General features: G+C 40.3%; 1 protein-coding gene across 9 annotated transcripts; it reads right to left on the bottom strand.

The window, feature by feature from the left end:
- Nucleotides 1-3,194: 3,194 nt before the first annotated feature.
- PTPN5 (protein tyrosine phosphatase non-receptor type 5) lies at nt 3,195-85,830 on the bottom strand. Of its 9 annotated transcripts, XR_009966541.1 has the most exons (16): nt 84,810-85,017; nt 81,900-82,047; nt 80,501-80,661; nt 38,004-38,185; nt 36,955-37,074; nt 35,021-35,104; nt 31,901-32,139; nt 28,386-28,575; nt 25,245-25,329; nt 20,891-20,970; nt 20,266-20,403; nt 16,916-17,026; nt 12,515-12,675; nt 11,063-11,183; nt 8,993-9,106; nt 5,278-5,300 (listed from the first exon to the last, which is right to left on the bottom strand). XR_009966541.1 is itself a non-coding variant. In XM_062628141.1 (15 exons), the coding sequence occupies exons 3-15, from the start codon at nt 80,571-80,573 to the stop codon at nt 5,207-5,209; spliced, it is 1,671 nt and encodes a 556-aa protein (XP_062484125.1). In that variant the 5' UTR covers nt 80,574-80,661; nt 81,900-82,047; nt 85,623-85,830; the 3' UTR covers nt 3,195-5,206. The 9 variants fall into 9 exon arrangements, 8 of the variants coding, with proteins under 8 accessions (XP_062484125.1, XP_062484128.1, XP_062484127.1 ...); XM_062628141.1 differs by lacking the exons at nt 11,063-11,183; nt 84,810-85,017 and adding an exon at nt 85,623-85,830 and having other exon boundaries at nt 3,195-5,300; XM_062628144.1 differs by lacking the exons at nt 11,063-11,183; nt 84,810-85,017 and adding an exon at nt 85,525-85,548 and having other exon boundaries at nt 3,195-5,300.
- Between the last annotated feature and the right edge of the window lie 26,837 nt (nt 85,831-112,667).

Genomic DNA, 112,667 nt, shown 5'->3' with positions numbered 1-112,667 from the left:
GCAAAGTGGGTAAAGTATTTCTTATTACTTGTCTAATGAATCTATAAGGAAACAAAATTTCACTTCCTTCTTCAATATTCTAACTCAGGAACAAATTCGGAGAAACCTGGTATCTGGGCTGGAAGTCACATTTTCCCCCAATAAAAACGAAACACTGCCAACCCAATCCAATTCCTCACACCTATCCAAACTGACTCAAAACCCAGGCAGCCCTTTTCCGTGTTCATTTCACAGTGCTTGTGAATCTTCCCTCATGCTTCTGTTCTTCCTCCAGCTACTGTGGCACGTTGAGTGGGCATGTGCTTATCCACATGGGGAAAACCAGTGCATGTGAATGAGATGGTCTTTCATTTTGGACCTTAAGTCTGACCACACTGCCAGACACAGACCTCAAAAAGGGAAGGAGTGACTCTGAATGACCTTTTCATTACTCTGACCTTTGTGATGCTTGGGTGTTTTTGCTCTCCATATTCCTCACAATAGCCTAAAGACCAAGAAGACAACAGTGGATGAAGTGAAATCAATCACGTCTGGTTTTCTTTCTGACACAGGAGTCAAAGCTAATTTACACGAGGAGGTTTCTGTCGCGCTGTTGTGCCTTATTAGTTCTGACTTAACTCCTGACAGTCTTCCTTGTGTCCACTAGAGGCAAACAAGTATGCAAAGGAGAAAAAGCACAAGCACCTATGCAGGACTTTTTTCCTCTAATCTCTGGAGAGAAGTGCTTCCTTTGCCTTTTCAGAGGAAAGCAGACACCCTGCAGCTGCTATTGGGACTAGGGGAGTTAAGGTCAGACATAGTAAGAAAATTTTGACTCAGGCAAACACTACTGTTTCTCAAAGGATAAATGCCTTTAGTAAGATACACAGTACTGCAAATTTCTCTGTGATAAAAAAGTGATAAAAAAGCAATAGGGAACAAAGGCTGAGTAGCATGATCCCATGGAGTGAAAGGGCCTGGAATTGCAATACCTGAGTCTTTTGTCTGACTGTTTACGCTTTATCTTCTCAAATGCCCTGAGCCATAAGGCCAGCTCTGCTGCCCACAGAGCTTTTAATTTTGAGTAAATAATTCAGCCTTTTTCTGCATTGATCTTTACTATTAGCTGAATAAACCTGGCACTGCTGCTCTGCTGAGAATTATATGGTGCACAAGCTTAGGCAGGTCTTCTGCACTAAAGTTAATTGTGCCCCGTTCTGTTACTTTCACACCATGCCATGAGGATGCGGCATTGGCTGTATTCAGGTGCTGGAGTCTGGTCTGTATCAGTACTCAGAAGCAGAAGGAATTCACCTCTTTGTTAATATCTGAAATTCACCTGGAGATGTTAGAAATCAATGGTTGTGTTGTCTAGAGCATGCAGTTCTCTTTGCCTGTCCCTTAACTCAGGAAGCTGCATTCACTCACATATTTCTTCTGTGCTTTTGAATGGAGCTATTTTCTTGCAGGACTCCTGAGCTGCCCTACATTATCCTGAGTTGCTAGTCACACAGACATCAGCAAATATACGTCTACAGAAGAAACAAGGTTATCCCCAATGTATCTCAAAGCATTATATTTTTCTCTCTAGCAAATGTGTAACGCACATTTCATGTCAAGCATAGAGACAAACATAGTTATGGCTAACAAACTGTAGATTTACCATTTCTCTTCATTTAAAATGGTTTCCAGGAAATAACACATAAAAAAATAATAGTGCAGGTCCACTTCTAAAACCTGTTAAACTCACCAATTAGCAGGTATACGCTTTCTAAGACCACATGTGTGCAAGCTACATGGTTCCTTCACTGCAAAGACAGTAGGTCCCGTCTAGTGATCTCTTTGGTCTCAAGCTCTTTTACAACTGCAAGTTAAGATTTTTTGCAACTGCAAGGTTAAGATTTTCCAAAGTAGACTAATTGTAGTGGAAATGTGCAGAACTGTTAGCTACTTCTGAAACTCTTGCAAGTAAATATAACTGCTAGGTAGTTTCGGAGTAATTTGACTAAGTCATCTTTATCTTGATCCTTCAGAGACATGAAGGATCCTTCACCTTTACCTGGAGACAACTCTTACTCTCAAGTGCAATATTAGTTTTTGTTCTTACATAACTGTGCATCTGCTGATTTCAGAGAACCTATAAAAGAACAGAGGGTATCATTAGTCTGTTACCATGACAGAAGCATAAACAGGGTAACACTGCTTAAGTGCAATGGCCAATGACCAACTGACTAGCAAACAAGTAAGGCACTGAGCTAGGCTTTGCTCTGTTCACAAAGTATGAAAAAGCTTTTGAAATAGACATCACAGTTGATTCTAAATAAAATTATCACAAGTTTTGTTATATGCTGACCTACATGGAGAGAGGAATTCAGTCCTCTGGGGAACAACTTTGCAGGCATTAATGCTGTAGTCTCCAGTACAAAGACACCTAGACACTGAGCTGAAGAGAGTGAAGGAAATGTGCTAGGAATTTTCTTTTAACACAGAGAGAGTGCCCAGTAAAAAGGGAAATCTAATAAGACACATAGCTTCACTTAATTCCTATTGTCAGCTCAGTTTCAAACTTATTGACTACAGAAGCAGCAGCCCCGCTCATCTCAAGTGCTTCTGCATGGCCACAGCTCCTTTCTGCTAATCTCAGACACCAAATTCTATTAAAAAAAAAATAAAAAATGAGAGAGAAATACATTAATTACAGTAAGACTGAAGAGTATATAGGAGGATTAGGTCCAAATCTGTTAGACAAAGTAACAAGGCATTTCAATATTTTGATCCTAACCAAGTGGCATGCTCTTGCCTGGTGTGAGATAGCAGCACTGAAGCCCTTGTAACCAGACTGTGCAACTAGGCTGACACTTGCTTTGTATTAGTGAATGAAAACAAAGCAGCCTGATTTTATCAATGGATACTTGCTCAGGACATTCCACATATGTAGAACAGGAGTGGAGAAGAGGCTAAATTTCCTTCATTGGTATAAATCATTCTCTTCTACTAAAATCAGTGAAGTATTGCCACGTAATACCTGCTGAACATCTGTGCAAGGACCTCTAAAAGTTAGTATCTTAGAGCCCTTTATACTTTTGTTTGCCATAAAGCAATTGACTGCTAGAATGCCTCCTTTTACAGGAGGCAACTTATACACAGAACTTTGCTCCTATATGCACACTCCTATCAAATATCAAAAACCATGATTTAGCAGATGCACAGGAAGCTGATGCCAGAACAAGTAATTTTATTCACTGAGTTATGACACTGAAGGGCACTGAACAGCTGAAAACATTTATAGGAATTTCCACTTACAAAGTTATTCAGAACATCAGTGGTGCCTCTTTTATTTCTAAGGAGTACTTAGATGGAATAGTGTTATCCCTTTGAAAGAATCAGTAGCAATGGGGAGAATACAGCTAGCAAGGTTTACATAAAACTAACAGTCATGTTATGCTCAAAAGCTTAAATTTATTGCTCTATTTAATGAGTACCACCAGTATTTTTTAAAAGAATGCCAGTTCTTCCTGCTAGCTTCTCACTGAAGAAAATATTTTAAATACAGCAATAAAATCAAGTGGTTTAAAGATAACACATTTTGCCACACATTCATGCAAACCCTGCTGACAGGATTTTTACAGGTTCATGGGTACAGAATAAACACAAAGATGTGTACTGAAATACTGGGAAACTTTCCCCACAGTGATGAAGTTGTAGGCTTAATATTTCAGGCCCTACCCTGCACCTATTGACGTCAATGGCAAAATCTCAGTGGAAGCAGGATCAGCCCTTATTGTTCTGAGAGCTGCTTTACCTTCTCCTGATTAGGAAGTGCAGTAAATTCTCAGAATCTCCTGCACTAATAAAAGCAGTGGGTTTTGGTTATTGTTACAAATAAAGAGAAGCAAAAATATTTTTAGTAGATCATTATAGCTTCTGTTCATGAACCACTCATCTTTCATGTTAAGGCTCCTGTGTACCTCCATTTTCCTGTGCTCGATAAAGCACTTAAACATGTGTTTACCTCTAAGCAAAAAGCACAAACTGAAGTCTTTACAGCCTGATTGAGGTCTAAAAAGAAAAGCATGGGCAGTAGTCTGTATTATTGAAAAGGAAACACTGCTGTCTGGACTAGTGATTAGAACGGGCTAATGATTGTCTGAATTTGGTTTAAGAGCAAATTTATCAGAAAGCAGCCAGCACATTCACAATGATTTTTTTTTTTAAGCTCTCTATAGGATTTGCATTAATTTAAACGAGCACTGAGCACCTCATCACCCTCAAAGTTTTGAAACTATTTCAATTTCATATAATACAAGTGATTTTATTACATTTTAAACAAAGATTAACTTAACTCAGCAAATTCCGCACACGATTTTAAACCTCAAATTTCAGGGGAAATTGTATTTGGATTGTCATCTGGCTACGTAAAAAGAGAAACTATTCGCAAAAATCAAATCCGGTGGCTGAATGAGATGCCAAAGTATTGACAAAGAAAAGGTAAAGCATGAAGAATTTCTGTTCAGGTTAACTTCTACTATGATCCTCAGATTCACCCAGCTGTCATGATACTGGGGCACATTGCTGGTAAGATCTAGAGGTAAGAATCTGACTAATATCATTGAAATATTCCCCCCTCTACCCCTTAGTTCTGATAACACTGGTGATGGACTGCTTTAGAAAAAAATAAACAAGCAAAGATGATGTGTGAAACGTCATTTCAATGTGAATCTACTTGAACCTTTCAATGCAGAGGCTCAGAAGGTTTACGATATACACAGTATTCGGTAATTTTATATGTAAAAACAACCAGAAATAGGCAAAAAGTTACTTCCAAGCTTAGTCAATATACGCCACATTTCAGCATGACAATTCAAAAAGTTTCACACTGTATTTGAATATATTAGCAATGATCTTTTAAAAATAGCAAACTGAAGACAGTGGATTTTTTTCTGTTTTTTTTTTTCTTTTGTAACAAATGAAGCTACTATTCTTATTTACAGTATAAATAAGCCATTTTTGGGTGAAGATTATGTCCTGTCACATATGTTTAAGACAAGGCGTACCTCAGGTCTTAAATGTCAATGCAAACAAGAGCATAAAAGCAATATCAAAGTAAAATAATATATTTTTCCAGCTAAGACAGCCAGGTTACCATGTGTCTCTTATCAGATCTGAAATATATCTGAATGCAGTCAAAACTTCTCTTGGTTTTAGCCTTTAGGAATATCATGAACATTTATTCTTCTGCAGCTCTAGAAAGCTGTTTTCCATACAAGCTCATGACATGATGGACAAATTGATACTGTTCACAAGTCTGGATCATTCCTCCCCTGAAAAGGAAAGAAAAAAAGGGGAGGGAAACAGTAGCCTTATTACATGCAAACATATGAGGAAGTGGCACAGCTAAAATGAAGCTTGCTACACACAAAAGGTCTCTTCCAAAGATTCCTGGAATAGCGCCCATTCACTGATTGCAATCAGCTTACAGACTGACCTCCAGCTCCATTTTGAAAGTCTCTGCTAACCAAGGAACAGAAGATAGTCAGAACAGGAACGGGCTTTACCTTCATTTTTCTTTGCAGAGGCCCTCATCCAGTAAGGCAATACCATTGTCATTTACATTCATATCACTGGAGCACCTACAGTCCAAGCACCATCTTAAACACCATGAAAAGCAATCCCCACCCCTACGCTCTAGGCAGATAGATGGGAGCAGGGGGGATAAAGAGGGCAAGTAGTTTATCCAAGATTTCACAACTGCATTAGGGACTGAATTCAGGACCATAGAGGGCCAGGCTAGGCGAGACAACTGACATATCATAGAATTTTCGCATTCTGGAATGAGGGTTCTTTCCTCCACGCCATCCTGCATTGCTCATTTGGCAAGTTCACCAGGGAACTAGGGGATGGCCAGCAAGTTTTAGAACAGACAATGGAACTTTAATGAAAGACACTCAGATTTGTAACTGAATTGGCTGCTATGCACACCTGGATTGATAAGACCCCAGCACAGAAATCTGTTTTGGTTCAGCTTTTAATTCAGCTTCAGCTCTTTAAAACTGCAAACATGAAAGGAAATGCAAGCAGAATAGTCTGCTTTTCCATATATCATTAGCCTCTCTGTATTTGCAAGTGGCATATTAATCAACATGAGTACTACAACGGGAGATAGAAATGAACAAAAAGAACTAAAAGTTGTCCATTTTAAGCAGATTTTACTAACATTTAAAATTCTGCTAAGAGTACCTCAGCAACAGTGATAAGAGCTCTTGATAACCTATTATAATTAAACCACATGATTCAAATTCACAGGAGATGTATGTGGAATTGTGCCGGCATTGGTGCTGGTGCACAGATGCCAAGAACACAATTCCAAAAGGAGGCTGAAACAAGTAGGATTGAGGAACATGGGAATCCATGGGTGATCAAAGCCAACCAGACTGTGCCAGTCTGAGGGAAAACATATATGGTGCATTCCATCAGAAACCTTCACCAGAGGAAATGAATGAAAAGTTGCTTCCTTTGGGCCAGATGGATAACAGACTGCTAGCACCCTCCCTGGGGACTACCCTTCTCTATAGGGTTCAGCTTCACCTGTGCACTGTGGGTCACACAATAACCATACCAGTAAGGTGTAGATGAGTGTGTAAGTCAACCTCATCCTTCAGCCTTTTGAAGTTATTTTGTTAAGTGGCTGCTTGAAGTAACACTTGACAATGAGCAGGGGATGGCAGGAATCCATGCTCCATCCTCTCATCAACAAGCAAAGGTGGAAAAACACGGTGTTTCAAAAGAAACTATTCCCTAGCTAAGCATCTCCTTCCCATCTTAATATAAGCTGACAGTCAAGCTGTTTCTGAGCCCTTCTGTGCTGCACACAGCACTGAAATATATTTATGTCAGTCCATGACACACAAGGAGCGTTAGTCATATCTGGCAATTACTTTTCATGCAATTCCATTAACAGTGGGTTTGCACCCTGAAGTTGTAGCAACAGAAGCACCAGGGTGGCCGCTAGGAATTATTTTCCTTTTTATGTGGTTTCCTGCTATGCGGTGGCTTCCTCCCCTTCCCACATACATGCACATCATGACACGTGCTTGCTGTCCAGGCTTTGGCACAGAAAAGAGAAATTACATTTTCACTCCTACCTGCCACAGAAACCTTTCAAATCTGAGTTGCACTATGGGAAATAGCAACAAATATCTCTCAGCACTGTGGGAAGGATGCAGGAATGATCACTTCCTCTCCTTAGTCAATACTGAGTTATTTTAGGACCAGCTGCTGGCCACTGGTGCAAAGCCCAGTGCATGTAATTTTTCCAAGGGATCTTCACCCTCACAGCAACCTCAAAGGTGGTTCTCAGGGCTAATGTCAACTCCACTACTCCTGTGAAGCAGTGAGGTGCATTCCTTTATATATCTGCTCTGGTCTATACCCAGCCCTCTTTCCCTAAGTCCTTAGTGACTCCTTCCCACCAACCCTATTTTCTCTAGCTAGCAACCACAAGACAAGAGGATGAGACAGAATGGGTCTTCCTCCCTGTAAGCTGCTTGGATACTGTCTTATTCTTTCATGTTGCTTCTGACGTCACCCAAAGCTTTTGTGGGGGTTTAGTGAAATGACAGTGGATGGCAGCATGACTGCCAAGAAACTACAAGGCCCATTTTCCAGATGTTGAGGAAATCATGCTCTTCTGTAGCAAGGATGGTGATTTGACTGTTTTCCATCTGGAGTATTTTCCCCCATGACATTCAAATGGCTTTTTCCTATCCCACCCCACTCCTAAGAAGTGCATGGCAGCTATGGAGGTCCCTGTAGTCCTTTCCTTCCATGGCATTCTTTAAAGTATGATCTCCCTTTTTCAGCCTCTGTAAATGACTGCCAGTTCCCCTCACCCTGCAAAGCTAGTATTTTTAATTGATCCTCTGTATCACGTACATTTGTAGGCATGTGTTGTCAACCTTTATTTGTATGGCTATTTTTTCCTCTGCAACATTAGTCACAGATACACAGATATTTCAGATCCAGCCAAATATTTCACTGGGTCATGGATAATGAGCACTCAATATTCATTTTCTGGTATTCTTCTCAAGAAGCCTTTCCTTGTCTGTCCTGAAATCCACTGAAAGAGCCAAACCTCCAAGCCTCTGTAGGTCCCTGTCTATCAGAGCCTCAGCAGGGCAGCAAGCATTTCATTTTCTGCCTCCCACTGAGCATAATTTCTCCTCTGAAATAAAGTTCAGCGTGGGGTTAAGATTCTTTTTTTTTTTTTTTTTCTGCTCAGAAAAATCTCTGGTGTGTTTTTCATGACATCCCCTAACTACATTTATCATTATCATTAGAGAGAGCACTGAGACATGTTTTGATGGCACTTGAAATCAGTAGGAGAGGAAAAATAACATCTCTGGTACAAAACTCAAGTCTGTTTACTTTATAATCAGACTCAAGGTGGTGTGCTAAGAAATGCTTAACTGTAAGACCATTGAATTTCTGGAGAATTTCACAGCTTCTTTCATAAGTATGCAAACACTCCAGGCTGTCCATACTCTTCCTCTCCCTGCAATGTCCCAAGCAGTCATGCTGTCTCAACAGTGCTCACAGCTCCACATATACAAGGCCACTTTTCTTTACTCCCCCCTGGGAACAAAATGCTGATCTATGGCTCTGAACTTAAGTACAGAAGACCTTTGAGGCTTTGCTTCTGTACGAACATGGGGCCAATTCCTCAGCTGGTGAACAACCATCCCTTACTGCATTGAGCTGTGCAGCTATGCTGATTTTGATGCCACTTGTGAATCTAGCTCACTTCTGCAGCTATTCATTAAGCCTTACTGCTCATAAAATAGACAAAAGACTACAAGTCAGAACTGCTTAGAACATGAAAGCACCCTCCAACGTTTTCTCTCTTGGCCTCCATTTATGTTTGTTCCTCCCCTCTTCCCACTTGTTTCTCCTTCAGTAAAGGGAAAGATTACCATTTTTCTTTTTATTTTTCTGGAAAGAAAACAGGCTTTCTTACCTGTCTAACCGTAACTGGCAGGCTGTTCGCAATATGTCAACTATGCCCTCGCTCTTCAGCTGTTTACAGCAGACACTAGTTGCAATAAAGCAGCCAGTCCTCCCGATGCCTGCACTAAGGTAAGGAAAAGCAGAGAGAGGCAGTGGAGATGTTAGAATGGCTTTGGAACTTCCTTGTTTAATGAGTGCCATTAAACCAGCAATCAAATCCCATTATCCCTTTCCTCCCACCAGTCTTTGCAGGGTGCTTGCAAATATAAACCCTTAACTAGGAAAAGATACTAACTTCAACAGGAGAACAAAATAAAGCATGAGCCACTCACAGCAAAAGAGTGAACACTGCACATACAGTGCTAAAAACGGAATATTAATGAGTATCGTTTGACCCAGTATGCCATTGAACCTGTCACTGAACCACTGTAAACAAGCCGTTAAACGGTATTTCTTAGTTAGACTTAGTTTGAGGGCACATCTTGCTTTGAAGACAACCTTTGTTTTGAGATTCTTAATCCTAATAGCTTCTTTGAAAGCTATTTTCATTCACATGTACAGTAAAAAAAAAAAAAAAGAAAACAAACAAAAACCAAGCAAACAACTCTTGCTTAAATAATTAGAGCTAACAGCACTACGGCAAATGTGAAGTCATTTGCTGGTCAGATCTACAGTTCTCCGAATTAGTGAAGGATACAACAAATCCACTATTAAAGAAATTTCTCCCTTTCCTGAGCACCTTTATACTGATTCAGCCCTTGCTTAATGACCAAAATTGATTTTATTCTCAAAGGCACAGTGCTATTGAAGCTGTGAATTCTTCTTATCACCTAATAAAAAAACCAGCAGCAAAAGCTGAAAGATCTTCTTATGTGTTAAATAATTAAGTGAGCATACTCGGGAATAATGACTTGACGCAACTGCAAGAAATCCTGCTTCCATTTAAACTGTGCTAAAGTTGTAATATAAAAACATTGGCAACAAGTCTACAAGGAACAACAGATTTTGCAGTTAGCTGCTACTCGCAAAGTCCTAATACTGGTTTTTTTTTGGCTGTATAAACAGTTTTTTTACTCTGAGTTTATGCTTGTTGGGAAAACAGCTACATTGGAATCATTTTAATTTCTAGTACAGAATGATCAAGGCAATTCAATGCAAGTTTGGGAGATGGTATTATTAAGAACTCATCTCAGTCTCCAAATAACTGTATGGAGGCACCTACGTGGCTTAAAATTTTTGTCTCTGAAGCTCTCTATGCCTCATGAACTGACTCTTTTATTTGTTACTTCTAGTTTGTTAATTATAACTTCAAACATTTCAGGTAACTCTTTGCTGCATGTGCATATTCATCAGTGGTTAAAAAGGAGGAAAAAAAAAATCTGCTAATTGATGCCATAACCAAACAGGTCACAGTACACAGTTCTTGTATACAGTTTCCTATCCATAGACTTCAGCGTGTTTTGCAAAGAGAGGTAACACCACCTGTTTTTAGATAAAGCAAACAGCACTAGCAAAGCACTTGTCCTAGGACAAGCTGCAGGTCTCTCAGTGGCTGAGATAAATCCCTCCAAGACTGCCCAAGAGTGGCACCTTATCCACAGGACCTTCAACAGGACTACTAGCCTGCGTGTAACATGAAGCTGCTTTTAAGAATAGCTTCCTGATTAGGTTTGTATTTTTATTTTTTTTTTAAGGTGCATTATGTTACATCACTGAAGGCCTCAACCACAGCGATTATGTTCTACTGAGGATCTCCCACAAAGGTCAAAATAGCTACCGTACTCTCTGTAACATGGGCCTTGGCTAATGGCTTGCTGCATAAACCACTCTCAAATAGAGGCAGTGTATTAAATTCCTTCTTCAGATAAAAGTGATTGCAACTGGAATAATCTGAAAGGGCTTTGGTCCACATTTATCACATATAATACTTTATAATCCTATCACCATGTCTCTTAGTAATTACTTCAAATAAAAATGCCCCGTTTCCCCCCAGATTATTACTGTGTCATGGGGATGACACTATACAAGAGGACACAACAAGTATGCAAAGCAAGAGTGACATGGTGACCAGAATCTTTACCTGCAGCAAATACCATAATACTTCAAGGAGCTCTTAGAGAGTCACAGATTTCCAAGGACAAAGGGGACCGTCTTACAAACCATTTCTTATTTTCTCTGAACTCTCCCCAATTTGTCAAAATCTGTTTTAAAAAACAGGCAGAAAAACTGGACATGTGGCATCATACGAACATTTTACTAGCGATTACTCCATATTAGCTTATAGGTGGATCTTTGATGACACTGGGCTACCAACCATTCATGCCAAGACTCTCTTTAAAAACATTTCCAGTGTATGATAATACCCCATTTACTATGGCTTTTGGGTAGCAACCATCCGCCATTTCCTAGAAAATGTTATGCAAAACTAAGTAAAATTCCTCACAAAAGAATCACAAAGATAAATTTGGCAAAATGTATGTTACTGAAATTATGGAAAATTACCCTGGTGAGATTACTGCATTGCTCATCAGGCTTTCTGCTACTTACCTGGAAGGATTATTTTGAGAACTGGCTTGTAGTTTTTAAGTAATCATATTTAACCTTTCCAAACACTTGCAAAAGAAGGACTTGCTTTTAGACCTTTGGAATTTCTCCAATTTTTTAAGAACTAGAATTCAGGTATACTAAACTTTAATAGCTTAGAGTGTGTGGCCAAATTTTTTTAAACACTCTTGGGTGAAAATCATCCACTGTAGCTGATTTAACAATGGTTAGCAGTTGTTTAGCATGATCCCTAGTTAGCAGTGCAAAAGAATGTACAATCATGTCTACAAGTGGTAAGTACATCCTCCTACTTCTTTCTGAAGACAGAAGTATCTATCTTCATGCTTTTTTTCCTGCTCTATGATTGATAATTACAATGTTATCATCAGGCTTCAAGCAACTTAAAGATTTTGCTTCTTTTATATAAAAAATTATCATCTTTGCCAGGGGCTTTTCAGTTTTTCTATCAGCTGCATACATTTCCTGTTGGTTGGTTAGTATTTGCTGCCATCAGCTTTGCCACTATTTAATTTTATGTATTAAACTTAAATTATTGTCTTCGGCCTAATAAGGATTTTTTAAAAACAAAGAAGGAATCTACAAAGTGGTGTTTTGAGTCTTAAAGATGAATGCTCTTATTTTTCTGCTTGCATGTGTCTTCCAACTCAGTTTCACTCACAGCACGTTAATCTTTAACCTGGCCCTTTTAAGATCATTAAAGGTATATATTACTAGTAAAGCAAATGAAACAAGACTTTTCTTACAGGTAACTGAGCCACTGCCAGCTTCTCTGTTTAGCTCAGGCTGTATGTGAATGCAACATTTAGGAATACAAAATTAGTGTCATTAAATTTTATAAGTTCCAAGCATTTCACAGAAGCAGTTGAACAAGTTCTCCCATGTCTGACTGATGGTCAATATGACAGTATCTGCACTATGCCACTGTATATGAAGAAGCCCTTAGGAATCAGACACAATATTTATTTACCTGCAGTGAACAATCACTGGTGCATTATTCTCTTCTGCACTCTGCATGGCCTCTTCCACTTCCAGTACTAGCTGTAACAGAGGAGGGGCTTGATCTGGTGTCTTCTGGTCTGGCCAAGATGTGTACCAGTAGTGTTTCAAATTTCTGACTTCTTCTCCTTTCTGCAATCCAGTTAAGATAAACAGCATAAAGTTTTAAAATAACTTCTGGTTACACATTGATACCAAAACCTGGCCTTTGCTTTAAGAATGAGATAAGTAGATCAAAGCTTAATGGAACAGGAGATTCAAATGGCAAGCCACACAATGCAGAAATCTGGATTTCAAATATCACATCTGCATTTCAGTAAACTGCCTTAAAAAATATAATTCCTCCCCTCTTTTCTTCCTGTCTCCCCCCCCCCCCCCCCCCCCCAAAGTATTCTGCTCTTTTAGCGCCAAGAACTGTGTGCAAAACACTCCAGGCAGTCTGTTCTCTCTAGACGGATTCATTCAGCAAAGCCAGAGTTGTGTTTGTGACATAATTGCTTTCATCGAGTATTTGACATACAAAGAGCCAGGAGCCATATCTCTGTCATAGACAGATAGATCAGTAGGTAGATAGGTAGGAGCTTATTTTTCTATCTCTTCTGATAGACAGACTCATATCAGTTTTCTGTCAATTCTAGTTTTCTCTTAGACATGGCAAGAAGTTCAGAGACACTATGGAAGGTGGGAATTGTATCTAGCTGCAGTCCAGGGCTTTTGAGAGACACACATTCCAATTTTCTCTTGTCTCAGCTCGGCTATGAATACAGCAAATACGCTGTTACCTTTTCTGAGTGCCAAGTAGCACTGTGTGCTTCTGATTTTGTGTGTTCAAAGTGACATCCTTCTGCATGATTTCTAAAAGAGCCAAATAGTTAACAAGGAGCTCAGGGAAATGGCCTTACCCTTTCAGCCACTACATAAGCCAGATGGCATAGGGCTAAGGAAATGTCTTCAAAAGGTCTGGGAACAGAAGCAGAAGCTTCCACAACCTTCTCTTAAACACTTGGCTGGCTGAGTTTAAGAGAGGAGGAAAAGTGGAACAAATTTGGCTCTTTCTAAAGAATCAGACACAAAAATCTGGAAATAGTTTCTGTCATCTACACTCCAGACAGTCACTGGATGTTAAAAGTGCTCTGTGGTTGTGTCACTTTCCATCCTGCTCTTCAGTCAAAAAAGCTTTTACATATCTTCACAGTGAACTAGACTAGGGAAGTGATCTAGAAAAATCTATTTTCTTTCTCATACTAGATTAATTTTCAGATGGATCGATCAGTTCTCCCCTTTGGCTTACCACACAGTCACATACACGCTTGTATGGGCACACGGGAAACAACTTAAGCATAAGAACAAGAGAGCCAGACAGGGGGAGGCTGGTCTTCGTTGAGCTGCAATTCCAGTTTATACTGGGTTTAAAGTGCTCACTGAAACACAGCTACAGGAATCTTAAGCTCAGTTTAAGTACACTTTAAGAGGCTTACTACTGTAACACAGGGCCTGGCCTTAGGTTATTTACCTTAGTGAGAAGCTGTTCTACTTAAGAGATCATAACTAGTCGCCATGAATAGTACTTCAGCTCACTACTGTCAGTAAATCAGAGCAACACTTCTCTGAAATATGAACATACACAGTTGCTTTTGAATGTGTGACACCGTATGAACCACAAAGATTATGAACATTGGATTCTTAAGTTGTGAAAAATTATAATTAAAATGTTGGCAATAATACTGAGTGAAAAGTAAAAGATAAGTCATCTGAAGAAAAACATTAATCACTACATTTGACAAAAATAGAAAACAGACAAAGTTCTAGTGATGAACTCTGCATTTCTTTAGTTCTTTAGTTTTGTCTATGCTGTTACCAATTTTATGCTTCTGCTTAGAGAAGCTTGACTTTTGTGATTCTATAAACTTTTACTTTAACAAAATATTCTCTATTGGTGCTTCCATGAGACTGAGAAGACTCTGGAACACCTAGGAGGAAGCAAGATTTAACTGATGGCTTGAAGTCCACCATCACGTATGCTACAGCTGAGGCTGTGTTCTCATTTTGGCTGTGATAGAGTTGATTTTCTTCCCAATAGCTGGTACAGAGCTGTGCTTTTGATTTAGTCTGAGAATAATGCTGATGACACACCAGTGTTTTTTTAATTGTTGCTAAGTAATGCTTACTCTAAATCAAATACTTTCCAGTTTCCCATGCTCTGCCAGCCAGGAGCTGCACAAGAAGCTGGGAGGGAGTACAGCCAGGACAGCTGACCCAAACCAGCCAAAGAGATACTCCATACCATAAGAATATTGTGCTCGGTATATAAACTAGGGGGAGTTGGCAGGAAAGGGCCTGTTGCTTGGGTCAGGTTGGGTATTGGTCAGGAGGTGGTGAGCAATTGTACTGTGCATTACTTGTTTGGGGTTTTTGTGTGTGTGCGTGCATGTGTGTGTGTCTGTGTTCTTCTTCTATTTCCTTTTATTATTATATTTTACTTTATTTCTAGTGTTCTTATCTAAACCCATGTTTTTTTAAACTGTTTCCCAATTCTCCTCCCCATCCCACAAAGGGTTGGAAGGGTGAGGAGTGAGCTAACAGCTGTGCGGTATTTAGTTGCCAGCTGGGGTTAAACCATGACTGGCTGAGATCATGAATTGATGGCTAGACACTGGCAGGTTCCTTTGAAAAAAGAAAACAAGCTTTGTCCTATTGCCTCAGATTTTTCTAAATCCCTAAAGCTTGCCAAATCCTACTGCCTATTCTGACAGAAGTATGACAGTCCACCCTGTAACTTACGCAGTAATCACATATTGCTGGTGGTGAAATCGCATATTTCTGACCACTCATGTTTAAGGGAAAACAGGAGTTAATTCATGGCTTCTCTAGTTTTCACTACCAACTCATTTGGGAGTTGGGGAAAAGAGACATTACCCCACTAGTACTGAAAACAAAAACATTGTTTAACTGAAAAACAAACCGGGATGAACTAGAAGTCTGCAACATACTTGCAAACATTCTTTACTTCCCACTTGTTACGGACTGTGATTTTCTCTTTGCTGCCTTTGCCAAAAGCATGAGTGACAGACTTTCCACACTCTCAATCCAGATATGGGATTTCATATGCTGGCATTTTGCCTATTAACATATGGCTGAAGAGACTTGAAACTGGTTGGATAAAAGGAGAGTTTTTTCAGCTTGGAAATAAATTGTGGTGAGATCAGGGATAGATAATGGTAGATGAAAAATGTATGAAGTGTATGTAAATAGACTATTCTTATTAAAGCATGTAGCTTGAGATTCTAGAACCTAGCAATGAAAACAGCTGTAAAATGGGACTCTTACTGTAGACTAAGTAGCATTTAAGTACTTAAAAAATTAAATCTCTTTTTAAGCTCTCTGTCCACAAGATGATAGAATGGATTATGGTATGTAAAACTACACATACAAGTAGTTGAAAAGATATTAATATTTAGAAATGTAAGCATGAAGAATGCTGTAGTGAAAGTGTTTCTCAAGGTCATCAACAGCTTTAGTGTCTTGAAGTGGGATGATCCCTCAAAGCATCTTCAAAGTCCAGTCAGTCAAATCACTCAAAGAATAAATTAGCATAGGAGTTCAGTCATAGCGAACAGGAGTGGTACTACTACACCACTAACAAGTGCCAAGCAGACCAGTAGTCCCACTGCTTAGAGAAACTGAAAACAGGTAAGCAAAATTAAAATGCCTTTTACTCAGTTCTCAACTGTCCCACCTCTTGTTAGTGGCACAAGTCATCTTAGGTACAAACAGCTGGTGGGTATCCAGCAGTATGAAAGCAATCTAATAATGATCCTAAGAGGACAAGCACAATTTAACTATTTCCTAGGGGTCCCCCCATACTACAAAATGTGTAAGACGGCATACAAGTAAAAGTTCCCTGTTGGTAATCAGTTTGCCTAAGCCGATGGCCTAAAGAATAAACAAGCCTTTGAATTCTACAGAACATCATCACAGAGTTTAGTAGATTATTCCGTAAGTGCTGTCTGTGGTATAACTTGCAAAGGCTGGTAAGAAGCCTTTATCTGTTAGCTAACATGCCACTCTAAATGATCAGTGAATGCAGAGGACACAGAATGAGTCACTGGTTTCTTTCACTGAGTGAACTCCATACCACGACAACTGGCATGGTAGCTTTCAGATTGTTCATATGCAGTCTAAATCTCTGACTGCTTGTTTTATGGTAGTCTTTGTATCTGGTGAACTGGGCAAGGCTGTATTGACTTCAGTAAGGAAAAGTACTACTTGCACAGCAGTACACGTGCAGAAGATTTCTGAGCAACTCTCCATGAACATCTCTATTTAAGGGTTTAGACAGCTAAACTACTGTAAGTACACTGGGATGATTTACCTTCAGGGTGATGAGCCTTAAACGGTAATCGTCTGCTTGTATGACTTTGTTAACTGTAATTTCTATTCCTTCGTAGGTGACCTGTTCCTCTGGCCAATATTCTGTACATTTCTGTGTGCAATATAAAATAAATCTAGTTAAGCAGATATCAAGGGAGGTTCATTTTTACTCCTCTGAAACTAGATATAGCACATGCATAGATGACTATGAATAAACTTTGTTTCTATAATAAGTTTTTATTTTCTGAAGAGAGACCACATTTCATCTCATTTTTGCTGCACTCTTAATAGCACTGCTGCGCGACTGAAAATGCATAAATCAAGTAATGACAAACCAATGATTCAAATACACATATCCTTATTTATCTTTATGCAACTGACGTGCATTTTGAAGATTCATTGGAAAGACCAGTGGCAATGTGCTTGTGTTTTTAGATTAATCCTTTTCTTAAGACAGTAATGATTAGTATAATATACATTAGTTATCACTATTTCTGTGGTGTTCGTATATGGATATGAAACATAAAATACATCTTTTCTATTTTTTATAATGGGTCAATGCTCTCTGGATACAAGATGATCATTTGAATAGGTTTTCGTACAAAAGAACATGACTGCGGGTGCTTTGCGAATTAGATTATGTACCAAAATCCACTTCAAATGGACACTGAAAATCTTTCAAAGTCAAGGAACTAAAAGGAAACAACAGCTGTGACAGCTGTTAGACTACAACGCTTGATTTTGCCCCAAAACAGTCAGAGATGCAGCCAGCGCAAGCTGACAACCAGAGAAGCACAAACTACAGTTCATTTGCAAATGTACGTTGTGGTACTGATACACTAGAGACTAGTAGGTGAGAATTTGTAAGCACTCCTATCCTGGAAGGAAGGCTGACAGACTGTTTTTTTTTGTGTAGTTTCTCCTTAAACTAATCAATATGCAAAGGAAGAGACAGGCGCTTCCACACAGTGCACGAACTAGTTTGGGGACAAGAAATGACATGAACAAGGCAGGGTCTGAGAAAAAGGCTCCCTTGTGACAATGGAAGATGCAATCTCATTACCATAAGCCAATAAGAATCTGCTGTTGGACAAACCCAGTTAAAGACAATGCTTGTAAGCTTCCTCTTTTACATAACTATACGCTACTTTGAAAGAAGTAAGTTAAAGCATTTTGCTCTTCCCCACCAAAAATAATTCTACTTCAGGAGAAAGACTAACAACAGAGAAGTATCTTGCAAAGTTACTGAGTCAAAATTTTTGTGTGGGAGAACCAGTGCTGTTCCATCTGCATTGTGCATCAGTTAATAACCCACTGGTAGTGTGGCCCACTGTGTCTCTCTAAAATTATTTATGCAGTTTGAGGTTTTTTTCTTCCTCTACTCTTAAACTGCAGAATCCATTGTAAAAACTGTCAAGAGTGCTAGCAGCTATCAATAGCACAGACGCTCCTCTGGTAAAGGAGTGGAGTAAGATTGCCCACTCATTTCTGTGGGCTGTCAGTTTAGATTAGATGTGAAAGAGGGCTGAGATACAGAGCTTTTAATACTCACATTAGCAAAGACATTGCACTGAGGAGGAACACAGAGCCTCTGTTAGCAGCATCATTGCTGAACAAAGGTTTTGGTTTTTAATCTATGTACTTCTGAGTCCTGTTATTCATATATGTGCTATAGAAGAAAGGAAACGAATACAGAAAACATTTACATGAAAGGACTTGCCCTATACTGATGGCTGAGATTCCTGACATTGTTTAGTTTTTGACACAAAACATACCAGAAAAGACTCAGCAACTCTGTTATGATGTATAGGCTGATATGATGGGTGAAATTCAGATATAAAGGTTATTTTACATTGCTGTTATTCAACCTTGCTAAATAGACTACAGTGGAAGAACTTATCAGCAGATATGTCATTCAGGACCAATATTTCCTCTGCATTATCGTCTTTAAAACTCTAAGTCTTTAAATGATTCTGGTACACTGTGTCACAATATTTTAGCACCTTACTTGCCACAAACTGGCAACTCTAATCAACGAACAAGTTATTACTTCAGTGCTGCCTCTCAGATAGAGGCAGACATGAGTTTAAAATGTTAGTGCAAACAAAACATTTGTATCAGCAACACGCTGTATTTTGCAGCAGCAGTGCCTTGACAATACGTGTCCAATCAGGCAGTTGTAACAATGGACAATTTTTAACTTGCAAAGCACAATAATTCTGTGTCTGTCATGTTCATGTCTTTTTTCCACTAAAGCTCAAGATTAAATGTATTTACTTCACAACTGGGGAAAGCTAAAGGTTTATGCACATGCATAATTATGGGCACTAAGCTTCCAGATAACAGTTAAGCCATTTTAATTCTGTGTGTATGATGAAGGTATGCTCATATTCTTGGGCTTTTAAGCATCCAAAGCCTCTTCTCCAAAGGAAACTCTCTCACCCAAATTATTAATGGGTTCTCAGGGAAAAGCTTTGACAAATGCTGCTGCTGCAGCTTAAGAAACACTGTGCGGATCTCTCCAGTACACCTTGCTGCCAGTGTTAAGGGAGATACAGAACCCAACACATGCCCAGACCACTTTCTCACATCCTACACTGCCAATAAAAGCAGATGTAAGCTCAGCTACCTATCTGTGAACTGAAGCCCAGGCACATGGTTCTTGCAACTCTGCTATGAGGCAAATAATTCAGCAGGTAAGTAATGAACAGCTAGAGGGCAGCGGTATTTTAAACTGAAAACAAGGATCATGTTAGGTGGATTAGCAGAAACACCATGACAGTTTACATTCAGGAAGTAGGTGGTGCATAGACATTGTCAGCATCTTAATTTCAATATTTCAAAAGCATTTTCTAGACACATTCAGGAAAAGGTCCTCCATACCCAAGTCAGCTCTAGTTGCTGATTTTCATAACTAACACCTTTCACAAGCTGGGGACAGCATCGCTGAAATGTGGATACAGACATTGAATCATAATAAATGCAAGATAAAGCTGCACCAATCTTGTTAATTAAAGATACTCAACCTTAGTAGTTCTGGAGTACTATTGTTTTTGATTCCTTTAGAGAGAACTTGAAAGAGTGTCTGCAAATAGAGCTGGGTTTGGAGAGGTTTTAGGTCAGCTGGGAGAGGAAAAATGGCAAAACCAGCAGTAGACTTAAGTCAGACAACAAAACAAGACAAACTGAACCAGAAGAGAAGCCCATGTCTTCTCTGGTCCTGAAGAATTTAATCTAGCTCTGATTGCTCAGGACACTGAACTAACTAACTTGTGTTCGCTTTCTTGCATCTATGCCAAAAATATCCGCTAGGGTACAGATAAAAATACAGACTATATGTAATACCATTACCTCATTCATCTCTTCTATATTGGTAATCATGACAATGATGGGAGAACGTTCCTGCCACACCATTCTCCAGAAATCACTGACAGTATTAACTATCGGTCCCTGAGTAGCAATATATACCTTTTCCTCTCCTCCATAGCCCTGCCAACAAAACAACACAAGAACAATTTTAACAGGCATGTCCACCACAACCACAAAGGTTCAGTCTTTAAACAGAGAGCTACCACTGGGTGAAATGGACTCCATGGGATCAGTTCTTCCCCTCTCTCTCTCCTGCACGTGTAGATGGCGCAAAGGTGCAAGATGGACTCGCATAATTCCAGCAATGAGTGTCCAGCAGCCCAGGTGGTGCTGGCTAGGTCAAGAGCCTTATTCAGACTTATTCTCCAGTGCCTTGGTCAGGCCAGCTGACAAGGAATTTGAATTAAGAAGTGCAGAAATGTGGTTTTGTCTGGTCTGAACCTGTACAGTTGCACTTTGAGATTTAATTTTCAGTTAATGTAAGCAGGAGAGAAGAGCAATCAGTTCAGCTAGGATGACTTTAAAAGCCAGTGGATGTTGCAATTCTGTTAATATAAACAGTGGAAGATAAAGGCTAGGCAGACACAATAGACTACTGAGCTCTTACCCTGATGTAGTTAGCATTGATGTAAGAGCTGAGGGGGTCATCCTGATCAGCTGAGGTAAGGCACACTCTGCTGTGAGGATCTGAAAGGGGTAAAGAGATAAGTAATAGTACATTAGTTGCTCAGAGGAGAGAAAGAGACACAAAAGATTATTTTGTACAGCAAGACATTTACATGTATTCATGGCCATCACAACAGATGCAAATGGCCTTGGAGAGTTCTCATGTTAAAATGTTACCATAAAAAAGGGAAAGGATAGTTGGGGTAATTTGGCTGCTTCTGATAGTTTTATCCACTCTCTGAAGCCTGCTTAATTGCTCCTATTGCAAAGTCAGTGTGCCAGAGCGAATCTGGAAAAGCAATTTTCTGCTCCAGGAAATTATTTCTCAATTTGTTAGGTCAACAGACTCATTCTGACTTATAAGACATTAGAATATAGTTTGTGAAACGCCAACAAGCAGCTTTTTTCCCAAACCATAAACACGCATTTAGTGCACATAGGCAGGCCAAATGACAGTAACTCTTTCCCTGTTTCATCTTTCAGTGAACTGAACTCCAAGATGTGCTATTAATAAATGCTAATGGTTAAAGAGAAATTAAAGAATATTAACAGCCTCTTGTACTTTTCATAAGTCTCTTCAGTACTTGAGTTTCCCACAGTGGGGCTGTTTATGAAGCATTATTCTTGTTTGAATAATACAACAAATGAAAACATTATTCCACCTGTGAAGTTCAGTCCAATTCCCACTGAAGTCAATGGGATCTGTTCCACTGATTTTAATTGAGCTGACACAGCCCACATTCATCCACTTTCACCACTACTACACAGTTTATTATCATTGACAAGAAATATTCTCCTGACAGAGGCCTCAGCAAACAGCAACAGTGTACATCATGAGAATATTAAAAACAAACCACAGTGACTTCTTCGTAAAAAATATCCAGCATGCTTATAAACCAGAACAAAAAATATATGCCAAAAAAATTGCACTTTACTCAGTATCACATTGATGTTCAAGCACACAGCAATTTCTACAGTACTACAAAGACTCAGCATGAAATGCTGTCCTAAGAGCAGATTCATGTTACCTATTATGTGATAATGTAATCACAATCTGCAAAGTAAAGAAATTAACAAAGATACTGTTTTACAGTACACAAGCACTGAAACCAGCAAGTTCCTCTCTAATACAGTTCTCTCCCGCTCAACTTTGCTCACGCCTCTAGTGTTGGGGAGACAGTGAATCAAGAGATAAAACCTGCTTTTTAATCAAGGATTCTGATAGCCTGCAACATGTCACACCATTAAAAAGATGAATGATATTGGTTGCCAGATATTTATTCAAATGTCACTGGACAGAGTAGTTAGACCCCCCCCTTGCATGAAATTCCTTTGCCTGGCTTTTATGCAGTCATCCATGTAGTCTGCTGAAGTTTGAGTAAAAATTCCATGATTTTACCCTACTAGTAATGAAATAATCCTACTTTGTCCATCTCATGATGGGTCTTTAGGGAGACATAAAGCAGAAAAAAACTCTATCAATGGGTGCCATTGACTTTTAAGCACAGGCTTCTTTTAGTATTCTTCAACTGCATTAGAATTTAAGTTACCTTTCACTATGGACTGTCTTATTGCTGTATCGACAAATATTAAAATGTTATCCAGAAGATGCTTTTATTTTAGATTATAATACTTGGCTTGTGACTTTTCTGTTAATGTAGCATACACATTTGCCGTGGTAGTACATTAGTGAACAGTTTCAATCTTATTTTGTGTAAGAGAGGCCTATTAACACATTGTCGAAACAAGAACATGAACTGTTTGGTAGAAAGTGTAGCTGAAGCTGAGTTGCTCTTAGAAATACATAAACAGGAATAACTCCTCCTTTAGAAAAATTCATAAGACTTTTAATGAAAGAGCTTGCAGTATGAATTTCAAATTTTTGGTAAAGAGGCACTTAAGCAAAACAAGATCCTACTCTTATTGAAAACACTTATCCTAGAACAAAACCAGTGCACAGGCCAGGTCCAAGATGACAATACATCTTTAAAAAAACAGTAGCAGTCTGTATCATTAAGAAATCAAATGACATGTCAGCTATTTTTTCTACAGCCTCTTTGATGGCCATTTTGTGTTTATACTATGTCTGACATTTTAGTGGAACTCAGTAGACTTAACTGAAATGTTTTATGTAACTTAAAATGGTACAGAAGCAACAGAGCCACATAGAAATCTAAAAAGCTTGTCTAGCCATTACTCTTCAGAAAAGGATTCAATGAGACTGATATACAACAGGATAGTAAGTTCTTGCCACCTCTAGAATACTGTTACAAGAACTTTCTTTTCTATATATTAAAACAGTGCCTCCTCCAAATACCTTAGAGAAAAGTTATCATTTTCCAGAAAATGCCATAGGACTCATCCCCAGAAGAGAACTGCCTACAAACAAATGTGCAGTTATGAAATATCCAAATCAACTTCTTTAGCTTGGCATTTTCCCAGAAACACCCTTCTTCCATTAAAAAGCCACCTTCTAAGCCATTTTACTACTAACAGCAAAATTGTAGTAAATTATTCTTACAGATTCTCCAAAAGAAATACAAATGCAATGAATTACAGACTATTATCATGTCTCTTACTACAATCAACTCTAGGGTTGCAAATAACTGATTATCATATTATCATGACTGCTCACCTTTTAATGATGACTGCCTAGTTTGCTTCTGGTGATACAGCTGGTAAGCGAATTTTAGTTACTTTTAAATTCCAATTTTGGGTTTGATTCTAGTTTGATAATCAAGCTTTTGCTGTTCCCTATGATAATGAGTGGTTTGAGTCTGCTGTACTGCAGCTTGTTCAGCAGTTCCTGTCATTACTGCTTTCTAAAGCTGGAACCTGTAGGAATGCTAGGTAGACACTTAAGGTAGCATAGGCTATGTTTGGTAAGCTCAGAAGCAGAAGTCAGTGGATGATCAAAGCCTGAAAAGCACTGGACTCTCCCTCATCTTACCTCCAGATTGAATGAGCTTGGAATAAGCTTAGTAACCCTTGGGGGCATGGTAGGGTAGAAACTAGTTTGCTGGAGAAGTCAATGTGACAAACCAATGGCTGCTAGCAGATACCCATATGACTAAAATGAAGTTTGCAGCAAATAATTAATCCACTAAGTGATGATTCTTAAAAAGCAATGATTCTTAAAACTGTTTTCAGTTTTCTTAAAACTGAAAACAGTTCATATCTGTTGCAACTCTGGAAGAGGGTGTTCAAAACAGTAGAAACTCTCATTTTCAGTTTAAACATCCAATGCAAGATATTTAAAATGGATCCAGTTCTAAAAGGACACATCAGATATCAAATTCAGACTATATAGATCACTTTAAAACCTAGCAGTTTGGGCATCTGAAATCACTAGACACTTTTGCAATCTTCTATTACAGCAAAACCAGTAAATTAATACTTGAATGATTCACTTCAGTCATTAGCACAGCAATTATGAAATTCAGTTGAATGTTTTTGCACTTCTGCTCTAAAGTGGAGTACGAAGTCATCAGAAGAGTTGTGCACATTGGATCACTGTCTGCAGCTGCTACAGTTGTAAGTCTAGATTAATAAACATCTTCTGGAAACAATTCCAACCTAGGTTTATTGACTAAAATGATAGTTATAGCTGAAGACATTTTTTACTTCTCTGCAGTTACCTTTGCTAACCTGACACTGAAACTTATGTGCTTTGCAAATACAGAGCTAAAAGCTTGACTGACATCTAATTAAAGTTACTTTGAAAAATGATACAAGTATGACAGAATGGAAATTATGACACTTGTAAAAATTTGTACCAAAATGTGTCTCTAAACTCTTACTCTTGTCTACAAATAAAAATAGTATAGGAGAAAAAAAAAATATTCTGATTTTCTGTGTCATCTTAATGCCATCAGACCATCATTTCCGAATATTCTCAGACTGCATTTGAGGCATGATTCCAAGAATAACATCAGTCAGGAAAATAACATCACTAGAATTTAGTCCTTCTAAAGGAGTTTAATCAAAGAACCCCCTAATTAACATCTGAATAAACACACTGAGTTCTTGGGTAGAATTTTTAAGCAGCATCAAATGATGCAATTCTAATGACTTAAAACTTAAGTGCTGCTGCTGTTCAGTGAATATTAGGCTCTTCATGCTCTGCACCTCTTTTGAAATTTGATTTATGCTTTGAAGCCATGTTGCTGCTTCATAAATATGGCTTTTGGACAATACATTGTAGTAACAGCACATTTCACGCATTCTGGATACAAGGCCCTTCACCGTGTGGAATAAACCAGCCTACCTCAGTGACTTAAAAAGCAGAAACTTACTTGGAAGAATTGTTTTGTAGCGATTCTTACGCACTAAGCCTGGAATATCATATTCCTTTGGATCAACAAAGTTCATAGGAATTTCCTGTTTAAAAAAGAAAGAAACAAAACCACAAAACAAAATAAGTAGTACTATTAGATTCACAGGAGGAATAAAAAAAACCCCAAGTCCATTATGTCCTGCCTGTGAGGGAGGCAAAGTGATGAAGTCAACTGACATATGGTACAATACTTAGAGCAATTTACCACAAAAATACGACTGATGTTTCCTTGTACTATCACTGGCTTTCTTTTCTGAAATCCTTAAAATGAACACGTTCAGAGTGACTAATTCATTGAGTAATACATGCAGCAGTGTTATGTTAGTTCCCAATATTATTAGGACTGTATTGCAAGTGTAGGCACAGAACTAAGCAAAAGGTGGTACGTAAGATACTCTGCTCCAAAAGTGATGGACCTCAGACACCATCCTTTCTGACTCACACTCCTTCCTCTCTGAGGGTGGAAGGAAGTAATTTTCTAGTGACTTTCATCAGCAATAAATTATGACACACATTATGACGGGTTGGTGTACTGACCTGACTGTGGAACTGAGGGAACATCACTCTTCGTTCAGCACACTTTAAAGCTCCATGGGCAAGGACATCAAACAGGTGCTCAGTGATTACCTGCTCTCTACACTGTTGACGCAAAGAATGCACAAAGATGGAGAGGATTCTTATTCTCCATTACTAATCTCCTGAAAGAAAGTGGCCAATGCCACTTCCAGGGAGGAACAAAGAGGAACATTGCGCCAACTGGAGTCAACAGGCATGTGATGAGACAGGATGTGTTATCCAGGCTCAGCAGAGAAAAGGCTCGTGGGAGCTTGAGAGCAGAGCTGGTCATCCCATCTGGTGCATACTGGATTTGAGTAGCCAGTACCAGAAATACTGCTAACAGGAGTCAGGGTTGAGTAAAACAAGCCTCACTCTGGGAAGAAATTAACATGAGCAGAGTTATGAACTATATTAAATTCTGGAGTTTCAGGAGACTGACTGTCTGCATTCTGCTCTTACATAGCACTAAATGGGCTTAACCAGAGGTAATTAATGGTAAAACCATTTTGTTGAAGAAGTTTTCTATCAGTTTGGAGAACTGCATGGGAATGAAACCTTGACGTTTTCCTCAATTGTTACTTGGTATTTAGTCACTCAAAACTCTCCCTAAGCCAAGTTCCATGGTCTGTTTTTGGGACTTAGTCATTCACTGCTCAAGCAAATTCTTGGTGAAATCAACAGAAGGTCTGTCTGAGCAAAAACTCTAAATTTTGAAAGAATTTCAGGGCTTAGCCATGCAAGTGATGTTCCCTCTGACTTTTCTTGCAAAATGAAACACAGCTGCTTGCTTCATCATGGATCAGGACTTTAAAAACCAACTAGGTTTGACAAAAGGAAAATATATGATGCAGAGCTAGCTGGTGATAACTGTAAAAAAATAACTTGTTTACAATTTTTAATTACAGAAATGACATTTTGGTTACGCAGCATTTTTATCTATGCTTTTTCAGTTTTCATTAAAGAATGAAAATGCCTTGGGATAGTTTGGTTGTTGAATGATTTTCTAAATGCCAGGTAAACTAATTCAAAAATCTTTTAGAGAAATGAAGCATATTTTTTCCTACTTCTGACATTATTTTCTTTGCTTGAAAGAAAGCTATACTGCACCTCAGAGACTGATGAAACTGTATGTCAACTTGTTCAGCAGACAGTTCAGACACTCACCAAGTAAACGTTTCCTCCCTACAAAAGCAATATATGCTTTACTCAAAAGAATCAGGGTTTGCCTACACAAAAGCTGCCTTCTTTTCCAACTTATACAGCACTAAGTGAATTAAGGACCATAGATACCTGGTAATCTGTTTTAAAACAGAAGTCCAGACTATCTCATTTCCACCTGTGCTTGTAAAGTAGAAAAAATAACAAACAGTCCTGAAATTGCACAAGAAAGGATGACAGCAAGCAAAGTGTAACTCCTACCCTTTCAGGCCCATACAGGTCATAACGAAGACAAGCTGAAAGGGCTGTTGTGTTGCAAAACATCATCTTCCTCCTGTTCTGCTGAGACTGCATGCTTAAAAGAGTATTTGACTTGGTAGCATTAACTTTTTCAACTGCCCTGAAATACTCCAGCATGCAAAGACTGAACCCTGTTTCCCTCCCATCTTGTGCACAAATTTACAGTTCTGCCTAGTAGACATAATACTTAGAGCCACTGCAGCATTTTGCATGTTGGGTTTTTTTCATAGTTTGTTTGGGTTTTTTTGTTTGTTGCTTGTTTTTTTTTGCTAGATATGACAAATACGACAATGCCTATCAGGGACACTCAGGCACTTAGAGACTCAGATAATGCAAATATTTGAAAAGCCAGTGTACTCACTACACTGAAATGTATCTGGCCTTTATCCTAAGCTACTCAGAAATCCAATTTCCAACTGCTTGCTTCATCTGTACATGTTTATTTTTTTCCAAAACTAGTTGGATCATTCTCCCAAAGCACAGCTGATATAGTAAGCCAAGGAAACATACTTCAGAACCCCAAAAGCAACTGACAGAGCAGCTTACAACTAGTAAATAGTTTTTTGTCCAGAAGAAAACCCAGTAAGACATACTTTCTACAGCTCCTGCTGAGTGACATAGCCATCCTCTGCTTTGGTCAACTGGAGAACATTCAAGCTTGGAAAGCAGGTCCATGCCAAGCATTCAGCAGCATGCACTTGGACCAATTTTACTCCTAGGGCAATTCCAGACACAGAGTTGTTATGCCTACAGAAAACTTGGTTTTTCTTCTTTAGTCTAGTGAAAAAGTTTGGTTTTGTTTTTGTTAAAAAGTAGCATGCTGACAGAAAAAAGAGATTTGTGGAAACAGAGGGGTTTTTTTGGTTACCAGAACCAGTTCTCTAGTTTTCAAGTGACAATAGCACTGAAAGCTTTTAGACTTTGCAATTTCAGGAGATGACAAATTTGTTTAAATGCTTCACTGACCGAAGTGGAGTTTGCATGTACTAATTAGAGATTTGCAGAAAATAACAGCAACTTTCATAGAAGAGAAACAATAACCAATTTTTCTGGTGCTCCTAGAAGAGAGAGGTCAGGTACTCACAAAGAACTCTGCCTGGAGTATGAAAGGATCCAGTGCTTTCTTGTGCAGTTCCTCTTCAGTAAGGATGTTTGATGCCGTCTGAAGGTATTCCTGGGCTGACTGTTCCCGTGGTGACATGACATAGCCAAAACCTTGCTCAGAACAGCCTGGGGTACACATATCCAGTGTGAGTGAAACATTTGAACCTCTCCTGCAAAACATAGTGATTGAAGTTTGCTTACAATGGAACAGCCTGACCCATCATAAGCAGCAATGGATACAGTCCCAATGACATAAAAACACCATTTTAGAAAACCACCCAGCTCATTCTGCTGTGTCCAGTTGGGTCAGTAACTATGAAAAAATGGGTGATGCCTCTTGAATAGGGACATCCAGAAGCTGATCTTGTATACTGGAATATGAAGGCCAACACTTTCCAAGTACTGTCTGTACTGAGGTAACTGTGTACTTTGCCACCTAAATAGAAGTGATTTGCTTGTCAAAGGTGCTCATCAGGCAACTGCAGGGAAGTTTTCATACTTGTGTCAGTCACACCATACTTTTGGATGCCTTAATATGGACTTACATTTTAGACACCATAAATAAAAATCTTGGTCTTTGTTTTTGTCAGGCCACATCCTACTGAATAACCATTTTCAGTAGCACAAACATCAGTGGGGTAAGATCTTGGGATAAACATTACCTGTTCAACATTAATAAAGACATGGGAAGCCAATCACTACAGCAAATAATTTTTCTGCCTGAAAAACTTTCCACAACAGTACACCATGGGAAGTATAAAATGAAGGTCCCAATATTTTAACAGTTACGCTATAAACAATGATGTTGAGCACAGATTTTTAGTGGCTTTACTGTAAGTCAGCCACACATCAAAACAAAAAATTCAAAATGCCTGCACTGTTTACTGAATGCAGTTTTAAAGCATTTCTGAGCTTTCATCTATCTTGTATCACAGACAAAAGTAAGAGTCAAATGCCAAATATCTTAAAGATAACGATAAAAGCATACAACATGATGATTACTAGGTGTAATATTCTATGCATCCACACAGTAAGTCTATTTTTGATGACTCTGAACTGGCAAAGTCTAGTTGGGAAGTGTTTGCAGGAGCTGCTGGAAAACCAAGTAAACATGCAGGCATGACCAGCTCACAGAAAAGACAGTAGAAGTTGTCACTGGGATCACAGCCCTTTTCTGGATTCAGAAGTTTTTCCAAAATAATGTGCAGCCAGCTTTCTGCTATTATTCACAGTCATGGGGAAGTGATTTTGCAAGAAACGTGATCACTAGTGGTAGACACTGAATCTTTAGTGATACCTTTCAAGAGACTTTGATCCTGCGTGCTGTTGAATAGCTCCCACATTTCCTCCCCAGAAAAAGCTGCATTTGGTAACAAATGTTTTTGGTTCTTTTAAGGTAGAAGAGGCTACATATTTAACAGTATTAATAGCTCTTCAGCATGAGGAAATGAATTTTTTTCTTCTTAAGAATTGCTGCTTGAATTCTTCTAATAGCGTAGGTGGTTAAAGAGTGATGGGGAAGCAAGATGGAGAGGAAGAACGGATGCAAAAACGGGATAGGTAGGTAATTAAATACAATACCAAACAAAGGAAGAATGAGCAATATGTGGCATAAATGAAATCTGTCAGAGCACAGCCCAAACCTGAAATGATGTCTGGCTTCTCAAGTATACATGTAGGTTGAAAAGAAATTTATTTTACATCCTAAGTGTACATGTTCTACTGAGTGTGAAAACATCAAGCAATTGCTTTCCCTTTCTTTATTTTCCCCATCTCTACTTCTTGAACAGCTTTTTTTAAATGTATTTCATTAGAAGCCAACAATATACTGGGCTGCACTAAAAGGAGTGAAACCAGCAGGTTGAAGGAGGTGATCCTGCCCCTCTGCTCTTATGAGATCCCACTTGGGAGTAGTGTGTACAATCCTGGGGTCATCAGCATAAGAAGGACATGGAGGTGTTGGAGCAACTCCACAAGCATGATCAGGGGGCTGGAGCACCTCCTGTCTGAAAACAGGCTGAGAAAGTTGGGGCTGTATAGCCTGGAGAGAAAGTGGCTCCATGGAGACCCCATAGCAGCCTTCCAGTGTCTGAAGGGGGCCTATGTTAGAGAGGGAGTCTTCATCAGGGACTGCAGCAATAGGACAAGGGGTAAAGAATTTAAACTTAAACAGAGGAAGTTCAGGTTAGATATAAGGAAGAAGTAGTTTACTGTGAGGGTGGCACTGGAACAGGTTGCCTAAAGAGGTGGTAAATGCTCCGTCCCTGACAGTGTTCAAGGTCAGGGTGGACAGAGCCTTGAGAAACATGGCAGGGGGTTGGAACTAGATGATCTTAAGGTCCTTTCCAACACAAACCATTCTATGATTACTTGAACCGACTGATACTCCCTAACTGATTCTCTCCAACTTTCCTGAAATAGTGATTATCTTTCCCACAGGCTAGCAGTCACCTGAGAAGAAATGTCAGCATCTTTAAAATGATAAAGATGGAATGAAATCAGGGATAGTGAAAAGCAGAAACAACTGATGCATTTCAAGCCCAATTTAGTCATAATAAGAAAAACTGGCTACTCACTGATAGCAGCAGGTTCACGGACAAGCCCCAGAGGTTACTATCTCTGTGCAAAACAGAAGCCTGTTCTGATACATTCCCTTTTTATTGTGTCATGTGGAGCTTTGGAAAATCAGCACCATACTTTTAAAAATCTAAGTTCTGCAATTTAGGTTTTAGATATGAGAATTAACTATGGTTAGCCCTCCAATTTAGCTTGAAAATCTAGAAATAAAGAAAGATGATATTTTGCTGTGCTGGGCCCTTCAGTAACTTCGTTCTTATTCATAAGATCATCACCGTTGCAGAATTTCTTCACAGGATTTCTATGATCAAGATCTTTGTTCTATTTCACCAAGACAACCGAAAGAACACAAACCAGAAAAATATCTTCCTTTTATCATCTTATAACTGCCTTTTGCCATCTACGAATCTCTCAGAGAAGCTCCTTTGCTCTGATGGCTCAAGCAGTGCACACCAGCTCACCTCAAAGTTTCACTACTGTGTTAATTTCAAAGGAATTAATTTACTTTTGGACTAACGCATTTAAATAAGAATTACTGAAGACTACCACTTGTTCTACGGTTTGCTTTTGGGGAAAGGACTGATCCTTCAGCACGACTGACAGAAAATAAAAAACCCAAACAAGATCCACCTCTTTCAGAAGTAAAAGTTTTCAGTGCCCTATAGTGGATTTCATGCTGTGCAATTGCCATCTTTAGGAATGGCAAAAGACTGATCAAACACAGCTGGATTTTCAAAGGACAGGTATCTAGAAACTGAAATTTTGGCTAATGTTTGTATTTATGATTGGACTGAAAACAAGACAGGAAATAAAGGCAAAAACATTTGTGAAGGCAATAAAGCTTCCTACTAGGCACAGAATTCCTATGTCTACAAAATCTGGGACCAGACTTTCCCCTATTAGTCACATCTACCCTACCTTTCTTGCAAGCCCACGGATTTAACTGTTAGAGTAGCTGGATCCGTCTCTGCTTTAATGTCCATTACGCAGTCAAAGACTGGAGTCTCTGGTACAGGATCCAAATCTAGGAAGTCGTCCTCATTTTTATCCTCTGTCCACTCCGAGTACGTGAATGAAGGCTGCCGGCTCACAGACTGGCGTCTGTCATCTTGTAGCGGAAAAGCAGGGTCTGGATGGGCTCTCATTAGATGCCAAAACTGGAGAAAAAACATTTGAAAAAGCTTTTGGCTTGTTGCCACCCTCCCACACAGCCTAGAGGATGGGTCTTTAGGGCAGCATCCCAGCTCACTGTCACATATTAGAACTGGAAAGTACCAAAAAGGCCAGGAATGTTCCATGATAAACAGCTTTGTAGTGCATGTTACAAGGATTCACATCTACCCATTCAAACATGCTTTCAGTCACAGAGGTTTCCACAGAGCTGTCCAGGCTTAACTCATGGATACAGTGGAAGCAGGATGTGCTTGTGACCATCACGTGCGAGCCAATGTGATATTCCTGTCCTTTTGTTCAGTTTCTTACCTTTCCTAGGCTTGTTTACAAAATAACATTCTACTATACTATTTTACAAATCACAGAACCTCTCCTGACTTAATAATTTTTCCATCTAAAATTTAGATATAGCTGGGTTAAATAAACAGTTTTCCTGAACTGCATGTCTTCGATAATCTGGCACTGCACCCTGAATTAATGTATAAACTAATCTTTTTTTTTTTTAATTGATTGGTTTTAATATATTTGTTTCTGAGGCTCAGACTGCCCATATCAGTTTTTGGCCAGTGACAAAGACCATTTTGTAACATAATTATCTGATTTAAACATGGTATAGACATTAAATAATAAATCCTGTGAAGCCCTAGGATATAAATGTAATATTAAAATTTGTAAGTTGAAATGTCATGAATTTAAGAGTTACTGCATCATATTGGTTTGCATGGATGCTGGGGCAGACAATTGACTTGGAGATTACATCAGTAAACTGTTTAATCCTCCACATAGATCTCAGTTAAAAATTTCAAGCCTACCTCAGAATTGCAGGATCTGGAACCTTAGGCCAACTTCATTGCTCTAGCACTGAATTAAGAGCAGTACTGAACAGGCTAAATGGTATACGAACTATATTGTATTGTCATGCATCCTTTTGAGATGAGAAACAGGTCTTTTTTTCCCCCAGAGCAAAGCATCTTATCTGGCTTGAAATAGGCAGCTGAATTTGGAAAGCATGCCATTTAAAAAAGGCCATATTTCTCTTCCTAGGCTACTAAACCACATTAGCTTGCATATGATTTTAAACAACTTTTCTTGTGCCTGTGCCTCTTTAGGTACTCTCATTTCTCTGGACCTAGAGAATAAAAGGAAGTGAGGTAGGTTTTAATCTCTGCCCACAGTTAGCTTTAGCAAATTTTACTCTCACAAAGCAGCAGTACCCATTTAACAGTTACTTCAAACAAAATGTTTTGTTTGTTTTTTTTTTTGTGTTTCAGTTAATTAGCGTACACAGTAATTACAAAAGCAAACAGGAACATGATTATTAGACTTTTATTTTACACAAATTTGGGATCAAGTCTGAACTGAGTCTGGTGTTACATGCTTAGCCTGTTGGATGACAAGATAGAAGCTTGAAGATCTGATTCTATTTTCATTCCCCAAGATGGATTCAAGAGCTTGACAGTCCCACAGTACCAGCCATGGTTCTCTCAAATACTGCAAACCTGTAATAGCTGAACAGTTCACAGTGTAACATAGCCACTCAAGTACTTTGTACTGCTGGAGAGTCCTGTTGTTACTGAAATCAACACTTGTGTTGAGGGTCAAGTATAAGGTCTAGGTACCAATTATATATCACAGATTCTAGAGTTGGTGACTTAACGTACTGTAAATCCAAAGGAACAAAAAGTTCACCCTAAAAACAAAGCAGTTTTTCTTTAGGTTGTAAGAAGTGTGTGGTAAATAAGCAGCTGACCAAGACATTGGAAGAAATTAAGTTATACTTAAAAGTATAGCAGTTAAACTAAATAATGGAAAAATAGCTCTGAAAATCTAGTACAGGAAAACTGGACAGCTCAATGCTGGTTCTCTGCAGCTGCCTGGGTCTTAATGCACCATTACATGAGACAAAACAGATGACAACACTACTGTAACCCTCAAGCACTCTATCAGCCTTTTATTTTCACTGTAATTGCTAACTTAGTCTCCCAATGCATTCTGGAACCTGGGTATTCTCAGCCAAGTGCTTCTAGTATTAGCTGAGGTAGAGCTAATTTCTCAGGAGAGTAAACATGTATTAGAGTTGCAAACTCCCTGATACGAGAATGAGCTGGACTTTAGCAAGTGCACAGACCAGACAGGGCTCTGATCTCTTGGTATTACTTCTAAGAATCCACTTGACCACCATTCCTCAGCCTTCTTACATGGACCAACAGTTATTGCTCTACACTGAAGCAACAAAGCACCTGTATAAACAGGCACATTTTTCCCTTCCCCAGGGAACTACTAAAGCATTACTTTTAGTACCACAGTTGCTGAATAAAAAAACAATGCATATCAAGCTGCTTATCAACTGGTATACCACCTAGTATATAAAGGCATCCTCAATGTAAAATACCCCTTTATGGTCCCTTCTAGGCAGCACACTGTTTAAAGCCCATGAGAGGAAGAGGGAAAACAGAAAAATCTGTTTTCATGGCCTACATCTACAAGGGCATTACACTCAAGTACACTGGTGCTCTGGAACAGCTTTTTCTGCCACATAAATCAATGGATGCTCTGCAGCAATTCATAAGGAAGCAATGAATGGTCCCGTTATTGGACCGTATCCTTCCTATTTATCCTGTCTGTGGATGGAATGCATAAAACCCATCAGTGTAATCCCCAATTCATCAAGAAATTGAGTGAGGGTAAGTGTAGCTCTGATACCTCTACATAAAAGCAAGCAGATAATTATACAGAAATAGCCCCAAAAAATGTTCTCTTACAATGAACTTGGGCATAACCTTAACAACTTTGGGTAAATAAGACATCTTGTCAAAACTCACTGAGAAAGGCCATAAACATAGTTTGCACAGTATCATAACTTACCAGAGATCCTACAAATAGCAGTCCAAGAGAAGCTAAAGACAGCAGGATGTATGATACCACAACGCTCCCTATTCTTGTCAGGCCCTGTGAAACAACAGAATTGGCAATGATTCATAAAGTATTCAGGGGCACAGCATAGCATCTGCAAGCATGTTCTGGGCAAACTGTATAATCATTCTTGGATTTCCTATGCAGATTTAGTCATACCATACACTTGTTCGTGGAAAAGCCACCACCACCAGAAAAACGCTAGGCTTTGGAAAAGACAAACTGAAACCACTACTAAGCCCCAGCTTTTCAGAAGGTCTAAAAACCAGATTTCACTGTGAAAGCAAATAGGAACCCTCCTTCCTACCCTCATGCATTGCCAAAACTGACATCTGGATCCACAATTCCATTTGCAGCCTCGACCAATGTTTCATTGCCACAGGCAGTGTAATTTTATACTATGGCAAAGGGCTTTGAACAAAGTTTAGTACTGTATCTGTTTTTGTGTGTCCTTACATAAAACCCAGCCACAAGGGACTTATGTTTTCTGCACATTCTGTGAAATACCATCAAGTTCATTCACAGCACTGGCAGTGAAATTCCCTCTGATGTCTTAGGCATATTTAAGTAGTTCAGAGCTCAGCCTATTCTCAGTAATAGGTGCAAAATTAAATTCTAATGGGCTTCAGTGGGCAAGGAATTTTACTGTTTCTGACCCAGTAGTACAGCTAGCTAAAGAGAAATTCACAATTAAAACCTTTCATTTGCTTATTTTAATTCCAGAACTGGGGTGGGTCTCTTTCTTAATTTCTCTACTGTTTTCAAGCCTAACGTTGCACAATAAATAGTGCTATAATAAGAAGTTCTCAAAGAGATGCATGATCATCTGCACAGAGTCATACTTGGAGTGTTCTTGTGGTGCATTCTAGGAATCAGTTTCCTCCACATCGAACACTTAAAGTCAAAATCCTATGTATCAGAGATTTTCTGTAAGGAACAATTTGTAAATAATTGACCCCCTACAAATAAGATACAGGCAATACCCTATGAATAGCTCTGATTATGCATAATAAATCCAACTGATAAAGAAAAGTTCTTCTTTCAAATAAACAAAAGAGCAGATGACATGCAGCTCAAACACTGGTAAAGAGAACATAGAAAACAGTCTCCATTGTACTTCAGCCACAAGAGTCAGATTTCTTATTTGTACTGCACAGCCTCTGCTACAAAGATTATGTACAGTGAATCCAAGCATTCTGATAGCACATACATTTCACCTGATTTTTGGAAGTAGCTGCTCACCGCTTAATTAATGTTCTGTCCACACTAGTGAAATTTGCACTGTGTATAATTACCCCACTAATTTATCAGATGAATCATACTGGTGCCATTATATCATAGTGAGAAGATAGGCAGTTTTACTGTAGCTTTGTACAGAATTGAATCTGTACACCTAGTATACCTGAAATACTTTTACTGCACACAGATGTGCTCTAAATAATCAACAAAACCAGAATTTTGTAACTGAGTATCCTCTGATTTGCACCCTTTACATGGGTTAATCCGTTCCTCCAAAATCTAAGCTTCTAACCATCCTAATAAATAAAGCTCCAGCTCCCCCCTTTACTATGGACTAAACCTTAGTGGGCTGATTTCTTTTTGCTTTTTTTCATTTGCAATCATTTGCACATTATAAAAAAAAAAAAAAAAATCTGCTGTGCTGATCTGACATCATAGCCAAAAATTCAGCCCTGTATGTTGAAGATAAAATAGGGATCTGTTTTCAGTAAACTCCTTTCACTGTTTCAGGACACACATACAATGCAGCAATCACTATATTATATGAAGTACACGTGTATTATACTTTTAATGAAAAGAGATATTAGAAGCACCACCTAAGGCTACTGACATCAACTATATAACCAGAAAGGAGTACAGGGTCTTACCTCCGCTTGATCTGACAAAAACTGCTTAAATGGAGTAAGCAAGTAAGACAGCAGGTCAAATGCATTCTGAGCTGCTGGGATGGTCCCGTAAGTGCTGTACCACAGCATCGTGCCGAGAAGCTGTGCAATCAATCAGAAAATACATAATGAGCATCTCTCATTATACAAACATTCATTTTCATTTCAAGACTGCATAATTAACTAATCTAGTTCTCATTGATTTCATGTTAATAATTATTTTTGCTTTAAGAAGTCAGGTATTTTCTAGGCTGTAGCTTAACAAGAATAAAAAAACTGAAGACTAAATGCTCAGCTACCATTATCTAGATGTGCACCACTGAGTCAAGCAAGCTTATTCTAATCTACATTAGCAAAAGGACTATCCATGGTAGCCTGTACATTGAAAAAGCAACAGATTCCTCTGACTTCTGAGCTTTCAGCATTACTACTTTTAGATCAAAACTGGTAATTCAATGAACTTTGTATGTTATTAAAAGACTAATAAGGCCTATCTCATCTATGCAAACCTTTCCCAAATAGGCATGTTCACATAGGCATCCCTATAAAAGCATACACACAGAGACATGCACATGTTGAAACATTTCATTTGAATCACTTAAGGTTGCTGCACATACCACACCACTACAAAAGCAATGATGCTATATTTATCACCCTCACAGAGAGGTACACCTGCACCCTGACCATAAAGGGCATACTGCAACTTTAAAGGATATATGTCCCAACTGACTTGTTAACAAGATAGTTATTTACCCCCATACGTTTTCAGCTACAGAATATGGATTTGTTGGAGGATGTGTCATTTGGCAAAGAATCATTTAAAGAAAGGCAGGAAACAAACAGGATGGAAGTCTGGGACATGAAAAGACAGGGGCTGCCTGCAAAGCAAGGCTGTGAGAGGTGGGTCCAGGAAGAAGAGTACTGCAGCTATACCCATTGCTACATTTACAATGAATGAGGAGGAAAACTCCCAAGCCAACAAAACTTAAAGAAAGGTCCTAGCATTTCAAAGCAATGACAAGCTGCCTTACCAGTATCTGTGAAAGGACAAACAGATACATGCTGTCTCCACGCATTAATCCATTCCACCATGCAGCCCAACCAAGTAGTGCTGTTTTCTGGGAGGTTTTCAGGTACTGCTCCTTCCTGTTCAGCTGCCCGTGTTGTCCTTCAGCTTCATCCATTGACTCCATAACAGCTGGATTGGAAAGACCTTCACGTGAAAATGACATGTGCAGGGAATGAATAGCATGTAACCCTGCAGCCACCACAGGGGCTGCAAGGGCTATTGTTTTTGTAGAGATGATGGTTACTTCTCAGTTCTGCATCACTAAGCGTGGCTCAGGATTGTGAGCGTCACGCTCTATTAGTGCAGCTGTATTCACCTGCCTTCATCAGAAAAAAGTGAGTGTGGGTGGATAAATTATTTTCCCTTTCTTTCCGGAGGCGCAGATTCTGGGCTTTGTTGTTAATAAATTCTCATTTACATTGCTGCACCTTTTCAGTTTTACTTGTTAAAAGCAACCATCTGTGCTACTTCCCAGCTCCACATTCTCGGCTACATGGTGACAGAGAAAATGTTTTGTCCTTCCCTGCCTCAATTTGTCTATTTTCACTTATTTGTCTGCTTTGTCTAATTTGATTATAAATTCTTGAGGTAGAGACAGTTTCATGTTATGTGTCTGAATAACACTCAAAGGCTCTGGGTTTTGGTTGAGTGTCTTAAGGCACTAATAAAATAGACTTTATTCTAACAATCTACTTCTTGGGTGAATTCATACTCAAGTACTATTTAAAAATGCTGTAATGCTATTCCATTCAGGAGAAATATGCACTGGAATGGCTAGTCCCTCGCTAACAGTATTTTGAACACAGTCTGTGTAGCTATAAATTACTTTACAAGCTAAAAGGAGTGAAAGATCAAACCAGTTTCATGGAAGTACTAATTATTGCCATCTTTCTACATGAAGAAAGCCCCAAGGCTGGGCTGCCCTGTGTACAACACTCTAGCCTTAAGCCTAAACCAGCCACCTGTGCTCCAGGGAATGGCCATGTCATTGGCCCTTCCATGGTTTGTTGAGGGCAGTTTCTACAAAATCGCCCTCTCCAAATGTTTCACAATAGTAACCCTAAGTCAGGTAAGCATCCATTAACTAGCCACAGCTCTCATTAGGCAAATGAAACATAGGATCTGTGTATCAGCTGACAGTCTGGCCATTGTTACAGTAAGGATTCATGAAAATCTCCCATTATGATTTCTAAAATACAGAGATGCAAGAGTGAGTGTGAATGTGAGATGTTTCTTCCCAATTTGTGATTGTTCTTCCTCCCTTCACTGAAACAGACCTTAGGACAGCCACCCCTGTACAAAAGAACAAGGTGTTTGGGAAATGTTGATGGCTTCCTCTACAAAGTTCTCCATTCCCACAGCTGCCCAGAAAGAAGAGGGTCATCACTCTGCAATGACAAGGAAGAGCACCTTCTAGGTACTACCACGTACTTCCCCAGGAGCTCAGATTACTGGTTTCTCAGCAGGGTATGCAGGGTGCAACTGGCTATACATAGCTATTTTCATTATTGTTACACAGGTATTTCTCAGGAAACACAGAGAATGTGCATCTAGACATACATGCATGTGTGTCATACCACAGGTATATGCTGAAATTAACTATTTGCCAAGAAAGACTCTACTTTTTGCATAAACACTATCAAGATTTCATATTAAGTACCTATTAAAGTCAATAAAACATTGGAAAATATGGAACTAAAGAGGTAAAATAAGAAGGGTCAACAATCCAGCCTTTATTTCTCACAATGATAAAACAACTCATCTTTAAAGCTAGAAGACAACGTCTTGAAAACACCAGTTTTTAAAGAAAAGCACTTAGTTTCTGAAATATAGCTCAAGAAATCATGGAAGCTCTACCTTTCTGTCCTTCAGGCTCCAACTGATAATCTACAGTCCATGAAAACCTTCCCCTTATCCCCCCAAGAAACAGAGAACCCACACAAAGTCCTCGGTGTCCCTGGACACCAACCATATTATTAATACCTTGACTTCTGATACCACGGACATGGAGCAGGACTCAAAGTTCTCTAGGAAGACAACACAGTGGACACAGTGTCTAGGAAGACAACACAGTTAAGCTGCCTAAATACTTTCAATGCTCACCTTTGTTTTCATTTTCTATAATGTGCTAAAACTTAGCAGTTGAAGTTGAAAATTTTCAAGCTTTCAAACTGCTCCATGTCTCACTGGATTTGGACAAGAATTAAGATGAAAGCCCTTGTTAGTGATTGCCATTTTTTTTTCCTGTTATTTTTTCGGGATGCCAATGCCATGCTTTGGAACAAGAATTTGAAATCTAGTAGGAACAGAATCTTGAAGTAAGGAATTATTTTTGCCACCCATGCAAAAAGACATGCACCTGTGGCTGAGATATAAACCTTCAATAGTATTTATTCACATATAGTTTATTATGATTTGCTCCCTAAGTATCTTAAGTTTTCATTTTCACTTATGTTTTAAGTTCTACTTTCTCTTTACCTGCATTAAATAATGCACATCTGTCCCTAACAATGGCTAATGAACCTATTTACTGTTTTTGCAAAACCTAATGACTTCCTTTCTTGGACACTCCTCCCAAAGTAAAGATAAAGTACACACAGAGCAGAACTAAAACATCTTGAGAAGACAACCAGAACAATAAGCCATGGAATGCAGATAATCAAGCTCAGCTTTCAACTACAAGTCATAACATTTCATATTTCAGAAAGCCTTTTTTTGTTGTTTTAAACTGACCAAAAGCACATTCCCCTGCCTTAGGCAGCATGTAAACAGAATTTCTTTTTTTCATATCTGTAACAGCCTGAAATTTTACAAGGTCACTTCTGTCTAGGTTGGAAACAGAATCCTGACTCTAATATGATGACGTGAAGGCCACTTAACCACATGCTTTCTGGAACAAAGACATCAAAGTTAGGGGGCTGCTGTGTCTGTCACTATGGGGATCTATGCCTCTCCACACCCCAGAAGCCCAATTCCCAGTATTCCAGTGTTGTCTAGCAACAGTTGTACAATTGTACAAGTCACATTCTCCTTCTTATGACTACCCTATATGAAGGACAACAGACTATATCTACTTTCAATTATTTTCATTGCATAACATAGAGATCTAGATCTTATCTATGGACCTAGGAGCCCAGGATTCTAGCTCTGCTGAACTGATATTGTTATCAAGAGGTATTTTCACTAACACAGTAAAAGACAATGAGACAATTGAGAACTGTCTGAATTCATATGTATAGCTGTATAGATTATGATTCAGGTGTTGGATATACAAAGCAAGTGCCCTGGATTAAGGAAAGTCTTAAAATCACAAAAGATTAGATTTTAGCAAACATGCCCACCTAGGGTTCTGTATTGATTTAACTATGTCAGCTGGTTTAGGCTTAAGTATTAAATACTACTTGAATTACCATTCACACTTCATCTTGCAATCTTACATTCCTGTATTATTTGCCCTAATGGACACTGGACTATTTTGGTGCACAGATTAGGCAATAAAGGAGACATCAGTAAAGTTTTCTTGTGTCAAGGTCAGCATGAAGGTCTGGAGTCAGTTGACCACGATGACTACACGCAGGAGGAGTGAATGAAGCCTCTCCACGGCTAGTGATTTCACTGACCATAGAATCTAACATCCATGTAACATCCTCATAAATTCCTGCATCATGAAGATTGGGATTCAAATTCCAGAAGTACTTCTGCTTTGACACAGACTATGCTTGCTAGAAAAACCCATTTGGCAGAAGAATTAAAAGGTCTGACAGCCACATGGCTTGTCAAAGCAACTTGAAATTTCAAAACACCACCATAACTTAAGCCTTGTTGTTCAGGGAAAGGAACTTCCCAGAACAAGCCAGTGATCTATTTATTCTGTATTCTTCCCTTAAACATAGCCACCAGTACAAATTGCCAAAAATAACTGGCACAACACTTTGTTATTGAATAATCTATACAGGGAAACATCTTTGTCCACTCACAAGGTTAACAGCTAGCTTCCGTAACTCAGACAACCCCTGTGCTTCCATCCCTTTCTTTTCCCGACTTTATGTGGGTACATAAAGGGCAGAAGAATGAAACAATACCCATATACACTCCCAGAGAAACATGTGCTTTGGGTATTAGACTTAACTGGAACACTGAAAGGCACTGTACTAATGATAAATCAACAGTGCCTCAGAGTAACATATATGCCATGATCCAGTTAAATCAGGATGAGGAGTGATGGCCATAAACACAAGAAGTTTCACCTCAACATAAGGAAGAGCTTCTTTACATTGATGGTGGCAGAGCACTGGAACAGGCTGCCCAGGGAGGTTGTGGATTCTCCCTCTCTAGACACATTCAAAACCCACCTGGACACGTTCCTGTGTATCCTGCTCTAGGTGAGCCTCCCTTGGTGGGGGGGTCAGACTAGATGATCTTCAGAGGTCCCTTCCAACCCTAACAACAATGTGATTCTGAAATGCTGCTGTGGGCGAGGCATCAGCAGCTCTGTAACTCAACTGATTCATACTTCGAGCTTTCAGAGAAAATAAAAACCAAACAAAAAACAACCCTGCAGGACCATGAATACCGGCTGTATTTCCTAATGAAGTTAGCACTTTAAAAGGAACTTGTGTCCTCTCTTGTGCATGGGTGGTAATGCTCAAGGAGTTGACACAGCTCCACTAGCAGACTTAATTAACAGTGTGTTATTGCGATGAGACTTGTTCCTTACCAAAATGAAAATACAGTACTCATACAGCTGTTAGACTTTTATTTGCATCCACTGCACTGTGCCTGTGGGAATTATGCTTCTGTGGAATGGAGTGGTACTGCCTTTTCACTGGGAAATATATGTTTTTTTAATGGTGGCTGCTTCTTCATTCGTGGTAGAATCCCTGAGCTCTGTGGAACTACCCAACAGGCACAAAAGATAGGAGGGAAAAAACAGGCTTCACCTGTTCTGCCAACTCTCAAGCTGTAGCAATCAACACACCACAGCAGCTCACGTGCGTTGTCCCCACATTTTTATGTTTGTGGAGATCCACATCCCTCTGAACCTCACTATATCTTTATGATAGCTGTGCATGGCAAGAATTTACTCTATAGGAGGGGATCATAGTGCGGAAGCTTTGCAAAGCATGAACATACGAGCAACACTTCACATTCTTCAAGATTACCCACACTTCAAACCAGAGCCCTAAATCCAAGTATAGCCGTCATATTTTCAGATATCAAAATGCAACTGCCTACTGAAATCAGTCACTGATTTCCATCTAAACACTAGGGAGACCTGCTGCTGATTAGAGAAGAGTAGATGAATGCATACTACCGATAGGGGGCTGCAAATCAACTCCTTATTTTCACATACATCAAAAACGTGCATATGCATGATAGCCCTGGCATATTGCCTCACACATCTGGTCAAGACCTTGTCAAATCTGCAGGTCGTAAGACACATTAATTGCATCAAAGGTGAAGGAGTGCCTCAGCGTGCACATGAATGAGAGGTAGCTTGTGCTGGATGGTAAAAAGACAGCTCATCTAATTAAAGAATGGAGCTTTAGGAGAAAGGTATTGGCTAAGACAACATTCTCTCTTTTGCTTGCCATTGCAACATGACAAGAATGGAAACAAAATACTCATCTTTTGGACTAAGAGTCAGTCTTTCTTTTTCACTGTCCTGGGTTCAGCAGTAGCAGTCATGTTTCTCCTTCGTGGTAGCTGGTGCAGTGCTGTGTTTTGACTTCCAGCCTGGGAACAGTGCTGGCGATACCGATGTTTTTGGTTGTTGCTAAGTGATGTTTATCCTGACCAAGGACTTTGTGAGGCTCATGCTCTGCCAGGGAGGAGGGGAAGCCATGAGGAAGCAGAGACGGGGCACCTGACCCAGGCTAGCCAAAGAGGTATTCCATACCACAGCACGTCATGCCCGGGGTGGGGGGTAACTGGGAGTTACCCGGAAGGACACGGGCTTCCGGGTGGGACTCGTTTCTTGGCCGGTGGTATTGTATTCTCTCCCCTTGTTATTTTCTCTTATCATGGTTGTTGTTGGTAGTAGAGGTGGTGATTTGTGTTGTACATTGGTTGCTGGACTGTTCTTGTCTCAACCCATGGGAGTTGCACTCTCTCGACCCTCCTCCCCGTCCCTCCGGGAGCGGGGAAGAGGAGAGCCCCGGGAGGGGGGGGGGATGTCCTCGATTGCTCTCAGCCTGGCACCACTCACTGGGAGTGAGTGAACAAGCTGTCTGGCTAGGGTTTAAACCACGACATGCACTGTAGTGGTATGAGAGGAAATGGGCTAGAAGAGGACCTTTCATACATGCAAGGCAAACACAGCTTGTGTATTTATGCTTACTCTCTCTGCAGGAAATCAACTGGTGGGTCACTATTCTACAACTCTGAAACTTTCCCTGAACTTCTCTATAATTGAGCACACTCAGATACTAAGGAACTAAACATGATGACAGAAGTTGCATCATTGGATATAGGGAACAAATTCTTTACTGTTAGGGCGGTGAGGCACTGGAATGGGTTGCCCAGGGAAGTCGTGAATGTTCCATCCCTAGCAGTGTTCAAGGCCAAGCTGGACAGAGCCTTGGGTGACATGGTTTAGTGGGAGGTGTCCCTGCCCATGGCAGGGGGGTTGGAACTTGATGATCTTAAGGTCCTTTCCAACCCTAACTATTCTATGATTCTATGATTACTGTTTACAGATTGATACAGTTCACCACCTAGAAAAGGCTGTTTTTTCTTGACACCCTCTGCACTCCTAACTTATCTGACAACTTATGTTTAAAATTACGCTCAGATCTAATGAGCTGTGTTGAAAGCTAGGAATGCTATTTCCAACACTTGCTGTTATCTTAAGAATGCATCTCTTTTCTTTCTGGCTCCTCCATTTATTTTTTTTTTTCCCCTTCCCAGTCATGATACAGCAGTGATTACTTCTGCTCTACTTGATCCCTGACCTGCTCTGTTTACAAGAGTTTGATACATTTACCTTTTCGAAATGGCTGAATAACACACTAACTGGGAAGAGAGGAGTTATCTAGTCCCTAAAAGCACCCAGATTAAGAGCTGCAAAGAAAAACATTCCCCAATGCACCCTACAGCTACCTACTACTGCATGACTGGAGACAGAAAGAATTTACAACAATGTAATCACTTCAATACTTCCAATTCCCCTCTGGAAAAAGTCCAAGTTTTAGCTGCCAAGATCTTGTGGTTGGTAGATCTTGCGTTTGTAATGCAAAACCACATAGAGAGCTACTTCAGAAGATACCAGCCAACTTAAATCAAACATTAGCAACAACCCAGACAAATCCACATATCCCACTAAGTTTATCACTAAACACTGCATCAAAGCAATTCTGAAGATCACTCTGGTACCTAACTGGAAGGCAGTTAAATTATCTAGTGGACAGCAAACTGTAACTGCAGACTTAGTTCTCTTCTGTGTAACAGACCTTAAAGAAGAAAAAAGCCTGACATACCACTAACCCACTCTTAAAGGTCCAAGCAACTGTAATTATCATCTCTGACATGTTACAGAGCAACGGAAAACTCTTCACCAAGACCCAGTCTACATTCCAGCAACTTGATTGTGAGTCTCCTGTGTTACTCATTCTGAGATGAAATTCAGCTTACTATTTCTAATGCTTTCAGTTTGCACTAAGTGTATCTACCCTGATACCATAAGAATTAGCTGGGCCAAGCTACAGGTATTCATAGCTGTATGAAGAAGGAACAAAATTTCTAAGACTCAGGGATTCTATTTTGGAAAGCTGGATATTTTTGCTAAAATGAAAGTTGCCAAGCATATTGGTATTTAATGCACTCCGATTTCTGTGTTGATAACCTATCGAAGAATTCAGCTGCTCAGGAGCTCTCAAGTGACATTGTTTCAGGTTCTTTGAATATTCAAGAGAACACCACCCCATGCCTTAGAGGTGGTTTGGAGTGTTGGGGGTTTTTGCATGTTATCTACATCAGCTGAAAGGGAGAAAGTTCACCTGAAAGATCAAACTCTGGAACACAAGTCTGGAAAATTCAGTGACAACGACGCACACTACAGTTTTAAAACTGAGCTTGTAGTAAGTATGAGCATATAAAATATAAAAATGCCTACCTGCTGTTACTTGGTCTGTAAAGAAAAATCTGCTTCAGTCCTACCTTCTGAAAGAAAAATACAGAAACTGATAATAAAATACCACAACTTCTTGCATCATTACAAAACTGCTTAGAAAGACACTGCAATGGCCCCTTCCTGAGTGAGAAAAAAGTTAATTTATGGTTACCTGACAGAGGACAGCCCAGACATGGCGATTTTCCTTTGCACTTGCTTGTCCATGAGTGGCAGTTAGCATGCTTACAGTCAGCAGCCTCATCCTAAGAAAGGCAAACCTTCTCTGTGGAATTCTTGAAAGAACAGTGCAGAGAGGGAAACGGATATCATCTACTAGTTAGGGAGAGTACTGGCAACTTAGACTTTTCAACTTCAACTGGCAGAGGCTGGATACTGCTTAAGCCAAGCTCCAATTACCAAAATGGAAAGATGCATCAAGAGAGAAAGCAAGCAAGGAAGAAAGTCATGCACAGAATCTGTGAGTAAGTCAGGCAGCAAACCAAGGTCTATGCATTTCTAGACTTCTCCCCTTCCACTGGCAACATTTTTATCAAACTTGGAGAGGAAACTTTCCTTTCTACTTGAATTAAGTTCTCCTGAAAAGAATATGCAACCTCCTTCTGCCTGCTGGTGGGCTGCAGAGCTCCATCCATAAATGGCCTATTCTCATCTCTGAGGGAACAGGAACCTGACGCCAGAGTGTGCAAGGAGAATACGTGCGTTTCCACTCAGCAGCTCCCTACTGAACTGCTGAGTCACACATTTTCTCTGCATTAATTTTCACATTACTCCCACTCTGTCCACCTGCCACTTCATCTGGGATGGGTGGGAGGAGAGAAAAAGAGGTGAAGTCAGAAAAAATGTTCATGTTCACCCAGGTCCATCATTATGATACTGCAGGGTCACATAAAAAAGCAAGCCTACAAGCTGCTAGAGAGGGATGGAGAAGAGAAGATTCCAACACAAGCTGCCTCCCCCTCTTACTCAAGAAGAAGAGACTAGCCATCAAACAAGCTGCAAGCTTTTATTCAACTCTCAGTCACTGATGTGACGTGCTTGCTGTTATGTTCTGCAAGTTTCAGGTTTCAGATCAGAGGTTTTCCCTCTTTTCTATGACTTACAAGAGCTTTCAAAATGCTATAAACAGGTACTGTGTAGTAGTGGACTAGGTGCCACAGGGAAGTACACAATGATAAGCTCCAATACCATCTGGACAGATGCAGTTCCTAAGGGCATCTTCAGCTGACCTGCTGCAGTGGAAACATCCACCAGCCCCAACTTTCATCATTCAAGAACAAGAAAAAAAACCAGCCATTTTTTTTTGCAGCCTTCATAACACCCAACCATAAGACAAGCCAACATCTCCTATTATCTATTAAATTCTTATATAGAAAAGGGACTCTGGTATCAGTGGTGGGATACATGCTTATCATGCTTACAGAGGGTCCAGATTGCTCATAAGTTATGCTGTACATATAGAAACATAAATTTCATTAATTACAAGATAGTATTTTTTTTCTGTAATTAGATTTCTGGGCAGTACAGTTTATAGATCATGACAAAAATAAATGCCACGAGGCATACTATTTTATGAAATCAGTGTCTGAAAAAGCACTTCTGAAACTGACTTTCAGACTAAACCAGGACAACTGTGATGAATTTTCAGATTAATTCTTAACCTACTGTTACTGTCAGTATTCAGTATAAAAATTGAGGGCTGTTAAGAACTAAATAAGGATTTTGTTTTATTAAGCAAAATTAGCAATTCTAAAAGTAAGCCTGTTTTATCCTGTGAGAATGAGTCTGTTCTTAGGTAATGTTCAGCCTTGATTCTCAGTAATTCTTCTGGTGCAAATCTGTTTGCTTGAAAATGTGCTTGTGCTCTACAGGCCTGGAGTGCAAAGACTGGTCTTGGAAGAGTTTGATGACATCACATTAACATGTCGCATTAATAGAACTTCCACTCCCCACCCTCTAGAGTGGCTTATCATCATGTTGCTCAAGGAATAGTTCACAAAAGAATGTAACTGTGGAGGAAAAGAAATAAGGAACAGATAAAAGCAAAACTCAAACTCTTCTCAAATCTCCCTGGCTCCATACATTTTTTTGTTCCAAATAACCAAAAGAATTTGCAATTTTACAAGACAGGACTCCAGTCTGTGAAGTCATTCTTGAAGAGGGAAGAATGCAGCCTGCTACCAGAGGCTTCATTTCACTTAAGAGACTGGGAGAATTCACTTGAGTTGCCATCAAACCCTTCCTTTCTGGAAGAAACCAGATGCTCAAGATGGCACTCCCCCCTAGACCAGAAGTCCTACACAGTGCTAGTGACCACTTACCTAGCCCATCTAGTAGGAGATAAAGTAACTTAGATGATGATCTCACCAAATCTCTAGTCCATAATAATTCACATGAAATAGAGTTGCAAGGGCAAAGCAGCTGTTTACATTAAAGAAAGAATGTAAACCCCAAGGGTTGAGGTTAGAACAGCCCAATAACTAAAGTATAATACAAAAGGCAATACTTGGCTGACACCACTCTAAATCAGGTGTAAGCCTCACTCACATGAGAGGGAGAAGAAAACAAAGTCATTAGGCACTCTGTTATAGAAAGACAGGCCTCCCAGGTCAGCAAAGATTAACTCCTAGGAGCCATCAGAAGCAGTAAGGGGCTGTCAAAGAAAACAACCATATGGGAAGCATGAGAGCTACTGTACCATCTGTTGGGGTCTGATTCTCCTCCAGTACTCATTATAAATTGCTGTGTCTCTACTAATAATGGAGGAGTTGCTTTTAATTTCCACTGCAAGATTAGTTATGCTCTTGTCCACATCTAAATCATACTCCCACTACAAAATCAAATACACAAGAGGTTTACTCTTAATGGCTCTACTAATGCTTACAGATCTTAAACACAAGATGTGTTGTTAGGCCCTGTCCTTTCTCCTTTTCTCTGGTGAAACATGACAAGTTAAAGGATATGCTATTTCTCATGGCAGCTACAGCCCCTAGAGCAGTGTTTGCTTCAAAACAAAATATTAAATATGGTATCAAATTACAGCTCTTAAGTGAATGGAGACCCTCAGTGGGCAGAGACAGTGAATATTAACTTCTATCACACTCACATGTAATTACCATTTGCCATCTTTCAACCAGGGCTCTATTCAAAGATTCTTGTGTTTGTTATTTTTCTTAAGGCTTTTTCCTTGTTTCCTATTAAACCCCATAGAAAAGGTCCATCTCATTACTGCTTAACAATAAAATGCCTATTAAAAAAAAAAAAAAAAAAAGAAGTATTTCAGTGAAAGTTTTCAAGTGCCTGGTGATAATTTTGGAGATGCCTTGAGCTTTTGTAAACAGACTGCAAGTTGACTTTCAGTGGAATTAGTTGTCCCAAATTATTCCCAGCCTGCAAATCCCCTTTAACACTGAAAATGGAAATCCACAAAGCAGCTCTGTAATTCCACAGTTAAAAAGATATGTCTTTTTTCTGCTCATGAATCAGCCTTGCACAGACAACATAGCCAGTGAGGACTGTCAACAGCTCAACGATGCAGATTGAGATGCACAGGGTTGAACAGTCTTTTTGAAAGAGCATCATCAACTCTCCCTCCCAAACCCAAATTATACTTTTTGTGCTTTTAGCCTGTAACTACAGGATATACTTAAATGTGCCTGAAGTCATAATAAAAAAACAGCAGCAGTAATTTAAAACCCATCAAATGGCCTCTGTGACACAAGAGTGCATTTGATAATTAAAAGCAACTAGCACATTCTGGTCTCACGCACTTTTGAAAGTATTTACTATTCATACTACTGTCATCTCAATTGGTGTTAGCACACTTGAAAAAAGCACATCTCTTCTCATAAATGAATAACTTTTACAGCTGCAATGCCAATACCATTGTGTGTTTCGAATTTCTCTTCAGTGACTTACTAGCCTGGTGTCCTACAGGTATTAAATGTGCTTTCTGCTCTGGTGAATGAGAGGTTTTGCACCCTGAAGCAGATGGGTGATATGCTGGCTTCCTGACAGGTTCAAACAGGAAGATTTTGATGTCACTCATTTGGGGATAGCCTGCTTTACTGACTAACATCTTATGCCCTGGAGCCTTCATCAAAAACATTTAGGAAAGCCACTATCACATTCAACATTTATTTCAAAGACATTCTCCTCCCTGAGCAAAGTAAAGTATATCAAGACCAGTCTCAACAATCATCTTCAGCCACAAACCTGATACATACCTCAATGGTACTATCCCAAGTATAAGCATCTTGCTTTCTTTTATGTATTTAAAAAGTCTATGCTTGCACTGTTTGACTTCCCCAAAAAGCAATGGCATCAATTCAGATGCTGTGACTCAGGCTCCACAGTAAGCACTTGTATAGATAAGGGTGTGAACATCTGGAAACAGGATGCCCATGCTCAATTTTCTCTCTGTACTAGACTGCTATTTCCACCCAGGGCTACTCCATTATGGGCCCAAATGCAAAGCCTGCACAACTAAATGTCATTACTTTCAGTTCAATGCTCATTACCTCTAACTGCAGTCCCTTCATGTTAGAGGCATGCTTAGATTATTAAAATGTTTTATAACTGCCTCAATCTCTTCTTCTCCCTAGCAGCACAAAAATCAACAGTGCATGAAGAAGGTAACAATCCACTTTATTTACTTATGTGTAGTCTACATGGGCTCCTATACAGTGCTCATGAACACAAGTTACACAGCCCTAAGTAGAGAACTAAAAAAATATGACAGCTTGCCTTCTCATCTTCTTCCCAGTGAGAGAAGATGCACAGAGCAATGTTTTGTCTAGATAGATAAGCAGACATGCACAAGTAGTTATGGATCTATGTCAGAGAAGGTGAGATAAAAAAAAGCACACACTGATGATGAGCTTTGTAATTAATCTGGGAGGATCTTGCATCACTCGCCTGCAGTCATAAGCTTCGCCCTACAAAACAGCCCCAAGAAACAAACCTCTCATGGACGCATGCTTTCCAAGGCTCCACTTGATCTGAGGTGACTGTATCTTATGCAGCACAGCCTCATGCTGAATTACCTTACCAAAAGGTAACATGGAGACGCCATGTTTTGATCCTGCATTAGCATAGCACTTCTATTTCCAGGGCCAGCTTGATATTAGCTAGCCTAGTGATTTTCATTCTGTAGTCCAGCAAACAGCACAGAAATGTTCTTTGATACCTTAGACTGAGACCATTGTGGAGAGGACTTGAATATGAGCTGATGTTAGACAGAAGAAAGTGGCAGGTATGCTGCATTTGTAGGAGGCACTGCTGCCAAGGGGGCACACTTAAAACCTCCTATTGCTACAGGTATAAATGGTCTCACAGTATCTTCTATTCTGAGGATGAAAAGACAGCGAGTTATTTTTCTGCCTCACCTATGCCACACAAATTGCAGCTATTCAAAAACATTGTTTTCTTAGGCCTTGATGAAAGCATTTCTTCCTTCTCAGGAGCTCCTGATTTTCTGATCTATAATTCAGGTCACCACAAAGGCAACAAGCTTATCTTTATGGTCTCCTAGTAGTCCCACTGTTCAGTCTCCATGACGAAACACTACTGTGTGTGTAAGATACTTTGAAATATAGGTAGTCAATTCCCTCCAATTGCATGTTTCTTATGAACTGTGGGTGACAGTATATGTCAATTGGATGTAAAATTTCATCCACAAAGCTATATTCCTGCTATGCTATGCAGAACACTTCACCTACATTAACAGGAAATGCCAAGTTTCTTCCCACAGAGGTATTCACTTGACTTCAACATGAAGAAGTTAAACCTGCACTGAGTAATCCTGTAAATCTCATTCTCGGCTTCTAAGAACCAATTCAGCACTTTCCAATCCATCCCACCTGTCTTCCTCCTCAGTGACCAGATTCTAGTAAGAATCTTTTTCGTAGAACCCCTCAACTCCCAACAATAACTATGCCCTTTTTCCTGAAGACAGCATTAATTATGGCGGGAAAATCATGTGCAGAATGGACAAGAGCTACATTTTATGCATGGCTCAGATAGAAGCACTGTCATCTACTTCAGATATGCTGAGCAAAGACAAAAAGACAAATCAAGGAAATACCTAGTCCTAATTTTGGAGGATAATTATAACATTATAGTCCATCCTTTCATTCTCTACAGATCTTGGAATGGTCTTACCAACTGAAAAGACGTAGCACCTCCAAATCTATACATGCATTTAATAGGAACAGCACTTCAGCAGCATGCAGAAAATCCTGAAGAACAAAGGAAGCTTCACCTAAGATCTGTCGCACAGGCATTCTCTGCTACAGAAAATAGCACAGGCTCTTCGATGTCCTGGCAAAGGACATTCAGAACCTGTCAGTACTAGTGAGCACACAGTGTGCTAAAAGGGGCCATTTTGAGAGCTCCTGCATGAGCATGACAAAGAAAAATTACCTATTCTGAAAAAGCTTTATGTATTTCTCTTTGTCTCCCACTGAAGGCATACAAAATGGAAGGCACTTAGAGTCCTTCAGGAGTGCCATCTCTCTTCCTGAAAGCCTGCAAAATTGGCAAGATGAAATTTCTACCTATTTCAGCAGGAAGATATCTGGGTGGGAAGTTGGGACTAAGCCCTGTAGCCTCACCACCCCTCCTCCTATTCCTGGCCTCAGAAGAGACCATTTTTTATGTATGGGAAAGACAAAAAGGTATTCAAACTGCTAAAGACTTTGCAAAGTAGCAACTTTGGACTGTCATTTGAAGGTCAGTCTCCAACATACAGTATTTATCTTCCTACTGTCAAACAACTGTTGGAGTAGAAAGGGGTTTTAATAGAGTATTTTAATTAAATCTAGAACGTTAATGGGTTTTTTGTAATATTGTGGCATTGTATCTATGAAAAGCAATGAAAAAATGGTTCTATTTATTAAGTGGTAATAGCTGTAGTCTTTGAACATATGCTTAATGAATAAATCTGTTAGGAAAAAAGGCCTGTGTGTATTGAAGGGGGGTAGTAGGTTTTTTCTCACTTAAAGTGTGCCATGATGGCAATCAGCAACAGCAAATGGCCTCTATTGTCATGACTACATAAAATTCCATTTGGCCATTTACTTTCAGGTGAAATTGCTTTTTTCCTTTAAGTAACACATTCCTTAAGCTAAACCTGCTGAGTTGAAAATAAAGCAATGCTGGATTCATGTTATTAAGGACACCTGATAAGCATTCATGTTCCTAGTAGGTGTAAAGGAACCACAATATAGTAATACCCAGGCAGCTTGCTACCACAGCATGGGGTGCAGCACACAAGAAGCCAGATAGACTACAGTGAAGGGACATTCAGACTGTTCTCACTGTGAGCTCTAACAACCCAGTGCTAGCATGTATTGCAGTGGTGGGTGCAATTTTAGGGGTGAAATTACATAGAATACAGCGCAGCACAAAACCTGGACAGAATAGACTATGAAAAGCTTAGATGACAACCAAAAAGCTGTGACAGCAAATAAGAACAAACTTAACTTACTGGGTTTCCATTTCCATGAGCGGGTGGACGAATCTAGTAAGATAACAGATTTCTTTGTTAAATTAAAATGCCAATTCCTTACACTGGGAATTAAGTATGGAAAATATCCACAATTAAGATACAGCTGGCTGGATAATTTTAAAGGAAGCTTGATAGACATTGCTCAAATACACGCCAAAAAAGTCAAATGCACGCCAAAAAAGTCAAATGCATCAATATTTACTCAACTCCTCTTCCATCCTCCCAAAAGCTCTTCTCACTGAGTGCCAAAATCTCTCATTTCTCCACTAAATCTGAGAGATTAAGTTCCTCAGTTCTACTCTGAATGCTCTAAAGGAAGGTTCCCCAAGACAGACTTCCCTTCTTGTTCTTTTCTTCAACAATATGCTAGAATATGGCTTTTTTGCAACACAGCCAGATCTCAACTGGAAGGCACATTTTGTAGTGAAAGGACCACAGGGAACTCTGGGCTGCATTTAGCCAGATTTCTTACTGCAACACACTGCAGCTGGAAATCTAATAACCAGGTGAGACCATGCCATGGTCACCCCTGCTTCTACAGGTTTTCTTAGGCAGCAGGGTTGGGAGGCTGCTCCTCACTGCTTTCGGACAGTTGAACGTGACTCAACGCCTTCTCCCCATCAGTTTTGCCAACTTCTCAGTCCTTGCAGTCCCTCCTCTTTCCTTTAAGAACTTTTCTCTGTGAACATGCAGAGCAGATCCAGATTAACAAAGATCAGAGATCATGAGTGGGTGGAAAGATATAAAATGCATAAAGATAAAGCAAGTCTCAGGCTCCCAAGACTTCTTTTCTGAGAGTGAACCGTGATACAATGAAAAAAACATTCCATCATTAAAACCTCTAATTCTTGGGAATGGTATTCCCCTCCTACTCTCTTCTTAACACTACCTTTACTGAAATATTTTTCTCATTGAGGTTTCTTGCATTTTCCCATGGTAACAGAGATGTCACCAGCAGGCATAGGGAAAGCATGAAACCTCAAACTGCAAACTGGTAAGGCAGAGGTCTAGAAAGCATGACTTCCAAAAGAGTAGAGGTTTAAGATACTGTGACAACAGACATTAGACTTTTAAAGGGTGGTTTGCTTCAGCTAAAATAAGTTTATGAGACTGCTGCAGACACATGTCAGCAAGGTTCTGCTCTCAAAAATTACTACCATTTTTACCAGGCTGATTTTCAGCTTATTTCACCAGGTAGTTGTGATTAGTTAGTCCACTAATCACTCAGTTCAACAACCCAAATAGTGACCAGCAAGCACGCACAAAATTTGATATGTGACAACATGCCCAATTCAAAACACTGTACCGGTTTGGATCCCACATCCCTGAAACAGGCCCTTTGGTATTTTTCATCTCTAAAAAATATCTGTTCTATGACATTAAACCAGGGCCTGCAAAATCACTCTCATCAGGTAACAAGACGAAAGTTAAGCTAGACAACAAACTAGCAGCAACAAACAGAGAAGGGGGGAGATAAAATACAGATGACAAAAGTGACAAAAGAAGGTGTATGCTTGAGAATAATGGAAATGAGAATATTTGATGAAAGAAGAGATGAAAGAAGGAAAATAAATACAAGGCCATAGAAGAGAAGCCCACAGGAGGAGGATGAGGAATGTGAAAGCCTGGCAGGACTGAGTGGAGACTAAACCCAGCATCTGGCAGTAGCTCAAAGACAGCACCATACGCAAGAAGTACAGTACACTAAAAATTTCTGCAGGATTAAGTAACCTCAGAGTCTTTCCTCCCTTTCTAGAATACCTTGCTTTAAACTCTAAAGAAGGAAAAAAAAAAATCTAGTTAAACTTCTCTGTGATTGCTATTTCCCAGTTGCCACTTTGAGTTTCATTTTCAAAACCAGCTTAAAAATATGAAGTCCATTTCACACTGAAAGATAATGAGACAATACTGCACAGTTGCTTTTGAAACAGACTGGCATGCTTTCCAAACTGCTGCCTACCATATGCTTTTACTTCCTTTAATTGTGCCTGTGAATAAAACACACATTTGTGTCTTCATTTGTCAGTCACAATTAAGGAAACACATTGCAGTTGCAGTTGTGACAACATCAAATACAACAGAATGGGCAGTCCGAGGACCCCTGGTCCTCATAGGGGACTCAACCACCTCAATATGTGTTGGAGGGACAACACAGCAAGGCACAAGCAAACAAGAAGGTTCCTGGAATGTGCTGATGATAACTTCCTTCTCCAACAGACAGAGGAACCAACGAGGAGAGAAGCTATGCTGGACCTTGTTCTCACCAACAGGGAGGGGCTGGTGGGGAATGCGAAGCTCAAGGGCAGTCTTGGCTGCAGTGACCACAAAATGATGAAGTTCAAGATGTACTCAAGATCCTTAGGGCAGTGTCCTGGGTTCAGCAGTAGCAGTCATTTTTCTCCTCCTTGGTAGCTGGTGCAGTGCAGTGTTTTGACTTTCGGCTTGGGAACAGAGCTGATAACAGTGATGTTTTGGTTTGGCCAAGGACTTTGAGAGGCTCATGCTCTGCCAGGAAGGAGGGGAGGCCAGGAGGAAGCGGAGACGGAACGCCTGACCCGGGCTGGCCGGGGCGGTATTCCATGCCACAGCACGTCATGTCCGGGATGTAACTGGGAGTTAGCCGGAAGGGCTGGGACTGCAGGGTTGGAGGAGGCATCGGTCAGTGCTTGGTCGGGCTTGGGGGGGACAAGTTATCGGTCAGCTGATGGCGAGGTGATGTATTCTCTTCCTTTGTTATTTCCTTTATCATTGTTATTATTGGTAGTAGAGGTGGCGATTTGTGTTGTACATTGGTTGCTGGACTGTTCTTGTCTCAACCCATGGAATTTGCACTCTTTTGATCCTCCTCCCCATTCCTCCGGGAGCAGGGAAGGGGAGAGCCCGGGGGGGGGGGGGGGGGGGCAGCCCTCAATTGCTCTCAGCCCGGCACCACTCACTGGGAGTGAGTGAACAAGCTGTCTGGCTAGGGTTTAAACCACGACAGGCAGCAAGGGGGGTGTGCATAAAGCTCACTACCCTGGCTTTCCAGAGAGATAACTACAGCCTCTTGAGGCATCTGTGCGGTAGGGAAAAATCCCTGGAAGGAACAGGAACAGGAGCCAAAAAAAATGGTTAATATTCACAAATCGCCTTCTCCAAGCTCAGGATCAATGCATCCTGACAGTCAGGCAAGAACACCACGCAGGAGGCCTGCTTGGATGAACAAAGAGCTCCTGAATAAACTCCAGCACAAAAAGGAAGCCTACAGAAGATGGAAGCAAGGACAGGTAGCTTGGGAGGAAGATAGGGAAATTGCCTGAGGAGCCAGAGATCAGGTTAGGAAAGCTCAAGCCCCCACAGAATTAAATCTGCTCAGGTACATTAAGGGCAATAAGAAAAGCACTTATAAGTATGTTGGGGATAAAAATAAAACAAGGGAAAATGTGGACCCTCTCCGGAAGGAAATGGGAGACCTGGTTACCTGTGACATGGAGACAGCTGACGTACTAAGTAACTTTTTTGCCTCGGTCTTCACCAGCAAGAGATCTGCTCACACCACTCAAGTCACAGAAGGCAAAGGCAGGGACAGGGAGAACTAAGAACTGCCTGCTGTAGGAGATCAGGTTTGATACCACCTAAAGAAGCTGGAAGTGCACAAGTCCATGGCACCTGAAAGATGCATCCTTGGGTCCTGAGGGAAATAGCAGATGAAGTTGCCAAGCCATTATCCATCATATTTAAGAAGTTGTGGCAGTCCAGTGGAAGGGGAAAAATAACTCTCATTTTTTAAAAATGAAAATCCAGGGAATTATAGGGCTGTCAGTCTCACCTCAGTGCCCAGCAAGATCATGGAGCAGATCCTCCTGGAAACAAAGCTAAGGTATACGGAAAACAGAGAGGTGATTAGTGACAGCCAACATCGCTTCACTAAGGGAAAAATCATGCCTGACAAACTTGGTGGCCTTCTAACAATGGGGTTACAGCATTAGTGGGTAAGGGAAGAGCAGCTTATGTTATCTACCTGGACTTGCGCAAAGCATATGACACCATCCAGACAACATCCTTGTCTCTAAACTGGAGAGGCATGGATTTGATGTGTGGACCACTCAGTGGATAAGGAATTGGCTGGATGGTTGCACTCAAAATGTTATGGTCAACAGCCTGATATTCAAGTGGAGACCAGTGCTGAGTGGCATTCCCTAAGGGTAGGTACTGGGACCTGTGCTGTTTAACATCTCTGTTTGTAACATGGACAGTGGGGTTGAGCGCACCATCAGCAAGTTTGCCAATGACATCAACTGTGTGCTACAGTTGATGCCATGCACAGGGACCTTGCCAGGCTTGAGTGGTGGGCCCATGTGAACCTTGTGAACACACAAATATAGGCTGGGTGGAGAATGGATTACAGCAGCCCTCAGGGGAACAACACCTTCGGGGTGTTGGCGGGCAAGAAGCTCAACATGACCTGCCAGTGTCTACTTGCAGCCCAGAAAGCTGACTGCATCCTGGGCTGTATCAAAAGGAGTGTGACCAGAAGGTAGAGGGAGGCAATTCTGCCCCTCTGCTCCACTCTCATGACATCTCATCTGGAGTACTGTGTGCAGCTTTGGGGCTCCCCACATAAGAATGATGTGGACTTGTTGGAGTGCATCCAGAGGAGGGCCATGAAGACGATCAGGGGCTGGAGCACGTCTCCTTTAAAGGAGATAGTTAGACATGCTCAGCCTGGTGAAAAGAAGGCTCATGGGAGCACCCTTCCAGTACCTAAAGGGGGCCTACAAGAAAGCTGGAGAGGGACTTTTTACAAAGGCATGTAGATATAGGTCAAGGGGTAATGGCTTTAAACTAAGAGGGTAGATTTAGATTAGACATGGAAGAAGTTCTTCACTGTGAGGATGCTGAGTCACAAGAACAGGATGCCCAGAGGAGCAGTGTCTGCCCCATCCCTGGCAGTGTTCAAGGCCAAGATGGATGGGGTTTTGAGCAATCTGGTCTAGTGGAAGGTGTCCCTGCCCATGGCAGGGGGTTTGGAATTAACATGACCTTTAAGGTCCCTTCCAACGCAAACCACTCTGTGATTCTATGATATAACTGTCAGAACAGTCCTGAATAATGCTTGGAGAAAAGTGACAGCCTGGATATTCTATTTTGGTGCCTGTGTAGTAGTGGAGACACAGTAGAATGTACTCCTAGCTTGGACTTAGGATCCCAGTCTTCATAGGTACTACCAGAAACTGTTTTAAAAAAACAAACTCCATGATCCACCTTTGAAATACAGCTGCCTACTTGGGCTAGCACTCCTGCATCCTATCATATTAAGTATGCTTCAATGTGCTGGGAGGATATGCTTGTAACTCTAAATAAATCTTTAAATTTCTCAAGTGACATTCTTGTATTAAGGTCCAAAGTCTAAATCCAGAACAAATAACTGGTAAGGTCAAATGAATACATGAGCCCAAACTCAGGTGTGTTCCACTTAATCTGGTTATTTTTAAACTGCAAACATCGTACAGCATTATCAAGCAAATGAGACAGCTTCATCTTACAAATGACTCTGCACTGCAGTTGGAAACGTGCTGTTTACCTGGGAAAGAAAGAAGCAGTGTAGAATGCATCCAGAGGAACACTGATATTGCTGAAACCATGAAAAAAAATTGGTTGCTGGAGAAGCAGTAGCACAATGGTTAGAATACCCTGCTGTGGAAACCCAAATCACAGGCTGGAGCTTTGCACTAAAAAACTGTGCTAGATCAGCCTGTGATATCTTTCATTTGGGCTGCTAGGTTGAAGATGAGAACACACATCACTACAAACTGCTGCCTGCCGAAACATGTGTGCTCTAATGCAGTCGATGTAGCCTGCTAGGCATTTTGAAGTTCAAACCTTTGCAGCAATTCATAATTTGAAGTGCATACTCTGCTAATGACAAACTGTATTAGAGACCAGCCAGCTTCAGTTTCCTAGAGTGACATGATGAATGGCAATCTCTTCATGCAGACCTAGAAAGTCACTTAGTGACACAAAGACACAGGGATCTATCAGCAAATGGATTCTGCTGTGTTTTCATGCAGAATGTCTGGTGACTGAAAGATTCCAACTTCCACTGAAACTTCAGTGGAAAACAAATAATCAGTTTCCTTAAAAGCCTCATAAAATCCCAGTTTGAATAACAGAGTATTATATTTGGTATGAAACCAAAAGATACCTTTGATATTGTGACTGCTATGCTGGGCTCTAATGAAGCTGGCAGGGAAATAAACATAGACTGAGGGATAGTGACAACAGGTTCAACTATGTAACTTTCAAATGCCATTTTGCCAGAGTTATATCCCTTACTTGGTATGAGGCAAGAAAACAATTTTATGCACAGCATAGGAGGAGAGAGAAGAACATCAAGTCAACTCACTTGCCACCTGGCCATCTTGAGAAAGAATTAAGTTCAAAAAGAATTGAAAAAAAACCCAAACCCTAAGAACTTCTCCAGCTCTTCATAAAGGTATGCCACACACACCAAAAAAAAAACACTCCATCTCTCAAACATTACTTTCCTAGTAATTGATTTTCCTTTAATATATTGACAAAATATTGTTATGAGTATTTACCCATGTTACCCATACAGCATATAACGCATCGTAGATATAAATTATCCATGTATTTAATCCACTGGTAAATACTAAGTTTTCAAACCATTGTTACATTTCTTTTGATTCTCCTTGTTGTTGCAATTGACATTTTCACCACTTTTACCTAGTGTGCTGCAAGCAAATGCTACTTCTTCATGATCTGTAACGGAACAGGAAGAAAAAGAACCTTACAAGAAATGGGTGGGACTTTTTTCATGCCAAAGTCATAGTGGCTTTTTTCATGGTTCTATTTCCATTCCACATGCAAACATATGGTTAGCTAAGCTCTGTGTATGTTACTATACAGACATTTCATAAGCACAAATCTCTTTCTGAATCAAGCATTCATTAGAAATGCTGACTACTGTTTATAAATACTAGAGTGAAATTATGGAATGTCCATGTAAAGGAAGCTCAGTGTTACATGAACAGTCTCTCATCTCGTATTTGTCAAACCATTAAGAAAGCAATCTCTTCTTCCTTCCACAATGTTATCAGGGAAGCGTTCTTTCCACTGATGGTATATTGCTGTATCTTACTTCTCAAACAGAAGCAGTATAAACCACACACAGCCAGACTAAGGCTTTCTTATTCATTTCACTCTTTTTGTAAGACATCTCCATGAAGTCATCAGGATCATTTGTGCAACAACATCAAATGAAGCAGGGATTACAATCTGGCCCACAAAAAAAACCAACCAACCAACCAAAAAAACACCACCCAAAACCAAACAAACACAATGACACTCATGTATTGCTGATAGCCAATACCTTTCTTAAAGTCAAGTTCCTTGAAGACAAAACTGTCTTACATAATCCTGAAAGAAACTTTAGTAAAGCAATAAGGACCACAGAACTAAAACTGGCACATGGTAATTTATCAAATAGATACTTGTCAAAAAGAACAGACTATTTTTAATTTAACCCTTTGTTGTAATCAGGCTCCCTGCAGATGCAAGGTACCTTGGCACTGCAAACTGCCTCATTTTCATTCTCTCTGATTCTTAGATGCTATTCAGAGATGGACTGATATTTTCACCAGTTTAATTTTCTACAGTGCTTTGTGTACAGATTGCAGAAGAAACTTCCTTTAACAAAAATTTAACTGAAAGACTTCAACATCAAACTGTCAACCCAAGTGCACACTCCTTCAGAAATAGCATGTTAATTTTGCTCAACCCCACACTCATGTGACCCCTTCTATCCGTATCCTGGTTTCCACTGCATCACAGCAGCTGATGGCTATGTCACACAGCTACAGCAAAACTTTTCAAGCCTCCAGGAACACCAGTTTTATTTCACTCTGTGTACTTTTTGCTTCATATGCTATGTTGGATACAAGTACATGCAAAATCTCACATGAAGCAGTTGTGTGAAATAAATAGCCTGCTGGTTACTTAAAATGACCATTTTTCAATCTAGCCCATTGTTTTATGGTTTTACTATCCCTTTTCAATGGCGGGCACAAACACATCCTAATGGTTTCCCAAGGCATTTTTCAGAATTTGAAAGTCAACACTGGTTTAACAATCTGCCCTAACCAAGCAAGGCATTAGAAGTTTCTCATTAGCTCACACACCCTGCAATGAAAACAGTAATACCTGCTTTGTACTCATGGCTTAACTTAGGCACTAAACCACTGGAAACCTTTGGCCACATTCTACATAGCATTTTCTGCAATGTCAAAGTTTGTCAGTGCATTTGAGGCAGCTGTATATAATGATACCCTTTTCTTAGCCAAATTTGAGACAAAGGCCAGTCTACAGTCCTGTAACAATGCCTGGATGGTGACTTTTACTTCAAACATTTATTGGAGCAACTTCTGTCAACTTTAAAAACATAAATTTGCATTTCATACATCATTTTGTGACACTTCCCTCAAGTTAGTATCATTGGTACTCTGCCTTTGCCTCTTGTGCCAAAACCAGTCTGTTAAGCCACCTCAGACTGAGATTTTTTAGGGTGCCTTTTCAGCAGGCATGGTTGCCAGAGGCAGCCTAGGAAAACAGACTGTCTTCCATGATATTTTACCAATGCTTCTATGCTGATACTGCTATGCTAAAACGAAAGCAAGTGTATGACCTTCAGTTCACATTCAGCTGAAAAGCTTTACCATGAGTTTTTTGGAACTATTTCACTTTGATGTCACACGAGAAATGATTGTCGATCTTTTCTTCCTCCCCTCCCACATCAGGTTTTCCCAGGCTAAGCTTTTCTGCAAGGCAGAACTACCCACGCAATAAAAACAAAACTGTTTGAAAAACTTCCTTTTGTATTGCCCGCATATAAAATTAAGCGACTATCACTGCTGAATTAAAGATCTTTTTGACAAACAACCTGCAGGCTACATGCACAAGCACATGATATTTTGGCCAAGCAGAATTCAACAGAGATGAGGAGAAGCAAATAAAGGGTGGAACACTTCTCTTAGGGCAGTGTCAAAGCCTAAGTGAAAACACAAGAAGTAGGAGTGCCATATAAAATGTGGGGGAGGGTGGAAGAGGAAGTAAAAACAAAAAAAAACCAAACAAAAACCCAAACAAACCTAAAAACCTTACTCTGCCACAACCATTCACACATTTTACCCCAAAGCAGCATAGTGGTGGACAGGAAATACAGGGTGAATATATTCTATCTGTAAGAATCATATACTGGCTTTATAGCACATAGATATATAAAGAGAGAGATATTATTTTAAAACTACCTAGTAAAAATAGGATGTGTGTGTTTCCATGTTGGTGACTGGATCAAATTCACTCATGATTTAACTTCATACTTTTAACTACATTTTACTACAAATTTCAGTGCAGGGATAAATTTGATAAACTCTGCAAAATTATTTCAGAATTCATTATATTGTGTAACCAGCTGAACTGCATTTACATCTTGCTTTGAAATTAACATATAACTATAAAGATAAGGTAATATACAATATTATGTTTTTACTTATGCTAAACTATCAAGAGTAAGTGCTTTGAGGCAAAAAGTGCATGTTTGCCATTTACTACATGTTTCTACATGTCCTAACATTAAAAGGCTTCCAGTATCTTGGCACACCTCACACCACTTCAGTAAACAATACTGACTTTTTGTGGCCTATGTTCACAGTGGCCTCAAAGAATCTGGACAAGACTGTGTAACACAAAGGCTGTAAAGAACACTAGCATGAGTCTCTGAGCTTATAGAAAAAGCATCCTTTCTATAGTCATCAAATAAGGGGCAAGCACTGACTTTCAGCTGGCCAAAGCTGACCACTTGCATCTAATCTGTAAAGAAAATGTCAATACCCTGGAGAAAGGTTACCTGAAGTTTCTTGGGATTCTTACATAAGTAATAAAAGGTCACCGCTCATAAAGGGCTTTTCAGAAGTAAAGCATACAGCATATGAAATGAACCCATTCACCTTACTGCTTGTTTGCATTCAGAACACATTTTTGCCCTCCAAACACTCTCTAATAAAGGCTTTCAGCACCCTCTTTCAATAAGCAGAGCCTCTTCCACAGTGTGGAGTTGATTCCAAAGGCACACTCTCATCACATGAACTAACTAGCTTTGATACTGTAAAAAACAACCACGGACTGCAGTAGTGTGCAAGACATCTATATCTGCAAGACAGTATGAAAGGCAGGCTCAATGCAACATTAAGGCTTATTTAGGCTGTAACCAGAAGATAAATAGATCAGTTAACCAATAAAATGAAAAAAAAAAAAAAGTGTCTTTACCAGATGCTAATTTGTCTTTACCAAAGACAAGCAGCTCTAGGAGCCCTCACTGCACAGACAAACAAGACTTTCAGGTAAGAGGCAGAATAAACTTAAAACTAAGTCCAGAATGAGCTGAAAATACCCACTTCCTTGATTTTACTTGCAGCTTACCACAACTAACTAAAAACCCTGTTTGAGACAGCTGCAGACTGAATTTTTAAGGACTTTCTAAGGAGCTTTTAGGAGACAAAGGCTTAACCCTCAAGAAGTATGAAGGACTAAATAGCAAAAGTGCCCTCTCTTATGGATGTCCTGTTAAAATCACAGGGAGCTCATTTCATTAGAAACTGTCCTTCCAGTTCTGAACAGGCTAATAAATCAAAGACCACCTTGATATTCAGACTCTCACACTGGGACGAGGTGACCACTACATATAGATGAGGACATCCACATCCTCAAGGAAAAGTACATTTTAGAGCAAGTCATGTACTTGGAAGACACCAGGATACAAGACAGCATCCAGGTAAAAGCAAGTAGGCAGTCATGTGTGAGGCACTCCTCCAAAAATCCCCTCAATCAATGCAGCACATCTTAGCATAAAGGAATTCTCTGCTACTCAGGACAAGGGACTACTAAGTCAAGGCAGAAAACTTCCTGTAAATGCCTGGATACACACTGCATCTTTCACTTGTAATACAAACATGGTATAGAGGAATTATGTAGGTCAAAGAATAAGAAATATTGTCTGTGTACACAGTGTGTGTCAAAACATAACTCAAAATTTATTCTTAAAACTAGAAAAGTCAGGCATAAATCATACAGATGGTATTTATACTTTTACAGCCATTTTAGAAACTCCTCTCCATTCCTCACTGGAAAAGATGACAACCAATTCTTTTCAGCCATTTTTTTTTTTTTATTATTTGTGTTCTGTTTTCTTAAGTCAAAGTTCAAACACAGAAATTATGTCTTTCATGCAAGTGCCAAGGGGAAGCAAGTGCCAAGGGGAAGCAAGTGCCAAGGGGAAGCAAGTGCCAAGGGGAAGCAAGTGCCAAGGGGAAGCAAGTGCCAAGGGGAAGCAACCTTCTCTTACAGTGTAAGTACCATTCAAAACAACTAACAAACACCATAAAAAAAAACATGGATAGTTACAAGTTCAGCAGCAGCAGCCTCACTGCTCCTTTGAAACTTCTGCCAATGACCTAATCGCCAGCCCTGTGCAATAGCTCCCAAGAAAACAAGCTTCACAAGGCACGCATTCCAGTCCAGCAGCATGTCCATGAAGAGTAGAACCAAGAAGCGACTGGATTTCGTACGTGAATGTCACTGGAAAAAAAAGCGCCTCTTAACTCACTACTGAAGGCCAATTACATCCCCAAACTGCATCAAGTGGTCTAATAAAAGATGCTATGCCTCTCTGTATAGCTCTCCTTATACTACCTTGTCTTAACATGAAGGGCTCGGATATCTGAACAGGTTGGCCCAGTATATAAAGTTACTACTTCTTAGTAGTTACTATGCTTAAGTGGAAGTGTAATTGACTCTTCATGCTCTCAGCCTAATGCAAACAGAAGACAAGATGGCTAAAATTCAAGTAAGAAGCGCTTACTGCTTTTCCAAAAGCAAACTAAGAACATGTACACATAGTTGCAGCTCACACAGTTCAGCTGACACAAGGTAACTTATATTTCTTAGTTTTTAACATAATACTGCTTGCAATGAGAATAGCCCCAAATGCTGCTCTTTGGCCTTCCTCTGTACCTGCAGTCCACCACATGTCCAAATGCTGGTAACAAAAGGATTTTCTTTACACATGTTGCTGTGAAGGAACTTGGTATCATGACATTTCCGGAAAGGCCAAATGAATAAGAATAAATGCTGAAGCTGTAGGCACAAGGTTTGGTATTTCTAGGTCCTTGTAGCTTCTGGAAAGAAGGAGGTACCTCTTCTTAAGCTATATGCAACTGTTGTAGTCTGCCTTCAGTGTAAGCTCCTTGCCAGACTCTACACTTAATCCCTTTTACTACATTGTCTCAGCCTCATCTCTCTCCAACCATGAAACTTAGGGAGTAGTTTTAAACTGCTAAACCCTATTGCCTAACATACACCGTCTTCCTGTCTGTCCAACAGCATGTGAATGATCAGAAGAAAATACCAGTAAAGCAAGGACAGTCAGAAATCACTCCTATCTCTGAATAAGCATACAGCCTTACTCTCAATTACTTTTTATCTTGCAGCTGATGTGTAAACAATGTTCAGATTTGGTAGCATTTTGCACCTGCTTTACACTGATGTAAAAGACATATGCCTCCATGTGCCCATGACTGTGAGGAAATCACTGAAGGCAGAAAGTTTTACAAAAAGCCTGTCAATTTAAACAATAAAGGCAAAACAACTGCACGACCTTCCTTTTAAAACTCTTGCATGTCCTTTTTTATACTAACATGAGCAGCTAAAACCATTCACAGGAATACTTAGCCAAGTGCATAAGTGCCAGCAACATCAGGCTCAAATTAAGAGATTTCAGAACTTCGTTTTGCTCCATGTGAAACCCCTGGAGGATGTGTCACAGAGGACTGAGAAGCAAGTCTGGTTGCAAGTACTCAGAAGCACATTTGGAGTACTTCCCGGAAGCAAGAGTGACTTTATCTTGTGCTCTGTATGAGCAAATCCCATATTTTTTAAGCCACCAGGTTAATTTTTGCTGAAATAACTGTCATCGTCTGCCTAGACACAAGCAAAAGTTATGCACATAATTACCTGGATATACACCCTGGCACTGACAGAGCAGCAAACCAGGTTAATGTGCAGGAGTGCCATCACAAAACAGCAACACAATCCCAAGGGTGTAACACAAAACACTAAGATGGTTTATTGCTACTGTTCACTTTCCCTGTTCTGAGGAGGACATAGAATCTACTCCAAAAACCACATCATTCAGGCAATAGGCAGTAATGTGTTGCAAGATGTCTGATTTAGGGTTGTAGATAGAGTGAGGGAACAAGAGTATTGCTAAAATTCAAGTAAGAAGTGCTTAGTGCTTCTACAAAAGCAGACTAAGAATAGGTACAAACAGTTACTGTGGTTCAGCTGACACAAGGTAACCTGACCACACTTCTTAGTTTTTAACAAAATGCTGTTTGCAATGAGAGTAGCCTGAAAAGGGACTACTTGGGGCCACACGCTCTCCTTTCATCCTTATATTCCCTTTTCTCTGTCTTAGAATGGACAAACCTGAAGATGAGGCCAAGTCTCCTGGGGCAGAGGAACAGAAACATTAAAATAAAGTGTGCACTTAAGTGGTTTCTGTCTTGGAATCTGGAAACCAAGTTTAATTAACCAGTTGAATGGAAAGCACAGTTTACATAACAGTCTTTGTGGACTCTCACCCCAGTCATTCCACACAACCCCTTGTAACTGCTAGTCCACATAATAGCAATTTTTCCCTGGTAAAAATAATTGCATGAGGAATTTATATTCCAGTGTTCACAGACACCAAGAAAGAAAAAACAGGTGCTTAAAACAGAGGAAATAGAAAGCAATCCATGTAGCACAGGCCACTAAACAGTTCTGTAAGGGAAACACAGCTTCTTTAACTCCTAGAAATTAGTTTTTCATCAGATAGAAAACTATTCAACACTAAAAGGATATTGACAGATTCTGCCACAGTCAATGAACAGCATCCTGGAAAGAGTCTGAAGATGTCTGTCTTTCTTAACTTATACTCTGGAAGCCTGCTTCCTGAAATACTGTATGCTTATGAGATAAGGCAGTGAAAAGCATTAAACAGTTGGAAAATTTTAGCTCTGTGATCAAGATCTGTCCATTGAATACTTTATTGGTTGTCAGGCCACAAATGTAACTTGGTGATTTGGGATTCTTTGGTTTCCAGGGTGTCCATTTTTTTTTTTTAAGATTCAGCTCAAGAGACTGTCTCCCATTCTGTGTTTGCAGACTTCTTAGCTCGGGGGCCTCAATTTCTCTTGGGGAATTTAAATGAGATAGCATACAAAAAAAAAAAATCAACACTTAATTTAGCGTCATGCTGCATTTAAGATGATCTTATACTGCTGTAGAGAGGGGCTTGTTTCACCCTGCTCAGTCTCCTCTATTGCATCATATCCATCTATCTATGCAGCAGCAAGGCTGCTCCTTCAGCTTGCAGAACTGATGGAAAAATAATTAATTTGGGGGGTGGATTACTCATCATTGGAGGAGTGAAAAGGGGACCATCTTCAGTGGAAGCTTACTGCTAGATTAAATGCAGAGCTGAACTGCACTCTGCTGTCAGGGATTTACAGAACTTCCCTGGGTGTTCAGGTTAGTAATATCGGCACAGATATTTTAAAACTATGGCTAAGCAAGTATCAAATGGAATTTAACTTGTTACAGCATCCTAATTTTTGTTAAAACCTCGCTTTAATTCTATCAAAGAAAGAGATCAAACCTCAATCAGAGCAATTAAATACAAAACTTTCCAACAACATTCCCACTGGAAAAACAAAAGGTTTACATACAATATGCACGTTTATAGCTATTACTTGAAATTTTAATGTCATCTGCAAACTATCATCTTGTAGTTTCAAAAACTTGATTATATTAATAACTATGACCAATATTGTTTTCTGTGCATAGAGATAAACATCCTGCTCAAGGATCTGAACTCCTATTTAAAAACAAAACCAAACATTAAGAATAAAAAGCACTCAGTTCTGAGACACATATGTGGCTGCATTGCATATTTCCTGCCTACACTGACAGTGTGGGAGCTCTGTTAGTCATCTAATGTGCATATTTGCTTGGCATAATGCCTCTACTTTCTTATGCAGGCAAGAAAGATGATCATCAGTTTACTGTATTCTTACATCTTCATTGCATGTTCATCAGTCAGCATGGCCAGGCCTTCCCAATTCAAACTACAAGCTGTTAGGAGATAGACCAGTTCAAAGTGAAGCCCAAGGACTGGAAGGTTGTTAAGCACATCTATAAAGACAAGGGAAGACTTAGTTTGATGCTGCTTAGACACGTTTTGGTGGAACCTAACAAAATGTTTATTTTGAGAATAAGGACCTTTTACTGAACAGAAGCCTAATTTAGTTTTGCTTTCAACCCCGACACAGATCTTTTTACTATCTTCAAGGGCATTAGAGGTTCTCAGGTTCTTTGCTTTAACTGTCGTTCTCTGCCTCCATTCTGGAAGAACCTGAATTTAGTTTTCAAGTAAGGCTGTCATAAGATCTCCTTGCCCACACTATAGCAGGACCACACAGATCCCATACTTCTGGCATGCCAATTTCATGTAAATCATAGGAAACACATACAAGAAAGGTAGATACCCTTTTACTATAACATTGACAATGAAATCTGAAGAGGAAGTGAGGGAGGCAGAACTTCCAGGTGCCTCAATCTTCTCAGACCTTGAAGAAGTGACTCTGGCCATTTCCCCTCCCAATGGCCTTGGATGCTGCCAATTACTTTTTTAACCACGAGATACTTCATTTTACAACCTTCTTTGTATAGAATTAAAATGCACCAATTCAACTGTTTTCTGACACGCAAGGGAAGAAGTGCTTTGAGGGGAGGTAGCTCATGCTGTTTCTTAGGTATCTCAGTTGTGAGCCCACTTAACACTGATTACTGTATTTATGTCAAGGAGAAGTCTCATGCTGCCCCACTCCATTGTGGAAATTGGCAGGGCCAGCCTTTTAAGGGCAATCTGGGACTGCCTTACAGGACCTCTGTTAATCCCTTTATTATGAAGACTGCTGAAGTGCCTTCAGCAACACGGTCTGCTGTGTCTCTGATGGTTTTGCCCCAAATGTGCACAAGTTTGGATTCCTGAGGACTGCAGTGCTTTGGTGTAATTTCTGCTGACTGCACTCAGTGCGTCAGTATCTAGCTGAAAGGAACAGCTTTTGACAAGCAAGAGCTCAGAATAGGTAAGGTCTGGTCTGATGTAGTGGAGCTCTGTCTCCAAATTCTATGATTGTAAAGACAGAAGAAATATGTGGGAAGCATCCACAATAATCAACCATATCAAGTAAATTAGCAATTAATTTAGTGAGCTACTAAAATCTAGCAAAAATGAATCCTGAGAGATTCTGGTCACAGTTACCCTGATGTAAATCTATATTAACTCCTAGAGAGAACATCAATCTCCATGACAGTTGCTTCAGATTTACACCCAGCTACTCGGAATTTGTGCACTTGTTTTCGTAGCCGTGTGGGAGATCTGTCTATCCCGCAGATTCTGCAAGGTACACAGAGTTACATTTCTGTAAGAATCCAACCTCAGTGAAATGGGGAAATTAAATTCTCCACTCTGACGAAACCTAAGCCTCCCACATAACAGAAAAAAACCCTGCTACAGAATCAGCCACTACATGCGGTCACAATGTGCTCCTCAGCTCTTAAGTCTTTGAGCAGTAAAAATAATTCCCTCTCACTGGATTTCATGAAACATAACAGCAAACATCAAAATTACTACATTCTTCCATGCCTGGAACTCTCATAAGTATTATGAATACCAGATCCACAGAGTGCAGTTTTGAGACCAGTGTCACAACCCTACCAAAATCCACATAAGTCTTCAAGGTCTTCTTTTTAAGACAGTAAAGAAAGGGTAAACACCTTCTGGCTATTAGCACTACCCCATGTGCTAAATGCTGCAGCTGCATTAAAATTTTGATATGAAAAAGGAGTTACTGTCCTGCCAAACAACCCTTCACCCTTTCTACCAACTCTACTCAGCTATGCATCCCTGTCTCTGCACAGCCATCACTTCCCTCTTTCTTTTACCCCTTAAACTAATCACTGGATTAAAATGATATAATGCCCCTTTCCCACCCACACAAATCTCAATAAAAGTAGCACAGACCTGCCCATGAAATTCTAAGTTGATTCAGATAAGAAAATGTTTGCATCCTTCTGAGTGAGCCAGAGTATGTGTCATAGGTAATAAAGAGAAGAAACAGATCACAAGCAACATACAAATGCTAGTGATGCAATTGTGAATTCAACGTATGTTCAGGGACCTTGTCAAATTGTCTGTGGAAACATGGGGGAGAGATACTTAGAGCCACTTTTGCTAGACATCTTAAATTCACATTAAGAACTTGCATCAAACTCATTCATGTGGGGATTTTTTTAGAGCAAACTGTAAATGTCCCCATACTGGCCTAACTTGAAAGAACTGGACACACTTCTACTCCCATTCCAGTGATGGTTATGTTAGCACTACAGACCCTAACTGCCTCACCTGGCTTTATCCTTTGCAGGAACTGGCTACATGAAAGAGCCCAGAATCTGCTTGATATTCCTTTGTTTCATGCTGTAAGGGGGGTTTATAGGGTTACTCAAGATTATCCAGCAAAGTCAGAGAGCATGGGCTTCATGCATTCATAAGGAAGTTTCAGAACTGTATTTAATTTAGGAATTTTTTTTTCTTCTCTCATGTAAAATATCTTTCTGAAGACTGTTTAATTATTCAATATTAGTGTGGGTTCATGGTTTCTCTGCAGTGGGTCTCCATCAAAACAACCTGATCAGCTTATAAGCAAGCATCATACTAAAAACTCATATGGCATTAGTAAAGGTAGCCAAAATTTTCATGGTTCCTGGCATTTGTAGAGTTCAAACAGTGCAGGTCAAGTGTATTCACAAGTCAGCCCACAGTCGAATACACAGAAAAATATAAATACCACTGCTAAATAAGCTTTTGCCTTCACAAGTATTCTAAAATTTTTTCTTTAAAAAAAGGCTATTTTCATGGTTTATGCTAGACTGGGGGAGGCGTATTTTGAATCCTTAAAATCGCTTGAAAGGGGAAGCAGCATTTTAAAGGACCCACTAATTCATTTACTAGCAAGAAAAAGAAAAGAATGAAAGAGAGATAATCAGACAGTTTGGTTTTTGTTGTTTTTTTTGTTTGTTTGTTTTGGTTTTTGTTTTTTTTTTTTAACAAGAAAAATTAAGCCTCACTTCAGTATTTAAATGAAGTGGCTGAAAAGTATTTGGCAACCAAGTTGAAAACCAGATGGCAATTTTCAGGGTGTCACACTTTGAATGGTAATATATAATAGCTAAATAAACGCTGATCTTTAAAAAAAGTTGACATTTTAGATAAACAGTTCTACACAAAAGAATTTCTTCTACATAGGCCAGTTTGGTTCTTATAATTAGACTTCCCAAAAACTCTTAAACTTTTTTTTTGTTTACAGATAAAAGTTACATCACAGTACAGTACAACAAGTGTCTTAAGAATACCTATTGCAGAATGAGGATATATGTGAAGTTGTTTAGAAAGTTATGTTACATGGATAACCTGCAAATAGTACAGAGTATTGGAGCACCCCACAATAAAAAAAAAAAAAAATTCAACATTTCTCTAAGATGAAGCTAAATCTAGCCTCCAGATGTACCAAGAAGTAAATAAATCCCATAGTACTCTACAATGCTTATCTGAACCTCCATAAAAATACTGGGCAGAAATGAAACTAGAATTACATATATATATATCTCACATGCCTTTCTGAACCTAACTGAGCTTCACCAACAGATGAGATAGGAATTCAGTTGGTTACTGAGGGCTAGGCATGAATATCCTGCTTAATTTATAGAAGACTACCTGGACACAAAGCAATCTGTACCATTACTCTAGAATCTCCTCATTTGACTCATCCTCCTGCCTGAAGAACAGCATGGAAGTAAACCAAAGTAAAACAGACTCTCTCATAATATCAGAATGAAAATTGCTTTGTAGCAGCAAGAGATAGACTAAAAACAAAATTGAATGCCAATTTGCAAACTGCCATTAAATTTCCAGGAAGCTAATCCACCAAGGCGCATACTGCACCCTAGAGAGCCCTTAATGAATAGTGTCACGTTTGTAATAGGCTACTTAAGTTTGCATCAGCATTTACATTATAAATTGCTAATTATATGTTAGAAAAAAAATCCTGAAACTTACTGAAACATGATATACAGGGTTCCAGTCTGGGAACACAGACTCTGGGAGGGATGTGGGGAAAAAGTGTTCATACTAGGGCTGACTAGATTTCATGTTTTATTTGAAAATAATAAAACCTAAAAAATAAGAGAGAGAAGCTTGGAACCATTTCAAGTTCCAAAAGCAGAAAATATTTTGGCAGGCATTTAAGGCCAAGCCCTGGAGGTGGTAAATGCCCTTGACTCTAATTGTAGTGGGATGTATGAGTGGTTAGCATACCTACAAAGAATGAGGGGTTACCAGTGTCTAGTACTTGTTTATATCGCTGAAATCATACTGTAACTCAGAACCTTACCTTTCACACACTGCTGTTTTCTCAGTATGAACTATGGTGAGCCTGACCACCTTACATAATTCCCCTTTTTCTATAAACAAGGCTGAGTTTACTAGTGTGGTAAGTCAGTCTTAAGAAAGATTCGAACAGAGAGCTGGCAATGCTCTAGAAAGAGAAGAGTTTTTTTGTTTCCAGCACTGTACCAAATGGCATCTTCCTGCTTGCTAAATAGCCACCTTCTCAGGTTGAACTGCCCCATTGCTCTTGGGGTACCACGTAACACTAAACAAAGTAAAACAGATTATTCTAAAATGATGAATACAGTACCTCAAATCATCAGTGTATCACTACCATACACATTTAGTCTGTTGCTGGCTCAGCCTTAAAAACTAATGAGTTCTCTAAAGAGTATAAAGACATAATGCTTAAAGCAAAAGAAGCTGCTGCCAATACTGTTTTCCTCTCCCTAGACACCATATCAAATCAAAAACAGAATAGCAGCTTTTGCCCCTCAGCAGAGTATCAAGATCCTATCTGACAGAAAAAAATACCTATGGCTGTGTGGACAGACCTTGAAATTCCACAACCTGAAAGCCATCACCATGTAGCCTGATCTTACTCCCTTTGCCATCTGGGGGATTTCTGCCATCAAGTTCAACATGAAGAGAAATTAAACTTCATTTTGGGGTAACTTTTGAAGTTATCTTGGTCCAAGTTTGGTGAAGATGCTAAACCTTACTTAGAAATAACAACCTGCATACAACTGAAGGGGGTGCTTAGTTTCTCCAGCTCTAACACTCACTTGATTTCTTGCTTTTCCTTTTCTGTGCAGTAGTTAACACACCCACAGATATCATACGGCATATACACAGGTCAGCAGAGTCATTTATGTAAGGCACCTTCTTTAAAGAACTATCTCACACAAAGGGGAACATCAGCAGATGGGGCCTGCTTATGCATTATATTCTTCAAATGCAAATGCCTGGCAACTGCAGAGGGGTATAGGAACAATCCCTTTCTCATCCTTTCCAGCCCTGCTTTTCATGCCATCACTGCACACAAAAGATGTAGAATTAAAATAGCTTCTTTTGCCTTCCAATCCCTTTGCTTCCCAAAAACCACTCTCCACTTCAAATAGTCACTGAGAAGTAGTTTACCAGAAAAAGGTTTAAAAACCCTCAAAATGGGTTAAGAATTATATCCAATTAACAGCTCCAAAATGACACAATAAGTGACTAGTACAGAAAAGGAGTTTTAAAATTTACTCTGATCTAAGGTGCGAGACACTTCTTGACCAACAGGAAAAAAAATGCTCCTCTAGGACAAAGAAGCAGTATCATGTAAATCACTATCACTAACAAGCAAGGCTTTATCTTGCTCAACATGTTAGCAGTATCTCATATTTCTGCTCATCTCTAGCTCTGGTAACTTATGATGCATCTGCTCCTAAAATCATGCAGCAACCAAAGAAGAAAGCTGGCAATCACAAGAAGGTAGACAGAATGATTAAGTGCTCCAGTAGTTCAGGAAATGGCCTAGAAACAGCTGGATGGACAAGGGGTAACGGGTTAAAACTTAAACAGGGGAAGTTTAGGTTGGATATAAGAAGGAAATTCTTTCCTGTTAGGGTGGTGAGGCACTGGAATAGGTTGCCCAGGGAGGTTGTGAATGCTCCATCCCTGGCAGTGTTCAAGGCCAGGTTGGACGAGGCCTTGGGTGATATGATTCAGCGTAAGGTGTCCCTGCCCACGGGGAACTAGATGATCTTAAGGTCCTTTCCAACCCTAACGATTCTATGATTCTATGATATGGCATTTTCCAGCACCAGTTCTGGTTTCAAGATGGTATTTCCAAATACCTGCTATGTTCTTAGAATCACAGAGCATGATGTCCATAGCAATCAGTCGCAAAAGAGGAACAAAAACCAGAATCAAGCAATTCTTTTATGTATCCTTCAGTGGCAATTCATTTATCAGCTCATTTCAGTCCATGATAAAGTTCCTTACAAATAAGGGATTCTATAGCTTCCAGGGGAAAACTGCTCCTTTCATACTTGGACAACATAAAACAGAAGCTGCTAATCTAAGAGGATGCAGTGGACAAAGAGGGTAGTTTGTGCTTCCTTGGTTTGAAGCCTTTGTGGCAGAAGGTTGCTCAGCTCTTTGTGAGAGAGAGAAGGAAAAAAAAAAATTAGCTAGGAGATGACACTTGGGCTGGAGAGGTGACAAGCACAGATGAAAAGGATGAGAGCCATGTATAGAGCAGCAGAGATTGGTATCAGCTGGAAAAAAAAAAAAAAAGGAAGAAAAGCTTACAGTCACAGATAGAAAACTATATTCCAAGCTGGAAAAAACATCTGCTTTCAAGGACATTAAATCAGCTTAAAGGTCTGCTCTCAATTTCTACTTCTGTTCAGTATCAGCAACCAAGTGAGTAAGTAGATGGCTTAATAAAGCAAATTCCCAAATGACCGCGGAAACTATTTCATATTCCAGCTAGCCTTGGACTGCCTTCTCTTCCCAGCATAATCAGCAGTCTCATAGGCACAGCTTTACAAATCCCAGGCTACCAGATAAATGACAGTAAGCTGTGACAGAACACAGTAAAGCCAGAGACAGCGTTAGCAGGACCTGACTTCTCAGCAAGCTTGCCAAGCAGAAGCGAAACTTTTTCTAAATCCTGGATACAACAGTAATGGTTTCCCTCTGTCCAAGCACAAAAACCAGCACCATGCCTGAATCAGCGTCTTGCCACTGGCATAATTTTTTGCCTTAAAAAACTCTGCATGTAGCTCTGAAGTCATGCCCGCAACTAACACAAAGCAACACTTCTCAGTTTTATCTAATGTAAGCTAATATAATGTAATATAATCCACTCAAGTATAACAGACTGAAAACTGATGTTCCAGGCTGCACAGAATACACTGCAGATAAAACATTTTACAAGGGCATGCAGTGACGGGACAAGGGGCAATGGCTTCAAACAAAAGAGTGTAGATTTAGATGTTAGGAAGAAGTTCTTTACTATGAGGGTTCATGAAGCACTGGCACAGGCTGCCTTGAGAAACTGGCAATGGAAGTCTTCAAGGCCAGGCTGGACGGGGCTTGGAGTGACCTGGTCTACTGGAAGGCATCGCTGCCCACAGGGCTGGAACTAGATAAGCTTTAAGATCCCTTCCAACCCAAACCATTCTAGGATTACGTGATATGATCTAGCATTGCTACAAAATTATAGAGTATTTTATCTCCATCTGTGATCTGCTGCCCACTGGCAGCATGCAGAACCATGACAAATAGCCAAAACTAAATTCAGTATCAAGATCTACAGTATTTCCAATCAGGATTCTAACAGGTCAGGGTGCCATACAACACATACAATATTCAAAGGGACAAAGGCAATGTTTTTTTCCTAAAAATGTCAAGGACATACACTGTTGTAAACGATGCTTAAAACTTAAAAGAGGTGAAAGTTAAAAAGTGGAAGTGCCAATTTCAGGGAAAAAATACATAACTAAGAAACCAGAAAAGTTATAAAACACACATAGCATTGAGAATGTTACACATGCTTACAGTAATTTACCACAAAGAACAGAGCGCTTAAGGGTCTGAAACATGCTTTAAAACAATAAATAAAGGGCTAAAATACATACAGGATCTGGGCACTCAACTCCTTATGTATTTCAGTACAAGTCAGGCATCACGTTAAGTATGTGAGAGGTCCCCCTCTAACTTAAAAGAAAATGTTAAGCAGTTTTATTATGTGGGCATTCTAAATAAGCTCTGAAATGCAGAAACAATCACCAGCAGAATAAAGTAGCTATTACATGCTTTTTAGTCACAGGATTTGCTACAATAATTCCTGAAGCTCCCAGCAGTTTCGTAACAAAGTAGTCACATCTGCAGTTTCACAGAAATGGTCATGTCTGTGCCAATGTTTCATCTTCTGTTTGCAGGCTCTTATTTCCATGTTTAGAAGAGAACTGAAACAAGCCAACTACTTAAATTATTCCACCTCCCTCACTTGCTATTCTTAATCTTAAGGAGCAAATGCTTTGGTCATTGTAATGGAATGGTGTCGGTGATCTGTACTGGCAAGGGAGGCTCTGCTGCAAAAGACAGCTACAACCAAGCCCCGGGCTGATAATATGCACTGTTACTGAAAATAAGGGAACAGATGCTGTTGGAGTACCAAATGGAAGACGCTCTGGAAAAGAAAATAAACAAATCTAGCCATACTCAACAAGTCAAGGTACAGGAGGGAAGCAGCGAGTCTCTATTCATGGAAGTAAAAAGTGCTCTGTGGAAACATCAGAAAAAACGTACAGTGTGATGAATAAAATGGATTCCCTTTCCCAGAATCTCTGGATGATGCTAGAAAAAAATATAAAACATATTTTATTTACCTGGAATAAACAAACAACATAAACAACAAAAATCCAACACAAAAAAAAAACCGAAATGAACCAACCAAACAAAAAAACCCCACCCTCCAAACAAACAAAAAAAATCAACCACCACCATCCCCACCCTTAAAATAAACACAACAACCCAATAACAAAACCAACACCAACTCCCCCACCCCCCTCCCCAAGAAAAAAGACCAGCAAACAGTCAAGTGCAATTCGGTAAGCTAACAGAAAATTCAAAAGTGGTATCATATACCCAAGGGAGCGCTTCAAATAACATCTCTTGCAAAACAAGTACTCTTAGAGAGAGTGAATCAACATGTCTAGCTTGCTTCTAAGTGCCCTGACCTAAACAGTATAACCTAAACCTTGCAAGAGTAGAGAAAAATGAAACTTCAAGCCAATAGATTCCTTCTCACTGCCATTAGCTGGCCTTCAATAGACTGTCTTCCATATTACTTCACAGGCGTATATTCCTGTATTTTAAATACCCAAAGTTTGGTCAAGTCCAAGACAACGCCATGAGATGCAAAATTTCATTACTGATTGAGAATTGCATGGAATACGTCCAAGGAGATCCAGCTGCCTGCCTTTTGTGTAACTAGATACTTAATAGTGGAATTGTAAGAACAGGTCTCCAGAGTGGCTGTGGCTGTGCAGAAAAGCTTGTGGTTTTCGTGTGCTGTCACCCTACAACCCACAGACTGCTTATGAGAACCCAATTTTTGAAGCTGAGCTCGGATCAGTGAGCAGATTCAATAGACTGTTCTGTTCCCCTATATTCTTCTCAGCTAAAGAAGAAACTTCTCAACTCCTCCTCTCCCACTTACAGCAGTCATTCTGCACACATGAAGTAAAACTGTGATCCTGGCAAGATGGTGGGAGGTAGGAATGAGGCTACAAAAGAAAAAACAAACAAACAAAAAAAAACCAACAAAACCAAAATGCACCAAAAAAAACCCAAACAAACGAAAGAAACAAGAAAAAAAAAAAAAAACAAAACAAAAACCCTGAAAAAACACCCCCAACAACCACCAAAAAAGGCTAGTTTCTGTTGGTTTAGCACACCTCAGCTCTTTGAATCCTGCCTTCCAAACGGATCCAAAGCTTGTTATACTCCAATTTACATTGTCTCATGTCTGCTCCTTTGCCACTTATTTCAAGCAATTTTATACTTTACTGACTTAAGCTTACAGACTAATCCTAATCCTACAACAATTTTCAACATATAATTCTTAATGATGCATAATACAAGGTATCTTTACCTGTACCCCTTGCATTTGAATAAAGGGTATATACATCTCCAGACACACACAACTCTTAGGATCTAGGGAGATTGTTTTTTCTAGTTATAATTTTTATTTCAGCAAACATACATTTCAAGAAGTAAGAAATGTCACAGAGTCACTTCTCTGCTGCACTAGTAATACAAGATGCATCATCACCTGAATAAACAGCCATGGCTGTAAATAGAAAGCATTCTTCTAAATAGAAAGTGTTCTGCTCACTGTAGGTATGGAACAAAGGCGTGGATATCTTAAGAGAACATTTAACCTTAACTTTTCATATTGAGTTTACAGATGAAAATACACACCTTTACCAAAGCACATGTACTCGGAAGACCTTTGTACTTTTGTCACACTTCAACTTGCACTGTTATTGGGCTCCTTTTGTTGTTTTATTCCCCTGTAGGTTTAGATGTGATTTCACAAACTTCCATGATAGTAATTTAGAGCTAAGAGTCTGTCTATACAGGACTACCTACCAGAACAGCCATTCCAAATATTTAGGCATATACATTTCCATGTACACAGTCTGCTTCTGTAAAAGGTGTGCACATGGGGAAAACAAGCTTGGTACACTAATGTTAGCAAATTTCCATATGGAAATTAGCCTTCTGTTTCCCAATGAAATGCATCTATCTCCGGCATCTCTCAGGGTCACACAGGAACAAAAGACAGGATTCGATCACTGCCTACTTACAAATAGAAACAGATTCGCTTTTTGCATTTAGTGTTTCTTACAGGAACTCTGTAATGAACGTGAAATGAAATAGAAGCTGGAGATTCTTCCACTTTTTGAAATGGAAAAATCTAAGTCTGCTGGACTTGTACACTATAATATCCACTAATATTGATTGCTCTCCCCCCCCCCCCCCCCCCCCCCGCAGAAGCAGTTATCAATCTTGTATCTGCCAAGCAGAGTGTTACTTTTGTATTTAATGTTGAGGTTACAACTGTGTAATGTATTTCAAGACATAACACCTACAATGAAGTGTTAGCATCCTAGTCTCTTTACTTGTATCCTGTTCACAACTGACAGGACCCTATAGTGCAAAAAGCCTCAGTGATAAAATAAACTTTCAAGGATACAGACATCATTGATATGAAATGTTTTGTCTATTTCATAACATCAATGATTTCATGAACTTTGTCAACTTCAGGTTTCAAACAGCCTTCTGCAAATGAAGTGACATCTTTGAAACACACAGCTTTCAAAATAGAGATTTCTTTATAACCACTGGTTTCAGTCATGCTGTAAATTTACACTACCTTTTCCTAGATCTCCTAGCAGTTGTAGAAACAAAGTAGCTCAAGAACGATGGGTGCAGATTTCTTGGTTCACCAGGGTAAATAAAACAACTTCCTCTAATGTAGAGGGATTAAATTCACACTCACATGTAGAAAAAGCCTAATCGCTCCATAGTCATTAGTGCAACTGAACAGAAACATACACAGGTCCTGAAAGCAGACTCTTGTCCACTATTAAGTTTTATCAGCTCAATAACTCCTTGTAAAGCCAAGGACATCTCATCCTTCTTAAGACTTACAATTCCAGACTAGACTACGGTGCCATCTTATGCTGTCAGTGTCTGCCAGGAACTCTGGAGCTCTATCCTCCATCACCTTCTTTAAGGAACATTCTTATCTTGCACAAAACTGCTGTCTTCAGAGTCCTGGGTGCCCACCAGCACTTTTAAAGAAACATGATCTGTGGACAAATGAGCGGCAGAACAATTCTAGTAATATATGAATTACAACATCTGTGGAATTTAAAAAAGTAGTGTAATTAAGACCAGCTGTGTCATAGGTTATGCTGTCTGATGAAGTGGTGTACGTGCAGAGACATCAGTTTGGATAGTGACATGTTAGCTATGTGTCAGTGGGCAAAACTAGCAAGCTGGCTAGGCATACTGCAGCTATCAGCAACTTTTTATTGAAACTTTCAAAATCTGTCTGAACTTCTGGCACGTCTGGAAGTACCAAGTTTGCACACACAGGATTATGAAGACAGCTATCATTCTGAATAAATTCATTCTGAATAAATTCATGCACATAAAGGTATTACAAGGGGTAATGGGTTAAAACTTAAACAGGGGAAGTTTAGATTGGATATATTCTTTCCTGTGAGGGTGGTGAGGCACTGGAATAGGTTGCCCAGGGAGGTTGTGAATGCTCCATCCCTAGCAGTGTTCAAGGCCAGGCTGGACGAGGCCTTGGGTTGATATGATTTAGCGTAAGGTGTCCCTGCCCACAGCAGGGGGTTGGAACTAGATGATCTTAAGGTCCTTTCCAACCCTAATTAGTCTATGATTCTACATACAATTGTCACTCCTGTATACTCATTGCTATTTGAACCCAGCATCGTTTATACAATTCTTTTAGGAAGGACGGTCTAAATGGCTTTATTATACTGCAGTGATTGACAAGGTTACTCTAAAGGTGTTTATCTGATGATGAGACCCTCTGCAACTTAAAACGAGTTGCTTATACCTGAAGGATGAGCTTCTGTCAAAACCAAGAGTTCCCACTGACACATGCCATTGTGTCCACAGGTCAGCATTGCTATAAAAATGCAAGTTGCACTATCTAGCTGTTATACCCATAAGCACAGCACTAAAACACAGAATGAAACCAATTATAATACAAAATCAGAAAGGAAACAAGAAACAATATTTTTTTTGTGCTAGAGGTCTACCTCTTCAAAAGACTAAATATTTTGGGCAGCTATCCTTGATCTTAAACCAGGGTCAGACTGTTAACTTTTCATTTCACCCATCTCTTAGAGATCCAAACGGAATCAAGCCCCAGTGAAACAAATCATGAAAGGCTGCTCATGCCCTGAACAGGTTAGGAGTTACATGTTATAGGTCACATGCAGCAAAACTCCAAGCAAGAAAGGGCTAAAAGGAAAAAAGGCACAAACCAAGAACATACAGAACCACTTACTGTAATTCTAGCTGATCACAGATCAGGAGTCTTATAACACAGGAGCACGATTCTGACTTCTAACGTGCAAATTATTACCATACTAGCTTTTTTAAAGTGCTGCTCAAGATCACAGGTCAAGTTGGTTCCGTACCATTAAGGGAGGAGTCTGAAAAGAGCCAAAAAAAAAATTACTGGGAAAGAACCCCATAGTGAGATAAAAAATCCTGCCACGTTCCAGAGACATTCAAGACCTTTGCCTTTTTCGTGGCTCACTCTCTATGCAGTAGCACAAATACACGTAGCATACACATACTCTGCATCTCTTCTGGCCTTAATCTGCTAAAGATGCATTAGTACAAACCAGCTCTTCTGTTCTTAGTTTTTACTTGTGTGTTTGGTTGTTCTGTTGTGGGTTTTTTCCAAAGGGAGTCTCAAATATCCTCTAATGTAGAAACACTTTGCCTCTGAAAACTAAAAATAAACTCTTTGAAGTGTCAGCTTAAACCAAGAACCCATGCCCTATCATAGGTTAAATCTTGGGGCCCATCAGCCACACTTTGCTGTGGTCTACACAGGCTAAGAAGCAAACTGAAAGAGAACTCCAACAGCAAAATTCTCAGTTATTTTAGTGAAGCAAGATACTTTGCTTCACTAAAAAAAACACTTTGTCAAGCACGTTCATCAAAAATACTTTGTCAAGCACTTTTTAAAAAGCTACAGTTCAGAAAATCTCTCCTACAAAAGCCGACAGGGCTGTAGCATCCACTGCCTTTTTACTTAAGATCCCACATAACTGAGTGATCTGGTTAAGCAACTAAACCAACAAAACCTACTTTTGGTGAGGGTCTGTTTGTGGACAATTGGGAAGTAAAGCCAAGCAAGTGGTATTCTTTAAAGTAAACTGAGAGGCAAATTTACACATTCTCAAAACAGAATTTCCTAATTTCTACATTAACTTCCCTATCTCATCTCTCCCGCAAGCCCAAAACAGCTAAATGGCTGATCTTTTGAGGCAGAAGCAGAAAGTTAGAACAATTCCTCCCCCCACACTCACCCCGTGCTGCAAATCAGCGTAATTGCTCCTTCTGCAGCAACATCTGCCTTTCCAAATACTGAGAAAGCAGATATTGGAAAACATCCTGCTACACGGATTTTGAGATCCAGAAAACAAAATAAACGTTCATAGATAACTTTTCAAGGGGCCCCCCCTCTGTTTTTAAGCATAAGCTACATAACAGAAAACAGTTCTTCCATTTCAAAACAGTATAGGTCCTTAAAAGCTGAATGTATGTTTTTGCTTTTGTACTTTATCATTATTAATATCAAAAGATGCATGCTATAATCATCGAGATTTGAATTCTTGTTGTGTATTCTACCATTTACATACTAAATTGTTGGTCTTGCTATTTAAAGACTTGTTTTACATGCACAACATTCAGTTGGCAACTCTCTCTCCAGTGGAGTGACAAACATTTTAAAGCTTAGCCCTTAAACCACAAGGATAACACTAAGTGAGGAGTAAAAAGGAAATAACAACAACAACAACAAAAAAAAAAAAACACAAAAAAACACCCAAACAACAAAACCAGCAACAAAATATTACAAAGAATAAAGCCTATTCAAACAACAAAATTAATTAAACAAATGAACATGTGCTTACTTTCCTGTACATACCTACTGAAATAGCTGGGACTCATTATGTGCAAACCTAAAATGAGAGTTATGGTGTCCATTTTATTCACACTCAAACCAATATGCTATATTTTCTCACAATAGGTGAATTTTATGCCCCTGAACAATCCTTGGCTTTGGATAGACAACCCTAATTCGAACACAGCAATGAAAACACTGAGAAAAGCACTACATTCTGGTACTCCAAAGGGGAAAAAAACTGCAAAATAAGCATAAGGCAAGCACATTTTTTTATTTTTTTTTTTACCTCACAACTTCTGCTTAAGTCAATGTGAGCTCTGGGTCTATGCAAGATTTGAACTTGATCCATTAATTATTTATACAACAAAAGAGTTCACTCAAACTGCCTAACAAAACACTGTAATCAAACTCAAACAAAAACCTGCTTTGTCACTATATACAACACTCATGAAATAAAGAGGCCAATGAAGCCACACTCCTTTTGAATCAGTTACGGCTCTAACACAAGCAACAGAATTTGATCCTCAGCCGTAAATCTTTGCCAATCAGGTGGTAGGTAGCCTGTGGAGCTGGATCCAAACCCCAGAAACTTTGTAAATAATGATGTAATACAAAGGCTTAACCTACTAAATTTATTCTTTTCAAAATATCGTGTAAAAATCACAGTCTCACTATAAGGTAACTGCACAAGATACCTTTACGTAAAGTTTGAAAAAAATTGCAAACAAGCTTAACTGAGCACATGTGAAGCCTCTGCTGTTCCACCCAGAGCTCCAAAATCCAGCTGCACGCAAGTCTCCAGTTTCCCAACACTATCAGCTACAATGCCAACTATCCTGATCTCAGCACTGCCACCTAGTAGAAAGTGGTAGTGCACCACGGCTGCCTATCACATCAGCTCAGAAGACAGCAATATCCCCGAAAAGCATACAAAAGCTGTTGCTGCTAAAATTTTAACTGCAGCCAGTAGTTAACTACTCAACTATAACAGTCTGAAGGCAGCCCCCCCAAATCCCCCAGTCTTTCCCAAGCAAGATCCGCGAAGCGCATACACCAGAATCTGCTTCGCGTGTCTTGGCATGCTCTTCGGCGGGGGAAAACGTGAATTCACCCAGCCTTGTGCACGCCGCCCCCCGCCCAGGGCCCGGCGAGCAGGGACGGGAGGCGAGCGGGCGAAGACCGGCTCAGAGCTCCCAGCAGCCCCACGAGCACAACCAGCGGCTCCCCCCGCCTCAGCCCCTCCGCGCATCGGCCGGGCTACTGCGGCTTGCCCACCTCCGAGCATCGTCCTTCCTCGGGGGACTGGGCTGCTCCTGTTGCATTCCTTTCTGTGCAGCGGGACGCGATGGGAAGCGGACGCCGGGAAAGCCAAGCCTGCCCTGGCCGCCGCCGGCCTAAGGCACAGCCCGAGGTGTGCAGCCGCCCCTCGCAGCCCTGGGAGCGGCCGCCACAGCACAGCAGGGCACAGTTTAGCCTTGTCTTGTCTTACCTCACCTCCCTGGCTCGGGGGATCTTCCACAGCCGCCACCGCCTCCCGTGCCCTCCCCCACCTGCGCCGTCCCTCCCCGCCCCGCGCTCAGGTGCGGAAGGAGCACAAAGGCAGCACCGCCCGCTGCGGTGTGCAGCAGTCTCATACACACCGTGCCTCTTCCCCAGCAAGCCCCCAGCCCTGCTGCGCACTGCACCGGCACCCCCACTCCCGCCGCCGCTGCCAGCCGCCCGCACCTCTCCCTCCCCACCCACCCCGCTGCTGAGCACCCTGCCCACTTCAGCCCTCTGTGGGGAGCGCGCGCCGGCCGGCAGACACCCCACCCCCAACCGTTACGACCGTTGAAGCCGTTACAACTCGCCCCAAGCCTCTCCGCAAACCTCCCCTCGCACACCCTGCACCCCCTGTCGGTAGGTACCCGGGACCACGAAGCGCCCCTCAGATTGTGAGGAAGTTCCACAGGGCCGGGGAGATCCGAGAACCACCCGCTACCGCACGTACTCCCCCGCCACTGACACACACCGGGGCCGCCCTCCGGCGAGGGGAGGGGGCAGGCGGTCTCCCTCCGCAGCTCTCGGCGGAACGCCACAGCGCCCTACCTCCCTTCCACCGGAGGCAGCGACCCCCCCCGCTCGGCCCTCCCGCCAGACAGCACTCGCCGCTGCCGAGTAGGGGTGTGTGGTGGAGCGGGAACAGGTGAGGAGCAGGCAAGAGAGGAGCCTCCGCTGCCCCCCCCCCCAATGGTGGGAAGGTGTGTGGTGCGAACCCGCTCCCGCCTTCCCCGCACCCCGTCTCTGCGGCTGCCCCTGGGAAGGTCTGCGAGGGGACACCATCGGCAGGGACAACAACCACCCCCTCCCCCGGGAAAACTGTTGTCCCTCGCTCGCCTTCTTTTCTGCTCGGCCGCTTGACTGACAGGGAGCCTTCCAGCGGCCGCCCACGCGCGCTCCCGTTTTCCCTCAGTCGGAGAGGGAGATGGCGAAGGAGAAGGCATGAATGAAATAGGCGGCTAACGGGAGAGCCAGGCGGCGGCCAGAGGGAAGCCGGCCCCCGCTCCTTGGCGCGACGCAGCCGCAGCGAGGCCGCCTGGGTCGGCGGGCTACTCCGGTAGGCCCAGGTGGGTACGGCTGTGCCCCGACCCTCACCTCTGGGCTGCCGTCGCTTCCTAACGGCGGAGGACCGGCTGCCGCAGACTGCAAGCTGCTCCCCCGCTCCTCAGGGAAGACTGAGACACCATTTTAAGATGCAGTTACATCTTCTCAGGAGTTTGTTCCTGTTATTCAGGATGCCCAGGGGAATTATGAATGCTCCATCCATGGCTGTGTTCAAGGCCACGTTGGACAAGACCTTAAACAACCTGATCTAGTGGAAGGTGTCTCTGCCCATAGCAGGGGGTTTGGAACTAGATGATCTTAAGATCCTTTCCAACATAAAGCATTCTATAATTCAGTCCCCAAATTCCCAGGCCCGCATCTTGTGATAAACACATAAATGTATTGGCTTTCGCAAATCATAGGTGTGGTTATGTGGATATTACTGTACGAGTTTACAATAACAGAAACAAAACTCGCTAAAGACACAAGACTAGGCAATAAATTAAGAAGGTTCGGATCTCTTGATCAAAAAGGAGTCACATAGCAAAAGAATTTGTAAAGGTAAAAGAAAGAAGGGGGGGTGATATAAGGTAAGCTAGTGCCTGGAAAAACAGAGTTAAAGTACTTTTTTTAGCTTAACTTAGGTTGTAGAAAGAGAATAATGTTTATGTTGTAGGTCTGTGGAATGTAGTGGCCCCACTTAACATGAATTGTTTCACACTAGTCTTCTAAAGTATCTTTAAAGAACAATGTTTGTGTTGTAAGTCTGTGGTGAGATAACAGTATTTAGTGGCCCCACTAAACATGAATGAGTTATTTCCCACCATCCTTCTACTTACCAGTTTAGAGACAGAGCCTCCCAAACATCTGCTAGCTTGGGATACTCCTTGTCTGCCCATCCTGCAATAAATTTTGCAGGAAGGGCACGCTGTTTTAAATCTTTGCTGGTTATTAGAATAATTACAGATATAGCTGATTGTGTGATTACTGGGGGGTCCAACTGCCAAAGGTAGAGGAAGACTGCTGTGAGGAAGACTGCTTACTTCATCTTGAAGACCCCTACTCACAAGAGGAAGACTGTTTACTTCATCCTCAAAACCCCTGCCCACAATCACCGCAGAGCAGTGTGCAGACGCCAAGAGGAGGAGACTTATGATAATAAATTCTTGAAGCTGTTTATAATATCCCCGCCTATATGCGGGAATTATGAATATGTATGTAATTAATGTAATAGTGAAAGTATATAAACCTGTAACAAATACTAATCACTTGCACCTCTGGCTACAGTCATGCGCCCAGCGCTGTTGCTTTTGCTTTATTGACTATGTCCCTCAATAAAACCTTGTTCTCTCGTTTAGAGGAGTGAGTTTGTATTTCACACATCTGAACAGTGGCTGGAGCACACGGGTCCTTATGGCTTGGTGCAAACACATTAGCTAGCATGGTTGACCTTGTGTTCAAGTAAAAGAGTGTGCCTCTGGTCAGCTGAAGTTTGCATGAAAAAACTCAGGTCAGAAGGTGAAAAGTTGATGCCTTATAAAACCAGAGCCATGACTCTGGCCTTATATGTAGGCAACATGGCTGATTCCTCATCCCCTGTAAACCTGCTTTGCTCCACCAAAGGCAACTCATTTTATTCTGATAAAACCCCAGCACCTGATACCTGAACTGTCACTCTTGTTGTGAAGTGATAAGAGGGAGGAAAGAATCTCATAAGACTATTTTAAGCCCATTTTTTTCCCAACAATTACTTGGTACTGTGGGGCAACGTTGTACTCCTTTTGTTCCTCAGATCAGTTGTCCTTAAAAAAGTTGTAACTTGTTAAACACATACTTCAGAACCTCTGGCTGGAGATCTGAGTTTTTCCCAGGTTTGATGTGAATATCATAAGAGTTTCATTTGTGATGTTTGTTTTACTAGCCTAATTTACTGGAGAGTCAAAGCATTAGACGTTCAGGTAATGGGGGCCTACCAGGTCAGTGAAATTACCTCACTGAAGGTCAGTAATTTTGCTGGGTTACTGAATATATATTTTCTTAATTTTATTTACTGGAATTATTGATTGGAAACCCCATGAGTATTTATCTATCTAAATCTCTCCTACAATTTAAATTGAACAGGTCATTTTCCACCTCTGAATATGCATGGAATATTTTGTGTTACATACATTATATGCATGCTGCGCTTGAAGCATATCTGCATTTGCAGTTACATAATCACTAAACACTGGTTTTCATCCCATGAATCTAGAATCATATTCTGAACTGTTTTAAATCTGTATGCCTCCACAAATTCAATGTGTGCCAGGAAATTTATATCAGCTAGAATTTTAGCCTCTGAATTTAAAAAGCTGCTTTGGATTCATATGATGAGAAGTGTCTTAGTAACTTTACTTTTTACATTTTGCATTTCTGAAAACTGAATGCACAATAAAACATTGTCAAGTCCTTTGCTATGGAATAACAAATGTAAGATTACAATTTAGGTGGGTCAATGCAATTCTTTATGTGTTTGGTTTATAAGGTTTTATGTTTGCGCTAACAGTTCAACATGACTCACCTGCAGCACATATCACTGCCGCAGCTGTTGTAAACCTTCTGAGTCAGAGAATGACTTTATGACCCAGAATTCTGACAGTGAGTACTACCCTAGTGATTTTCCCAATTAGGAGAGAATTGCGAGTTGGTATCAGTGCAGGGTGAGTCAGAATTTGATGTAAGAGGCAAAACTGGACCCCTCAGTTACTACTGGACTAGTTCAGTATCCTCTTCCCTTACAAAAGTCATTGTCATGAAAACCTGGAATGAGCCTGTTATGGGAACTCCTCTTAGAATTCCAGGGAATTGGCTCTTCTTGGTCCCAGATGCTCTTAGGTACTGTACCAGCCATCTGCTGCTTGTTGCTTTGAGGTGCACGATAGCTTTGCAAGGGAACGGGGCCAGAGCAGTGAATAGTTGAGAGGCAGCAAGTCTTCTCTGCTTTACTCTGAGGAACCATTTTGCTTCTTGGCTTACCAAAGTGCAGGAGGTATGACATTAAACTCACATGCGCTATCGCTGTGTGCTTCTCTATGCTGAGTTAGGAGTTTCATTTAGGTTTTGGGGTTGGCTGTTTTCTGATAAACAGCCCAAATCTGCCCCAGCTGGTTTTGAATAGCAAAATTTGGGTACCCTGTAAGCTGTCAACTGCTTGCTGCAGAGAGTATGTTGGAATTGGTCAACCAGATACTCCGTTAAAATGTTGTCAGAAGGGGCCAACATTTAGGGTTGAGTATATGGCTGAACCAATTAGGGCATGATTTGCTTGAATTTAGGCTGGCTGCAATCTGGCATTAGGGTTTGTCACCCACCCAGTCATGCTCTAGCAGGGCTAGGGCGTAGCTTGAGTCTATGGAGGGCAATGAGAAAGAATCACTGGTGGGGAAGGCCAAAATCACAAGCCTACTGCAATTAGAAAGGATTTAAGTGTGAGATTGGGGTGAGGTTAACATCCAACATGAGGCAGAGGGTGAAGATTAGATATTCAGTGACCAATTAGCTGGTTTTATTGCCAGTTGTGCTAGGGACTTTGCTTCTGGTAGGCAGGCAGAGACTGCTGACTTAGGGTTACAGGTGGGATCAGGATTGAGCTGTTGGTGAAGCACAGCTGATGAGCCAAGTTTGAGGTAGTGCTTCAGTACCAAATAATTTTGGGGCATCTGCTGGTATGGTTGTGGGTAAAGCTTGATCTTGCTGAGAGTGAAGCACTTACACTAAGCTGGGTCTGGGGCAGCTGTTGGACCAGGTAAAGGATCCTGGGTAAGGGTTAAGGTGGGAACATCTGGGAAATTTTTGTATTTGAAGTTGTTACACTGCCATATTTGTGTTGCTGTTAACCTGTATGTCTGATTTTGTGGCTCAGAAATTCATTGATAATCTAGTTCAGCTAATTTCTAAACGACTTTGGTTTTTATTTCCCTTTTGACCTTCCAACTGCTTGCAGCAAAGAGCAGTCAGGCTTTCACAACATGCTGCTTTTGGTGAAATAAGTGTTAGTGGATGAGGGATGTGAGTTGGGGCTGTTCTTTGGGACTGCCTTTGCTACAGAGATATTTTATTTTTGTTCTTAAACCTCAAATTTCAGGTTCATACAAGCAAATCAGCCTTCTGGAGGGTAAACATCAATAGTCTATGAGGATTTTAATTTTGTTGCAAGACAAACTCAGAGAGGTTAGGGTTACATGGGGTGTACTGGTTAGGTCGCTTCCTTTTTTTTGCATTTCATCTGTAGAAAAACAGCTGACCTGCGCTAGCAGCTATGACCTAGCACCAGCCCAGTTCTTAGACCTAAGTGCAAGCCTTGTGGAATCACAAGCACCATTGTGAGTAATGTTTTGTTGGGTTTTTTTTTTTGAGGCTCTGTGGCAGTGAGAGTAGGAGCAGCTTTCTCCATTGAAAACCTTCTTCAAACACCAAGGTGATTACTTCAGAAGAAAGATGAGCTCTTCAGCTGTAGCTCTGATGCCTCCTGTGCCACTCAGTTGTTATTTCTAAAAAAGAGGAGGGTCTCATTGACAACATAGCAGATAAAACATCACAGTGGACTTGCATTGTCTTGGGGGAAAGTAGCAGTTAAAAAATAAATGCAGCAGATTTGGCTAATTTGAAAGAACTGATCCATTTGGGAGCAAGGCCCAGAACTGTTGCATTATCTGGCCATGTTGCTACATATGGGCTGCATCCTTTTTATTCTTTTTTTCCACTTTGTATTCTAAGGAGAAGATTAATCCTGCTTCTAGTGGGAAGAGTCCAGTGGAACCTGTCAGGCTTTTATATTTCTTTACCCCCTCTTGGTTACTTTAGCTGGTGTCTTTTAAACAGGACAGGTCTTACACAGAGATGGTGGAATAAAAGAGCCAGAAGGCTAACCGGAGATGGAAGAGAGAGCTGATGAAGTCCATTGTAAACTCAGGAGAGAAATGCTTCAAGTCCAGCTAAATAGCTCTGTGTCAGGTATGTGAGGTCATACAAAATGAATGTATCCACATTTCCTTAAGGCTTTTCCAAACCATATTCGGGCCAGCTTACATTTGGCTTCAAAGTCAGGTGTTATCTTCTCACCTCTTTCTTGTCCTGAGGTAATGCAAGGAAAAAGTGATGGAGATACACTTACTCTGTGCAAGTATCCTCAAACTACCAAGGGCAGATCCTTCAGTAATAGAGGGTTAGTTGTGTTTTGTTTTGTTTGACTGGGGGTTTGTGTGTTTCTCTTTTCCTTTTGTTTTGTGTTGTTTCTTCGTTTGTTTCTACAAAAGGCTATTCCAAAAATACATCAGTACAAAGATGCTTTTTCTTGCCTTTGAAAGGTTGTGAAGGGAGGTCCTCAGTGACATGAGAAAGGTAAATGTAATGCCCGTCTCCAAAAAGGGCAAGGAGGAAGATCTGTTTTACTGCAGGCAGGTCAGTCCCACTTCAGTCACTGGGCACGTTATGAAGGAGATTTGCCTGGAAGTGATTTTTAGGCACATGAAGGAGAAGATGGTGACTGGGAACATCAAGAATGGGCTTACCAGAGGCAAACCATACCTGACCAGTCTGATCGTCTTGTATGATGTTTAGTTCAGGGAACAAGAGGAAAGCAGTAGATGCTATTTGCCTTGACATTAGCAAGGCTTTTGACTTAGTTTCCTATAGCATCCTTGTAGACAATTGGGTACGTATGGAATGATAGGTGAGCTGCAAGGTGGGTGAAAAATTGGCTGAGCCCCAGGGCTTGAAGGGTAGTGGTCAACAATTAAAAATTTACCTGGTGACTGGTTATTAGTGATGTTTCTCTGGTACTGTTGCTGTTTAATATACTTATCAATACCTACATGAGGGGACAGACTATACCCTCATGCCACAAATGAAACAAAATTGGGGCTGCAGTTCAGAGGGATGTCAAGAAGCTGAGGAATGGGCCAACAGAAACTTTGGGATGTTCTGAGAGAAATGTAGAATTTTTTGCTTTTATGCAAAGTCTTGTATTGCACTGTATTTTTTTTTGTATTGGAGTAATCCCATGTGACAGAACCAGCTGGGGACCATCTGGCCAGAGAGCAGCTTTGCAGGAAAAGGTGTGAGAGTCCCAGTGTACGACAAGTTGAACCAGAATCAGCAGTGTGCCCTTACAGTAGTGAAGGCCAACTGCATACCAGGTTATATTAGCAAAAGCATAGGCAGCAGTTGAGACAAGCGATTTCTCCCCTCTGTAAGGTATCTGTACAGGGAGACTCCTAACTCCAGATGCAGCTTCACAAGAGAGAGGTTGTGGAGAGAGTATAGTAGAGGGGTCTGCTGCAAAGAGGGGTTGAAAACGCTGAGGGTTGATCAGTTGTTTGGATTTTTTGAGGGAGTTTTTTGGTTGTGGGTTGTTTTATTTTGTGGTTTGTTTTTGTTTTTTTTTTGCCAAACCTGAATAAGAAAAGGCAAAGGGAGGATCCTAGTGCTGTCTTCACCTACCTAACAGTGAGTAATAAAGACAGAATCAGACTGCATTGCAAAAGAACTGGAGGCAGGAGGCATGCACTCTTAAGTTGTAGAAAGAGCTGCCTTAATGATATAAAGAAATTATGACTATTGCTGTAAGCATGATTAACAACTGGCACAGGCTGCCCAGGGACACTGTGGTATCTTCATACTTGGTGGTACTCATAACTCAGCTGGATAATGCCCTGAAAAATCTCATTTAACTTCCATATTGGTCCTGCCTGTAATAGGAATTGGACCAGATGACCTCCACAGGTCCCTTTCAACCTGAATTATTCTGTGGTTTTAGAGGGAATCTTTGCAGTTAATCTTGGACAATGACTCTGTATTCTGATTTTCCAAGAAAGGTGTGTATGCTTAAGGCAAAGAAACAGAAAGAACTGTGTGAAACAATGGGGTAAAAAAGTCAAGTAGTAGCTAGAAGATTTAGGAAGAGCCTGGGTAGTAGATTCTGGTCAGAGGAGGAAGGAAATGTATGTGAGCCATATGCAGGAACTGACTTTGGTTGGTGTAGAAATGTTTTGTTAAACGGGCAAAATGCATGGAGCTTTGTATAATGCCTGTTTAGTTGGCCCCTTTGTTTTGTAGTATCCTTCATGTCTTTCCCTCTGTATGCATGATACAAATCAAGTTATCTCTACTGAGTTGAACAGAACCGCACCACATTTGTTTTGGTTAAATATGAAGTTAAAACTAGAGAGTTGTTTTCATGCAGTAAACTTTGTAGGAGCATAAGGGAGAAATGCAACTTAAAATAGCATTTGGGAAATATATATAGCAAAATGAGCAAACAATCTGCAGTGAGTCATGTCCAGCGGTTCTTGCAATAAAAGAAAGAGGAGCTTCTCTGAGGAAACTAACTGGGATAGCTTTTGCTTATCTGGAGGTGGAGCTCCCCTCTGGGTACAGCATTTCGGCAATGCCTGTTTGCCCTGTAGCAGTAAGGTGTACTGGCCACAGGGGAGGGTAGCCCTTGGTGTTCGCAGCAAGTCAGACTGGTGGTAACACAGAATCTGAACTAATTTCTGAATTGCCAGCACACAGGAGCACTTACAGAGATGAATCATGTCCAACTTGAGTCAGTGTTGTCTTGAGTCCTGGTGCCTACTTCAGCACTCTTGTCCTGTATCAGGCTGCATCTCTGCACTTAGCTAGTACCCCTGAAGCCAATGTGTCCCTTTGTGAGTACAAAGCACTCTCTGAGCAGAAGTTATTGCAGGACTGGACCACACACAATCATGCATTGAGAGATCCTTTGCTAACCTAGCAAAGAAATCTTCCAGCACAGTTAAGTAAATGTGATTTAAAATCTGGTTTGTCTGGCAAGGAAAGAGCAAGAGCTGCCATTTTACACAGGGCCAAAGGCTATACTGTATGCCCTGGGGACATGACTGTCTTAGGCAATGTAGTTACCCCCTTACCTGGCTGCTGTGCTGAATTATCTTATAAAGTGGTGGTACTGCTGCCCTGAAGCAAAACTAGCTGTGCTAAGGTGGAAGGAAGCAGCCCAGCACAGCTTTGCTTTTAGAAGCTTTGAAATCCAAGTGAAGCAGGATAGAATTGGCCAGGTTGGGTGGCAGCAATTTGGCTATCTCTATTAAATATAAAACTCAACACACAGTAGAGAGAAGGGGCTCTGATGACACTATTTCAGCTTTGTTCTCATGGTAACCATTGTGTCATCAGGATACCATGGTTACTGTAATACTTGTGTTTCAAATGTTAAAAAAGGGAGAAGGAGGAAAGAAACTTTTTCCAAAGTTAAGAGATGTGTTTATTCAGAATTAAGTAATCATAAGGAAGGATTAACCAACAATTGTTAATGCCTCATGGAAAAGCCATTTTGAAACCATGAAGAACTGTTTTAATTAGTACTTGCTGTTTCTGCTGCTGTCACTGTCACCATATGGTGCATGTCCTGGGGTTTCCTCTCTCTCAGCTTGTATCACCAGCAGCTATTTTGGTAAACACATACTGCAGAAGGCTAAGATGGTCATATTCAAAACTTTGGAAGCGTAATTTCTGGTTGAGGTAAAAACCTCTATTTGCACAAAAGTCAGAAATAAAAAATCTTAAAGTTTGAGATTGGGGCTGTGAGGTTATCTCACTTTAGAGGTTCAAGAAAAGCAAAGGAAGTCTTGGCTTGGATGGCCAAGCATACAGCTCAGAGGAAATCATAATGGCAGGTTGCTATTCCTTGTCTGATGACAAAAAGTGCACTAATGGCAGTGTGATTTCATGGGATCATGCCTGCAGACCTCTATGGGTACAGCATGAAAGACACTTTTGCTGAAGGAGAGAGCATGTGCTTTGATACTGTGAGAAGGTACAGTTTTGAAAATGGTCTGATAATGAGAAGTAGAAAAGCTTTAGATCATTCTATGTATGAATATGAGAAGGAACAAAAATAAAATAGACAATGCATGTGTTTTCAAAAGTAGCTGGTATTCATGGGACTTCTGGTATGAGTAACTGCTTATCTTAATACTGCTTAAGGAAATTGGTGGGCATTCTGTGCTCTGTCAGTTTAGGTCCTGGGAGATAGTTCAAGACAGAATTCACAAATGCAACATGTTTAAAATTTTGAAACCACTTTTGGAGCTCTTGTGAGTTCAGGATTGCTCAGTTTGTGCAGAGCTGACTTTGAAAAGGTAGGAAAAAATATTAACAAAATATTAGGTATTAAGATCTGATGCAGAAATTCTAAAATCAAAATAATTTTGTTACCTTTTGTAATTGCTTGATCTTACTGCCTGTATTGTTCCATTTTCCCCTGATATTTGTTATCACTGATTAAAGTATCTTATTTTAAATTAGATAGTAAGTTCCTGAGGTCAGGATTGCAATTTTTTACAACAGCTCAGCAGGGCTGAATTGTAACAAAGCAGGTGAGACTCTTACAAAAGCATGAAACTACACAGGCTGAATTTTAGGTGCTTAAAAAACATCTTTTTTTTTTTTTTGCAAACAGAAATGCAATCCATTGAGAAGTACAGCATGTCATATTATATATACTCGTAGACCATGAAATCTGTTGTATTAGCCAGCAAGAAAAAGGCTGCTGTGGAAACTTAATCATAAAGAAATCAATGAGATGTATACAGTTGACTCTAAACTGTTGCCCTTTAATACATGCCAAGCTTCCTAAAGCATTGAAATACCCCAGTTATCCCTAGATTAATTTGACCTCTGCAGGATCCCTTCTGTCCACATCTAGCATTCAAAACATTGGCTTTGTGTGTTTTTTGCATTCTTGCTGTTGCATGTTTTACATACAAATAGTCAAATAACAAAAGGTTTGCCAAAAACAACAGTATTCACCAGCCAGATCTCCCTATATGTAAAAAATCCGCAGTCTTGCTTCAGCTGCTACGATTTCAGGGGAAATAAAAGGCGGCAAAAGCACAATTCTGAAAGGGAAGGCTGTCACTATAGAGAATATTGCCTCTTGACTGCAAAAAATTCAATTCCAGGGAACAGCTAGCAGTGTTTCTAACAAATTCTCTCTTTATATATGAAACAATCATCTGCCCTTTCTTAATGTTCACTGTAGCCTACCTGATTTTGTACATTTGTAGTCTTGCAAATATTAGTAAACTAATATTTCAGAGTAAACATTGCTGCAAAGCAGAATCGGTGGATACTTGATATAGCTGAAGTCTATATAGCTGATTATCTATTATTGCTGATATCTCTCTGGAGCAAGTATTCGTGCTCCAGATTGAAGAAAATTATTGTCAAAAATCCTTCTTGGGTACATAAATACAAGCTCTGGTAGCAAGAGACTTCATGCACATTTGGTCCAGGAGTCCCATAGAAAAATGTTTCATAGAGAGTATCTTCTGATTTGGAATAGGCCTACCAAGGTCAGAAATATCTGAAAGCATGGGATTTCAGGTAACTTGTTCATTAAAGAATCATTTCAGTGATACTTCCTAAGCTTTCCATGTGTCTGGGATAAATACCCTTTGCTACTGAAATTCGTTCATTGCCAGAATGTACCAGCAATTATGGCTGTACAGAGGCATATATATGAATAATGGTGGCCCCAGGGGATCAACATAAGGCAAGCCAAAAATCTACAACAGGGCACTCAAACTGATTAGGATCTTATGATCAATACCTTGAGCAGAGTTCAGTATTATATTTCTAAAAGGTTGTCAGCATAGAAAGTAACTTTTTTTTGGTTTTAATAGTATCTCGATGGCTTTAAAAATGTCTTCAGTATATTGGAGAAAGGGGAAGTTTGTTTCTGGTTTAATTAGGTTTGAGTGCATATAATTAGTGAAGAATTTTAACTTAACATGTCACAGCAGATAACATAAAGACAAGATATATATGTATATTCCTTTGCTGAAAATAACTTAAGAAATCAAGGACCTGCATATTGTATGCAGTCGTCAGAAGTTGGCATATGCTCTGCAAGACTGCTTTGTCTGGCACCTGAAGCTGTTTTCAAGCTTTTTCTTTGAATTCTTCTAGTTGGTATTCGTTCTGAGTCTCGTTGTCACTTAGCATTACTGAACTGCCAGCAGCAGCAGCACCCTTTCTTTCTGCCTGTTGTGACAAAGCCTAGTTCATCAGGCAGTGCTCAAAAGTTAATCCAAATTGTGACATATGAGAGTTTATGAATTAAGTTTTCTCCATTTGAAAAACATTAATAACGAAGAATGACAGTAAGAAAAAATGAATAGCAATGGCCTGTGTCAGTTGAAAGTCTTCTAGTACAACTTTGGACTTTTTCTTGTATAGATACTCCTTTTGCAGTAAATGAAACTGGTAATTTTTCTATAATGCTTTACAGAATATGTGGAAAGATCCACTGTTAATGTCATCTGTCTTAACACATACATGTATTTTTCATTCTTAGCCTGTTTTTGTCATTACACAAACTGTTTCTGCACAAATAACCATAATATAAGTCTGACTTACTTTTGGTTGGGAAAAAAACTAAAACCCCAAACAAACAACAAAACATTTTCAAGAATATTTGATTTGAGTCTTCTTTACCGAAACTAACCAGTTGGGAGTAATTGTCTTTGAAAAGCCTTATTGGTATTGCTTAAGAGTACTGCCTTATTGCAGTAACAGTAATGTAATTTAGTACCTCTCTACATGCAAAATATGAACACTGATAAAAATTATATACTGCAAGAAACACAGAATTTTAATTTTCTGTAATAACCATTTAAGAAAGTAATTAACAATTTCTGTTAATTAGTGCTTGGGTAATGCATGCCATTGATGTGTATGATGCAGTAGGAGTAACTGACATAGGATTCATACGGCACTGTAGCACAGAATTCAGCAAAACTGAAAGATCATCCAAACTTAAACTGAAGGGTGATTGTCATCTTAAGTAATTTTTTTATCACTATACACAGTGGTATAACATCTGTATCCCTACCCTATCTTAAAGGTAGGGTATCCTGCTGTATCTTCTTAAAATGAAGCAGCGGGTGAACTGTCACAGTCCTTCAGAGAAGGAGGTGTAAAAAGTGACCAGTTATTATTCAAGAAAGCAAGTGTCCTTACTCCAGGCTATACAGCTCTGATACTTACTGCTTGTGCTGGTTTTGGCTGGGATAGAATTAATTTTTTTTCACAGGGGCTAGTAGGGGACTATGTTTTGGATTTTTGTGAAAATCGTGTTTATAGTATAGTCATGTTTTTGTTATTGCTGGGAAGCACTCACACAGAGCCGAGTTCTTTTCTGCTTTCCCCTCCACCCCTACTGTAGTGAGTAGGCTGGGGATACACAAGAAGTTGGGAGAGGACACAGCTGGAACAGCTGACCCCAACTGACAAAAGCAATATTCCAGACCATATGATGCCATGCTCAGCAATATTAAGCTGTGGGAAGAAGGAAGGAGAGATGTTCAGAGTGATGGCGTTTGTCTTCCCAAGTAACTGTTACACATGATGGAGCCCTGCTTTCCTGGAGTTGGCTAGACGCTTGCCTGCCAATGCAAAGTGGCGAGTGAATTCCTTGCTTTGCTTGTGCACACAGCTTTTGCTTTACCTGTTAAACTGTCTTTCTCTCAATCCACGCTTTTTCCCTTCCAGTTCTCTTCCCCATCCCGCTGGTTGGAAGTGAGCAAGTGGCTGTGTGATGTAGTTGTCAGCCGCAACACTGGTCATTATGTTTTGTGATACCAGCTCATGACCGCATGGGGTCAGATAAAGAGTTTCCTATGAGAAGTGGCTAAGGCCCTGACAGCAAGGAGAGTAAGAAAGTGGGGTTTGGGCGTTTTAGGTTTTTTTAATTCTCCTTTCTTTCATGTCCTCTTTTTAAGCATTCTGTATAAACCAGATGCAGAGGCAGTGTTCAGAGCAAACTGGACTACTGCTCTATTCCTGAGTGGCAATAGTTACATCTCATCTTTCCATCTATTTCCTACATAAAATAATGTCATCAGAATAAAGCAATAAATAAGCTTGAGATCTGTGAGTAGTCATTACTAGGGCCTATTGCAAAGTGCTACTTTGTCAAGGAAATGGAGCCTTGTTAATTGAAAGTGGGCCATTAAAAAGTTTTTACCTGGCTTGTTAAAGCCCAGCTGATACCTTAGTACTGCAGGAGAAAGGGGAGGGATTCATTTCAGTACCGTACCTCTTAGCTATTAATTGTCGAGAAAAGTCTTCTTCTGACTGGAGTTGTTAAGGGGACAAGCTGCAAATCTAGCAATCTGTCTCTGGAAATGTAGCTTGACTTCCTCACATAGTGCCACCAAATCCTTGTGAAGACAGACAGTTAAGGTGCTTAATGACTCAGTGTGCTCTCAGTCCAGAGAGTGCCCCAGACAGAGGACCTGACTGGAAGCCCTTCTGTCATTCTTTAAGCTTGACTACCTATTTTTTTCTCTGTATAAATCAGTTTGTCAGGTAAACAGGATAGTGGAAAACAGCACCTGCCCAGATAACAACTCAGCTGGGAGGCGGCCAAAGTTTGAATTTGGAGAGGGGAAATGATCTTGAATCTTAATCTCTCAGTACATAATTCATCTGTGGAACATGGATGAAGTGCTAGCTCAGAGAAGTGTTGCATTAATTAGCTGTTGATGTGAAATGTATCTTTGCATGGAGGTTGTTGTCCTACAGGAACTGACTGGGAAAGAGGCATTTCCGTGAGTCAGTACTTGTGATATGACAGTGTTCAAAGGCAGTGTCAAGAAACTGCAACATTTTACTGCAGGTCTGGAAGCATTTAATGCTGTTATGGCTAAACCATAGCTACATTTTAAAAATCTTAACTTTAAAAGTAAAAATAAATTTTTCTCCTGGTCTGAGTCTTCAGGGACCAAAATACAGAAGGAAAAGAACCACAGTTTATGATTTAAAAATATTTTGTGTTCTTTTTTATTCCACTGTCATTGTCATGGGTTTGGATTACTTGGCTGCAGTGAAATATGAGACCAAAACTGAAGCAGGACAATAAAATACAACATCAGGTGTGACTCTTGTTATATTAGTATAAAATGGGCTAACTCTTCTTTTAACTGAATGCTTTCAATACTGCTAATTTCAGTGGGGCTACACAGCTGTAGCAAACAGCAGCATTTATCCATGGATCTTCTAGTCTCATTAATGTGTAATAGCAGAAGCAAGAGGAGGTATATGAGGTATTCAACAATAAATGATGGGAGTTCAGTATCCTGAGTCTGAATCCACATGATTTAAAATGGTACTAAAAGGAGAAGGTGACAGAATTTCTTAAGTATTGTAGTATCCTTGTATTGTGTTCTGTATGACCCAAATTGATCGTGCTCTGACTGAATGTTTTCAGGGCCTCTTGCTTTTACCTCCCTGTAACTCCTCTCCAGAGCCTAGGTTCTTTCTCTGGACTATTCAAGAGAGTGAGGTAGCCTCCCAGCTCCAGCAACAAGGTGATGAAGGAGCTGTAAATGGCTCTTTTTCATGAAACGTACCTCTGTCTTCTCAGTGAACTTCCAGAGTTTCCACACCTACTGGGGCAGTAGATACTTGTGGATGCCAGGATGTCACAAATGAAAGCAAGGTGGAGGGTTGTGGTGATGCACAATGTCTAAGGAAGCAGGAGCTCCAATGCAGTCGTGCTAAAATTCTGGATGAGAAGATTTCAGCTTCTATTGAGATCAGTTCTCTGTGGAGTGGATGGTATATGAGGGAATTAAATTTCCTCACAGCCTGGAGATTGTCTCATTCCTGATCTGGGGGGTCAAGGCATTGTATGTTTAGACTGAAGTACTATTTTGTGTATTAATGTCATTGAAGATTCAAATTTATCAGCAATCCTAGATGAAGTAATAGGAAAATCCCTTCTATACCTAAATGATGGGTCAAAACTATTAAATAATGGAGTTTCTTTCTTGAATTCTTCAGAGCTTACTGTACTTCAAACTTAAGATGGTATGGCTGTGGACCAAACCTGCCTTACACCCTCCTTTACTTCTTGCTCTCAGGTCCTAACTTCAAAAGTGGTGCTACTCTGAGTTCATACCTGCATATATTTGACTTAGAGCAGATTTGTTTCATATACTAATGTCACACTTGTCCATGGTACAAGCCAGGGCAATTCTTTTTGAAGCTGTACCAAGTTGTGTGCTTAAATCCGGGGTGGACTAAGTCTTGAAAGGTCTAAAGCTTAATTTTTCTCTTTCCATGGTCTTTGTAAGCCTGGCCAGAGCTGTTTGAATTCAAGTAGCTGTTGGAAACAGTTCAACAACTGGGAAACAAAAGAGATAAGAATAAGTTTTTGTGTATTTGCCAAAGTATCAACTGAAAGTTCCCTTCCCAGTTTTCATTACAATGTGATAGTGAGAGACTAGCCTAAAGCAGACTAAAGCATGACTAGATCCATATTTCAAAGGAAATTGTACCTGAGATCCACTGTGCTTATTAAAATTACAGCATTTTAATCAATTCCTTTGAATGTCAGTTCTCTAGACATTAATTATTTTATGACATGGAAGTCCTGTTTATATTTATTGATGCACTGTCCCTAAGAGCAGGAAAGCAGCAAAAGGGTCACTTTCAGTTTTAATATAATGCCACCCAGGAATCAAGCAGTCTAATCTCATTCTTGTTAATTCAGAGTAATGACACTTATCACTATATATTGCATGCACACACAAAAGAAAACCAGAGATGCTCTTGCTTTCACTATTACTTCCTATTTCTAACTTAATATGTTAACAAGAGTGTTACACAGGCTGTTGATACAGTTTTAACAAGAAATACAGTACAATGCATCATAGGAGTATGGAGTGATCCAGTTTTCATGTGTGGGCTGGAGAAAGTATTTATTTTTTAAGTATTGGGATTACACAGACTATGTATGATTAGCCCTAGTTGTCTCCAATTCTGATTCTGATGCCCACCTTCTCCTGTTAGATAGTTTTTATTGTGACTGGCATCATCATTTAATCATTACAGCAGTGGACAGTCAGAATTCCTGGCTCCTGAGAGTAATTTGGGTGATTTACTGTTCTTTTCTGTCCTTGGATCAGAGTTCAGTCACTTTCTGCCTTCATCTTTCCATCTGAAAGCAGAAATAATCTGGAGGCTGATCTATTTACGCTTAGTATTCTTTCCCACTTTCTGCAGTAAAAGAGCAAATAAATGTAAGCATTTTGTCCCATGTGAAATTCTGGTGTTTGAAAATTTGTGTTTATCAGGAATTGGGCCAAACATAATAATATTGATAGGTTTTCCTTTCTGCGGGTTGAAAAGTTACGGTAAATGCTGGTTAGGAAATGGAGTCCTCAGATATTTCTGTAGCATTGAAGTGAATTGCTTGTATTGTTTCCTGAGTAGAAAAGGAACATTTTGATTTGAATTCAGTTTGACTTGTCTCTGTGTCACCTAAATAAATTGGGATTATCATGCTAACCCTAGATTAGCATGGGTTGCCTAGGGTCGGGTGAGTCCAAGGGCCTAGTTGTTAGTTGCCCAAGCTAGCTCCCATTCAATATCAACAGGATTTCTGGGATGCTGGGACCAAAGGCAAAAGAAGCACAAGGCAGCTCTACTACTGTTCACAAGGCACCACAGCCTCAGACACATGTGCAAATTAACATTGATATGACTTGGAACCATTCTGGTTTGGCTCAACAACCTGAAGTTTGTTGAGAAAGCAAACACTAGGGCTTGTGGTGTCAGAAGACTAAAGCAATCCCTTCATAAACCATGATGGGTATATCATGCATCAAGGTGGAATCCAACAGAACACAGGACAGAACAAATGTAAGAACACAGAATACTAAAGAACAGTGCTAATATGAGTTTGGAAACCTGGATGGGGTGAAATGGTTGTGCCTTGTGAGGGGGAAAAAATGGTTAACATAAAATTCCAGAAGCCTGCAATTCTGTCACAGGCCCATGGCATAAGTGATTTGTGATGCCTGAAGCTAGTCTGTATTCTTACCAGGAGAATGCATTTCAAAACCTAAACCAGTGACTTTAGCAAACTGTCCCCATCCTGTTAAAGGGAGACAGTCATCAGTTGAGTGATGTTTATATAAGTCTAATAAGCGTAAATTCAGTGAACCTTTATACTGCCTCAGTATTTTCCTACATGTCAAATGCAGAGATGTTTCAAAAAGCTTGCTTAGAATACTCAGAAACAAATCTGGACCTCCTAGAAGATGAACATCTAAAGAGAATACGAACTAGGACATGATTCTTTAAGAAAATAATAGCATATTTTCTTGCAGTACAAGGTTTACTCTGCCAACTCAGCTGCAGGAAGGAAAAGAATTGTAACTGGAGTGGCTGGGATTTCAGTTGTATTTGAAAATGGGTTCTCATTTCCTGCCTGCTAGCTGAGGAGGGCTGTAATTCTGTGTCCTGAGGCACTCTATGCCCAACTCTCAGCTACCCTGCCAGTGGGGTGTTTTAAACCTCCTGGTTTGTTCTCCCTGCATCTAAATGGCACAGCTTCTTCTGAAAGCCACTTAAGGTATTTCAGAATACCTTAATACACTCTCAAGGCAGCTGTCACCTCCTGGGAGAAAACAACAGCCTCCGGTGAATGGCACTGAATGATTAGGAAAGCCTCAGATGGAGAGGGAGGTGGGGAAAGACCTTTGTCAACGTTTTTTTTTGTGTTTTATTGTTAGCTTTTCTTTTTTTTCCAAAGTGGCATTCAAGTAAATGGTTGCATCCTGTGTTTGAGTGCTGTTTTACTGGATCAGAACAGAGGCTGTGAAGTTGCTGTATTTTATCCTTGGTACCTTTAGGGGCATGAGCAAGAGAGAAACAAGAGAGGGATTTTTATAGAGTCATTGGTAGTCATGACCAATCACGTACAAATTGCTTGAGCTTTCTAGGTCAGAACTTCTTAGAAGCTATTCACTGCTCAAAAAAAATTACTGTTGTTGTTGGTTTGTTTGTTTGTTTGTTTTTTGTTTGATTTGTTGTTTTCTTTTATTTGCATAGATAAATCATATTCTGGATTGATTTGGGACCTGCTCTGTGATGGTCATATTGCTTGACCTGGGTACTTCCACCCTGTCTCTGTGCAGAATTCCTCAATATTGTGATTCAGTCCCAATTTTTGACTTGGCAAATTCTAGGGCTTTTGGAAACATGGCTGTTTCTTAGAGTGTGGTGGTTTGGTTTTTTTTTAATTTTTTTCACCCTGGAGGGTCTGGATATTTTTCCTTTCTCCTAATACTCTCCCACTTTTAATGTAGGCTGTAAGCAAGGTTTGCTGCTGTGTGTGTTTATTGATTTTTGGTTTTCTGTTATGTTGCACTTTTAAATAATCATCAGGAGTGCCTAGAGTATAGGATGGGCACATTTCCCATCTGGTTTGATAAGCATAGGTAAGTACTTATAGAAAAGACAGCTGTGGCAATTTGCCCTCTTCTCTGATACATCTCTCTTCAAAGCTGTGTATCTAATGAGCATTGCAAATATTCAACAGCAGGGACCATGGCTCTGAGGACTGGCACAGAAGAGTCACACATGAACTTCTAAGCCTGTATAAGTAACCTTCCAAAGCGCAGGTTGAGAAAATAATAAACACACTTACCTTGCCAGCTGGGAAAGAAAGTGCCTCTTGTCAGTAGGAGCAACTCCCTGGGGCATTGCAGTCACGTATGGAAGCTGAAGGAGCCCTGTTTGAGGCCTGCTGCTTTTAGCAATGTGACGGAAATTCAAGTCTGCTTTCACTGAGACATTAGAAATGGCACTGCACAGACTCAGGAGATCTAAATTAAAATTCCAGCTCTGACACAGACTTTTGGAGTCTATGAGCAAATTACCATGTGCCTCAGCTCCTGTTGGTGAGGGGGGAAAAAAAAAGATATTTCTTCTCTCTAACTTTGTCTTGTATTGGAGTACCAGACTGAGGCCATTTCTTACTAAATGTATTTGAACCCCAGCTAAGAAAAAAATAGAAATAAACCTAGTAGTAAATGGGTAAACAAGTAATTTCTAACATCTTGGAACTAATGTGGGATGTCCTGGTTTTGATTTTATATACTAAATAAGTAATATTTATCTGTTTATTAAGACAGATGAGGTTTTATTGAATGGTATACATTTACCTGAGAGACAGCAAGTAAATAGATTTGACTGTAGGCAACTATTTTCTTCATACAAAACCAATGAGGCAAAAGAGAATTTTATAACTGCATACACCCTCAAAACAGCTCGTGCACTATCCTGTCTTTAAGGATAATGGAGTATTGGTAAGAGGAATGATCAGAGATTTTACTGCCGCTGTCTTGAAACATGTCTGTGGTTAGTAATATTAACTTTGTTACCTTATACTTGTTTATTGAAACTGTTATTTTACAGTAGAGAATGTATCTTCTTCCCCAGCAATACTCGTCACTGATTTGGCCTAAACTAGCCTGGTTCCTCAGTCTGGCTGTTCACCTGCAAAGAGCATTTCTTAAAAAACAGCAGTGTGGTTAGGCAGGATTTTGCAGTGACAAAAAAAAAATAAATGTGTGAGGCAGTACAGGACAATAAATAACCAGACTGGTGCTTTAAGTGTGGAATCCCACACTGAGTAAAGGCTTGCCATTTCTCAGCCTGAATGCCTGAGGAAGGTGAAGGGCAGAGGAAACTGCTGAACTCTGCAGCCTATAGATGTCATCAGCTTTTCACTCCAGCCTTCCCCAGCCGTTTTCTGATTGGTACCTATCTCCCTCCAGCCATTTATTTTGTAGCCCCGGAGGGACTGTTGTTTACTTGATGAAATACTGCATAGTACAAATTAAGAGCTGCCAGCAGTGAGCTGTGCCTAGACAGCAGATACTAAATGGAAAATGTAAGTGGTAACAGTACTTTTTCAATTACATCTTAAGCAAACATACTTACCAGGAGTCAGAGAACAGTGTGAACTGTTTTTTAGATATTACTAGCTAAATCATTATGGCATTTCCTGAGCTTTGTTTAAGATGATTTATGGAGGTTATTTGCAACATTTTGCCTTCTCCAGGAATTCTCACGTAAAATTCCAAACCACATAATTTCCATTCACATAACACCCACAGCAGGCATGCACTGTTCTCTTGGGGCTGGGAACTGGTCTGCAAAATGGTAGGGACAGTTCCAAAAAAGAACTAAAAACACAATACAGAAGGAAAATGACCCCTTTAGATTATTGCAGAGGATGACTTAGGTGCTAACTTCACATAAGGAGCCAAAGGGATGAAGATAGGGCAAGGTGGGGGGAGAACAGAGAACAGAGAGCTGAGTTTGCTTGTTGAGGTGAATTTTTTGGAGCATAACACAGAGTCTTCAATTAACAGCTCAATTTGGATGTTCAACAGCAACATGCCAGAGATTTCAGTTTGAGTCCAAAGTGGAGCAGCTGCACTGGGGAGGGTGGCTGTGCATTGGCTGTGCCATCACTCACACCTACTCGGTGTGGTACTGAGTGTCTATTTCCTCCTGTAATCAGATGCCTGCTTAGGGCTCTGAGCACAATTTATCGCTGTTGCATTAATGGGGAAAAGCTGTAACTGACTGCTGTTGTGCTTATAGGGAGAAGCAGATAGAATGACATCAGGCTTATACTACATTATTTGGCTAGAGTAGTTGCTAGCTGGAGGTGTGGGGAGGAGGGGAGAACGGCACCCTGATGTAGCAATGTTTTTAGATAAACTGCTTTAGTCTTTGTATGACAAGTATCTGCAAGGGGCTTTGCCAGCATAGCTAGAGCTTGGCCATGACTCCTGGAGGCAGGCCCTGGCCAAACGGACTGTGCTCAGAAAACATACACTCATCAGTCCCCAGAAAGTGTTTCCACACAGGCTTCATTCAATCCCTTCTCGAGACTTATTTTCAAAACTGCCCCAAACAGTGGTACTTTCCCAGCTTGAAGTTTAAATATAAGGTGCAGGGAGCAGAATGAAGACATCAGAGACAGAGGTTAGGAGAGGGGCAGGTCATGGTAGGGGATGCAGTAGGGTCTGACTGCTGGAATCCCCATGTCAGTGGTTTGCCAGTTGGCTAGCCCATAGTGCATCTGGAGGGCTACAGAGCAGGGCAGTGCTTTTCTCCTGAATTTTGAGCAAACTTCTCAGAGTAGTGAGGAGAAATACTAAAAACCAATACATGCTTAATTGGGGATTTCAATTTTTTAAACTCCCATCTTAAAATACATTTTAAAACTTTGTTTGTAAATGATCCTCAAAAGTTTGAGAACACATATTTGCTCAGCTGGTAATGACACTGCAGGCACTCCACTGTTAAGAAATAATCAGCATTTTTTCATACCATGCCTTTCACCTTTGGATGAAGGACCATACTCAAATTTGATATACAGGGGTATACCTCAGGGCAAGAACACCAATATCAGTGCTATTACTATGAATTTATGTTGGTGTAATAGGAAGTTGACTTTGTCCCTAAAATAGAATCAGTGAAAAATGAATATATATCCTAATTTCCCCAGTGGAAGATTTTCATATTATCTGTGTTCATTCAGGATTTGAATCCTGGAGAGTGAATGAATTTATGATCTCCTACCACCTGACCCAAAACGAAAAGCATACAGGTGTGCTTATTACTACTTGGTAATATATTTTTCCAGGAGAACACAGCTTAAGCTTGGGTCTACTGGAATAGCTGGCTGTTGTTTGTGCTTTACAAAGTGCACTACTAACCGAAGAGAGAACAAGTATCTGTCTACCCCAGGGAACGTACCATTTAACTTTGATGCAGTGCAAGAATGGGTTTGAAATAATGTTTTAAAATCCTATTAAATGAAAGGGAGATGAAGAACTAGAAGAGTACTGTGAGGAAGTGCTTAGTTTGGTTTATTGTTTGATGCAGAACAAAACACACTGTTCGAGAAAAAGGGCAGTGACCCAAAAGACAGCCAATGTGTATTCATGATTTAAAATTATGAGAACAGCAGAAGAGTCCATTTTCTGCAGCAGTATGTAAAACAGGGACAAAAAAAAAAAAACAAACAACCCAGGCTTATTCACCATATTGACTGTGACACGTAACTTAATCCCCAAAAGATAATCTATTATGTAGATTTGTGTCTGATCTCAAAATCTGGAAAAGCACTAATGCCTTGGGACCCAAAGCTTGGGTTTTAGGAGTCAGCTTTACCTGAACACCAGTACTGCACAGGCTGGGCCCTGTTCTGGCAGGTATAAACCAGGCAGGGCCAGCCTGTTCCACTGCAGCCAGTCCTCTGGGGATTCAGGCTTTTCTGCCTGGGAGCAGCAAAAGTTGTCTTTTACGGTGAGCTCTGAAGGTGGAAGGCAGCAGAGATCCCAAATCGTTTGAGTGGGTTTACACTAGGGCCAGAATGTCACAGTGACTGAAAATGGAGCGTGTTGATGGACAGCCACAAAGAGCTAGCTTGCTGTGTTCTCCACCATACAGTCCAGGGAGGTGTCTTGGGACTATTCTGAGTCACTGCTTTCTGAAGAGGATTGTTCCTTTTTTATGTGCAGTGATGTTTGGAGATGGGCACGTATGTGTACAGGAAATTCACAAATTATTCATAGCCATGTAATATTTAAACAGCAGAAGAAAATAAGCTTTTCATCTCCTTTATCTTAAGAAACAGAGTTCTGGTCTATTCTCTTTATGGAACTTATTAATGAGCAGACAAAACCACTGTTATATACTTTTGTAATGTGTAGATTACATGATTGGAAAAGGAAGCATTATTTCAATTAGTTACACCAGTCATGAATTAAAACACAGTTTTAATTGAAGGGATATCCATGGGAATATCCACTGCATTAATCAAGATGAGATGCATTGCAATGAATACTGAATGAATAATGAAACACCAAGTATGAAACATCCCCATTTAGAGGTATCTTAGCTCTTGCATGTACTAGACTATCAAAATTAATTGAACGAATGCAGAACTTTATGGCTGGAGGCATGTTCATTGTTGTTAAAAAAAAATTAAAGCGTAGGCACGATCTAGCCTAGTTATCAAAAACTGGCTCATCTAGAACTTGTTACAAAAGTCAGCTGATGAAGTTTTCCAAATCGGTTTTGCCAATTGCCAGTTACAGTAGCATGGATCCATCTTCACTGGATACTCTTGCAGCCCAGTTCATTAGAAGTAAATGTATGTGTTTGAGGACACACAGACAAACTAAATACTCTATTAGTTGTTTGGAGAGAAATATGTCTTTTTGATGAGAAATAATTTTAAACTATCTCACAGGCTTTTCTGTCTGGAAGAGATAATATACAAATGAATCTTTGATATCACTGTTGTTTATTTTGAAGTTCCAAGGTTGTACTTTATTGCAGAGAGAGGCAAATTCTACCTGAATGATATGTGTCCATCTCTTGCAAGTTAGCTTAAATCTTAAGTGGGTTTTACCAGCAAAAATGCAATAGTAAATCCAAAGTGTTGGAGCCACAGATTTTGTCTGTAAGTTAGGTTTGATTTTGGTTATCTAAAATCGCAATGCAGAGCAAAGGTACTCATTCCAGAAAGAAAACAAATTCACTTGTATTATAACCAATTTAGATGAGCTAATGTGAATTTCAAATAATGTGATTATACCAGCAGCTGAGTTACTAAAAAAAAGAACCTATGAATCCTGCACTGCAAGTATTTACACCACCAGAAGCTTGGTTTATGCACCCGCTGGAGAAACAATAATACAGGGCCAAATTCTCCCTGCATTTGCTCTGGCTGTTACAGATTAATTAAATTAAGAGCCTGATTGAATAGTATGTTATCTAATCACAGACCATAGACTCCTGTCTTTTCAGAGAGCTTAGTGTGTCTCACTAAAACACAACCTGCACAAAGCAGACATCCAGTTTGAGCTCAGAAGACAGAGAATCTGCTGCTTCCCCTGCTAGTCTGTTCCAATGGTTAGTCACTCTCGCTCTTAAAAATGTGCTACTTATTTCCCATCTGGCATCCAGATATAGGAATGTATGTCAGAATAGCTCTGCTGACTTTAATGTGCTACTCCTGATGAGAGAAAAAAAAGGCCTGAGGTTTGTTTGCTCCTGTTCCTGAATTAGGGAGCTCATTAGCACTACAGGTCTGAGCACTTGGTGCCAGCTATTCAGGTCAGCAAGCTGGGATGTTCATTAATGTCTTATTACTTTCTTCTGTTTGTTCCACTAGGTGAACATTTGTTCACTGAGTCAGCCTTTATATGCCTGTTCTGCCCACTTCTCCCCCCCCCCCCCTTCTCCCTCAGTGATGCACAGTGTCTGCCATTTCCATGAGCAGGGCAGGAGTTCAATCTGCTTATCCACAAATTATTCCTGCTCTTTGAAATGCACATGCATACACAAAAATATGAGCAAACTCACTCAGTATCTGTTGCAAAATCTCCTACTGAAAGCTGTTGATTATTCCACAGAGGCAACCTTCCTTTTAGTCTTTTAAAGGTCAAATTTATCCTGTTATAGAGGATCAGAAAGTCAGTGTATGTCATCTTTGACATGCTAGAGAGTGATACAATTTTCATTTTCGATCAATAATGATATATGAAAGTGTCTAGAAAATAATTTTAACACTCTACTACAACATGATTTTGTGGTACCGCTAATAATCTTGAAATTACATCGCCACCTGGTGCCTGTTATCATCGCATACCAAGCTGCAGAAAATGCAGTGTTTCGATGACAACTTCTGTAGCAAATGCTGTGGGTTTCATGTAAAATATTGGCTTGAAAGGTTTCTTGTGAGAGGGGCAGGATGACCATGGTTGATACTGACCACTGGAATGGGTTGCCCAGGGAGGTTGTGAATGCTCCATCCCTGGCAGTGTTCAAGACCAGGCTGGACGAGGCCTTGGGTGATATGATTTAGCGTAAGGTGTCCCTGCCCACGGCAGGGGGGTTGGAACTAGATGATCTTAAGGTCCTTTCCAACCCTAACGATTCTATGATTCTATGATACCAAAATGCTGGAACATGAGTGTCTGATGATTTTGAAATGTGCTGGTTGCCAGAGTCCTCACTGCCATTTGTAAACCTGGTATAACCCATAATTTACTGCAGGGGTGGGTCTCCTCGGGGGAACACTGAGGTGGTGGCTACATCCCCTGCTAGCACTGTGCAGTACAACATGTGCTGTAGGTCAGTGCATTGGAAATACCTCTTCACTCTCTTTATCCCAGTGTCCAAGACAACTTTTGGCTTTTTTTGGTTTGTTTTTTTTTTTTTTTTTTTGTTTTGTTTTGTTTTGTTTGTTTTGTTTTGTTGTTTTGTTTTGGTGGTGTTTTTTTCTGTTTGTTTGTTTGTTTTTGTTTTTTTTTTTTTTGAATACTCTTCAAATGCAGAGAGTTTATTTTTATTTTGCTTTGGTGTTGGAGGGAAATTGAATCACTAAGTAAGGGCCAGTATCTGCTTTCCTTAAAATGAGTCTGTTCTTGATCACAAAAGTCCCCCAAGGTTCTAGAGCTAGGATTTACCCTTTGCTATACTGTACATACAATGAAGGAAGCAGGAAACAGACCTTCAGGACAGCAGGTAGTAGAGTGTTGTCACTCTCTATATATGCCAGACAGATCACACCTACTGATCTGATTTTATTTTATAATTTTATTTCATGGTTTAGGATCACTTCTTTCCAGGCTAAATACAGAGAAGTATTTTTATGCCCTAATATGCTGCAAAGCCTGCATCCACACAAACTCATCTGAAGGAGTTTTGCTCCCGTGACAAGAATCTCTGTTCCCTCTGAATCCTGGAACACATCCTCTCTGAACATTGTCTTGAAGGGGATGCTTCTGGACAACACCCTGACACCATCCCATGCTGTGCTGTGCTACAGAGAGTTTCAAAATTGCCTTATTGTGTAGAAGGGAACAGGGAACTTGGCCACAGCTATTTCCTAAGCTTCTTAACACTGTGCTGTGGTTTGCAAGAGCTTTTATGTCCTGGGCCAAACAGAGGTGCCAGCTCACCCTTCTACCCTAAAATGTGTGCTTTAGGCAAGAGAATGCTCCTGTGTCTTTCTTCCTGCTGCCACCACCAAAAGCATGAGGCCATATGATGTCATGAGAGGGATGAGCAGAGCCAACGGTGTGGCTTGGTTGCTAGCAACAGGGGAAGATGCAGCAGCTAGGAAGCCTGGAAGAGCAAGAAGTCCTAGAGCCTATGACTTTTTCTGGTGGGCTTTCTCCTCCCAGAGAAGAATGAGCCAAATAAAAATGTAGAAGGAAGAAGGCTGATCGGAGCACTGGGGGCTGGAGGGCCAGGATCAAGTTGAGGCAGATGATAAGTTCAGAGCTTAGGGGTCACCTCAGAGAGGATCTGCTCCTGAAAAGAGTGCTTGGTTCTTCACATCCTACATTTACCTATCCTTCCCAGAGTATGTTGTGGGGAAGGGGAATAGCACCATCTATGCCCACCAAGACCTTCTCAGTATCTGTTGCTTTGCTCTCATATCAGCCATGGTGTGTCCATGTATGCAGAAAGACCTTACTTCCAGATGTTGATTGCCATGTTCATAGTGATTTCTTTTCCTGTTCCCCAACATAATCTGGGTAGAGGAATTGCACTCCTGGGTCTTCCTATGATGGGCCCTGTGGGCTCACTCTTACTTGTATGAGTCCCTTCCAACAAGTCCCCTCTAAGGTC

This window comes from Pezoporus occidentalis, unplaced genomic scaffold, assembly GCF_034315485.1.
Source record: "Pezoporus occidentalis ecotype Australia unplaced genomic scaffold, CSIRO_AGI_Poc_V1 ctg31, whole genome shotgun sequence".
Lineage (NCBI taxonomy): Eukaryota > Metazoa > Chordata > Aves > Psittaciformes > Psittacidae > Pezoporus > Pezoporus occidentalis.
This window is presented reverse-complemented; position numbering and strand designations above follow the sequence as displayed.

Coding starts and splice junctions, on each gene's coding strand:
- PTPN5 (XM_062628141.1), bottom strand. CDS start 80,573: ATGGAGGATAGAGCTCCAGAGTTCCTGGCAGACACTGACAGCATAAGA. Junction 17,027..20,265: donor ATATAGAAGAGATGAATGAG/GTAATGGTATTA, acceptor TATTGCACACAG/AAATGTACAGAATATTGGCC. Junction 5,301..8,992: donor TGCCAGTTACGGTTAGACAG/GTAAGAAAGCCT, acceptor TTTCCTTTTCAG/GGGAGGAATGATCCAGACTT.